This window comes from Triturus cristatus, chromosome 1_1, assembly GCF_964204655.1.
Source record: "Triturus cristatus chromosome 1_1, aTriCri1.1, whole genome shotgun sequence".
In the NCBI taxonomy this organism is placed as follows: domain Eukaryota; kingdom Metazoa; phylum Chordata; class Amphibia; order Caudata; family Salamandridae; genus Triturus; species Triturus cristatus.
This window is the reverse complement of record NC_140579.1, coordinates 570,790,443-570,934,621: the sequence shown is the minus strand read 5'-3', so window position 1 is coordinate 570,934,621 and position 144,179 is coordinate 570,790,443. Positions and strand designations below refer to the sequence as shown.

The following is a 144,179-nucleotide window of genomic DNA, read 5'->3' as shown; positions in this document are numbered from 1 at the left end:
CAAGATGCGTCGTTGCCAAATCAACATGAGTTCTTCTCCTTAATAATGTTCAACATTTATTTAGAACAAAATCTGAATTTATATTAAAATAAAAAATAAAAATAGAGTACTACATGTAGCAAAATTAAGGGATTTGTATATATATATATATATTATCTACTGGCGGTCGCCAGTAGATAGTTATAGTTAGGACCTATTTTCCATAGGAAATCCACAACATTCTTTTCCCCATAAGTCTGGCGCCGATTGACGAATCGTCGCGAAATTTTCCAAACTTTTGGCCAGCTCCGCTCCGCTCCTACCCTGAAAGTTTTGTGGTGATTCGTCAAGCGGGGGCTGAGAAAAAAGGGGGGTCCCAAAACGCATTTTCCCCATGCAATTTCCCTTAGGATCTGTTGTCGCAGCCCGAACCGCTGAACGGAATGACACCAAATTTGGCAAAGAGGTAGTCCTCAGTTCAGACTCGTGCCTTTTCCATAAATGGTGTGAATCTGTCCAGTAGTTCCTGAGAAAATTAAGGTAAAAAAGTTAGTGATATCTATGGCCGCGGAGGATCCGCGGACCGTACACGCACCGTAAGCGCACCCACCCTGAACCAAGCGCGCACACTCCCGATGGCTGTCGAGTGTCTCTCTACATTCGAAACCAGGAACGGTTGGCGGCCATTTTCTGCCTCGGTAGAAGCGAGGCTGAAGAAGCAAGGGGAATAAGTGTGTAAAACATATAAAGGGGGCAGAGTGGAAATACTCTGACCCCCAGAAGGACCCCCTGGTGCCCCTTTTAAAAAAAACGGCGAAATACGAGCACGGTGCGCGCATCCTAATGCGTTGGGTGCACGGATTCTCACACGTTGGGTGCGCGGATCCACGGCAATGTTTTTTGAAAAAAGACAAGAAATCATTGGTTGTATGACTACTTTCTACACTGAAAGGTAGGGTGTATATTTCTGTTTTTTAAAGGTATGATTCTTATTGGTTATCAAAAACAGATTGTAAGGAACATTATATATGATAAGCTGATATGTTGAAAAGTCAAGCACACTTCCTGTCTTGTTTAGTAATATTGTGTGCTGAACTTGTGACCTGTGAGCTCAGTGCAGTGTTCCATGACCTGTTTCTATGGTAAAAGGCAGAAGGCAGATTGGGGGAAGGGTTGAAATGTATATCAGTTGGAAAGGGTTGAAATGTTTAACCAATAGAAATGTGTGTTTGCTTTTGAGTTTATGTGTGAAGGATTGTGATTTGATGTTTACATGTATATGTGTGGAAAATGAAAGGGAAACTTTTCCATTCTTTGTTTTTGCTGAGAGGTGAACAGTGCAGAGATTCTGTAAAAGAAAATATGGTGAGTGATTGATATACTTCTTAATCTACAAAAGAACTTGAAAGATGGGTTATTTAATTGTGAGGGGATGTATGTAGACTATTTTGATTTTAATCAGACTAATGTATTTCTCCTGCTAAAGTGTAGGGAGTACTTTTTTTCTCTACCATATGTGTGCATGTAGAAACCATTCTGTGATAAGCATTTGTGTTTTTCATGTGTTTGTAGACAAATAACTGTGCTGTTTTTATATTTTGGTAGAATTAGAAACCAGTCATTGTTTATGAATTTGTGAAATGAGTTATGTTATGTTTCTATACTAAAATGTAGTACTACTTCTAGATGAAGAAATGTGTTTTGGTATAGTGCAAGGGATAGTGTTGTTTGTCCAGAATCACACGGTGAGTCTGTGTGCATTTGGGAACCACTGTGAGAGAAGCATTTGGTAACATTGTGTATTTGCTGACAGATAACTGTTTTAACTTGTCATGTTGTGAAGTTTTAGTAGCATTAGAAGACAGTTATGGCTTATGATTTGATTAAATGAGTCAGGCTTTGACAGAAAAGTGCAGTCCTGAAATATGTAGATTGTGTGCAGTTCCCTCACCACTTGCACTGTAGTGAATGAGTTTTGGTAAACTCCTAGGGATAGTGGTGCTTGTCTAGAATCACACTGTGAGTCTGTGTGCATTTGGGAACCACTGTGAGAGAAGCGTTTGGTAACATCGTGTATTTGCTGACAGATAACTTTTTTAAAACCTGTCATGTTGTGAAGTTTTAGTAGCATTAGAAGCCAGTCATTGCTTATACGTTGATTAAATGAGTCAGGCATTGACAGTAAAGTGCAGTCGTGAAATATGTAGTTTGTGTGCAGTTCCCTTACCACTTCCACTGTAGTGAATGAGTTTTGGCAATCTGCTAGGGATTGTGTTGTTTGTCTAGAATCACACTGTGAGTCTGTGTGCATTTGGGAACCACTGTGAGAGAAGCGTTTGGTAACATCGTGTATTTGCTGACAGATAACTGTTTTAAAACATGTCATGTTGTCAAGTTTTAGTAGCATTAGAAGACAGTTATGGCTTATGCTTTCATTAAATGAGTCAGGCATTGACAGTAAATTGCAGTCGTGAAATATGTAGATTGTGTGCAGTTCCCTTACCACTTGCACTGTAGTGAATGAGTGTTGGTAAACTCCTAGGGATAGTGGTGCTTGTCTAGAATCACACTGTGAGTTAGTGTGTATTTGAGATCAGTGTGAGAGAAGCATTTGGTAACATCATGTATTTGCTGACAGATAACTGTTTTAAAACCTGTCATGTTGTGAAGTTTTAGTAGCATTAGAATCCAGTCTTTGCTTATGCGTTGATTAAATGAGTCATGCTTTGACACTGATGTGCTGTACTTAAATATGTAGATTGTGTGCAGTACCATTAACTCTTCCAGATTAGTGAATGAGTTTTGGTAAACTCCTAGGATAGTGTTGCTTGTCTAAAATCACACTGTGAGTCTGTGTGCATTTGGGTAAGGATTGTGAGAGAAGCATTTGGTAACATCGTGTATTTGCTGACAGATAACTGTTTTAAAACCGGTCATGTTGTCAAGTTTTAGTAGCATTAGAAGCCAGTCTTTGCTTATGCTTTGATTAAATGAGTCAGGCTTTGACACAAAAGTGCAGTCCTGAAATATGAAGATTGTGTGCAGTTCTCTTACCACTTCCACAGTAGTGAATGATTTTTGGTAAACTCCTGGGTATAGTGGTTGTTGTCTAGAATCACACTGTGAGTGTGTGTGCATTTGGGAACCACTGTGAGAGAGGCATTTGGTAACATTGTGTATTTGCTGACAGATAACTATTTTAAAACCTGTCATGTTGTCAAGTTTTAGTAGCATTAGAAGCTAGTCATTGCTTAGACGTTGATTAAATGAGTCAGGCATTGACACTAAAGTGCAGTAGTGAAATATGTAGATTGTGTGCAGTTCCCTTACCACTTCCTCTGTAGTGAATGAGTTTTGGTAATCTGCTAGGGATAGTGTTGTTTGTCTAAAATCACACTGTGAGTCTGTGTGCATTTGGGTAAGGATTGTGAGAGAAGCATTTGGTAACATCGTGTATTTGCTGACAGATAACTGTTTTAAAACCGGTCATGTTGTCAAGTTTTAGTAGCATTAGAAGCCAGTCTTTGCTTATGCTTTTGATTATATGAGTCAGGCTTTGACATAAAAGTGCAGTCCTGAAATATGAAGATTGTGTGCAGTTCCCTTACCACTTCCACAGTAGTGAATGATTTTTGGTAAACTCCTAGGTATAGTGGTTGTTGTCTAGAATCACACTGTGAGTCTGTGTGCATTTGGGAACCACTGTGAGAGAAGCATTTGGTAACATCGTGTATTTGCTGACAGATAACTAATTTAAAACCTCTCATGTTGTCAAGTTTTAGTAGCATTAGAAGCTAGTCTTTGCTTATGCATCAATAAAATGAGTCAGGGTTTGACACTAAGGTGCAGTACCATGTACTATTCTGTTCACTGTGGCAGAACTGAAAATTTTAAAGTTTTACCTAAGCACTGTCCTAGAAGTAGTCTGATTATTTAGTCAGTTTCTAAGTACCAAATAGATTGCTTCAAATGTCTATGCAGTATGCATGTAGTGTTCTAACATACTATACACTTGTCTTATACACCTTCAATTCCCTAGCCAGTATCCATACACTTCCAGGAAACATCCTGTCACTTCCTTTGCAGTCCTTTAGAGACCCATTCAACAGCATGTACTAATCCATTCACTGTGCCAAAACCCAAACACTTATAAATTCACCAAGACACTCTTTTTCCAGTACTCTAATGATTCAGTCACTGCCTAAGTATTCATGCACTGAGCCAGGTCTTAGCACATGGACTTCTTCAAACCCCTATCCACTATGCATGCAGTCCTCTAACCACCTACACACTTGTCTTTCACACCTTCAATTCCCCAGTCAGTATCCGTTCACTTCCAGCAAACACCCTGTCACTGCCGTTGCACTCCTCTAGTGACCCATTCAGCATCATGTACTAATCCATTCACTGCGCCAAACCCTAATAAATTCACCCAGGCACTCTCCTTGCAGTACTCTAATTATTCAGTCAGTACCCAAGTACTCATCCAGTGACCCAGGCCTTAGTATATGGACTGCTTCAAACCCTTATCCACTATGCATGCAGTCCTCTAACCACGTACACAATTGTCTTTCACACCTTCAATTCCCTAGTCAGTATCCATACACTTCCAGGAAATACCCTGTCACTCCCTTTGCAGTGCTCTAGTGACCCATTCAGCACCATGTACTAATCCATTCACTGTGCTAAAATCCAAACACTTATAATTTCACCAAGATACTATCTTTGCAGTACTCTAATCATTTAGTCAGTGCCTAAGTATTCATACACTGAGCCAGGCCTTAGCACATGGACTGCTTCAAACCCCTATGCACTATGCATGCAGTCTTCTAACCACCTAGACACTTGTCTTTCACATTTTCAATTTCCTAGTCAGTATCCATACAGTCCAGCACTTGTCACTGCCTTTGCACTCCTCTAGTGACCCATTCAGTACCAAGTACTAATCCATTCCCATTGCGAAAAGCCTAGCACTTATAAATTCACCTAGGCACTCTCCTTGCTGTACTCTAATCATTCAGTCAGTACCCAAGTAGTCATGCAGTGAGCCAGGCCTTAGCACATGGACTGCTTTAAATGCCTATGCAGTATGGATGCAGTCCTCTAATCACCTACACAGTTGTGTTTCACACCTTCTATTCCCTAGTTAGTATTCATACTCTTCTAGCAAACACCCTGTCACTCACCCAGTGTGTCTCCTTATAGTACTGTAATCATTTAGTCAGTTAGCATGTAGTCTTTAAGTGAGGTAGGCTTTAGGGCATGAACTGCTTCAAAGTTGTATGCACTATGCATGTAGTGTTTTAACGATCGTCACACTTGTGGTTCAGGGCTATAGTTTCTTAGTCAGTTTTTATATAAAATGTGTTTGTACAGTAATGGAATAGTATAAATTTGAAAGTTATTAATATACATTTATTTGTGATTCTTTTTTACAGATACAGAACAGGAGTGTTTCTCATCTGTTTGCACTCTTCTCGTGCAAGATTGTTTGGATGAAGGGTCCTTAGGTGTTTCATCATACTTGCTGTGCCGCACAAGTATTTTTTGTTAGGATCCCCTCGTAACAGAACTCTTTAGCAAATCTTGTGAGTGACGAAGGTGGCATTGGTCTTTGTTTGCCCCTTGGGAAAAGTAAAAAATGTCCTCACCACTGAAGAAAAACGTTGTGGGCGTGGTGCCTTCTGCAAAAAAAAATCCTCAGATTCGGTAAATATTTTAAAGCGGCAACATTTACAGTTTTTGTAAGTTAAACTTATAAAATTTTGTTAGCTGTATGCATTTTATATCTCTGTGATTTGTTTCTTGAGGTATTTTGTTGAGAATACCATGTTGTTTTTTTTTTAACAATCTTTCAGATTTTCCAGGTCGGTCGTCGACATCCATGGTCCCCACAGGAGTGTTCCGCCTTGTTGTTTTGTATTATTGTTGTTACATTTTGTTTATTAGTTTATTGTGCATATATATGTTAATAAAAAAATAAAGTTTGAAAATAGTTTATCGTTTATATATTTATTATTATAAAAAATAAAGTTTGAAAAACAAATTAATAACGTTTTTGGTTGTTCTCTTAACTGCTGTGTGACTCTTTATTGTTCTTATTACTGTTATTTGATGGAGTCCACCATGGTGCACTTATCGCTGGAATACCGGTGATATCTGCAGTTTGCGCCAACTTCTGAATAGTGTGTTAGATTTATCTCAACTTTACTTCCGTTAAAGTGCTGATAATGAAATGGAGAGTAGCCGTTCCCGTGCAAAAAGACACGAGGTGCACCTTTCCGATTTATTCTAAATACTAAAATCCTGTATTGAATTGCACTGAGGTATTGGCTGCACTTACAGTGTACACACAAAATCTATTAAGAAATCTCATTGTATTTATATTGATTGGGAATAGTACGTCAGGTGCTGGATCTTGACGAGATACACTGCTCAGTTCGTATATTGTTCTGCACACGAAAAAAATCACATCACAACTTTCACACCAATTGCAATGCGAAACAAATTCCGGCGATAAGACACGTTAGCACCAGGGATTTTACACCTGCTTTCTGCTGGTGTTAAGCAGGACAACAACCTGCACCATGAAAGGGAACACAGCTAAGAGCCACACCAGAACACCCACAGGTGCCATAGAGTCAATGAGCATGATACAGGGATACCCATGAGGGCCAGAAGACTCATCTCAACAACTCCAGGACCGCCAATGCCCCCCAAACCCACATCTTAGTAAGTGTGTCCCTGTGGTTATTGTCTTAGCTTGATAGGCACGAGCCCTGCAACATCACAGTGTGCTGTCACCTCAGCATTGGCAGTGAGCCTGCATGTGTAGCTACGTACGCATCCTCCTGCATGCACAACTGGCGTGTGCTGGTCTGGGGTTCACAGGTCAGTGCAGGGGTGTGCCTATCCGGCAAGGGGAACGGGGTGTCTCAGACATGTCCGTGTACAGGAAGTGCGGTAAGTGTGTCTCTGTGTTCTGGTGTGGCCTGCTACAAGAGCCGCAGCAGTCGATGTTGTAAAGTGGCACGCACCACCTCCAAACGGCACTGTGATGTTGTAGTTGGAATGTAGCAGGACATGCGCAAATAGGCATTACAATGGTGTGCCGTACGAGTGCACGAGATACAACAGCGCACCGTATAAAAGTGTGGGGGCTCGTGGGAGGGAGGAGCAGCCGTTTGGCAACATAACACACAGTGAACTCGACCATGTGCCACATGCTGGGCATCTCATCCATGATGACCATGGTCGCAGACATCCCACAACACCAACGACTGGCCTTTGTACACATCCTGTATGAATGCAGCGTGGTTTTCACTTCTATGCTCGTTCAGTGGTGTGATGTTGGTGGGTTGTGTGACTTGTGCTCCTTGTTGGTGTGTTTCATTGTGGCCATTGTTAGTCTATATGTGTGTTGTACTTAATTGTGCATGTGTGCCATTCTGCCCATCTCCCCCCTCCCCCACTCCCTGCTTCTTCCTCTTCCTAGTGCTGTTGTGTCTATAATTGTGTTGCTGCACACATAAATACATGTAAAGAATAAATTAGAATAGTTCCTTGATTCTTTTAGGTTTCAAAACTTCTCTTTTGGTTTCTTTTTAATTTTCCATATGAACTGTTTGTTTAATATTCAACAACACATAGAAGTCAGAAGTGCAACGTATTCTATCAACACACTTTCTAGAACATTCTACAATACGTGCAGGTAAAAGTTCATCAATTTTTTAAAACTTAACGATATTTTTTTGTAACATTTTCTTGAACATTTAACGACACGTGCAGGTTAAAAGTTCACGATTGTTTTAAGTTCGAACAGTGCCTTCCAAATGCAAGTAGCAGGTGTGGTTGAGCTGAGCAGATTTTATCCTATGATATGCACTCCACGTTGAAACTGCTTTTTCTTAACCAATCACAAAGATGCTTTTCCACAAAACTAATGTGCACCCTACTTTTAAAAAAGAATGCTTTCCATGATATCTTTAGAGATAAGTTATAGATAGGAATTAGCATTTAAAAAACCTTTGAAATTCACTGAAAAAACCATAGGTTTCATGCACGTTATAGTTAGGAATTGGCATTTAAAAAATCTTTGAAATTCACTGAAAAAAACATAGGTTTCAGGCACGTTATAGTTAGGAATTAGCATTTAAAAAACCTTAGAAATTCACTGAAAAAACCATAGGTTTCAGGGGCGTAATAGTTAGCTGGACATTTCCCTCGTACAAAACCCTAGAAATTCCCCTGTTATAGTTAGTTCAGCTAACTATAACTCGCGCCCCCGCAATGCACTGCTGATGACATCACATATTACATCACTCATGACATGGTCAGTGACATCACTGATGACATCACTGATGACATCTCAAATGACATCACTGATGACATCACTGATGACGTCATCCATGTGATAAATTAGTACATCTTCTCACACCCTGATATAACCTTTGATACACCGACTCAAAATTTCAAAAGGCCATTTTGACAACCATAGATACTCCAATACCAATAACTACACACCCACTCATTGACTTTTAGGTCTACATACATGTCCACTCACTCACCTGTACAGTCACTCATACTTACAGTCACTCTGTGCTTTTACATACCTATATAGATACTCACACACCGCCAATCATCCATTGAGGTACTGACACATCTAGTCAGTCATGCAAATAATTAATCACAGTCCAATTTACTCACCTATACAGTTAAACACACTCAAGTTCACTTACTCATAAAAATACTAACAAATTCCTGTTGAAAAATAAACAGCACATGACACAGATATCATTGCACTATGGCACATACAGCCACTCCCAAAATCACACACTCTCACATATAGATAGTTATATACTCTTACACACATATACACTGCGTTTCACATATGTAGTTACTGACACATGTACAACTGAGATATACATTCAATCACTAACACACCCATACGTACACTCACCCAACCATACAGTCCATCACAGATGCACTCTTAAAACCATGCACCCACTGAATCACCCACTCACACATCTAGTCACAGAGTCACACACACCCTACCCACACAAACACTCAGGCACCTATACAGATACTCAGACAACCAATCAATAACCCATATAGACACTCATATAGCTATTCACAAAACCATGCAGCCACTTATACACCAACACACAGACACATACAGACATTCACACAGTTTAGTCAATAGTCTGCAGTAAGATACATTTAATGACTCACTTATAGAGTCAGTTACGCACCTAGAAAATCATCCATTCACACACTTGTACACCCACTTATTTTTCAACAGGCCTTTCCCTATATATATTAAACATAATAAAACTGTTCAGAAACACATACTCAATGGATGATGTCATCAGTGATGATATCAGTGATGTCATTTGAGATGTCATTAGTGATGTCATCAGTGATGTCACTGACCATGTCATGAGTGATGTAATATGTGACGTCATCAGCAGTGCATTGCGGGGGCACGAGTTATAGTTAGCTGAACTAACTATAACAGGGGAATTTCTAGGGTTTTGTACGAGGGAAATGTCCAGCTAACTATAACGCCCCTGAAACCTATGTTTTTTTCAGTGAATATATATATATATATATATATATATCTACATACATGCTGATTCAGACAATATCCTTAATGATCTTGAACTAACCTGCTTAAAGTAGTTGGGATCCGAGTGCCTGTGTAAAAAAACTTAATATGGCCAGTGCAATTTGATATCCTAATGGGGATGGAAAAGGACCTGATCGATCAGTAGATTCTTTATACGGCACCAAATGATGTCCAAAAAAGAACTTAAAATCGGGAAACTTGAAAACCCGCCCCCCTCCTGCAAGAGTTGTTAAAAGAGAATAACCTGCCTGGCTCACTTGTAACCCCAGATAAAGCTGCTAATAGCATCCTCGAGACATTTGAAAAATGAATCTGGAATGCGAAGAGGTATTGAGAAAAAGAAATAAAAAACCTTATGAGGAATATTCATCTTGATAATGTTTCATCGGCCGATAATATTTATCAGTAGATGGTTCAAAAACCACATCTTGGCTATAACTGACTGCAGCAATGGCTCATAGTTAAGTTGAACAATTTGCTGCACATTAGTAGACTCCCTGATCCCAAGATAGGTGGTCACCGGAACAGTCCCTGGAATTGGGCTATCTGCTTGAAAATTTAGCAAAGCATGAGTTTTGGTGAGATTGAGTTTATAGATTGAGACAGCCCTAAACTTCATGGCCTTGTTTGATACTTGTTTGATGTCTGACATGGGGTTGAGGTATAAATAGCGACATCATTGGCATAGGCACTTACTTTCAGCTCTGTCCCACTGAAAATGACCGGGCTGATCCGTGCGTTGTAAAGAAGAGACCTAAGGTAAGCCTAAATATACAAGAATGGGGACAGCGCTATCTACCTATCTATCTAAAGGAAGTTAAAAAGTGGAAGAATAGACATACGGATTAGCGCCACTCGGCATAGTAATAATGGTGGGAGTTGGTTCCATCTTACTAACAGGCATTTCACTTTTTTCAGCAACGGGGTATAGTTCAAATGAAATATATCTTCCACTTTCTCTGTCACAAAGATCCTTAAGTATCTCTTTGGGTGAGTGTTATAGACAGGCCTGAATTCTAGTCGATAGAACAATCGCACAGTATGATCTCTGTTTTGGAATTGTTTATTTTATAGCCTCCTATTGCTTGGAAATCTGAGAAAATCCTCATGATTTCCTCCTGGGTGTCTGTTTTTGAATTTAAAAAAAGGACAACGTCGTCAGCATAGAGTTTTATATTCGTCTTCCCTTGAACAGGGACCATGAACACTTTTTTCTGTCTGATTGCTATTGCTAAGGGCTCTATAAATAACGCAAATAAAATTGGAGAAAGAGGACACCCTTGTCTGGTGCCTCTGATTATTTGATATGTGCCTTTATTAACAGAATTGATCAGAATTTGCGCCTGTGAGTTCGTATAACGCCGTCTTATTAAATATATGAACTCCTCTGGGAAGCCAAATTTTTCTAAGATCAAAAACAGACAATCCCATGAGACTAGGTTGAACATTTTTTCGGCATCTAAAAACCAGAACTGAGCCTCAGTCTTATTTATGTAAAAAAATCCAGTGCTTCCAATAAAAAATTTGTATTGGTATGAAGCTGTCTCCCAGCTACAAAACCACGCAGCCGCTCCGTGCGCACTACGAGCATCTTTTTTCAAAGAGGTAGATATCATGTTTTCTTCTTTTTTATGGTCTAATAAGATACCGAGACTGGCACTTAGCACTTTAAGCTACCCTGTTGCAGAAGGAGGGCGGTCCCTTCCAAATATTAGGAATTACTACCATGCGACCTTTGCATACCATAGCTTCAGATTTTTCTTCTTGGATTCTCAGGAGGCAGACAACTTCTTGATGAAAAAGATCTTAAAGGAGTATAATATTGTTGATCCCACAAGAATAACTAAGTACCCTAAGAAAGTTCGTTATAAGACTCTCCAATGGGCACTTAAGCAAAAATTTCAATTTTTAAAATTTTATAGTATTCCAAGATTTAATAGCTCGACTAGGCTGTCCCATTTTTACATGGGGGAAAGGTGTTTTTTAGAGTCCAGTATTCTTAAAAAATGGAAAGAAAATGGATAGGTACAGATTCTGGATTTTATTATTGGCAATGACTGGAAGTCATGGTCAGAGATCGAAATGGGGCTCTCACACTCTAAAACAATCTTAAAATGGTCATTTATTAGATTAAAACCCTTGCTGGAAAAATTCGATATAAAAATGTACCCGCTTAGAGCGAGTATCAGTGAAGCTTTTGATTCCCCGATACGTCGGAGGATCAGTGCTTAGGTTAAAATTTTTGATGAAAACAAGCCCCTCTTGCTATATGAAAAAATCAGTGAGAGATGGTGGAAAAGGGAAGAGATGCAGGGTCTCAAAATCAACCTGGAGCAGAATTAATAAACTTAATGCATCAACACTTGGAGGCGCAAATTTCAAGCGTATGCAATTTTATTCAAAATTGTTGGTCTGTAGGACCCCTTCTTTTCTTCATAAGATATATCCACAAATTGAGGACAGATGTTTCCGCTGCAAAGAGAGGGAGGCACTTGGTCACACATTGTTTGGGAATGTCCAAAAATCAGCAGTTTGTGGGAAGGAATTGAAATTTATCTCAGATACACCTCTATCTCTATTGATGCATCTATTGCAGTTTTGGGTTGCTCTCCCGATATGAAGCTAAGCACTACAAGAAGAATGCCTATACATTGCAGCATTAGTAGCAAGGTCTCTAATACTACAGTGCTGGCGAACCGATAGGGTACCCTCTTTTCAAGCATGGAGAGCGAAATTAAGTAAAATCAAAGAACTGGCAAAAAAATATGAAATAAGATCAGGCTCAATAAAAAAGTACTAGAAACGTTAGAGTTTACTGGGGACATAGGCTAGGGATAAGAAAAAACTGCTTTTTATCTGAATGCTTGTATTCATTGAGGAGATGGCGAGGTTGCAATTCAAACAGCTAAGCCTGGTCCATAAGGTCAGCTTCCCAACCTACTGTTACCCCACCGTACGTTCTCAGGCACTTTATATATTCTTTATCTTATACTACATGGATGCCCTTTTTCCTTGGCTGCAATAGGGTTATTGAAAGATCGTTGGGTTATGTTAATCCTTAATATTTAGCAATTTGCACTCTGCACTTTATCCAATTGTGATCTCTAATTGTCTTACATGACTGTCCCATCTCTTTTTTGCAACAGAGAGATGTGAAAGATTGTTGGGATATGTTTGCTCCTAAATGTTTAGCACTTTGCACTTTATATGGTATCTATTTTTGGCAACAGGGCGATCTGTAAGATCGTTGGGATATGTTTACTCCGAAAAGTTTAGCGAAAAGTTTAGCACTTTGCACTTTATATGGTACTTATTTCTGATATGCAATGCTGTATTCTTTCTCTGTACGAAGTCTACTTGTAAAGCAATTCGAGTATTCTGATTATTTCGCAATATGATTTTTACTTGAAAGTTCTGTAGTTTTGTATTTCGTATGAACTCTCAATAAAAATATAATAAAATAAAAAAATGTTTAAAAAAAAGAATGGGGACAATGGACAACCCAGAAGGGTACCCCTGTAGGTATTAAAAATGAAGTGCAATGCCGATCCAAAACCACCCTAGCCATAAGATTTCTATAAAGGCTCTAAGCATGGAGGATAAATCTGTGGCCACCACCAAAGGCGACCATTGTTCCCCAAAGAAAATCCCACACAACCTGGTTGAAAGCCTTCTCTGCATCTAATAGTATCATACCGACCATCGCTTCTATAGAGCCTGCAACATCAAAAATAGCAACTGTTGTATTAGTATGGTTGGTATTATCCCAGCCAGGTACGAAGCCATGTTGATGAGGTGAGACTACATGCTGGGAAAGAGGGGCAAGCCGCGAGACTAGTGTTTTTGCATACATTTTGGCATCTGCATTAATCAAAGAGATAGGGCAATATGACCCTTTCTTCTCCGGATGTTTGTTTCTCTTTCTTCAAGAAGATTGCTCTACAGTGCGTGCATCTTGCTAGCGAGACACTATTGTTTACAAAAAGGGCTTGGAGCCCCCCACCATTCCTTGCCAAGTGTTGGCTCCAGTGTCCCTCTTGTTTGCAGCCTTCTTAATTGGCCAGTGCTGGCTAAGCGTCACTTACGATCCTTTCTATTGACAACTGGCCAAGAACAGATGGATTCAAGTTAATCAGTGGCCGTCCTCTGCTCCCGACGTGATTAAGGTACTATTTCTTCAACCCTCCCACTGTCCTTGCCTGCCTAAAAAGGTGAAGACCGATGGTACTGGTTGTGACTGTAGTGCAAACATAACTTTTTATTACTGTTGTGCTTGGTACAAAAATATGTTTGTATCAATTATGGTTGGTGTTCATTTTTTGCATGTCACTATAAGCAACCTTACTGTGAACAGTAATACCTAAGTTATACGTGTTGTACTTTTATATATGTTAATTTGGGGTCCTCTGGTCGGCAACATTTACTTTTGTTTCACAAGTTTTCATATGAACATGCTCCATGTTTTATTGTGCTTGTTCGTGCTGCTTCGATCCCACGGGGACATAGTGTGACAGGCTGAGAGGTGATCTAAGACAGGCAGTTTTCAATAAAACATTCATTTGTATTCCAAAACGCCTGATTCTCGATGGCCCTTGCAACAGATGACAGGTGAAGATACTTCAATGCAATGACTTTTCTGGGATATGTGACATCAGCATGTCTTGCATTTTAAAATGAACACACAGGAAATACTAGCTATTGATGAAGATACCATTATACCATCGGGGCTAGAGACTCGACGGATAGCAGAGAAGTTAGCACTATTAATGCGTTCATATCAGTATTTTAAAATACTCTCTCTGCAATGGAAGCTTTTGTTTTGTATTCGTGTCCATTGAGTTCCCTTGCCCGCCGGCTACACTTCCAGCGTTGTATTTATTACCTTGCAAAGTTCACCGAAAGAACAACTTGGTGCTGGGCAGGTCTTTCAGTGGGATGAAAAACTGTGTTGAGTGTGTGTGTGTGGGGGGGTTCTCTCAAACGGGCGTGGCTGGATGTGATGTAGGGCATGGCTTAAAAACAAACACCTAAGGTAAACAAGCATTTGCAATGCAATAGGTCTCGCATTAGGAAAGTTTGAGTTATTGGTATTGTAAATGCCAAATTTTGTATTTGTGTTGGTTTTGAAAATAGCTAAATTAATAGCTTTGTCATTTACAATTCCAATAGTTTTAACTTTCGCAAATGTGACATTTGTAAGGCAATATGTGTTGTATTTACGTGACTTAGATGTATTGATATTACAAATAACAATGGCTTTTAATTTTTTTAAATAATTAATACTTAAATAAAAGTTATTGTAATTTATAATGGCAATAGCTTAAACTTTTGTAAATAACTTTTGTGAAGATTATGTTTAGTGTATTTTATTGTGACGAAAATCCAAGAACAGAAGTGAAATATTAACATCTTTTTGTGACATTTGTAATAAAACTTGAAACATTGAGAGAACATATTTGAACCAGTTGTTGTTGAATGGTTGCACAGATTGATGTTGTGTTGGCGACGAGTGATGCTGTGGTGGCGACGAGTGATGCTGTGGTGGCGACGAGTGATGCTGTGGCATTCAGTGATGCTGTGGTAGCGCATAGTGATGTTGTTGTGCCCCTGAGTGATGCTGTGGTGGTGCTGAGTGATGCTGTGGTGATGCGATAGATAGATTGAGTGCGATAGATAGAGGGAGGGCGATAGATAGATAGAGGGAGGGCGATAGATAGATAGAGGGAGGGCGATAGATAGATAGATAGAGGGAGGGCGATAGATAGATAGAGGGAGGGCGATAGAGAGAGGGCGATAGATAGATAGAGGGAGGGCGATAGAGTGAGGGCGAAAGATAGAGGAAGGGCGATTGATAGATAGAGAGAGGGACGGCGATAGATAGATAGAGGGAGGGCGATAGAGTGAGGGAGGGCGATAGAGTGAGGGAGGGCGATAGATAGATAGTGAGGGCGATGGAGGGCGATAGATAGCTAGAGGGCGATAGATAGAGTGAGGGCGATAGATAGATCGATATCTATATAGATAGATAGATAGAGTGAGGTTGATATCTAGATAGAGTGAGTGTGATAGAGTGATGGCGATAGATAGAGTGAGTGCGATAGATAGAGTGAGTCCGATAGCTAGAGTGATAGAGTGATAGATAGAGAGTGAGGGCGATAGATAGATCGCGTGAGTGCGATAGATAGATAGTGTGAGGGTGATAGATAGATAGATTTTGTGTGATAGATAACTATTTAGAGTGAGGGCGATCGATAGAGTGCTATAGATAGATAGCTAGATAGCTAGAGGGCGATAGATAGAGCGTTGGCGATAAATAGATAGAGTGTGGGCGATAAGATAGATAGTTAGATAGATAGATAGTTATGGCAATAGATAGATAGATGGAGTGAGGGCGATAGATAGAGTGAGGGCGATAGAAAGATAGATAGCAGTGTGGTGGCTAATGTGTGTAGGGCAGTGTGTGAGGTGGCATTTTCTGGGGTCTAATGTGTGTAGGGTCAGTGTGAGTGGTGTATGTGGAGGGGTAAGTGTGAGTGGTCTTTGTGGAGGGGTAAGTGTGAGTGGTATGTGTGAGGGGGCAGTGTTTGGTCTGTGTGAGAGGGGGGCAGTGTTTGGTCTGTGTGAGAGGGGCAGTGTGTGTGGTCTGTGTGAGAGGGGGCAGTTGGTTGTTTATTGACTTGTCAGTAAACTGTATTTCTATTTTCTGTAAAGGCTGTATTAGATTGTGTATTTTTTTTCAATACTGACACTGGCTCACGTAAATGACTGCAGTGCCTTTGAAGTAAACTCTATTCTTATATATTTGAGGGTGAGGGGGTGCAGAGTTTGAGGGGGCTAATGTTTGCTAGGGCAGTGTGTGAGTTGGCATTTTGTGGGGTCTAATATGTGTAGTGGGAGCTGTGTGTGTGTGTGTGGTGTGTGTGTGCAGTCTGTGTTTTGAAAGTATTTTTCATTCACGTTTCATGTGAGGTTTGTGACTTGTAAGTAAAGTGTATTTGTATTGTAAACTCTTTTTTCTTTTGAGAAAAAAACGCACAGTGTGACACTGGGTCACGTAAATCACTGCAGTGACTTAGAAGTAAACTAACTGTATTCGTATTTATTTAAAGTACTGTCTTTTTAATTGTACGCAAAAAAAACGCACAGGCTCATGTAAATCACTCCAGTGCCTTCAGGGCTGTGAATACTCACGCTAAAAGTAAAAACAAAAGGGGAGATGAAAGGAAGGGTGGGAGGGACTTTGTCGACAGAGCATATGGGGGTGAGGGGGTGTGCAGGACGGTGAGCTGAATGTGTGTGCCAGAGAAGGAGAGTGCGGCGCGTGCGCGCCACAGCATTTCCAGGCCGCAACCTCCACGTGAATTTTGTTGATTTGTTAAATAAAATTACACAAAATTAAGCACCAAATGCATAGCACCGACAAACAGTGTCCGAAAACAAAAAAATGTTTAAAATGCGTTTTGAAAACGTTTTGTTCCTGTAACGTTTGTGACTTTTTAAAAAAAAGTGAAAATGCACCTACTGACATCGTACAAAATAGGGGGCAGAGTGTGTGGGGGGGTGCAGAGTGTGGGGGGTGCAGAGTGTGAGGGGGCAGTGTGTGTGGTCTGTGTGAGAGTGGGGCAGTGTGTGTGGTCTGTGTGAGAGGGTGGCGTGTGAGAGGGTGGCAGTGTGTGTGGTCTGTGTGAGAGGGGGGCAGTGTGTGTGGTCTGTGTGAGAGGGGGGCAGTGTGTGTGGTCTGTGTGAGAGGGGGCAGTGTGTGTAGTGTTTGTGAGAGGGAGCAGTGTGTGGGCTGTGTGCGAGGGGGGCAGTGTGTGGTGTGTGTGTGCGAGGGGCCTAATATGTGTAGTGCAGTGTGTAAGGGTGGGAGCTGTGTGTGTGTGCGTGGTGTGAGTGTGCAGTCTGTGTGTTTTGAAAGTATTTTTCATTCACGTTTCATGTGAGGTTTGTGACTTGTAAGTAAAGTGTATTTGTATTGTAAACTCTTTTTTCTTTTGAGAAAAAAACGCACAGTGTGACACTGGGTCACGTAAATCACTGCAGTGACTTAGAAGTAAACTGTATTCGTATTTATTTAAAGTACTGTCTTTTTAATTGTACGCAAAAAAAACCGCACAGGCTCATGTAAATCACTCCAGTGCCTTCAGGGCTGTGAATACTCACGCTAAAAGTACAAGCAAAAGGGGAGATGAAAGGAAGGGTGGGAGGGACTTTGTCGACAGAGCATATGGGGGTGAGGGGGTGTGCAGGACGGTGAGCTGAATGTGTGTGCCAGTAGAAGGAGAGTGCGGCGCGTGCACGCCACAGCATTTCCAGGCCGCAACCTCCACGTGACTTTTGTTGATTTGTTAAATAAAATGACACAAAATTAAGCACCAAATGCATAGCACCGACAAACATTGTCCGAAAACAAAAAAAAAATGCTTAAAATGTGTTTTGAAAACGTTTTGTTCCTGTAACGTTTGTGACTTTTTAAAACACGTACCGTTTCTCCAAGACAGTTTAGTTACACGATGGTAAATGAGCCGGTTTATGTTTCTAGTGTCACTGTGCCTGTGGTGAGTGGACATGTTGGCGAGGGTTCCCCTCACTCCCGCACGTCAGCTGTGGCTGTCCTGGCACGAAGGATCACGTAGCTCGGTGATCGCCTGCCTTACAAGATGTCTCGTGCCAGACTTCATGAAATGTCTTAACGTAGGACGGCCATGTATCCTCCTCCACAAAGCATCATTTGATATCCCGACTTTAATTACGCGCCTCTACTGACGGGCCCCGCCGTTGCCACAGCAACGGCAAGCCGCTAATTAAGTTGTAGCCTTATTCCTCCCTGAGACTTTAAATGCAGGACTTTAACAAATAGCGCTGGGGAAGGCGCGCACCTTGCCACGGCGCCATTGTCCTGCAGCTTATTTTTAATTACAATGAATCCTGAGATACGCGATCCCAGAAATACTTTGTGGGAATAGCGGTGAATGCGCTCGTCATGCGAATGGCGCCTAGAGTCGGCTGCGGGGTGAGGAGGGAGTGCTACGGCTTCAGCAGTCACGTTGAGCTGTCTGGAGCAGAGATGGGGCCACGGGGAGCGAGGGGTGCATATGACGGAGGGACAAGGGAGAGACAGGCGAACAGGACAGATTATGGGGTAGCAAAAAACAAGGGGGCGAGAGAAGGGGTGCCAGAAGAGAGCGGTGCTCAGCCTGGGTACAAACAGAAAGCGAAGGGGACCAGGGATAGGAAGGGACAGGCAGGCGCCAATGGGGGCGGGGGAGCGGCAGTAACAAAACGGGGCACAACACTCAGAATAGAGGCGTTCTCGAGGGTGGATAAAAGTAGGAGAAAGAAATACGAACAAGCATTGGACGTGCGAGACGCGATGGTGGGGGGGTGGGGGAGAGAAGCGCGAGTTCTGGTGTTTGTTAGTGCAAGGTGGGGGGAGAGGGGGGTGTAATTGGGTTGGGTTTTTGGCATGTATTTTAAGTATTAGTGCACTTGTGTGGGTATGCCTGCGATATTTCTTAGAATATGGATCTGCCTGAGGGAAAGGCAAGAAAGAGGGTGGTGGTGCGTGTGGGGGCAGGAGGTCGAGGGCAGTTGTGGATTAGCAGCTAAGGGTCCCTTCTTAATCTGACGGGCTGCAGGAGCCCAGCCTGCAAGAATCGCAATAAAAAACAAGCAGGAAGTGGGATAAGGGAGGCGGTAGGGGAGAGAGGCAATGCAGGCTGGCAAATGGTGAGCACTTTTCGCGGGCGGCCGTGCGGCCGCGAAAGTGAAAGAAAACGAATGCTTTCAGCCTGCCAAATGGTGCGCGCGCCCGGAGCACATGCACTGTAGTTGGCGGCCTGAAATGCACTCGTTTCCACTTCCAAAAGTCACTTACTATAAGTCTCGCCAGAGCAGCGCTAAAGCGCTGTCTCAGGCGAGACCTAAAAATCTGTGCTCAGCATAGTGTGCTGCCCGACTGGTATTTTGCTGCCTCTGTCATTGCATCGAGATATATAATACTAATGCAACAAGTAACATTACACCTACAGCAAACCAGGACTATTGGCTTTGTCAATGGTTGTTTTTTGCATATGATAAATTTGCACCAACTACGGCTTCGTTGTATATAACATTGGAAATGCTTTAGTTCTGACATGATGAGACTATGAAAGAATTATAAGGAGTCTCTTTGAAGCTACAATAAAGGCATTGCAGTGAAGTGAAGGGTGGCAATTCTACAGAGTTAAGATTTTTTTTCCCACCCTGAGGCTGGAGGCAAAATTGGAGAGCCCGATAGGAACCCGTCTCGGCACCTGCTTTTTAGAACTGCCGGTAGGGCCCAGCCCACTTAAACCCCTGGTGCTGGGTCAGTGAAGTCGGATGCAGTGAAAGAAGTCACTTACTGAAATTAAGCTCATGTCCTGGTTTTTAGAGAGGGTCGGCTGAAAACGCTGGAAGGTATCTTTTTAAGTTTTGCAAAGCCGGGATAGTTAGCTGCTGTTATAAGAGGTCAGTTTAATTAACAGGCATGCTACTGGCTTTAAAAATGGCATTTTATGTACGTTCTTACTGCCCAGCGTCGGATTGGTAACATGGGAACTCGGGCAATGCCCGAGGGGCCGGTGTCCAAGTTCCAGCTGTGGGCTGCTTTTTTGAGCAGTCTGGGGGGCAGCTTTGGGCTGTGTCGCTGTTGTTCGTATACAGCCAGCGGCCCAGTGGGTGTCTGAGTGGCCTTTCTGGAGGCAGATGGGCACTCATTACCTCCCGTTTAGCAACAGGAAGAGGTGTCACTCCCTTTCTCTCACAGGGCCGGCCCATTAATGTATACATACCTAGCGGGGCAGGGGGCCTGAGCAGAAGTGGCCTCACTTGTTTTCAGGTGTGTTTCACCAGTGTAAACTAATCCATGCATTTTTTTATGCCCCCCCCCCCTTTTTTTTTTTTTTATTTCAAAACTATTTTATTATTTTAAAGAAGCAAATACGGACATGAGATACAAGCAAAAGTGATACAATTGATATCAGACAAAGGCAATAAATATGTTAGAATAAAATTAAATAATAGGAAATCAAATCATTGTCATTCATTAATCCGCAGATATCAGATAAATAAATTAATTAAGGAGAGACGAAACAAATTGATATCCGGCAAAGATAATTATCAAAAGTATCACCATCAGATAGCAAAATAGGGATAAGAAGAAAGAAAAGAGAGGAAGAAAGAAAAGACGGAAAAGGTAGGAAAGAGACGAAGAAAGAAAAAGAGAGACAGGGAGGAAAAAAGGAAGAGGAGAGGATTTCCAAAGGATTCACCCGACACACAAGACAACACTAAAGAGACAAATCAAAGGGATATTGCTCCACCAACCCCTCGGAGGCCAACACCATGTACGAATCTAAGGCTTTCCAAACACCAGTAGATATAGAAGGAGAGAGATGAGCATGGTCAACTGACGTATGAGCACTTCGTAGAAAGGAAACCCAAGCCCACCAAGTATGGTAAGAGACGGATGAAAAGGATTTCCACTCCATGAGAATTACTTTGACTGCAATAGTCAATAAGAGATCCAGCAACTGTAACTCCATGGGATCTAAAGGCAGAGGGACTGGGGCCGCCAACGGACCTAAAAGGATTAATGGAAAAGAAAGTTGGAATTTAATATTAAAGATGAGCATGAGGTGTTTGTGAATTAAATCCCAAAAGGGTTGGAGAAGGGAGCAATCAAGGAACATATGTTGAAAATCGCCTGGTAAAAGCCCACAACTCCAGCACAGATTGTCTTCTTTGAGATTTAGCGAATACAAACGAATGGGAGTCCAGTGAAGAAGATTAATAGAGAAAAACTTAGACTGCATTAAAGAGGGGGCGATTTTGTTACGAAGAGAAAATTTACCAATATCTTGCCAGGTATCAGAAGAGATATGATCGGTAACTCTATGATCAAAATGATGTAGCCATTTTTGCTGTGCGACAGTTTGAGAAGGAAGTGAAGAGGACGATAAGAATTTGTAAATCCGAGACGCAACATGACCAGTCCTGATCCATAACTGAAAAAGCGTAATCATAGGGGAAGAAGGATGAAGGTGCTTTTTAGCAAGTGCTACCTTTATCTTAAGAAAGGTATAAAAGTCTAAATTAGATAAAGAGAATTGTTGAGCTAGGGATGAGAAAGGGGAAGGGTCATTGTTGGAATCATAGAGATGTTTAACAAGTGAGACACCTTTCCCAGCCCAGTAAGACATCAACTCTGGATCAATATTAATTTTAATTTTAGAATTCCGCCAAATAGACGACCATCTAGTTTTATGCAGTGGAATTGCTACTCTTTTATCAACCTTGCGAACCGCAGCAATAGTGTCTAAAATAATAGAACGAGAGAATGGAATAAAAAGGGTATTCGTGGTTAAAAAAGAGGCAGTCGGCAGTGGGGATGCCAGTTCCTGTTCTATTGTCAACCATGCTGGAACATGAAGAGATGGAGAAGAAAACCAAAGGGCACCCTGGGACACCAGAAAAGCAGTTTGATATTTCCCCCAATCAGGAAAATTACAGCCTCCCATATCATAAGATTTCCGTAAAAATTTATAAGCAATCCTAGCCCTTCTGTCATTCCATAGAAATTTGGAGGTAAGTAAGTCAAGTTCATGAAAGAAGGAATCAGAAAGCCTTACTGGAAGCATAGAGGAAACAAAATTAATAATAGGTGTGATCATCATTTTAAGAGTCTGCAGTCGGCCCCACCAAGAAATATGCTTCGGAGACCAAGTTTCTAAAAGACGTCTCACCTTAAGAATAGTTTGGGATTCATTATAAGTAGCCGTAGCATATAGAGTGGAACAAAAATAGATACCCAGGTATTTTAGCTGTTTAGATTGCCACTTAAATCCCGCCGAACCCATATGAGAAGAGAAACAGTAAGCATTTAAGGGGAACATCTCTGTCTTATCTTTGTTCAGAGTGTATCCTGAAACTTTTGAAAAAAGAGAAATCGTGTCCGAAATAGCAGGGATGGCCAGTGCAATATCATCAGAAAAAATGAGAACATCATCTGCATACGCAGCTGTTTTAATCTGATGAGACCCAAAAGAGAACCCCTTAATACCTGGATGTGAGTCAATCATTCTAAGAAGAGGATCAATAGATAACAAAAATAAAAGAGGAGACAAGGGACATCCCTGCCTAGTACCTTGGCGAAGGTTAAAAAAGGACGACGTAGCTCCATTCACTCTTATGTTCGCTCTAGGTTGGGAGTAAAGAGACATAACCATACGGATAAAGGAGTCACCAAGATTGTGCGCACATAGAACAGCTCGTAGAAAAGGCCAAGAGACCTTATCAAAGGCCTTTTCCGCATCAAGGGCCAAGGCCGCTGCCGGAAGCTTGGAGCGCTTGGCAGAACCGAGAATGTGACAAAAAGTGCGGATATTGTCACGTGCAAGACGACCCTTCACAAAACCTGTTTGGGAAGGATGAACCAATAGAGGAATAAAGGATTCTAGACGTTTAGCTAATATTTTAGCAAAAATCTTAGCTTCCATGTTAAGAAGAGAAATAGGACGAAAATTTTTGGGATCCGAATGATCTTTTCCTTCTTTGGGGATTACTACAATAGTAGCATCAGCAGCAGAGCCAGACACAGAGCCATCTTTAATAAAAGCATCAAAGACGGATTGAAGCTGCGGCACAATCTCAGGTATAAAGGTTTTATAAAACAAAATAGGATATCCATCAGGACCAGGAGCTTTACCAGAGCGAGTTGCTTTAATTGCAGAAATAATTTCGTCAGAGGTAATCGGGCCATTTAAAGAGATATTATCTGCCTCCGATATAGTTTTCACCGGAACTGTCTTTAAAAACTCTTGGCATTGTTCAAAAGAAGATTGAGTAGAAGGGGTATATAATTTATTATAAAAATCTCGAAAGACCTCAAGAATTTCAGTAGTCTGAAACTTTTTCTTACCAAGATGATCATTAATAGCAGAGATTTGTGAAGATTTATAAGAAGAGTCTTGGAACTTTAATGTAGCCGCAAGCATCTTGCCAGCCCGGTTTTTTAGCAGCAACTTCTTAGATTTCTGAGCCTGAAGACCTATATGAGCTCTCTTAGTGACTATAGTATTATATGTATATTTTAAATTCTTAATAGATTGAAGGCAAGATTTATCTTTAGATTGCCGAAAAAGAGATTCCTGAGTTTTAATTTCCGCTGCTAAGTCCGTAAGTTCCTTTCTGATGGCAGCGTTCCTCTTTGACATACATTTAATGACCTGACCACGGAAAGTGCATTTAAAAGAGTCCCAAAGCACAACAGGGGAATCAACTGAACCCACATTCTCACGGAAAAACAACTCAATAGCATGGGAAAACTCTCGAACCTCGGAAACATCATGTAATATTTCTGTGTTTAGTCTCCAAGATCGAGGACTCGCCCTAGGGGTGAAGGACAAAAGTGTGAACGTCACCGCGGCATGGTCCGAAACCAAGATAGGGTGAATAAGCGGAGATGAGGAAGATTGAACAAGAGAGGAGTGAACCAAAAGAAAGTCAATACGTGAAAAGGACGAATGAGGAGGCGAAAAAAAGGAGAAATCACTGCCAGTGGGATTATGAAGACGCCAGACATCCTGAAGATGGATAAGAGAGCACATATTGAGCATTTGTTTATGTGATTTAGGGGGACGAAAATTAAATGCAGAATTCCTATCTAGGATAGGATCCATTGGTAAATTAAAGTCACCACCTACAATAAGATTACCAGAATGAGGTGTGTCATTTAGCTTTTTGGTGATTACTTTCCAAAAAGAGGGATCATCCTTGTTAGGGGCATAAATGTTCATGACAAAGAGATCAGCATTACCATCAGACAACTTAGATAATAACCAACGTCCCTCTGTATCCTGTTCAGAGGAAACAATAGACAAACCAGAATGTTTAGAAACTAAAGTAATTACCCCATTTCTTTTGCCACAAGCATCTGAACAAGCAACATCAGAAACCCATTCTTTCTTCAAAAATGACGCCTCCCTAGCAGAGACCTTCGTCTCTTGAAAAAGGACTAGATCCGAAGAAAGAGATTTGCAGTAATCTAATATCTTTGACCTTTTTACTGGATGATTTAAACCTTTCACATTAAGAGACAGTATATTCAATCCAGACATAAAACCAATAATAGGGAAAAATGATATTCTATATTTGATAGAGGATGTACAACAACCAAAAAAACTTGAAACCAAACACTAGCCACCAACACAAAACAGGAAGAATCCAAGGAGGAAATCCGAAGAGAGAAGAGGAAAGAAGAGGAAAGAGAAAGCAGGAAAGTAGGCAGAAGAAGAAAGAGAAGAATCAACAAGGAAGGTCTGAAAAAGACCAAATTCATACCAGGGGGGACATGGGAAGATGAGCAAGGGGACCATCGCGAGGGATAAAACAATCAGCATAACCAGCCCCAAAATAGTACATAACTGATTATACTTAACTTAGAAGGAAAAATATCTGATACATGAACTAGAACTAGAATTCATTAGAGAATTCTAAAAACTATTCATCATGTAAGTCTAGATCGGAACATGTATATACCAAATTAATAAATATGTAACCAATACATTGTAACATAAAAGAATGGAGAAAGCAGAAGAGGGAAAAATGTCCAATGTTACAAATGAGGAAATGGTGAAAAACAAGCTAATAACCATCTCAAATATGAGAAAGCATCAAAACCGATACATAACTTATGAAGAGCAGGAAAGAATAAAGAAAAAGAAACGATTTCCACAGAAGATTATAAGGTGTAGTATGAAGAGAGAAGATGAAGCATAAGAAAGTAAAGGATGAAATAACTGACCAATATAACAGTCAATAAAGCTCTATGAAAGATAAATAAGAAAGCAAGTACATAGTAAAAAATGTAACATCTAAAAAAAGTTATCTAGTAAACTATCCGCAAATACATAAACACTTGTTATACTTAATTTAAAGAGACAAGAGTATCTTAAATATATAACTATATAAGTAAAATAGCAGTGGAATAAAATAGAAAAACTAACTATACAGACAATAAAGTTATCTCTATATATAGCAATTAATAAGTGTCTACGAAGCAATTTATGCAGCTAAACCATAAAACAATACAGATAATAATCAATAACGTACTCCATAGAGACGAAAACACCAAAACAAAAGAAAAAATACAACACCGCAAGAATCAGAAATTGAAACCAGGAAGAAAGGAAGAACAAGAATGAACCGGAACCTGACCCATATAAAAAAACAAGCAAAAAGGAAAAAGAATAGTATGCACGAAAAAAGCGAACAGGAGTGAGACCAACCTATCAAGAAACAATATCACGAAACAATAGAAAGTACATAAAGAAGAAATATCGAAGATATCGGTCCATTTCACCATAAAGATATGAGGTAAACCTGACAAAGAAACGGCGAAAAAACACAGGCCACACTGAGCTTACACCGTCACGCACGAGAAGAACAGCCACAGCACACCAACAACAGCGGACTATAAGACCACCATGCAGATCTAAAAAAGACAAACTTAATAGATCTGGATAAGAGAAAACTCATTGCAGTTATATGTAACCACGTCAGGTGCCAGAGGAACCAGGGTCCCGCGAGGCCTCCACTTGAAGTTCCATCTGCAGCTCCATCTGATTATCCAAAAATGAGGCTAAATCAGCAGGTTCATCAAAAATTCTGGAACGACCTTTGAAGGTAATGCGGAATTTTGAAGGGCCAGAAAAAGAAAAGGGAATATTCATCTCAGAGAGACGTTTCCGGAGATTAAGAAAGCCCTTCCTCCTTATTACTGTATCCCTAGCGAAGTCCTGAGAAATTGAAATGCGATGGCCATTCCATGAGACAGTTTTAACCTTCCGCATATGAGCCAGAATTTGTTCCGTATGTTGATGGCGCAGGGGCTTAAAAATTATCGCTCTTGGTTGCGTGGCAGATTTAGAGCGAAAGGTGGGAACACGGTGTGCCCGTTCCAGCTCAAAGTCTTTTTGAAAAGAAATTTGTAGCGTAGAAGGAAGCCACTGACATAAGAACTCAATCATAGCAGGGGCATCCTTCTCAACACCCTCCGGAAGACCAAAAATGCGCAGATTGGATCTGCGGTTACGATCTTCTTGTTCAGTGAGATCTCTCCGCAATGCCGCCATTGAGCGTTCTAACTGGCAAAGAGTCCTAGATTGCTTCTGCATAGTATCCTCTGCACCACTAATGCGAGATTCTGTGGCTGATACACGAAGGGAGAGAGCCTTGAAATCATTCCTAATGGCTGCCACCTCCACTTGCAGCAAATCTGTGTTAGTCTTGGTAGACTGCGCAATGTCGTGAACCTCATTAAGGCGCGTCAGAATAGTCTCAAGCGTGGAAGTGGTGTCTTTGTGAGGATTGTCCGGAGTAGGAGATATTTGCTTGGACCTCTTAAGAGAAGCTTTAGAGTCCTTTGCGTCTTTAGCAGTTGGTGACAAGCCCATATTTGCAGCCATAGAGCACACAGCCACCGTAGGCGCAAAATACAGCACCTCAGAGAAATGAAGGGAAGGAAAAAGCCAAAGGATACTAGAATATAATATATAAAAAAGAAATGAGCAAAAAGTGGAAAGCGCACTTTCAGCAGCCAACACAGGAAAGAACTAATGGCGGGCTTACATGGCAAATGAGAGGAGTCTCATGACAAAAATATAATGTTCTCCAGGTATCAAAAGAAACGCCTTCCGAACACAAAAAGACCAAGAAGCAGGGTGTCATAGAGCAGAAAAACACCAAATAAAGGCATCTGAGGCACTCTGAGGAGAAGTATAGTTAAAGAAAGTCCAAATATTCTCACCACAGGTAGTAATGCAGCGTGGGTAATGAACGAAGTCCAATATAAACCTCCAGAACTATAAAGATAATCACCAGCACCTGCTTTCCATCATTCCTGGCAAGTTCGGAGAAAAAGCGCCACCGTGTTGTGGAGAAAAAGCATCTCCGTCAGATAAGAAAAAAAAACAAAATGGCGGCCGCTCGTAAAAGCACCGAGCACCACCACAAAACGGCAGAAAAACAGTTATGGCAGCTCCAGAGATCGAAAATCCCGCTCAGGCAACACACGGCAACATCAGGGATAAAAGGCCACCTTTCAGCATGTATGGGGCAATGTGAGGTAATAAATAAGCCTCCGACGGCCCTCGCTCGGCACGGAGCTCAAGCGCAACCCGCCATCTCGTAGCGGCGCGCAAGCCACGCCCCGCCCCCCCCCCCCCTTTTTAATAAAATTTTGCCGAAGCAGTGTTTTGAGGAAAGGCAGTATGCAAATGTGGGCCACTTTTTTTTAGCGTGCCCGGGCCGATTTTGAAACCCAATCCAACCCTGTTACTGCCTCTTCTGGAATTTTCTGCTAAGGAGCACTGTCATTCTGTGCACTGTGTGGAAGTAAAATTGTAGTTTTTGGCTTTAAAAATTCCGGTCACCTTAGGCTGCAGACACCCTACATACTGCACTGAATCAACTCGGCTGGTCAGAGGCGACCAATGTGAGCCGCAGGGCAGTGTGATTTGGTCTGTGAGATTGAAACACATATCGAGCCCTGGCAGCTGCAGGTTGGACCTTTTGTTATGTAGCCATCTTACATTTCTGAAGGGCCGGGGGGGGGGGACATTTTTGCCGTCACGCTTGCCGACAGCGCATGTGCTGTCGCTGCGAGGGGTATTGTGTTCTACAAGGGGCTTGGAGCCCCCCCATTGCTTACAGTTCGTTGCCTTCATTGTCCCTCTTCTTTGCTGCCTCCTACTTGTCTCTGTCTGGAAGTTGTGATACTTACTGGCTCTGCCCCAACCACCCTCTGACAGGCTCTGTCCAGTCAGAACGAATATCCCTGCAAGTCACATTCCTTTAACTATCTTTTATTTAATGCTACGCTTTAGAAATACCAGTAGAAACAATTGCTTTTTGGTCAGTTTATTTAAGAAATTGTGCTGTAAATGCATTTTTTATCACATGATCTGAAAGATGTTCAGGGTGGGGAGGGGGGGGGGACCTCATTCTCTCCCTGAACCCTCTTTGGAATAGTCCTGCTTGCTCACAGACGTCAATTCATCTTTTGGTTATAGGGCCCACTGCTTTTAAACTTCACGAGCTGTCCCTGCTGATATTTTTTCTTCTGAAAAGTTTCTAGTACTGAAGGTAAGATTCATCTGCGTGGCCTAAAAACAACCGGCCTGTGAGCCTATCCACTCGTCGTCCGCCACTGAGATACCTATTTATTTATTTATTTTTATTTTAAAAGTTTTATATAGCGCTAGCTTGACCCGTGGGTATCAGAGCGCTTTACATACACACAGTAAAGATAGAAAAAAATTGCATTACATAGTAGGAAGGCGGTAAGGAAGCAAAACAGAGATACAAATACAACATGAAAAATAGGTAAACAGTGCAGGGGAGGGAGAGAAAACTAATGAAGGTGACTAACACAGTCCGGTTACCAACTATCCTTGAATGTCAAGAGAGAGAGGAGTCAACTTGGATACTGAAGTCTAGGTTCGTTGACGTTGGACGGGAAAGTATTTGTTGAGGAGATGGAGTTTCAGGTCCCTTTTGAAACAGGAGAAGGAGGGGTTGCATCTGAGGACTCTAGGGAGAGCGTTCCACATCCTGGAAGCTTTGCCAGAAAATGATAGGTACTGAGTGGTTTTCTTTTTCAGTTTTGGAGGGATAAGAAGGAGTGAGTTGGAGCTTCTCAGAGTTCTGGATTTTCCTGCGTTTACCAGTTTGTTGTTTAGGTAGTTGGGGGACAGAGAGTGAAGGGTTTTGTGTGTGATGCAGGCCAGTTTGTAAATACACCTCCCTTCCATGGGAAGCCAGTTGAGGGAGTTGAGAGCTGGTGTGATGTGTTCAAATCTTTTTACCCAAGATATGAGTCGAGCGGTTATGTTCAGCACTGCCCTTAGCAGGGCTAGGTGAGCTTTTGAAGTCTCTGTTAGGATGGCGTTCCCGTAATCGATTTTAGAGAGAACTAGGGATTGAACTATTGTCTTGAGGGCATCATGGGGAAGAAAAGGTTTCAATTTCTTGAGGTGTTTTAGTGAGAAAAGTGCACCTTTTGGAGAGTTTTTGATGTGGGCCTCCATTGATAAGTTCTTGTCAAGAGTAATGCCTAGAGACTTAACTGAGTCGGATAGGACAAGGGGGCAGTTTAGGGCATCCAGATTCTTGAGCCACTCTTGGATTGGACGGTGGTTACTTTTTGGAGAGAATAGCATTAATTCCGTTTTATCTGGGTTGAGCTTTAAGTGGTTAGCGTTGTACCAAGTTTGGATCTTGGTTAGAGTGACATTGAGGTGTCGGATGTCGCTGGGTGATTTGATTTTGTAATAGATTTGGGTGTCATCTGCGTAAAGGTGGTAATTCACTCTTTTCAAGATGGTTGTGAGGGGCTCCATGAAGCGATTGAAGAGGGAAGGGGAGAGAAGTGTGACTTTTGTTGGCTTTGAGAGACAGAATTGATTTTAATTTTTTGCGAGCGGTGCTGAAGGAAGGAGGTGAACCATTTTAGTACTGTGCCATTAAAGCCGGAGCGCCTCCTCAAGGTCTCCAGAAGAGCTGGATGATTTACTGTGTCGAATGCCGCAGATAGGTCAATAAGGATGAGTAGACAGGCTTCACCTTCATCTAAAGCCCTGTGAATATCGTTAGAGATGTTGAGCATAGCTGTTTCAGTGCTCCAGCCTTTCCTGAATCCTGATTGAAAGGTGTCGAGGACATTGAACTCATCAATGTGTCTGTTGAGTTGGTGGAGAACGCCTTTCTCCAATGCTTTTGCAAGGAACGGGAGGTTGGAGATAGGTTTGAGGTTTTTGAGATCATTAGGGTCGGCCCCTGGTTTCTTGAGTATGGGTGTGATTTGTCCTAGTTGGAGGGAGCCTGGGACACAGCCTGAAATGAGAGAGAAGTTGATGATTTTTGTCCAGAAAGGGGTAATGGTTGTGAGAAGTTGGCCTGGCATATGCTGGTCACTAGTTATAGTGGCCACCTTGCACCAGTCCAATTCGACTCTTGGTAGATAGGTTTAAAGACAACCTTTTAAAGAAAGCTATCCTAGTGGTAGCTGTGGAGAGCAGCCTTCAGGCTAAGTCTCTGAGGAATGTAAAGCAGCTTGTTTTACCTTATAATCTCTTGAATTACCAAATGAGAAGACACCACACAGGTATATATATCAAATATATATGTATTTATTTCTAAATATACTCTACTAATCTCTTTATGAGATTAGAGCCAGGTAAACATTCAAAAGATCAACAGTTCTCAATAAATTAAGCACAAATATGGCTGTAGCCCTAGGGGCGTACCAGACCATATACTAAAATAATGGGTTAACAAACTCGACTTGCAAAAGTAAGAGGCCTAGGGCCTTGGGAATCGCTGGGGCTTCACTTCTGCAGTGTTAGCAGGTAAGTAATCAGCCCACAGGAGACGCGTGCAGTGTCTAAACACACACGCGGGTTTTCAATGCGTTTCAATGGCAAATGTCGCGGTTTGTATTTTACAGTTCTAGGGCACTTCGCAAAAGTCACCAGGCAAGCAACTTACAGGGTAAGTATTTCGAGAGCCAACACACAATTGGGCACCTGAGTGCACGAGTTACCTCACCCAGGGAAGCCGGCTGCATAGGTGTCCTTTGGTGTCGGGTCACGATGCTGTTTCCAATGGAGATCACTGGATACTTGCTGCTTGTGACGACTGGAGAGGTGTCTGTTCGAATCCGACGATGGATTGGAGTTGCAGAAGACCTAGAAATTGAGGGGACAGAGTTCAGAGTCACTTGCCAGTGACCGGTGGCCAGCAAGATGGATGACCACAGCTGTCGCGTCTCTTCAGGTCGGTGATGGTATGTTGTCTCTCCGCTCACGAGGTCCAGGAAGGCTCGACGATGACCAGCAGCTGGATTCGGGAGGTCCCACAACGTCTGCCGCTGTCGACAGTGTTGACACCCAGATTGGTGCCAACAAGCCTTGGCAGCCGCAAGTCTTGAGTGGAGTGAAGATTGGCAATGGTGCAGACCAGCAAGGTCTGATGGACTTACCCAGCAAGGGTAAGTGAGGGCAGGCCTAGTGCAACCAGGCGAGCCCTTGGAATTGATGCGGAAGTCTTCAGGTGAGTTACTAGCCAACGGGCAAGCAACCGCAAAGACGCATTTGCAGGAAAAGTTTAACAACAGCCCACGGTCACTCAGGATGGGGTAGGCCGCTGAAATTCAGTACTAGACCTGCTAGGGACTTGGACAACAAGTGGTCCAAAGCACAACTTCGTTGGACGTAGTTTAGGGCTTGCACTCGAAATCAGTGCACGATTCCCTGGTATTGCTGTTCCTCGTCACTCGTGGGGTCCAGATGCCACAGCTTCGCTGGGGACTCAAAATGGCCATCAAGAGGTCAGGAAATCCACTTCAGGGGATGCAGGGACTTCGGGCTCCAGCGGGAGCAGTAAAGTTTGCAACCATTGTAGAGAGTTTTGGTGCCTGCCAAGCAGGGGAGTCACTCCTTGACTCCAAGGGAGATTCTTCAGTCTTCCAGAGATAGTGGAACGTCAAAGGGCCAGGATTCTTCTTAGTTGAGCGTCGTCCAGGTGTAATCTAAATTGCATTGGCAATGTGTGGTATCTTATAGTGAAAAGATGGGAGGGACTAGCTCTATGACCACTCCTCTAGGAGGGTCAGGGTAGTGGGTGGTTACACCCACTTCCCTTTGTCCAGTTTCACGCCAGAGCAGGTGCAGGTAGCCCCTGAACCGGTTTGAGCTGGCATATGCACAGAGGAGCCTACTGCTCCCCCAGTGCAGGACTTCAAAGCACTCTAAGAGTGCACCCACCCAGCTCCAATACACTAAATCCTGTCTGGGAGGTGGTGACACCTCCCTGTGACAGGAAACCCTTTGTTAGACTCCCTCCACTGCGAGTTTCGGTCAGCAGCAGGAGGGCAGCCCGGTGTCTGTGCTGGTGGCATCCATTTTGTGATGCCAGGGCTCTGAAAGATTTCTACCGTGTAGTACAGTGGGTACATGTCGTCCCCTCTAGAAGGGTGGGATCCTACTCCCACACCAGTTACTGGTGTGGGGGTAGGAATCCAAGTTGTTTGACACCAAACACAACATGTTTTGATGCAGTCATTCCAAAGTTAGCATTTATCGCGAGGTAATAATGCACTTAAGAGTATATGGTTTAACCGCATCCACAAACAGCAGCAGAGAATAGACTCTGCCAGCTGCAGAGGGGTCCTGCTCAGGCAGAAGCACCCCCTCACATGGTAAACCATGCACCCTGCCCTTGGGATTGATAGGGCCTACCATAGGGGTGACTGATAGGTTTATATGTGTGTGTATGGTGAGATATAGGAACATATACCTCAGTGAGGAGTGCTAACACTACCTCACACAGGCTGCAGTAGCAGGCCTGTGGTGTCAGATTTAGTCTGCTTCCCAGGGGTGGCATAATACATGCTGCAGCCCCTGGTAGGCCTGTGAAGTACCAATGCCCTAGGTACCTAAGGTACCATATACTAGGGGCTCATAAGGTACCACAGTATCCAATCACTAGTGCATCTAATATGCACACCAAGTTGTTTAGAGAGATCAGTTAGACTGGGGCCCTGATTAGCAGGGACCCAGCCAGACTATAGCCAGAAACCAGTGTATACATCAGGAAAAAAGTGGGGGCAACACAAGTGCAGATCCTACTCTCCTACAATGGTGTGGTTGAGTTCTTTTATGGGAGGGGGTCCATAGTGTGGGAAGAAGGTTTTAGGCTTGCAATTATACTGAAGACCTTGTTTTACGACATTAGTTCTTAGTCGGAACAATGCGCATTGTTTTTTAGCTGGAGGCAGACCTGATTGTCCTTGGTAAGAACTCTTTCTGATTGGTCAAGGGTGATTAAAGGGGCGCAGGTTAAGAGGCAAGGAGGATTTGAGGTTTGGATGAAGGATTGATCAATTTTTGAGACTTTATTAGAGAAGAAGGTGGCAATTTCTTCACATCACTCTTTGGTGGCTTTGATTTCGTGAGAGGGAGTGCAGTTAGTTTGGCTTTTGACAATGTTGAAGAGTTCTCTCGGTCTGTTTTTCACCAGATATAGTTGGCTGCGGAAGAAAGATGCCTTTTCTCTAAAAATGTGTTTTTTGTATGCCAGCCGAGCAGATCTAAGTTGCGCTAGGTGCAAGGTCGAAGGATTTAGTCTCCCAGACCTTTCCGTTTTTCTAAGTTGATGCCTAGCTCCTGGTCAGCTACTTGGAATGTCCTTTTCCTGTAGGATAACTTTGAATTACTCTTCAAGTTGCTTTGTAATTTTTTACCCCTACATCTGTGTCTTTAATGTTTTTTAAGACATTCATCTTATTACCCATGTTCTGTTTTGGTAACTGGATTGTTCTTTGGCTGGGGCTAATTGTTGAGCATTTGCATTTTCTCTAAAGAACACCTTTCTATTTGGAAAAGTTGCCAAGTGAGAGCCAGGAATTCCTCATACGAACATGGCCAGATTGATTGGGCCTTGCGGAAGCTCGCCCACAGCTGGCATCAAGACTGTTGCCTCTCTCCCCCATAACTGAGCACTTTGGTTACCTACAGTCCTTTTGAACATGCTGCCTGGTCTTCTTTCCATTACTATCACTTTCAAATTTTTCTCAACCTTTTCACTCTCTTCCTCCAGGGTCACCCCCCCAAGTAGAACCTCTATAGATTATTGCTTTTTTTAGGGTGTGCAGAATATAAACTAAAATAACCTTTGTCGCGGCCACTTGGTGCCTCGTCCTGTTGTGAGCCACTTCACCTTGAACTTAACAGAGTGGCATGCGCTGTGCAAGTTTGTGAGCACACTGGCAGCTTCTCTCATTGCTCCGATGGAACTGAGGCCTTTCTCATATGCATCTTTTCGTGAATGTATTCGGGCCATTGCAGCAGGTCTTAGACAAAATGGATGGATGGCAGTGCTAGGGTGGGCCGCCATCACCACACAATGCTTTACCGCCCTAAGGACCTCCTACAAACCAACTTTGCAGTTCAATCGGAGCCTTTGTGATCCCAAAATGGCATTTGTAAATGTAGAAACCCCAAATTGTGATTTGCTAACACATTATCAGGTTTGGAATTAATACGGAATCAGTATTTGGTAGAGGCGTGTAATGAGTGTCCCTTCCAAATACTGATTCCTCAAGGTATGTATTATTGTTTTGCGACCGAAATCCAGTTGCAAGATAGTTATACTTTACCAAGTCACAGGAGGTGGTAATCATTTATAAACTTGAAGGGGCTATGGGGCCCCTTCACATTTGTGAATATGAACTAAACCATTTTTTAAGGCGCAGTCTAGATAGACTGCCTACTCACAAAAAATAGTTGTAAAATGTTTCATTCCATGTAAATTGTATGGGAGGAAGAGTGGTGTTTGACTGGCCACTTTCCGTGACTGGCAAGGCTTCACAATGCTTGCATAGCTATTCTTTTTTTTAATATATAATTCTTTTTAAAGATTACAATTTAACACATACAGTTATTGCACAATCTCATTCATTAAGGGCTACTTCAGCGCCGTTACAGCAAGCACCAACCACAGTTTGTATCTAACCATGCAGGGACCCGCTGAAATGTATGTACCCTCAGTCCGTGAGTCCCGGCTCCCGATCCACTCTTTGCACAGCTATTCTTAATGGCCATTGTGTATCCCAGTACTCTGTTGTGCTTTGTGCGTATGAATGTGGCCTTTGCAGTCACCTCTGTTACCTTTGGAAATGCAGTCTTTTGTGGGTCAGGCAAACAATTAAACTGATGTAGTCAGTTAACGTAATAATTGTAGAAGACTATGTGAACACTGAAGCCATATATGTAATTCCCAGGAAGATCATTCAGTGGGTTTGGAACTTGCTTCTACTGGGTACGTGTAACACCAACAGAAAACTGGACATTTTTGACAAGGCATTGGTTGAAGGCTGCAAATGAGGTCCATTCTAGACCTATATGATGCCCAAGCTTAATTTGTTTGCAGTAACCCCTTCACTTTAATGCCATAAGAAAACATGTAAAACACAGTCCACTCTAGCCCTGATATAATGTGGAATTTAAATCCTATTCTTCTAATGTGCTTGTGTGGTACATTACTTTTTCCAAAAAGTAACTGGGGGAAATGCCCTTGATTGAGTAGTGTTTATATCATACTAGTTTTTTTGGCCAACCTTACTATCCTTAACGACCACTTGCATTAAATTCTATTTTTTGGAGATCCCCAAAATACCAAGGGGCATATTATCAAGGGCAGTATCGCCGCTTAAGCGGCACTTTATGCCGCTAAAGCGGTAATATTCTTTTCTCCCTATTAACAAGGCGGCGCTAACATGCATCAGCGCATTTTAGCAGCCGAATTTCTAACGATACGCATCTTAGCGATATACATCGCTAATGAGATGCAAAGTAGGCGTTCCTTACAATAACTTCATTGAAAAACATCGCAAACACAACTTCGCTGTATTATCAACGCTGCCCCAGACCCATGTAGCGATGAGAAAAGGCGCACTAAGCCCCCATTATCGCATGATCTTAACGCCTGATTAAAACCTGACTTAGCATTATTGCCTATGGGAGGTGGATTGTAGGGTTAAGTACACACTCCCCTATTACCACACTTTTCATTAGCGCTGTGAAATCATCCCTGGATTTCACACGCTAATGAGGATTATCGCAGTCTATCGCTGGAATGTACTTCGCCTGTTAGCAAAGCGTTGCTAATACGCCGCTAACATGGCGAGGTCATTCAGTGATAGAGGGCGATACTGAAAAACGCGCTAAGCGCGTTTTGCGATATTTATCGCAGTTTGTAGATAATATGCCCCCAAGTTTACTGTACTAATGTGTTTTCAAATAAAACAACACAACATATCACAATATTTGATATCAATTCTTTGGGGTTGTCGTCCCAACTCTCCTGCTTATGTAAATTAATGTATTCTTGATTTAGTACTTAATAGCACATTTATCTCGGTTTAAAGAACCATAAACACTTAAAATTTCTTTGCACAAATACATTTTACTCAATTTATCAACCTCGAAAGGTGAAAAGCTCAGTAGGCCCTGTTGGGATTCAAACTCTTAACCACCAGGTCAGACACACGTCAGGAATGACCATGTAATTCATTGAACTATCATGCCAGATGTTCACAACTTTATTAGTTCATTCATTTAACCATTTTCTGCAGTAGACCTATTCTACATGGAGAGTGACGAAAATGGAGAGTGTTGCTGCTTACGGTGTGCGATACAAAGAAAAGGTGGGGCGTGTGGGCAATGTACGACACCTGTACTTGCCATTAATACCCTGTTGGGTGTCACTTATCCTGTACATGTGTATGATAATACGGTGCCCTCAGTGCTTATTTTGTAAAAAAAAGTGCATTATTGTGACGGGCCCTCCTCAGGAGGCCACTGTAGCTTGCATTACCCATTGCCCCTGCCAGCGCTGCCATTGACAGTACCAACATAACTACTAACCATCACACTCCTAAAAGTGTGACAGTTCAGTCTATACTAGACAACCCAAATGTATAAGATTGGCGTGGGCGGCAGGTATTATTAATTTGTTATGTGGGCTTCTCATTGAGAGCCTCCATCGTTTATTTCAGTTTCTGAAAGTTATAACTCCTTGCAATGACATCACAAGAGTTGATAACAAAACTGGTTGTCAACCATTGTGATGTTATAAAGGCCTTCGAGGCCGGATGACAGGACTATCTGAAAGCCTGTCAGGGTAGCTCTGCTGGTCTGCTTTGACTGAAAGCAAAAAGCGCAGCTGCAGGAGGGGGAAGGAAGGCAGGGAAGGAAGTGTGTTTTGGCTTAGGGTGGAGGGTAAGATATTTTTCACATTAGCGTCAGGGTGGAGAGGGCATGTTATGTGTAGCTCTCCCATTATTTATTTGTAGCATTTGTAAAGCGTACTGTGGTCAGACTGGTATCCTGGTGCTGAAGCGCAAAGTTGTTTAGAGGGAGTGACAGAGAATAACATAGAGCTGCAGGCCTCTAATGCTTTGGGAATAACCAAGACTTCAAGGCTTTCCTGAATCTCAACAGGTCCGTGTGTGGTCTTACATTGGGTGGAAGCTTGTTCCACAACTGAGCATCTTTTATTGAAAAGGCTCATCCACCTTGTCAGTACCTTAGGAACCTGTGTACCTGAATGAGATTTGTGGTGGCAGACGGAAGAAGCTCCTAGAGACATATCTTTTCAGTCTACGTTGCAGCAGCACAGGGCCCTTATTCTGAAGGTCCCTCCTCTCGACGCACTTAGACTTGAAGAAGATCCTCTGCTCCATGGGAAGCCAGTGGAGTTCTCTAAGGGCAGTCGATGCAGAGGATCTTCGGGTCTATTTAATGTTAATTTAGCAGCAGCTGTCTGAACTCTTTGCAATCACCTAACCAGATTCTCAGGGGATACACGGAGAAGAGCATTACAACAGTCAAGTCAACTCAATATAACGCTTTGTGCAATTAGAGATTTAGCCTTCACAGATAGCACCGGGAACAACTTTCTAGGGCCATGGAGCAGTGCAAAACAGACCCCAGCCACTTCATTAGCGTGCCTCTCTCTCTCAAGAGAGATGCTCATCAAAGGGGACTCCCAAATTACGAACAGTCTCAGAGGGACGCAGCTCTCTCTCTGTGTATAATGGCCAAAAGTTAGGGTGTAGTGGCATCGGAACCTTATTTGCTGAGCAGCAGAGGAATTCTGTTTTATCCCCATTCGATTTAAGGGAATTAGCATTCATCCACTTCACAATGTCTGATAGACAGGTCTGAAATGAATTTGCCAAATCCTGCTGACTATAATTAAGTGACAGGATCAACTGTGTATTATCAGCATAATCAGGGTAATATTATGCATTTTCGTTAAGGAAATTAGAGGCTTCATATAACTGTTAAACAATACCAGACTGAGTGCCAATCCTTGTGGCACTCCCTGTTGAACACCTCTAAACTCTGATCGGTAATGTGGTAATGCAACTGCTTGACAGTGGTCCTGCAAGTAGGATTTTATCCATTCTAACACTGTACTACCAACACCCAAAGATGTTAAGCTTGCTAGCAGGGTGTGGTGGTTAACCATGTCAAAGGCTGCGGACAAATCAAGCAGAATTAACTTTGAGGGTAGATTAACATTACCTACCCTCAGATGCATCTCATCCACAGCACACAGCAAATCTGTCTCTGTGCCATGGCCAGGCCTAAAGCCAAATTGTTCATCTCCCAACAAGGAATATGTTTCAGGTATAGAGAGAAAATGCTGCTCACATTGCATTCCAATATCTTTTCTGGAAATGGAAGATGCGAGATAGGCCTATAACTGCTCAAAACTGCCGGATCTACTGATGGTTTTTTCAATAAAGGTGTAAATATGGCTTTTTTTCATCTATACACTACCACCCCAGATTCCAGGGATTGGTTACAGAGTAGTGTCATTGATGGCATGAGCTCATCTGCCCACTTTTTCCACTGTCTAGGAGTTAGAGTGTCTAAAGGGGAACCGGACTTGGTGGTCATGGCTAAATTAGGAAAGTTTTCCTCAGAGATAGGATCAAAACATTCCATCTGACAATTGACACTCACAGAGAGATCCTATCTTAAACCATTCTTGAGGCCAAGAGGCATTTTTACAATAAAGCGGCGAAGTGTGTCGTTAAGTCAAGAAGGCTAACGACACTTTTCGCCACTTTAGAATCGCAGGGCTGCACCATATTTACAAGAATATGACGCAGCCCTGCTTTTCCCCCTGCTCTGGCACTAACCTTAGCTGCCTAGCGTCAACACAGACACCCTTGCACCATAGTACAAGGATGCCTGTGTTGAGGGGAAGATTGTTTATAAGCAGGAAGGTCCCCTTTCCTGCACGTAAACAATCTTTAAATGCCATTTTGTAACTTCTATGTGCAAACATATAAGTTGCAAAACTGCATTTTTTAAAATAATTATTTATGTACAGGAAGGTGGACCTTGGCTTCACTCTGGTTGGCTATTTGAGGTCACTCAGAGCTCCTCTGTGAAAAACATCCCCGTAATTCACTGTTAGTCATCTATAATTTTATATTTAATGTATGGTGATTGATTAAACACTATTGTTCTGCTCATCTCAAAACTTCGACAGCGCCACCATGTGGTGGACTGTCATTAGTGTATGTATTGAAAATGAAGTGCCGGTGCTAAACACTGTAAACCATTGGCTCAAATTAAGTACTGATGCTCCCTCTGATGGTAGAATGTTGCATGTTCCATGTCCACTAGACTGGTGTCAGTTTGAGAAAGGGGCTGTATGGAGAGCAGACCAGCTCTTCAAGAGACTATCTTAGCATAGCTTAATCCTGAAGAATATATGATAACTTAATACAGATTCCATACATTTCTACATGTATTGTCTGTTATTGCGCACATTTAAAGAACTGGCTGACGGCACACAGACTGGGACAGTTCAAATAAATACTCACACAAGTTCTCCGAAATCAACAGACTGGGATGTTTTAATTAAATGTTCACACAAGTTCTCCCAAACCAACAGTTTATTTACACATAAGTAACATTGAAGGATGCAACATTGTTCATAACGGACAATACAGATGCAACATAGTTATTGTTCGGAGCGGAAGGGGCAGGACCATCTGCTAGCCAATCAGGATACTAGCCGGTCACTAGAGATCAAAAAATATGGCTTCTGAGTTGCACATTTCAGGGGGATAGACTCAACGCTGGAATGCAACATTAAACAGGCAGACTGCACAGAGACAGAAATGAGAGAATTTGCTGCATCATGATTCAAGTTTTCGCAGCTACAGACACAAAGAAAAACACAAAAAATCAATGCCCCTCATACATTTTTTGTTGCTGTCTTTTTTTATTTGTTTTTTCTTCTTTTTTTTTTGCTTCCCACCCTCCCCATACATTTTGTTCATATAACAGGCATGCTTTAAAATTCCTTGGGTATGTGTTGTGCTCAATAACAAAACATAAACTGTCTTGGTGCCTGGTTGGCTATGGGTAAATATGTTATGATCAACCTTCTGTATGCCTTGATGCACTGCCCGAGACTGGAGAACAGAAAGCTTCTGATTCGTGCCATGTACAACATGTTCGAATAGACAATGTACCCCCATAGAGGTCAGGTTCAGTGTAGTGTTTTTTCAGCACATAGGGTAGGCACTAGTTACCTTATTTCGAAAACAAAATTCAACACCTAACCAAGGTCACTTTTGCAATCATTGCTTTTAAGCATAAGGGGGTGGGAGTAGCACTGAGAGCAGATTTGGACTCAAATTTTTATTGCAATCATTCAATTTATGACTTAAGCAGCTGGGGTGGGAGGGGTAATATTTTTATTTTGATCATTCGGGTGGAGTCACTGATAGGCTCATTTGAAAATCATTCAGCACAGGTGAACGAGGAACTTGCACCCTAAAATTGGAACCAGTATATGGTCTGTGAATGGGGACAACAAGGACACCTTCATTGGAAAACCTATGTTTTTTCCTAAGGTTATTGACTGCTGTCCTGCTCATCTAGAAGCATATCTTGGAGCACATGGCGTGGGCATGCAGTGACTGCCTCATTACCAAATTGATTTTTCTGGCTAAAGGCTCTTAGTAAATTTAGTTTTCTAACTTTCTTTGTGTTTTTCTTTTGTTGAAAGATATCTTGACAACTCGTCAATTCTTCCATCTGACAGATGTGAATGCTGTGCATTTGCAATGTTGATTTAGCCTTGATGATAGGCAAATATCTACTGATTGACATGCCCTCTCCGCTCCCACTGTGAAAGATAGTGGATGTGAGGATAAACCTTGAAACATGTTTTAAAATGAGTTTCTCATGTTTATTTGTTTACTGAGAACCTCATCCCAGAAAATTCCCATGTACGACCCTACAGCACACTGCTGCTTCAGGCTAGGTTCATGCTATACAAATACCACATAGATACAATGAACCACCACAATGATTTTAGTTATTATTATTTTGCTGCAACACACCCTCTGCAAGTAATTGTTCTGCAACAAAAACTAATTGTCACCCAAATTCACTCTAACTTTATCCTGACCACTTACCTTACCCTAACTTATACTGTTACCTTTGCACAAACCCATAACCATATTCATAACCGTGATGAAGTCTTATACTAAGTCTTAATATGGCCCTACACCTTATCTTAGCCATCAGTTTTTATCTTCCCTTAATTATAACTCTCATCATACCCATAAACCTAATTCTAACCTTTAATTTATCCGTAACACTGTCATTAACTGTACCCAAAATCATGATTGAACTCTTTACCTTACCTTAACTACATCAAAAATAACCCACTTACTTCCGTGTTTCTGGTCTTGGTCTTAAGGGCATTGAGAGAATTCCTAGGAAATGCCTCTGATGGGCCAGGATAACTGGGAAAGAGTGAGTCCCAAGAGAGGCACTCAATGATCGAATGCCCGCCGTGTTGCCTGAAATCATCCACCATTTAGAACAACTTCCTGTTGAATGTGGGTACTAGTCAGCACATGATTATGGGATAAATTATCAATTAAACATAAGCACCGACTGTCTGCAGTTCTTCTGATTTACTAACCGGGCACTGAAAGGATGCAAAGCCCCAATATCAACTTTGAGTGCAAGTCACTCTCAATGAGTGACATCATGCCGACAAGCTGGTCCCTCTTTTTTCCTGCACAAGTGGTAGGAGCGGATTCAGCACGCGAGCAGGTCTAGTGTCCTGGGATGTGAAAGGAAGTCTCCAGCTGGTGAAGTGTGGTGAGGACACACCAACATTGTTTCTTGTTGGGTACGTGTGTATGGCACATTCACATACTGAAACGTCACTGCTTTTGAACCTGACCCCATAAAGCGTCCAAGCAGTAATAAGGCAATTCTGTTTAGACATGACCAACTCTTGGGATGCCCCCCAGGGGTGTTCGGTCGCTTTTTGACCAGACTCCCCCCCCCAAGTCCCCATTCATTGAGTAGGGACCCATCAACATATAATATAGTATCTAAAATACCTAGAGCGAGAGATGGGTGATCAAGGATGAAAATGTAACAATTTCATAAGACCTTGGCTCTAACTTGCTTAAATAATAATTTTATGGGATTGAAAAACGAAATTATTGGGTTATTTGGTTTTTGTCCCATCCTTGGGGATATAAACTGAAAAAACGGCAAAAAAATAATTGTACCCCCTTCTAACTTGATCATCATTTGAAAATAAATTCACAATATTCTTCACACAATTTTGAAATAAATAGAACGTTCTTAATACTTGAGATCAGACTGAAGTGCTTGCCCACCAACAAAAAACATGTACTTCTAAAAAGTATTACATTTTAATTGAGTAGCGCTTCCAGTTGGGCTTAAACTTCAGATATAAATTCTCAATTTCCACAGTAAAGGGAGTAGAGCAATATATGTTGAACATTGTAGGTTCGTGAGCTGTTTCTACAAGGAGGGCTGTAGTACAACCAAAGGCGTCTGGTACCCAAGTCACCGTGTTTAACGCAATAGAGTTGGTCGCATTATTTAATTCATTTTATGAGCTGGATGTGATGTGAGACAGAAAACACATCATTGCAGCAGCGGTGTGCAGTCCTCATGAACCCTCAGCAGAATTTCGAAAAAAGATCCAATCGCTGCATGGAATCACCATTCGGATCAGAAAGTACTGCGGGCCTTTTTTCCATTTGGCATATTTAAGGAAAGACAGCATTTGACAGGTTCTCTCATGTCATCAACAGGCAGAAAAAAGCTATAGGTGAGCAATATTTTATAGCTGCTCTACGACTGTAAGGGAATGATCCTGCCATTTGCATTTCGACCCCTAATTCTTGAAGTGAATGTCTTTTGATCGAATGCGGCCATCTCCAATCACATACGAAATAACACTTTTCAAACTCTTGCCCACTTCCCTTATTAACAAAAATTTATAGCTATTTTTGCCCTTTTCACGGGTCAATTACAATTAAATATTTAAATATATAAAAATAGCAATAAATAAACATAGCAGTAAATAAATGTATGTAAAATGAGGAAATTAGAAGATGCCAATGATGGAAGGAGCTAGGCTGTGCATTAGAGTGACAGGTGGGATAATGGGTTGGGGCAGAAGAAGATTCACCAGCACAGCCTAGACCCATTACAACAGGTGGCGCTAGAGATACGTGGAGCAACCGCGCGTGCACAGGGACCCCAAGACCAGGGACCCCAAGACGGGTACTAACAGGTGAGCCACACACAGGTCTGAAAGATTGCTTTTCCATGCTTCTATTTACATAGTGCCTCATGCAGTATTCAAGATTTTTAAATCATTTTTCCATATATATGTAAATCTATTTATATATGTGTCTATATATATACATTGTATTTATTTGTAAAACTATTCACATCCACACACACACCAAAAGGTCTTCCAATTTGGAATCAAGGAGTCTCAAATGGCTTCAGTTTGCGTTTTTCCTTTTAGGATTTGTTTTTTTGTTTTTTCTTTTAAAAAAAAAAATACTAGAACTAATGAGTCGATGGCGCTAAAGTCATAGTCTTTGCCCCTAAATATTGCAAGTGGCCAGTAGGATCCCACGTCGTAAATGTTCCAGGCTGATCCTCTGGCGGAAATTTTTTTGGAACAGCTTCCAGGAAATGCCAGCGAAAGTCAATCAGCGGTGCAAGTCTCATGGCGTCCTCTCAGCGAATGAAGCATGTGAAAGAAGATAATAGCCTTGTTGCAGTCTCCTTTATCTGTTGCACACAGGCATCGAGGCTTTATTGTTCATTACACCCCATGTTCTGCGTCACGTATTTTTTTCCCTTCTCTCTTGCTCATCACTCTGACATCTGGCTATTATTTTACTGTGCTCCCTCTCTGTTTATACACAAGGGCTCGTGCGTGGTCCTGCCTCTGCAAGCTGCAGGATTTGCAGTGGTTTGTATCCCATCACGAGCCTCCTCAGCAAGTTGGTTTCTCAGTGGGCTGGTGCAGTCTTTTTAAATCTCCCATCTCACAATGCTGCCACCTAGTGGCAGAGAACAGAACTGTAGCATAGGACCGGAGCATGAATAGGGGGGGGGGGGGGGGGATACACGGCATGTTCTATTTTGTTATTATTATTATTTTTTTGCATCCTTTATATAGCGCAAACTCGACCAGAAGGTATTGGAGCGCTGTACATGAGCACCGTATATACATTACATATTCAGGCACGGGGAGATTAAGTGATTTGCCCAGAATCACAGGATGCGGACGCGACCTCGAGGCTCGAACCCTGGTTTCCAGCACCAAAGTCGGCAGTCTAGCAGACGGACCACATCCTCTCCCCTAATAGCACATCCGCCCAACAGGGGACTCGGAAGGTGTCAGGAGGCGAATGTCGGTGTGCGAAGTTCTGTGCCACCCCCAGGGGCTTGGTAACTCAAAGGAGGGCAGCACTGACCTTAAGGGCATCTTCTTAACCACCGGAGCAGGTCAGGCCAGGGAAGAACGCACACCTAGAGTGAGGTAGCGCCCACCACCAGATATGACTTCAACTTCAAGAGCCTCCAATTTGCCACTGTTTGCCTATAATGTATTATGCGTTCTCAAGTCTGACGCTGGAAAACAAAGGGCTGTAAGTGGGGGTGTAGAAGAGACGTCGCTGGCAGCAGCGTAGAAGACAATGACTAAGCCTCTACAAATGGTTGTCTCTCCTAGGGACATGGGGGAGGGGCGCGTGCAGGCAGTGTTTTTTCCTTTAATTTCATATTAGCCTACACGATGTCAGCAGTGCTGCAGATTGCAATACGCAAATTGTAGGAATGTTCTCGAAGTGTTAGTGATGCCTTTGTAGGTGAATGCGCTATTTTCCCAGGCCTCTGTCCCCTCCTCCCACCATGGATGTTTTTGTTGATGAATTCCTTCCGTGGAATCTACTGTCAATTTAGATCAGTCACCGAGAGTTCCCATGTGGGCCAAAGTGACCCTCAAATTGTTTCGAAATCTGCATCCCCAGCCCCTCAAGACCCATTACGTCCTCCTGTGAGTATTACAGCTCCAACCCCCCCCCCCCACCCCCCGCAGCACTGGAGTGCACAGGTTCTCAGGTTCTCTTCAGAACTGCTGCAGACCCGTCTCTCTGGCCTGGCTGGGACTCACTCTCTTTGTATGAATGGCCGCCTGAGGCTTTTCTAGCCCCTCGTTTCTCTGTCCCAACACAAACATACTCCGCTAGCACTCTCTTCCCATCAGGCCTTCAGGTATTATGCTCTTGTCCTCTTTCCCCACACACACATCAAGTTTTCTTATAACTTCCCCAGTCTCTCTTTCCGGCACACAGACATCAGTTAATTCTCCCCTGCACTCGTTTCTGCTTCCTGTTTACTATATGCAGCCCTTGTCTGACTGCTGCTCTCTGCTAAGAATAGACTCAAACCTGCTGACTCCAGTGCCGCACGTCCAATGCAAATCCAAACCTTCTACTGACTGCAGTGCTCACAGCCCTATGTAACTCCAAACCTGCTGACGGCAGTGCTCACAATCCTATGCAACTTCAAACCTGCTGACTGCAGTGCTCACAATCCTACGCAACTCCAAACCTGCTGACTGCAGTGCTCACAATCCTATGTAACTCCAAACCTGCTGACTGCAGTGCTCACAGCCCAATGCAACTCCAAACCTGCTGACGGCAGTGCTCACAATCCTATGCAACTTCAAACCTGCTGACTGCAGTGCTCACAATCCTATGCAACTTCAAACCTGCTGACTGCAGTGCTCACAATCCTACGCAACTCCAAACCTGCTGACTGCAGTGCTCACAATCCTATGTAACTCCAAACCTGCTGACTGCAGTGCTCACAGCCCAATGCAACTCCAAACCTGCTGACGGCAGTGCTCACAATCCTATGCAACTTCAAACCTGCTGACTGCAGTGCTCACAATCCTACGCAACTTCAAACCTGCTGACTGCAGTGCTCACAATCCTACGCAACTCCAAACCTGCTGACTGCAGTGCTCACAATCCTATGTAACTCCAAACCTGCTGACTGCAGTGCTCACAGCCCAATGCAACTCCAAACCTGCTGACGGCAGTGCTCACAATCCTATGCAACTTCAAACCTGCTGACTGCAGTGCTCACAATCCTATGCAACTCCAAACCTGCTGACTGCAGTGCTCACAATCCTATGTAACTCCAAACCTGCTGACTGCAGTGCTCACAGCCCAATGCAACTCCAAACCTGCTGACGGCAGTGCTCACAATCCTATGCAACTTCAAACCTGCTGACGGCAGTGCTCACAATCCTATGCAACTTCAAACCTGCTGACTGCAGTGCTCACAATCCTATGCAACTTCAAACCTGCTGACTGCAGTGCTCACAATCCTATGCAACTTCAAACCTGCTGACTGCAGTGCTCACAATCCTATGCAACTCCAAACCTGCTGACGGCAGTGATCACAATCCTATGTAACTCCAAACCTGCTGACTGCAGTGCTCACAGCCCAATGCAACTCCAAAGCTGCTGACGGCAGTGCTCACAATCCTATGCAACTTCAAACCTGCTGACTGCAGTGCTCACAATCCTAGGCAACTCCAAACCTGCTGACTGCAGTGCTCACAATCCTATGTAACTTCAAACCTGCTGACTGCAGTGCTCACAGCCCAATGCAACTCCAAAGCTGCTGACGGCAGTGCTCACAATCCTATGCAACTTCAAACCTGCTGACTGCAGTGCTCACAATCCTATGCAACTCCAAACCTGCTGACTGCAGTGCTCACAATCCTATGTAACTCCAAACCTGCTGACTGCAGTGCTCACAATCCTATATAACTCCAAACCTGCTGACTGCAGTGCTCACAACCTAATGCAACTCCAAACCTGCTGACTGCAGTGCTCACAATCCTATGTAACTCCAAACCTGCTGACTGCAGTGCTCACAATCGTATATAACTCCAAACCTGCTGACTGCAGTGCTCACAATCCTATGTAACTCCAAACCTGCTGACTGCAGTGCTCACAATCCTATGTAACTCCAAACCTGCTGACTGCAGTGCTCACAATCCTATATAACTCCAAACCTGCTGACTGCAATGCTCACAACCTAATGCAACTCCATACTTGCTGACTGCAGTGCTCACAATCCTATGTAACTCCAAACCTGCTGACTGCAGTGCTCGCAATCGTATATAACTCCAAACCTGCTGACTGCAGTGCTCACAATCCTATGTAACTCCAAACCTGCTGACTGCAGTGCTCACAATCCTATGTAACTCCAAACCTGCTGACTGCAGTGCTAACTCCAAATCTGCTGACTGCAGTGCTCACAATACTATGTAACTCCAAACCTGCTGACTGCAGTGCTCACAGCCCAATGCAGCTCCAAACCTGCTGACTGCAGTGCTCACAATCCTATGTAACTCCAAAACTGCTGACTGCAGTGCTCACAATCCTATATAACTCCAAACCTGCTGACTGCAGTGCTCACAACCCAATGCAACTCCAAACCTGCTGACTGCAGTGCTCACAATCCTATGTAACTCCAAACCTGCTGACTGCAGTGCTCACAATCATATGTAACTCCAAACCTGCGGACTGCAGTGCTCAATTACAGTGCCCTCTAAGTGATAGAGGATACCTTTTGAAAAAAATTAACGGGCCTCCCCGTGAGCTGTTCTAACTTTATCACCCATACAGAATTGAAGGTCCCATATTTGTCTGATACAATCTCTGTGGCCCCAATTATCTTGTGTTGAGTTTCAATGGGGTAACCCACAAAAACTACACGACCTGGGTCAATAATGCAGTACAATATATAAGTGGTCGTCGTAGCAATTACTTGGAAAGAACAACCAAAAATTAGAATAGCGCAATCCACACTGTATGATTGTTAAATGCCTTAATCAAATTTAATAGTATGTCCAAGGAGGCATTTAGAATGCGATTCAAATTCAAAGCATTTCATATTTTGGCAACACAGTTGCTCCAGTATGTTGCGATGCAAAATTACAGTGCTCTTAGTGATTAAAGAGGGAGGAGAAGTGGGTAGAAAGTGGTTGATGAGTGAGAAAAGGACAAGGAAAGGACAGTTCTACTTCTACACAGACTCTAAAGACAAAATTGTGAAATACGCATGTATATTAGAGCCATGTGTTTATCCAGGAACTATTGATCTGTGTTAGGCCGGAAAGGTCCTATACTATGTACAAATGATGTATATATGTCACAACATCCTTTCCTTGTCCTTTTCTCACTCATCCACCACTTTTTACCCACTTCTCCTCCCTCTTTAATCACTAAGAGCACTGTATTTTTGCATCGCAACATACTGGAGCAACTGTGTTACCAAAATATGAAATGTTTTGAATTTGAATCGCATTCTAAATGCCTCCTTGGAGATACTATTAAATTTGATTAAGGCATTTAACAATCATACAGTGTGGATTGCGTTGCGCTATTCTAATTTTTGGTTGTTCTTTCCAAGTAATTGCTACCACGACCACTTATATATTTTACTGCCCAATTATCTTGTGACATTGCATATGGAGAAGGGAGTCCATTCAGATTACCCAAAAACGAATTGAAGATTGTCTATCCATGGATAATGCCTATAGGATTCCATGGATTTTGTGCATTAAATCTACTCTCTCCTTCTTAGGCTTGGAGCGTCTATTTGTTACCCCCAGGGATTGTATGAGCATCTCAACACGGGAGCTAAAAGCCCTCTTCCTTAAACAAAGAGCAGATGCTAGACTGCAAAAAAACTGCACAAAGGTGTTGGTAAAATTATACCTTGAAGGTTCGAAGCATCTGGATGGGACATTGTATCTTTTTACTGTGACAAATTTACGACACAGATTCCTTCTAATTAGATTCCGGTTAAATCTTATCCCGTGTATGCGGGCACACCCTGCAGGCATCTATTCTATAAATGATTTACCCCCTTGTCCCTGCGATGGTTCGTCTGTGCAGTCAAATTTACATATTTTCTTTTTCTGCAAATTCTACAGGGAACCACGCAAAAGACGTATCTTCCCTATGATGCGCAATCTCTATTTTAAACAATGTCGGGTAGCAATGTTCTTTTTGCAATCTCTGCCCAATCCTATGGTTTGCCTTTCAGTGGCGTCTTTTCTTAATTCAATCATGGAAGATCAGGCGGCAGCACAACACTAGCAAATTAATTTTAAACAGTTTTTGGTGACTGGTTTTCTTATCTGTGATTGTTATAACTCTGTTTTTATTATTTTTATATTGACATGTATATAATCCCCGATTTTGCACTGATTGATTGATGTTTTTAAATAGTTTTTTTTATCTGAACTTTTATGATCTTACACTATAAGCATCGAATAAAGTAATTGACTGACTGACTGACTGACTGGCTCAATTACAGTGTAAATGCACACCTTCTGCTGACCCGTAAGCTCAATATTCAGTGTAAAAGCACTCATTCGGCTGACACCTGTGCTTGGTATTCAGTGTAAATACATACCTTCTGTGGACTCCAGTGCTCAGTATTCAGTGTAAATGTACATCTTCTGCTGACTCCAGTGCTCAGTATTCAGTGTAAATGCAGTCATTCGACTGACTCCAGTGCTCAGTATTCAGTGTAAATGCACTCCTTGTGCTGACTCCAGTGCTCAAATATTCAGTGTAAATTCACACCTTCTGCTCACTCCAGAGCTCAAAATTCAGTTTAAATGCAGTCCTTCGACTGACTCCAGTGCTCAGTATTCAGTGTAAATGCAGTCATTCGACTGACTCCAGTGCTCAGTATTCAGTGTAAATGCACTCCTTGTGCTGACTCCAGTGCTCAAATATTCAGTGTAAATTCACACCTTCTGCTGACTCCAGAGCTCAAAATTCAGTTTAAATGCAGTCCTTCGACTGACTCCAGTGCTCAGTATTCAGTGTAAATGCACTCCTTGTGCTGACTCCAGTGCTCAAATATTCTGTGTAAATTCACTCCTTCTGCTGACTCCAGTGCTCAATATTCAGTATAAGTGCACTCCTTCTGCTGACTCCAGTGCTTGGAATTCAGTGTAAATGCATACCTTCTGTGGACTCCGGTGCTCAGTATTCAGTGTACATGCACACTTTCTGCTGACTCCAGTGCTCAGTATTCAGTGTGCATGCACACTTTCTGCTGACTTCAGTGCTCAATATTCAGTGTAAATGCACACCTTCTGCTGACTCCAAAGCTCAATATCCATTGTAAATGCACACCTTCTGCTGACTCCAGAGCTCAATATCCATTGTAAATTCACACCTTCTGCTGACTCCAGAGCTCAATATCCATTGTAAATTCACACCTTCTGCTAACTCCAGAGCTCAATATTCAGTGTAAATTCACACCTTCTGCTGACTCCAGTGCTCAATATTCAGTGTAAATGTACACCTTCTGCTGACTCCAGTGCTCTATATTCTGTGTAAATGCACTCCTCCTATTGACTTTAGTGCTCAGTATTCAGTCTAAATGCACACATTCTGCTGACTCCAGTGCTCAATATTCAGAGCAAATGTACACCTTCTGCTGACTCCAGTACTCATTATTCAGTGTAAATGCACACCCTCTGCTGACTCCAGTGCTCAATATTCAGTGTAAACACACACACTCTGCTGACTCCAGTGCTCAATATTCAGTGTAAATGCACACACTCTGCTGACTCCAGTGCTCAATATTCAATGTAAATGCACACCTTCTGCCGACTCCAAAGCTCAATATTCAATGTAAATGCACACCTTCTGCTGACTCTGGTGCTCAATATTCAGTGTAAATGTACACCTTCTGCTGAGTCTAAAGCACAACATTCAGTGTAAATGCACTCCTTCTGTGGACTCCAGTGCTCAGTATTCAGTGTAAAAGCACACATTCTGCTGGCTCAAAAGCTCAATATTCAGTGCAAATGCACACCTTCTGCCGACTCTGGAGCTCAATATTCAGTGTAAATGCACATCATTTGCTGACTCCAAAGCTCAACACTCAGTGTAAATGCACTCCTTCTTCTGACTCCAGTGCTCAATATTCAGTGTAAATGCACACCTTCTGCTGACTCCAAAGCTCAAGGTTCACAGTAAATGCACTCCCGTGGGCTACAGTACTCAGTATTCAGTGTAAATGCATACCTGTTGCTTACTCCAGTGCTCAATGTTCATTGTAAATGCACACCTTCTTCCGACTCAAATGCTCAGTATTCAGTGTAAATGCAGTCCTTCTGCGGACTCCGGTGCTCAGTATTCAGTTTAAAACCCCAGCTTCTGCTGGCTCCAAAGCTCAACATTCAGTGTAAATGCACTCCTTCTGTGGACTCCAGTGCTCAGTATTCAGTGTAAAAGCACACATTCTGCTGGCTCAAAAGCTCAATATTCAGTGCAAATGCACACCTTCTGCCGACTCTGGAGCTCAATATTCAGTGTAAATGCACATCATTTGCTGACTCCAAAGCTCAACACTCAGTGTAAATGCACTCCTTCTTCTGACTCCAGTGCTCAATATTCAGTGTAAATGCACACCTTCTGCTGACTCCAAAGCTCAATGTTCACAGTAAATGCACTCCCGTGGGCTACAGTACTCAGTATTCAGTGTAAATGCATACCTGTTGCTTACTCCAGTGCTCAATGTTCATTGTAAATGCACACCTTCTTCCGACTCAAGTGCTCAGTATTCAGTGTAAATGCAGTCCTTCTGCGGACTCCGGTGCTCAGTATTCAGTTTAAAACCCCAGCTTCTGCTGGCTCCAAAGCTCAACATTCAGTGTAAATGCACTCCTTCTGCTGAGTCTAGTGCTCAATATTCAGTATAAATTGACATATTTTGCTGAGTTAAAAGCTCAATATTCAGTGTAAATGCACTCTTTTTGCTGACTCCAGTGCTCAATATTCAGTATAAATGCACTCCTTCTGCTTACTTCAGTGCACCATATTCAGTGTCATGCACACTTTCTGCTGACTGCACAGCTCAACATTCAGTGTAAATGCACTCCTGCGGACTCCAGTGCTCAGTATTCAGTGTAAATGCACACCTTTTGCTAACTCCTGTGTTCAATATTCAGTATAAATGCACTCCTTCAGCTGACTACAAAGCTCATCATTCAGTGTAAATGCACACCTTCTGCTGACTCCAGTGCTCAATATTCAGTGTACATGCACACCTTGTGCTGACTTCAAAGCTCAATATTCTGTGTAAATGCACTCTTTTTGCTGACTCCAGTGCTCAATATTCAGTATAAATGCACTCCTTTTGCTGGCCCCAAAGCTTAGTATTAATTGTAAATACACTCTTTTTGCTGACTCCAGTACTCAATATTCAGTATAAATGCACTCCTTCTGCTGGCCCCAAAGCTTAGTATTAATTGTAAATACACTCTTTTTGCTGACTCCAGTGTTCAATATTCAGTATAAATGCACTCCTTCTGCTTACTTCAGTGCTCAATATTCAGTGTACATGCACACTTTCTGCTGACTCAAAAGCTCAATATTCAGTGCAAATGCACACCTTCTGCCGACTCTGGAGCTCAATATTCAGTGTAAATGCACATCATTTGCTGACTCCAAAGCTCAACACTCAGTGTAAATGCACTCCTTCTTCTGACTCCAGTGCTCAATATTCAGTGTAAATGCACACCTTCTGCTGACTCCAAAGCTCAATGTTCACAGTAAATGCACTCCCGTGGGCTACAGTACTCAGTATTCAGTGTAAATGCATACCTGTTGCTTACTCCAGTGCTCAATGTTCATTGTAAATGCACACCTTCTTCCGACTCAAGTGCTCAGTATTCAGTGTAAATGCAGTCCTTCTGCGGACTCCGGTGCTCAGTATTCAGTTTAAAACCCCAGCTTCTGCTGGCTCCAAAGCTCAACATTCAGTGTCAATGCACTCCTTCTGTGGACTCCAGTGCTCAGTATTCAGTGTAAAAGCACACATTCTGCTGGCTCAAAAGCTCAATATTCAGTGCAAATGCACACCTTCTGCCGACTCTGGAGCTCAATATTCAGTGTAAATGCACATCATTTGCTGACTCCAAAGCTCAACACTCAGTGTAAATGCACTCCTTCTTCTGACTCCAGTGCTCAATATTCAGTGTAAATGCACACCTTCTGCTGACTCCAAAGCTCAATGTTCACAGTAAATGCACTCCCGTGGGCTACAGTACTCAGTATTCAGTGTAAATGCATACCTGTTGCTTACTCCAGTGCTCAATGTTCATTGTAAATGCACACCTTCTTCCGACTCAAGTGCTCAGTATTCAGTGTAAATGCAGTCCTTCTGCGGACTCCGGTGCTCAGTATTCAGTTTAAAACCCCAGCTTCTGCTGGCTCCAAAGCTCAACATTCAGTGTAAATGCACTCCTTCTGCTGAGTCTAGTGCTCAATATTCAGTATAAATTGACATATTTTGCTGAGTTAAAAGCTCAATATTCAGTGTAAATGCCCTCTTTTTGCTGACTCCAGTGCTCAATATTCAGTATAAATGCACTCCTTCTGCTTACTTCAGTGCACCATATTCAGTGTCATGCACACTTTCTGCTGACTGCACAGCTCAACATTCAGTGTAAATGCACTCCTGCGGACTCCAGTGCTCAGTATTCAGTGTAAATGCACACCTTTTGCTAACTCCTGTGTTCAATATTCAGTATAAATGCACTCCTTCAGCTGACTACAAAGCTCATCATTCAGTGTAAATGCACACCTTCTGCTGACTCCAGTGCTCAATATTCAGTGTACATGCACACCTTGTGCTGACTTCAAAGCTCAATATTCTGTGTAAATGCTCTCTTTTTGCTGACTCCAGTGCTCAATATTCAGTATAAATGCACTCCTTCTGCTGGCCCCAAAGCTTAGTATTGATTGTAAATACACTCTTTTTGCTGACCCCAGTGTTCAATATTCAGTATAAATGCACTCCTTCTGCTTACTTCAGTGCTCAATATTCAGTGTACATGCACACTTTCTGCTGACTCAAAAGCTCAATATTCAGTGCAAATGCACACCTTCTGCTGACTCCAGTGCTCAATATTCAGTGTACATGCACACCTTGTGCTGACTTCAAAGCTCAATATTCTGTGTAAATGCACTCTTTTTGCTGACTCCAGTGCTCAATATTCAGTATAAATGCACTCCTTCTGCTGACCCCAAAGCTTAGTATTGATTGTAAATACACTCTTTTTGCTGACCCCAGTGTTCAATATTCAGTATAAATGCACTCCTTCTGCTTACTTCAGTGCTCAATATTCAGTGTACATGCACACTTTCTGCTGACTCAAAAGCTCAATATTCAGTGCAAATGCACACCTTCTGCCGACTCTGGAGCTCAATATTCAGTGTAAATGCACATCATTTGCTGACTCCAAAGCTCAACACTCAGTGTAAATGCACTCCTTCTTCTGACTCCAGTGCTCAATATTCAGTGTAAATGCAGTCCTTCAGCGGACTCCGGTGCTCAGTATTCAGTTTAAAACCCCAGCTTCTGCTGGCTCCAAAGCTCAACATTCAGTGTAAATGCACTCCTTCTGCTGAGTCTAGTGCTCAATATTCAGTATAAATTGACATATTTTGCTGAGTTAAAAGCTCAATATTCAGTGTAAATGCACTCTTTTTGCTGACTCCAGTGCTCAATATTCAGTATAAATGCACTCCTTCTGCTTACTTCAGTGCACCATATTCAGTGTCATGCACACTTTCTGCTGACTGCACAGCTCAACATTCAGTGTAAATGCACTCCTGCGGACTCCAGTGCTCAGTATTCAGTGTAAATGCACACCTTTTGCTAACTCCTGTGTTCAATATTCAGTATAAATGCACTCCTTCAGCTGACTACAAAGCTCATCATTCAGTGTAAATGCACACCTTCTGCTGACTCCAGTGCTCAATATTCAGTGTACATGCACACCTTGTGCTGACTTCAAAGCTCAATATTCTGTGTAAATGCACTCTTTTTGCTGACTCCAGTGCTCAATATTCAGTATAAATGCACTCCTTTTGCTGGCCCCAAAGCTTAGTATTAATTGTAAATACACTCTTTTTGCTGACTCCAGTACTCAATATTCAGTATAAATGCACTCCTTCTGCTGGCCGCAAAGCTTAGTATTAATTGTAAATACACTCTTTTTGCTGACTCCAGTGTTCAATATTCAGTATAAATGCACTCCTTCTGCTTACTTCAGTGCTCAATATTCAGTGTACATGCACACTTTCTGCTGACTCAAAAGCTCAATATTCAGTGTAAATGCACACCTTCTGCCGACTCTGGAGCTCAATATTCAGTGTAAATGCACATCATTTGCTGACTCCAAAGCTCAACACTCAGTGTAAATGCACTCCTTCTTCTGACTCCAGTGCTCAATATTCAGTGTAAATGCACACCTTCTGCTGACTCCAAAGCTCAATGTTCACAGTAAATGCACTCCCGTGGGCTACAGTACTCAGTATTCAGTGTAAATGCATACCTGTTGCTTACTCCAGTGCTCAATGTTCATTGTAAATGCACACCTTCTTCCGACTCAAGTGCTCAGTATTCAGTGTAAATGCAGTCCTTCTGCGGACTCCGGTGCTCAGTATTCAGTTTAAAACCCCAGCTTCTGCTGGCTCCAAAGCTCAACATTCAGTGTAAATGCACTCCTTCTGCTGAGTCTAGTGCTCAATATTCAGTATAAATTGACATATTTTGCTGAGTTAAAAGCTCAATATTCAGTGTAAATGCACTCTTTTTGCTGACTCCAGTGCTCAATATTCAGTATAAATGCACTCCTTCTGCTTACTTCAGTGCACCATATTCAGTGTCATGCACACTTTCTGCTGACTGCACAGCTCAACATTCAGTGTAAATGCACTCCTGCGGACTCCAGTGCTCAGTATTCAGTGTAAATGCACACCTTTTGCTAACTCCTGTGTTCAATATTCAGTATAAATGCACTCCTTCAGCTGACTACAAAGCTCATCATTCAGTGTAAATGCACACCTTCTGCTGACTCCAGTGCTCAATATTCAGTGTACATGCACACCTTGTGCTGACTTCAAAGCTCAATATTCTGTGTAAATGCACTCTTTTTGCTGACTCCAGTGCTCAATATTCAGTATAAATGCACTCCTTTTGCTGGCCCCAAAGCTTAGTATTAATTGTAAATACACTCTTTTTGCTGACTCCAGTACTCAATATTCAGTATAAATGCACTCCTTCTGCTGGCCCCAAAGCTTAGTATTAATTGTAAATACACTCTTTTTGCTGACTCCAGTGTTCAATATTCAGTATAAATGCACTCCTTCTGCTTACTTCAGTGCTCAATATTCAGTGTACATGCACACTTTCTGCTGACTCAAAAGCTCAATATTCAGTGTAAATGCACACCTTCTGCTGACTCTCTAGCCCCATATCTCTTGTAAAAACACATCTCCTGCCCACTCTAGTGCTCCCTGTCCAGCAAAAACTCATATATTCTGCTGGCAGCTGTGGTCTGGTGCGCACACACACTTGCTGACTCCTGCTATTCCAGTCCATTGTTAACCACTACCTCTGTTGGTCCCAGAGGCCCCCATGCAGATTAACTCTCGATTTACACCGATTTTGGCGCCCCCTTTCTACGGAAACCCCAAACACCGTGCTGGTCTTGATGCCATAGTCTAGTGTGTATCTCAACATTCTGGTAGTCTTGTACCCTAGAAAAGCATAAACCCTCGTACCCCACTGCCTCTAAAGGCATTACCGAGTGCAAACCATACCTTCAACTGGCCCCAGAGCCCCTATACAGTGCAAAATCTACACAGGAATGTAGGCAGATGATCATATGATGGTCTGGGGCTCTCCCCTAAGCACCGAAAATAAATCTGGAATACCATGAAATGTTTCCGTGTATGGCAGCTGCAACGTTCTCATGATAGTCTCACACTTTGGCGCGTGATGATGACAGTGTAACAACTCAAACTCTTTGCAGCCTAGCATCACTCTAGTCTCCCAGAAATTGCTTCATGGGTGGCTTATTGGGCCAGGTGTATCTCTATGGTAGATTGCAGCACCTATGCCGTAAATTACAATCTGGGTAACTTTCCCAAGTGGGCCACATCCAGCCTGAGCTTGTCATGTACAGCGTCTCATCTAGTATTCACCAGCAGGCCAGCTCCACCATACAGTCTCAACAATTGTGAACACGTTTCTGAGCTTGTGCAATGGCCTCACTTTTGAAGCTGCAGAGCTGTGTTTCAGCAGTTTGAAATGTGTTTTACGTTTTTGATGAATTTGAATCGACTCGCCAGAAGGTCACAATTGATGCTCCTAAAGTCAGTCGGGCGCTACATTCTTGTTGGCTCCCTAGCATTTCTCCAAGTCTCAGCAGCCTTGCTCTTCATGCTGCCCTGGTGGTTAGCATACAGCATACGATGGTTCCAGTAGCTTGTACCCTGGTTATAGCATCTCATGTATCTTTAATATTAATAACGAGTCGAAAAGAGAACACTGAAACCTCCTAGTCATGCCTATGCATCTGGTGCCTTTGTGTCTTTTGAATCAGGTTGCCAGCACCTCAATGGACGACTGATGACCACTGCCATTTCCGGGTTCTCAACATGGAGAAACGCAAAGAAAGCTCAGCTGACCCTGACCAGCAAATCCCAAAACAGGCACACGTGACGTCACACACAAACACAATAGCATGTACATCAGACTCCATTGTTCTACAGTTGACTCAAGTGATATTCATATCCATGAGCAGGGATGAGCAGGACACCGAAGTCCATTAGAAGGGGCTAATTTATGCCAAACTTCCTAAAGTCACAAGAGCGGTCTTGCCTGGACCCGGAACGCTTAATGAAGGGAAACTTCATGCTGATCCGGAAGTCCTAGACCTAACCCAAAGGTACACCAAGCAGTGAGTCATTCTTCACAAACACAATTTGGAAAGTCATTCTACACCCACCTCTTATCCAATATTAATATAATTTGTTATGTCGCACTTTTGCACCTCATATCACGCTTCCACTGTTTGTTAATATTCTAACCAACAGGTATTACTGTTACCCATTGTAATGGTAATCAATGTACCTACTCTGAACAGATGGAAGGCTTCGTTGGTCTTGCCAGGATCCAAGCATGTAACCTACATCTCACAGCAGATGTGAATGGGAAGAACTAGCTAAGTGAGCCGTCCTGCTGTTTAAGTAGTCAGCAGTCTAGACGTTTTGGACATGTAAGACTTAATCATAGGAAGGAAGTATGTGACCCCATAAATCTTATAGGGCACCCTGCTAACTTGGAAGTCCTAAAGTCGACACATCTGACCTGAAAGTGAGGAACATACTCCTGACTTGGAAGTCCTGAAAGTAAATGCACAAGACCTGGAAGTCCTAGCTTGAATTTTCATCTGACCTGGAAGTTGTAGAGTGAAGACATAACTCACACAGTAATTTCCTTGCACACACACATATAGCACTCAACTCCCAATTTTACAACTCTAGTATGAGGAGAGTAGAAAACCCTGCAAAAGGACAACCAGTGGCGTATGTTCCATAGTGTCTGCTTTCTGCTCTTTAGACCCCTGCTGAATCACCTAGGATTAACACTACTAGCAAGAATGGCATCACGCTTCGTCTGCCCAGCCTCCTGTGCGACCAAAAGGAGACACTCTATGTTCTAATGGTCTGGAACTTTGATTTCTGAAAAAGTCTTGAAGTATTCAAGGAACCCCAGATCCTTCAGTATTTCCTCTCTTTTTAGAAGGTGTTCAGCTCACCAAATTTTCTAAAATTACTTTGTGTTGTGGTTTCTCTAAAACAAAGTCAGACAGTTGTTCAGATACTTCTCATTTCCCATTGGACAGCCTTCCCGGAAGGACTTCAACTCGGATTTGCGCAAACAAAGGTCAGTGCTTGGGCACAGATGAAAGTCACCCCTGGGTGGTCGATTCTGAAACAAGCACAGTGTATCTGGTCAACTTGGATGGTTGGGCTGTCTTGAATTATGTGGCACATGATGCGGCAGGGAAGAGTTCAAGAAACAAGAAGCATTGCCATTTAACAGGGTCAGTTGTTCGGCTTGGGTCAACGTAAGTGGAGAGACGAGAGGGAGAACCTACAACAGGAAACATTCTAGAATATGCAGCTAAGTCTTCCGCTCCTTGTGAAGAATGGATTGGACAGCCCCAAACTGCACCACGTCCACTTGACTCCCTCTCAGAATCTGTCCACTCTCTTTAAGCTGGAATATTTCATAATCAAAATGGAAAAAAACTCTAACCTTGCATAACTGAGGTATCGATAGCTCTGGGTCGCTTAAAAATGTCTTTTAGGTTATTCTGGACTGTGACGTTCTACTTTTTGGCGGAAATTGCCTGGTCCACCTCCTCTTCTGGCTTCAGTGGATGCCACTGTGCAATAGGCCTTCTGGGGTTTGCCAGCATGTCTGACCAATGGCGGAGCTCTGTGCCCGAGGCACTGCAACCCACAAATATCTTCCCAATTGCCTCGTTCTTGCCCAGTTTGTCATAATCCAAGACGGTGATGACCACCTGAACTTTCTGCAAAGTGAAAAAGTGAGAGTTAATCAGAGTAGGTGCTGCGTTGCCTGAATAGGATATTTACTGAAACCACTTTACAAGAATGGTTTAAATCACAGCAATCAATGTAAAATATCAAACAATGGGGGCATGACTAAGTCGTGGAGAGAGAATGTGAAAAGAAAGAGGCATGTGGTAGAAGATGATGTTTCACAAAGATGTTGAATGGATGAGGTTTGAGGTAGAGGCAGGGGAGGGGGAACTGAAAGCTCACGCCAGATGCCTGGCTCTGGCTCAGCTTGAGGTCCCTTTGGATCATTCAGCCCAAAACAAGCAAGCTTTCACGTAACTTCTGCCTGCCACCCACTGCCTAACCTCAGGAGCCAAGAAGTAAAGACAAGGCAATGACTTTTCATGTAAAATGGAGGAAGGAGTGTAAAGAGATACCCACTGTGTGACTGAGCTGCATATTATGAAACCAAATTAATCTCGGCTTCTTCACTTCAAAAAACCTGTGTGACCCTATGCAAATATTTTATTTCCCAGAGCCTCCTTTTTCTGGATTTTTACATATGGGAGTACATTTAAATCTGTGGGTTCAAAATGTGTACTGTACGAGACCTCTTGTGTTTGATTCAATGGGCTATAATATGGCTCCATGTACAATAGGAATCTAGACCACATGGTGGGTACACACTGACTTGCCTCTAAATTCACAAATGACATTATGGTCAGGGCGGGTGACACAGATTATTCTAAGTTAACGTATACAAAGTATCACTATTAATGAACGCCTATCGATGCAATGATATAATCATGTATACTTGGGTGGAATGCTTCCACATGTTAAAGAAATTTAAAAAATGAATTTTGTAGAGACTCTTTCATATTTGTACTGCTGTTTGTTGCACGATATATGTGGCTCGGCTCATGCACAGGCTCTTGGAGCCAAGACAAGCCTTTGTCTCTGCTCTGGCTCGGCTCTCACTGTTAACTTCTTGGCTTGGCCACCTCTAGTGTGAGATAACCAAATCTCAAAAAGAGGGTCTGATTTATACTTTAAAGGGAAATAAGATTCCTCCATTCCCTGAAGTAAACTCTAAACACGGAGTGGAACACACCAGCTGGATTTCCGCCACGTAGGAGCACAATGGTGAGGACATACAACCCGTGCATTCTACTCTGTCTACTTAGTTGTCTGTGGGAAATCAGGGACATTGGTGGCTGCTGTTCACCTGATAGGCAGATGAGCAGAGATAGTCACACTCCGGAGCTGACTTGACATGTGACTACTCCGGGCCTGTTGGTCACCTGGGGGCTGGGCCAGGTGGGAACTCCTTTGATTTCCTTAAAAGTGTGCCGACCTATTCAGGTGATTGCTTTTAATATGGACGCTCTGATGCTTAGCTCATAAACCCATCATTTCATTGTAGGCCCGGACACACTGATGATTACTGGTTAAATAAATACTCTCTACTTTTATACAACAAACTGTGTACGACTCCCACAAAAGAGTGTATGCGTGCGCAACCCTTGAGTTCACAAGCTATGGTGTGTGCCTCTGGAGTGTGACACTTGTCACTTCCATAGGTCCTCTTCTTGACCTTGAACGACCCAGTGCTACCAGGATGGTCTTTTCAACATTCAGGCGTATCACCTCCCACAATGCAGACTTAGAAGACACCATGTGAGGCGAGGTGCTACAGATATTTCATCCAATTGCCACATTTAGCCCTACTTAAAATTTTACCGGGTTGCAGTGATAACAAGGAAACCGAACGTATTCAGAAATGTACATCAACACCAGACTTCTATCGAGAAGCTTTTGGGTTTGAAAGGTGCCATCGTGAGGGAGAAATATGGAAACTGTTCTAGAGGTCCCTGTTACTGGGTTATGGCATCAGCCAAGTTTTGATGAATCCAACTGCTCTCCCAGCAGAGGCAGATGGTAGTCCTTGAATGAACACCCCCTTCCGTACATTTGGTCTTTTCCCATGCTTAGTACAAGAGAACATCTCACCTGTATCTGTTCGAAGGGGATCTCAAAGCTGAAGGACTCATTGAAGTAAGGGTTGAGTGTCTTGCTTTTGACTGTGGTTTTCTTCTTCTTCAGCCTCTTGCCATTCTGCATCAGGTAGATCTTCACGTAGGGATCTGGAAGAGAAAAGGGTGCAGGCCTCACAGTTACATTAGGTATACAGTTCTCAGATTCCCATAATCTTTCTAAAGAAGCTGAGGTGGAAAGATATAGTCCCCAAATTATCCTCATAGTAGAGCCCCTGGCAGCTACAGGACTGCTAAAAGGCCATGCTGTGCACTGATAATAGTGGTGATTGTACTTTTCTAATGCCCTTCACAATAAATTAGCTCTTCCCATTTTTTCACTTGTGGTAACATTGAAACTACTTAAGATTAAAAGCACTATAATGCAACATTACCATGAAGACAAGACCACTGAAAATCAGAAGTTATGGTTATCAATGCACACAAACACGCCAAGACTCCCACCATGTTGTTATCTTAACTATTTTTGTATTGAAGGAAGTGACCGGGCGCCAACTGAAGGAAGTGACCTGAAATGGGCCAATAGTCAAAGGAAGAGGTTCGAAAATGGGGCTCACAACCGGTACGCCTGAAAAATCTACCAAGACATTGTTATGGCCAGACAGAGCTGCCCCAGGGACCAGAGAATGAGAAACAGAGCTATTCATTGCACCTGTATCCACTTTTTTTTTTTTGCCGAATCATGCAAATCCGCTGTGACATAAGGACCACGCTGATCTACAGGTATTTGAACTGGTCCCTCACCCTGTCCCTGGCTTGCCTAGTTATAGGACATCTCTGTCACCTCTTCCAGATCATAATCATCGTGATAGTACTGCCTTCCCCTGGGTCATCAAAATAGTTCTGATCAGAGCGACCACCCGAGGATGCACCAGCCTGGACCTCATCACGACCACTCTCACCATGACCCCGTCCACTAGGACCACAACCTCTGGGGGCCGCAACCTTCTGCAACAACTCCGTACACTCTCTCCACCAGTGTCCCCCCCTTTTTACAATACGCACACTGGTTCGGCCCCACAGGAATGCCACTTCTGCCAGTGCCACGCGACAATTGGGATGGACCAGTGCCACGTCCCCTGCTGGACCCCCTCGCTGCCTACTGCATTAGTACCTTAGTTTTCAACTCTTTATTTTTCTTCTCCACCTTTTCCTTCTCCTCATTTTCCCTATGCTCACAGTACTGAGCCATACTCAATATCACAGAAGGTGCTCTCAGAAGCCTGCAACCTAGCTGCGATCTCGGGAAGCAGGTTAGTGACAAATCTGATAACAAACAACCGGACACCCCCTTCTGCCAACAAATCTTGTCCACTAAAATCCAGAAACACCCCTTCAAACCAAGTGAAAAAACCGGACACACTTTAATCTTTCTTCTGACGACATACTGCTAACATCTCAATCTACTCGTCTGGGTGGGATGAGAGAATGCATGTAAGTAATGATACGACTCAGCAAAGCTAGTATCTCAGCCTTAGGCTTTTCCTCTTTATGCCATGCCCTAATCTCATTCTAGCGTTACAACAAACAAATGATGGACGGAATGCTGACAATGCAGACATTCTCCCCCAGTCAAGAGATCTGGGTTAAATCCATCATTCTTTTGCCCACTACGCCACCCCAGTTTAGACATGGCCATATGCAAATCAGTCTTGACCCTGTGCCTCATGGTAACAGTCCAGCCCGAACTGCCAAGCCATGTCTTCCCTGGACCGGAATCAAGCATCCTAGGACCGGTTTCTGGCTATTAGCCGTCATCAGCCAGGATAGCTGGACTCGAGTGGCGTAGTGAGCACGGGTCCCACGTCTGGGAATACCCATCCCACTTAGGGCGAAAAGCGTTACAACAAAAAAATGATGGACGGAATGCTGACAATGCAGACATTCTCCCCCAGTCAAGAGATCTGGGTTAAATCCATCGTTCTTTTGCCCACTACGCCACCCCAGTTTAGACATGGCCATATGCAAATCAGTCTTGACCCTGTGCCTCATGGGAACAGTCCAGCCCGAACTGCCAAGCCATGTCTTCCCTGGACCGGAAACAAGCTTCCTAGGACCGGTTTCTGGCATTTCAGCCGTCTTCAGCCAGGCTTGCTTGAATCCAGTGGCTGGACTGTTCCCATGAGGCACAGGGTCAGACTGATTTGCATATGGCCATGTCTGAACTGGGGTGGCAGAGTGGGCATCCAACTGGTCTCTCTGGGTAGACCCTGTGCAGGCATTGCTTTGTCAGGTAAGCTTTATATATATAATAGAATTACGTCTGCTTAAACCAGGGATTACTAGCCACCTCATGTACCTGTGCCAGGGTCCAGAAGAGTAACTACATTATAATAGAGTTCCAGCCAAGTGATGGGCTTCATTTCAATATCTTACAGAAGATAGTCAGTCTATCTATATTTTCAGTGATCCCAAACCAGCATTAACTCTGAAGCTACGTTAATGGATCCTTAAACCGCAATACTTCTTTGGGGGTACAATGTACTTGTTTCTTATTCTTTGCTCTTTAATGTTAACGTTTTTGCCTTCTGCTTCTTGAGCAGGTGTAATCAACAGCCTCATTTCCACACAGCCAGTGAGCCTTTGCAGCTGGCTGTATTGGACGCCGAAGGGACTTTTTTTATTGTGTAATAAAATTTATGTTGATGTATACGGAAAAATGTAACAAAGACCACATAAAGGGAATTGGAACTACCCAACTGCTGTCTGGGGTAGTAATTTTCCACTGTCTATGAGCTAAGAGGTGTTTCAGCTTAATGAACGTATGTTGTGGACTTAAATAGTGTTGGGAATTTGCCCTTCCTGCAGGGTCACCCCCAGATAATTTTTCTGAACCCTATTTTTGCTGGCTATAGAACTCCGTGCACTTAACCTGGTAACATCTGTGTGCTCCTCCTTTTAATATGGTAAGATTGGTAAACACCTGAGTGATTTATTTAATGTGCCTTTAAGTCCGTAGAATACGTTACCAAGTGTAACCAGGGCCTGTTAATTAAATGCTATCAGTGGACTGCAGCACTTATTGTGCCATCCACTGCAGTGGCACAGCAAAGCATGTCTTCAGGCCTGCCACTGTAACCTTGCTGTGCAGTTTTAAACTGCAAATTTGACGTGCCAAAATAACCCCCTTTTGACAGGCCTAAACAGCTGCAGTTTCTTAATGAGGGCGGGGGAGTTTGGCATGTCCAACTGCTGCGAGCCACACTAAATGTGAAAAATAAAATGACAATGAAATTATTTAATTGCCATTTTATTTTTCACCAAGGCGCGCCACATCTGCCAGCCTGCCCCCCAGCTGGGAGAAATGCGGGGGGTGTCCTCTGCTGCCAATTGGTAGCAAAGAGGACTGGAGCAGTGGCTGACTGGATGCTTCAAAGTGCGCATGTCAGTTTGGCTGTCTGGCTTATGACGGCCAGCCTGACTTGCGCACTTTGCAGCTCTTCAACCCAGCCATCTTAGACAGCTTGGTGGAGAACGAACGCAGGCCTTCAGGCAGGCTCCATCAATCCTGATGCTTCTCTCATGCTGCTTAACTGCATTAGAGCAGTGTCTGGATTGGTTAGGAACTCTTTGTGCAACAGACTGCAGAAGAACACGGAGAAGGATGCACAGCCCATGGGTAAGTGCCATTTTATTTTATTTATTAGAAATGTGTAATAAATGTAAGTGTAGTGGTTATGTTTTATTTTTGTAGTTAGTGGTTATGATTTTATTTGGGCTTTTGGAGGGGGATTTATTTTGGGCTTTATGAGTGTGGGGTGTTTTGTTTTTTGGAAGCGGTGGGGGACTTCACTCGCCTCACCACTTTCAAAGGCTACCAGCCACACCTGGGCCTAAACTTTCCTTTTTAATATTAATAAGTCTCCCCTAAGTCGACCTTAATGGCCATAGGACAGGGTGCATGGTATTTAAAAGTAGGACATGTAAATGTTTTATGTTAAACGTCCTTACAGTGAAAAGACCCTATAAGCTATTTTCACTGTAGCAGGGCTCGCTGTTCCATAGGAGAGCACTGGGATACAATATTAAGTTTAATAAATGTGATTTTTGGCTAGGAAAAAGCTATAAAATTAATTTTTGGACTTTTTTAAATATTTATCACAGGCCCAATTCACTGGTGAAGTAGAATTTCTAATACTTATTTTAGAAAAGGGACTCTTAGAAATGTACCTTTGTTATGTTATGCGCACAGCTACCCGACAAGGGTTTCCTAGCGCCGGCCTGAAGAAACAGAAGCAGCAGAGATGAAAAATTACTGATTAAATAGCCAAGTTTTTAAACGTTTACGAAAGTTTGTATATGTTGTTTCACTGCGAAGTGTTATGGGGAGAGAGTTCCACAGGGAAGAACCCAAGTAGGAAAACGAGCGACCCCCCCGTCCTCGTAAGCTTGACTCTGGGAATCGAGAATTTTCCCTGGGTAGAAGAGTGTAACGAACGAGAGGGTTGGTAGGGATGAACCAGATTTTGCAGATATTGGGGGGCTGTCCCGGCCTTGATCTTGAACATATATGCCAAGGCTTTAAACTTGGTACAGCTTTCGATCCTAAGCCAATGCAGATCTCTCAGGGCACTAGAGGTGGAAGATGTTTTAGAAATCTGGCAGAGCAATCTTGCAGCTGAGTTTTGAACCACCTGAAACTGAACCTTTGACCTGCCTGAAGTCCTTGGAACCTAAATCTCCATTTTGCCCTCCAACTTCTTCCAGCCAGTAATTAGCATTTGAATAGATGTGATTGAGGTGAGAACTGTCTGCCAGGAGCAAACAATAGTCTGACCTTGAATGGGCAGAGATGTGCCATCTGAACCTGATTGAATATGCAGAGTAGTGGTGTGAGGATCCTTTTTTGACAATAAAGTGTCACATTTCTTCTTGAATGTCACATCTGGCTTGACAGGCCTGCTGGGGTTTTTCAGATGTCACTTGGGGTGCACTTCCCTGTGATGTATTCGACCTCAACAGTCCGTGCCAAATTGCACTTAGGACCCAGACTATTGATTATCATTGGCACTTTGTGCTTCTTGGCAATATTTCTACTTAAAACTTTAGATGTTCATTTCTCCAGTTCCCCTTATTGTATTGTTTGTCATTTTGGTACCATTTTGTTTATTACATTGTATTCCCATTTCCTAATTCATTTTGGGATCTTTATTATTTTGGATTTCGACTATATTACTGTTTTAGTACTGCATAAATACTTTATGCATTGCCTCCAAGTTAAGCCTGTCTGCTCTGTCCCATCCTTCCAGTGGATGATCTCATGTTTCTTTAGTGGTTCACCCTGATGTGGATTGTGATTAATACTTGAGATGGATACTTACCCACCTCAAATAGTCCATAAAAACAAGATGGCCTTTGGAGTGCAGGGGGATGCTTGAAATGGAAAAGAAGGCAGCTATCTGTTTTTGTATGAACTAGTAGCTGAAACCTTCAGCATTCTCTTAGACAGTAGTATTGTCCTTTAAGACCTTCTTTTGATCCATGAATTGCAGCGCCTTGTTGGTGGGAAGCACTGCAGTGGATTTGTTACTTACATTCAGTACTTATAGGGACTCTTCAGCAAGAGGGATATAATCTTTTGAAATGCAGCACTTGGGAACGTGTTTGGCTCTGGGTTGAAGACAGTGGATCCAAGACCTGCTGCCCCAATGTTAGTCCATGTTTCATTGCTTGACACACAGTGTGAACTTGGGTACACAGCTTTATCTCATTAGCGCTCTGATACGCTGCTGTGCATTGGAAGCCCTAAGAAACTGCCCTGGGTATGATCAGGAACTATTCTCTACTACATCTCTAATCTAATCATAAGACCTCTTTTAGGACCATTCAGGATGACATAGGCCTAAAAATTGTCAAACAAACTCTGACATATGCACGGTGCTGTGCAATTTGAAAAAGTTCCGGTGAATGCAAATATGAAAGACGTCATCCATGATAATGTGCAGTTGTGCAGGGTGTTAAGGGGTGCAACGCCAATCAGGGGATTCAAAGGTGAGAGGGAGGTTGTGTGGGCTATCCTCACTCAGGGTGCACTGGGGGGTGGTTTTTGTTGGGGTTGAGGGGCGCAGGGTTATAGCAGGGGAGAAAAATGGGAGAGTTCACAACTATCCTTTAGAGTTTAAATATGCTGGAAAGAAGTTCGAAATGATGCAATTGCAGTAGAACGATTGGTTATAAATGATTATGGAAGATTACAGGTTTGCAGAATGTTGTATTTTTTATGCAGAATGGTTAAGAAAGATTTCAAATGTAAAACACGTTATGTACTGCATGATGCACTTTTACTTGCTAGCCTAGGTGGCCTTTTTGTCTAAAATAATGCACTCAGTCACTTTCTTTTTTACAAACTGTTATAATTAATGTGAAACAATGCACTTTATTCTTGAGTGGATTAGGCACTTTAGTATGCATTTTGCACTTTAAGTCGCAGAAAGTGCTGGGAAGACAATTTTATATTGTTTGTGAGGGAATGTGCAATAAGGTTAGGAATTATTAAACACTGTCAGGAAATATGCAATAGATTTTTACTACGTGTAAAGATAATATGCTCCAGATTGTTATCTGCTCTATACTTTAAGTTAAATTGGCAGGTCTTTGCTGCTACTGTGATTTTAAATATAGTTGCATAAGGATTCCATACGAATTGTCGTCTTCAATTTTAATGACCTCAATAACAAAAGCAAAGCTCAGGCTATAGATGAGGGGGTGAGAAGTCACTCCTCGGATATTGTGCTTGTTCAGGAGACGCATTATATGGATAAAAGGGAATCTATATCTAAAATGTTTAGGTAATGGGCAGGCTATCAATATGTGTAATCTGCAAACACCGCACATACAAGGGTAGCAATTTTTGCTAATAAGCATTTCCTTTTTCAAATCACTTTCTCCCAGTCTGATACAGAAGATAGATGGGGGTTAATTAGCGGTTTACTTAATAATTCCAAACTCACTATAGCCACAATCTGTGCACCGATCTTAGATAATTCAGTACTTTTTTTAGAATTATACCAAGCATTGCCGTGTATTCCTGGATTTGTGATTATAGGTGGTGATTTTAATCTTCTTCAAAATCCGAAGTTATCTTCTAACAGACACAAGCAGAATAAACCACAAATTGCGAGTTTACTGATGGAATGTATGCGGGGGCTGGATCTGATGGACTTACGGAGAGAAAACATACAAATAGGAGGGAATATTCCTGTTTTTGGCAAAATATAAATATGCCGCCAGATTAGATTATATCCTCTTCTCTCAAAATCTGAAATTAAATAGTTTTACGCACATCCAGAATGGTATTTCGGACCAAGCTTTGGTAAAGATGGTAGTGTCAGGGATCCGTGTATTAGGAACTTCTGTTTTTTTAAATAAGGTGAATTTGGAAGATGAAGAATGGTGCATAAAATTACATAGTGAAATAAGTATTTTTCAGACTAATAATAATGCAGCAAGGATAGAGATCATTTGGGAGGCATTTAAATCAACCGTACGTGGCTATATAACTTCCAAAAAGATAACACAAAGCAAATGCATAAAGGCACATAGGTCAAGGTTAGAATTAGATGTGAATCGGGCAAATGTGCACTATTTTTGTAATAAAACTAATACTAATAAACTGGCACTGAGGCAAGTGAGAATGTGTATGCAGGAGCATTATTGTGCCAGAAGGTACACTGTTAACTCAGCATATCTCCAAAATGTATATGAGAAGAGTGACTTTGCAGGTAAAGTTTTAGCATGGCAGGTACGGGAACGTCAAGCGCAGAATAGGATTTCATGTCTGTTGGACCTAAAGTCCTAGGGTAGCTTGGCTCAAGTGGAAAGGCCTCATTCCAGAGTAACATGTCGTGCTTGCATCCCACTCACCTCAGCACTCCAGCGTACCACCACTAAAAACGACACTACACCAGAGAATTTAGAAAAATTAGAAAAGCTTTATCTTTCCTTCTATCATGTTTTTCTTTTCCTTCAAATGAAACCAATCAGTTTTTATCTACATCACGTTAGGGTCAAAACATTTCATCATGACTAGATTGGCATTGCATAAATATCTTAGACCTGGTATGAAATTAAGCGCACTATCTGGTGGTCAAACACAGCACAGCAAATTCCATAGCGCTTTAAATTGAGTTATTAAACATAGCGCTGCTCATAGCGATTTCATAGCACCTTAAATAGAGTTATTAAACATAGCGCTGCACATTGCGATTTCATAGCATCTTAAATAGAGTTATTAGACTTAGTGCTGCACATAGCGATTTCATAGCACCTCAAATAGAGTTATTAGACTTAGTGCTGCACATAGCGCTGCATCTGGCAGAACATTCGCACTTCAATTATGGAATCAATAACACGTCAGATGTGGCCCTCCAGCATAACGTAGTGATCCAGGAATCAATAGCGCTTTAACACATGGCAAGTCTTTGAGGCACCTGCTGGACCCTTCTCCCCGTGGGGCACCTCGTGAAGGGGGACCGTGGTCCAGTTCAGTCACGCTCTGGGGTCGAAGGGGGCCTCACGTTGGATCTCCCCGGGGGAGGGGCGTGCTCCGGGCCTTGTGGGCCTCCCGCCCTCCTCCCCGGAGATTACCTGTGTCTTCGGCCTTTTTCAGGCCCTTGCGCCGGTCTCTAAGGCTTCGGGACCGGGCCCACAGATGTCGGCTGGGAGTCCCGCGTTACGGGGACTCCGGCAGATCTCCCCGTCAGCTCCGCATCTGGGAGGGATCCGGCAGAGGCGCGCCCACAGCCGCCAATGGCAGTGCGGCCAGCGGGGGCGCGGCTCACAGATTGAATCCTGCAGCGGCGGGGGCGGCGTCGCGCAGTCCGCCCCCGTCACGTGACGGTGGATCACGGCATCAGGCCTACGCGGCCTTCTTTGAACTCCGGCGGCCCTCTCCTCACAGAGAGCCGCGTCGATGAGGCTGCGACGGCAGCGGCGGGGCCCCGGACCTCCCCGCGGGCCCAAGGATGGCAAGAACAGGCGACACGGCCCAGGGCCACGGCGGTAAGTTACCCTCTGGGGCAGCCCCGACGGGGGTGGCACAAATTAAGGGGTGGCGATGTTCTCAGCGCCTAGCGCTCTCTTCTTCCTCACACAAATTAAGGGGTGGCGATATTCTCAGCGCCTAGCGCTCCCTTCTTCCTCACAGCGATGCCCTGGCTCAGGGCAGGTGGGTTGGGAGGTGGCAGTCCACACGCCAGAGGCAGATCAAGATAGGGGGGGCCCAGGCCCAGTCAGGGAAGTAGAAGATAAGGTCGTAGGTGTTAACTCCTTTCCCCGGTTCTCTTCAGGGGTCCTGGCTAGGCGGGGAGCACAGAAAGGTTAACGTGATCCCAGGGTCAGAGGCTGACGGCAGGGCTAGGTCACGAGGTAGGGGGCAGTGTCAACCGAGGGGGGAAGAAAGCAGGCCCTAAGAACAGTCAGTTTCCCCCTCCAGCGCACCTACCTCCCCACTCAGGTGCCTTACTCCTGACTACCTCACTTCACACAAAATGGCCGACGCATCTCACCTCTATATATAGCCTGGGCACTGACTGTCCAGAGTGGCCCAGAAGGTTCTGGAACTCCTCATGTCAGCCTATGGCCCAGTCTCTGAGGTGATAGTTTAGGCCACCATTGTAGAGGAGCTCTCACTCTCCCTCCATTTTAGGGAAGCACCTTGCGCCACACCATCAATTAGTGATAATGGGGCACCCAGAGCCTCTAAGTCAACACCCAAAAAACTAGTGGACAGAAAAATTAGAGGGTAAGGGAAGAAAAATGAGGAGGGGACAGCCATAGGGCTGGCAGGTCTAACACGCGTCCCCCCCAGCTGAAAGTGGGGAGAGCTACCCAATCCCTTGGGAGTTCTCTTCACTAAGGCGGAAATACCTGGAGAGACCGTCAGCATTGGCGTGGTCCACTCCTGGGCGATGTTCCACCCTAAAGTCCATTCCCTGTAGGGAGATGGACCACCTCAACAACTTAGGATTCTCGCCCCTCATTTGCATCAGCCACCTGAGGGGCAGGTGGTCGGTCTGAACCAGGAAGTGCGAGCCAAACAGGTATGGCCGCAACTTCTTCAGAGCCCACACCACCGCAAAAGCCTCCCGTTCGATTGCACTCCACCTCTGTTTCCGGGGGAGTAGTCTCCTGGATAGGAAAACCACAGGTTGGTCCAGACCCTCTTCATTGAGCTGCGACAGCACTGCCCCGATGCCATGCTCCGACGCATCCATTTGGACGATGAACTCCTTGGAGAAGTCAGGGGCCCTGAGGACAGGCGCCGCACACATTGCTTGTTTCAAGGTGTCAAAGGCACGTTGACACACCTCGGTCCAGATTACCCATCGAGGGTGCTTCTTTGATGTAAGCTCAGTCAAGGGAGCCACGATAGTACCATACCCCTTGACGATGCGTCGGTAGTAACCGGTGAGGCCCAGAAAGGCTCGGACCTCCGTCTGAGTCTTGGGGGGTTCCCAGGCCATGATGGTTTCAATCTTGGCCTGGAGGGGTTGCACCCTGCCCCAACCCACCAAGTGACCGAGGTACACTACCGACCCCTGCCCGATCTGGCACTTGCTGGCCTTGATCGTCAGGCCTGCCTGCTGCAGGGCCTGAAGGACAGCCTGAAGGTGACCCAAATGGTCCTCCCAGCTGCTGCTGAAGACGGGGATGTCATCCAGGTAAGCAACTGAGAAAGCCTCCATCCCGAAGAGGACCTGGTTCACCAGCCGCTGAAAAGTGGCGGGGCGTTCTTGAGCCCAAAGGGCATCACGCAGAACTGGTAGTGACCCACAGGGGTGGAGAAGGCTGACCTTTCCTTTGCTCCATCTGTCAGGGAGATCTGCCAGTACCCGGATGTAAGGTCAAAGGTACTCAGATATTGGGCAGCTCCCAACCGGTCAATGAGCTCATCCGCCCTCGGGATAGGATGAGCATCGGTCTTCGTCACAGAGTTCAGTCCCCTGTAATCCACACAGAACCTGAGTTCTGGGGTAGTGCCCGGCGGGGCAGCTTTGGGCACCAATACCACCGGACTGGACCAGGGACTGCTTGAAGGTTCAATTACTCCCAGCTCTAGCATCTTAGTGACTTCACCATGGATGCTAGCCTTCACCTTATCCGACAAGCGGTAGGACTTGGACTTCACAGGTGGGCTGTCCCCTGTGTCCACATCATGGGTACACAGATGAGTCCTTCCCGGGATAAGTTAGAACAGTGAAGCATGCTGCTCCAGAACCTGGCGGCAGTCTCTCCGCTGTTCAGGAGTTAGAGATGGTGAGAGGATCACTCCCTCTACCGACCCATCCTTCTCTTGGGACGCGAAAAGATCAGGGAGAGGTCCACTTTCCTCTTCCTCTGACCCATCAGTCACCATAATCAAAGTGACCTCTGATCTCTCTTGGTGGGGCTTGAGGCGGTTGACATGGGGCACACGATGGGGCTGCCTGGGGGTCTTAAGATCCACCACATAGGTGACCTTGCCCTTCTTCTCAATCACCTCAAAGGGGCCTGACCAGCGATCCTGGAGGGTGCTAAGCTCTCCAGGCTCCATGACCCACACCTTCTGGCCAGGCTCCAGCTCCACCGGGTGAGCATTTTGGTCATACCACTCCTTCATGACCGTCTGGCTGGCTTCTAGGTTTTCGGAAGCTTTCTTCCACAACCTAGCCATTTGGCTACGAAAGGCCAGCATGTAGCTCACCACATCTGGGGGAAGTTTTCTGGGAGTCTTTTCCCATCCATCCTTCACCAGGCTGAGGGGTCCTCGTACAGGGTGCCCGTACAACAGCTCGAAGGGGCTGAAGCCCACTCCCTTCTGCGGTACCTCCCTGTAGGAGAACAGCAAACAAGGCAAGAGGACGTCCCATTTCCTCCGCAGGCTCTCGGGCAGACTCCTGATCACGCCCTTCAAGGTTTTATTAAACCTCTCCACCAGACCAGTGGTCTGGGGGTGATAAGGGGTGGAGAACCGGTAGGAAACTCCACACTCCTTCCACATAGCCCGCATGTATGCTGACATGAAGTTGGTACCTCTGTCAGACACAACTTCCTTGGGGAACTCCATCCAGGTGAAAATCCCCATCAGGGCCCGTGCCACCGCAGGTGCGGTAATAGTCCTCAGAGGAATAGCCTCTGGGTACCGGGTGGCATGATCCACCAGAACCAGGATAAACCTGTGACCGGCAGACGTTGGTGGATCCAATGACCTAACAATGTCGATGCCCACCCTCTCAAAGGGGGTGCCAACGACAGGCAGTGGTTCCAGGGGAGCCTTCAGCTTCACCCCTGTTTTCCCACTAGCTTGGCAGGTGACACATGTCCTACAAAAAGTGTCGGACGTAATCCTCATCTGAGGCCAGTAGAAGTGAGGGACAAGCCGAGCAAAGGTCTTGTCCTGTCCCAAGTGTCCTGCCAAGGGTATCTCGTGAGCCAATTCCAAAAGGAAGGCTTGGTAACTGTAGGAAGGTGGATATCTGACTATGGTTACCCCCAACTTTTTGCCTAGTGTCTAGCTGGTTTTTCGACTTAGTTGGCCTGAGATCCTGCCATTCAGGGTCTCAGGCTGTCTGCTCTCTCTGTAAAATGGACTCCATGTACCCTAGGTACATTCCCAATTGGTAAGGATCACCTTATTGGACCCTGTACAGTGTACCCTAGGTACCCAGGGCATAGGTGTACCCTAGGCCTCCCAGGGGCTGCAGCATGTATTATGCCACCCCTGGTCTGGCCTTCCAATCAGACACAACTGGCTGATCACTCAGCTGGGGCAAGGTCGTGTAATCACCCCTTGCTTAGATATAGTATGCCTATATCTACCCTTATATATAGACACATGTGTACCTATCAGTCACTCCTATGGCAGGCCTTAACAATCCTGGAGGCAGAGTGCTTGGTAACATGTGAGATGGTGCTCTAGCATGAGCTGAGCCTGTCTGCAGCTTTCGGAACCATGTCCTTATAGCTGTTCTATGATATAGCCTACCATATACTCTTAAAGTGCCTTATAATCTTAAACGGTTATGGTAACTATGGTTTGGCTTTATCAAAACATGTCGTGTAAGGTGTCTAACACTTTGGAATAATACCCCCATACCATTTCTGGTGATGAGGATATTATTCCTCCCTTCTAGAGGGAGAGACATGTTAAAATCCTACTTTGCTGTTTAACTCTAACCAAAGCCTCAGCATCACAAAATGGATGCTGCTGCCACGACACAAGTCTGACCTCCTGCAGCTGGGAGTGATCCCAGCCAGGGAGGCCTGGACAATAGGTTTCCTGCTTGGGGAGGTGCTAGCACCTCCCCAGACAGCCTTTAGTGTATTGGGGCAGGGTGGGCTGAAAGGAATGAGACATGCCTGGGGCACACAAGGTGTTCCTTGCATAGTCCAGTTCAATCCGGCGCTGGGGCACTCCAGCCCCAGCTCTGGCGCGAAACTGGACAAAGGGAAGTGGGTGTAACCACCCCCTGCAAGGTCCCACCCATAAGGCGTGACCTAGCAGGTATCCCAGCCCCCCAGATTAGTATAAGAGTGGGAGTTGGGCCTCAAGACTTGAGATTATCCTGAACCTGCAAAACTGAACAGAAACTCTGGACCTTCGACATTCGACGAAAGAAGAAGACTGAAGAATCTCCCTTGTAGCCAAGGAGTGGCTACCCTGTGCAAACAGGCACCATCAAGAGACTACCCTTTGCTTTGCCCACGTTCTACGAGGAACCGACTGCAGAGCCTGACCAGAGCCTTGACTTCCAGACTTCTCCGACCCTGATCCACATCTACAGCAGAGCTGAGATCCGTGGAGGCGCAAGCGACGTGGGACCGGCTACCTGGAAAAAGTGGCTAGTAACTTAAAGCGCAGCTTCTGAGGTACCCTCGAAGTTGTGCACCGGGGATTGAGAAGCCCCAACCCCAAGCACCATCTGCACCGAAGATCAGCCCCCCACACTCCACGAGTCCTGCGTGGGGCCCTTCAGCATTTTCCTGCTTGCCGCGTCTGTCCGGTTGCTTGCCCGCTGGCTAGTGGCCTTTGTGACAATGATCCCTGAAATCTTCTGCGCTGGTTTGGCTCCTACAGACTGGCTCCCGCTTCTCTGCAAAGAAGAAGCACCCCAGACCTTCCTGGTCTGCACCAGAAGCAAGTCCTTCGTTCTTTGTGGGTTCCGCTTGCCAAGGCTTGGTGAGTCCTAGTCCAACTTCGACGCCGCCGACAGCAAGAGCCTTCGTGGGACAGCTCGCCTCCTGGTCCTGGTCGTCCTCGACGCTTCCTGGTCCTCCTGGCTGCAGCGACAAGCTTCACCTTCACCTGCAATCTTCACGACATCGCCTGGTTCCTTCCTGGTTCCACGTGGTCACTGGCTAGTGACCTTGACTCTGTCCCTTCTGCTTGCAGGTTTCTTCTCTTCTTGATCCCAGCCTTGGGATCCACCGGACACTCTTCACTGACTGCCTGTCAGCATCTTTCTTCAGGCATCCATAGGAGTCGACGACGAAAACGACGCATCTTCACCCCTATGCACCCGCAGCCTGTGGGCTAGGTAACTTGGGTACTCCGGTGCTCATCAGGATAGTGACTATCCTAGTGTCTAGTTTTCAAGTCTCAACTTCCTAGCTACTCCGGAAGTGTCCCAAATCTACCGTTTTCTAAACTGTACTATTGCTATTGACTTTTACGCATTACGCGTGAGTGTTTCCACTCTGCACACGAATCCCGTGGGCCTCCCACTTCCTAACTAACACTAGTGTAGTGTAGCCCCAGCGATTCCCTAGGCCTAGGCCTATTCTATTTCCGTGACAGTGGTTCTTATACCACTTCTTTAGTATATGGTTTGCGTGGCCCCTAGGGCCTAACTGTATTACTTACCTGTGTGACTTAATGTATGCTTAAATAAGACTGTGTTGTACTTACCTCTAATCTCATAAAGAGTGCTGAGGGTTGCTTAGAATAAATACACTTTATTTTATATATATATCTGTTGTGGTGTCCTTTCATTTGGTATTCAAGGGATTATATATGGTATCACAGCTGGCTTCACATGCCATTCAGAGTTTAGCCTAAGACTGCTCTTGTCCATGCTACCACTAGGATAGCTGGTCTATAAGGTTGACTTTACAACCAATCACCATAAGGGTATTTGGACTGATATAGGGTGTACACTATAACTAGTGACATCATACATCAGGCCAACTTCTCACAGTAACGCTGGGGAACCACCAAGGCCCAGGATGATCCATGCACCGGAGCCTTGGGTTCGCTATAGAGGAGACCATCTTCCCAATATATGTGGAAGTTCCCCGGATCGTTACCCGCTGCCCGGGCTTCGGCCTGTCGCCGTAAGCCCTCAAGGGTGGGGCACTCCTTCTGGGCCCGACAAAACTCCTCCCTGGTAGGTCCTCCCTTCACCTGCCATTCTGCAGGGGTAGGTAAGCCCTCCAGGGAAGTCACATCCCCCTCTGTGGACTCCGGGACCACCTCAGTTGCCCCATCCATCTTATGAGGTGCAGATGCCGGGGCAGGCTTCCCCTGTCCCCGTCTACCCTTTTTGGCAGCTGGTTGGGCCTTTGTCCCAGGCTCCAACCTCTGTGAACTCCCCATCCGGTCAGTCACGGACCGCGTGTTGGCACAGGTCCACTCAGGCGACCCCGACATCTCCATATGAGCCTTCCTCAGGCCGTATGTTCAAGGTCATTTCCCAACAGACAGTCGACCGGCATGGCAGGGCTTACCGCAACTCGAAGAGGACCCGCAACCCCTCCCCACTCAAAGGGAATCTGGGCCACCGGATAGTGACCCTCTCGGTTGTCAGCCATCACAACCGGGTGGACTACGTTGGGAACCACCTGCTCTGGGGACACCAGCTGACTCCTTGCCATAGTCATGCTGGCTCCTGTGTCCCTCAGAGCCACCACCCTCTGGGCATTGATGGTGATCCATTGCCTGTACTTGCTAGTATTCGAGGGCACATGGGTCTTAGGAACCATCTCGCAGTCTCCCAGGGACACTAATGTTAGCCCTGCCCACTCACCTCCCTTATCTAGGGGCAACTCCTCCCCGAGCACTATACTCGCCACCCCAGGGGTCTTTCCTCCAGTGGGAGGGTGTGGTCTCTTGGGACACTTGGTATCCCCCTTGTAGTGCCCAATCTCGCCACACTCATAGCAACGGACAACCCTAGGCTGCTGACCACGGTCAGGATAAGGGGGTTTGTGGGGCCAACCTTAGGAGGGAAACCTGATCCCTTTCCCTGCGAACTCTTTTGGGGGCCTTTAGGGAACTCCTTCTTTTTGTCTCCCCCCTCTTTCTTCTGGGGAGCGGCCTGTCCAGTCCTTTGGGAATCCCCCCCTGTTCCTTTTGAAGACACCCGGGTACTAGCCCAGATGTCCGCCTCCTCTGCAAGCTTCCTAGGATTAGTCAGCTTGCTGTCCACCAGGTGTTGATGCAGCTCCGGAAAACTGTTCTCGAGGAGGTGCTCCCTCAAAAACAGGTTATACAACCCCTCGTAGTCTTTCACCTCACTGCCCTGCACCCAGCCCTCCAAAGCCTTTTTGGCATAGTCCAGGAAGTCTACCCAATTCTGGGCGGCCAGCTTTTGGCTACCCCGGAATCTCTGCCTGTACTTCTCAGGGGTCAGCCCAAATTTCCTAATCAAGGCGACCCCTCATGATGGGGTAATTGTTCTGCTCCCGTTGTTCTAGGGCTAAAAGGGCATCCCTCCCCACCGGAGGCATGTACCTGTACAGACCACCCCCCCCACTGAGCTTCCGGGATCCCATGGGCTCGTAAGGAGACCTCATAGGCAGCCAACCACTTGGCGATGTCGTCCCCAACACCATAGCTGGCAACTACGTCCTTTGGTAAGTGAGGTCTAGGCTCCCTGGGAACTTCTTTCTGTACGCTGCCACCAACAGGACTACTGGGGGTCCCTAACTGAAGGGCCTTGAGATCCAATTCTTTTAAATGGAGCTCATGAAGGAACCTCCGCTCTTCCCTCTCCTTCTCCAAGCGGGCTAATTCCATCCTGAACTGCCTCTCCTCCCTCCTGTCGACTAAGTCAGCTGAAGAAAGGCTTCCCCCTGAAGCGCTACTACCGGCGCTTGAAGGCGCCTTGGGTCCTGCAACCCTATTGCTGCTCTCAGCGGGAAGAAGTGACTCTGTCCCTTCCGTGGTGTCCGGTCCCGGTCCCTCCTCCTCCCGCCCCCCCGCTAGGGTAGGCCATCACCCAGGCTCTCAAGCTAGTCTGGAGCTCCTCTCTTTTTGCTCCCCGCTTGAAAAATACCCCCCTCTCCTGGCAGAATTCCTTTAGCTGAGTTACAGTGTACTCTTCTAGACTACCCAGCTCAAACTCCATCCTGCCAGGTGGGGCCCTAACAATGCGGAAAAGAACTCTCAAGGTAAGAGGAACCTTCTTTCAAAAGAAAGCCACACCACAGGACAGGGGTAATTTCGGAAAATCCAAAAGAATCCAATCTGGGAGACAACCTGGAGAAAACTCCAATAAAAACAAAAATCAGGTGTAGGGTGCATGGCGCACACTGAATTGCTGATGAGTGGACGCAAGCACAAGCTCAGAATCCCACCGCTGCCACCAACTTGTTGGACCTAAAGTCCTAGGGTAGCTTGGCTCAAGTGGAAAGGCCTCATTCCAGAGTAACATGCCGTGCTTGCATCCCACTCACCTCAGCACTCCAGCGTACCACCACTAAAAACGACACTACACCAGAGAATTTAGAAAAATTAGAAAAGCTTTATCTTTCCTTCTATCATGTTTTTCTTTTCCTTCAAATGAAACCAATCAGTTTTTATCTACATCACGTTAGGGTCAAAACATTTAATCGTGACTAGATTAGCATTGCATAAATATCTTAGACCTGGTATGAAATTAAGCGCACTTTCTGGTGGTCAAACACAGCGCTGCTCATAGCGATTTCATAGCACCTTAAATAGAGTTATTAAACATAGCGCTGCACATTGCGATTTCATAGCATCTTAAATAGACTTATTAGACTTAGTGCTGCACATAGTGATTTCATAGCACCTCAAATAGAGTTATTAGACTTAGTGCTGCACATAGCGCTGCATCTGGCAGAACATTCGCACTTCAATTATGGAATCAATGAAACACGTCAGATGTGGCCCTCCAGCATAACGTAGTGATCCAGGAATCAATAGCGCTTTAACACATGGCAAGTCTTTGAGGCACCTGCTGGACCCTTCTCCCCATGGGGCACCTCGTGAAGGGGGACCGTGGTCCAGTTCTGTCACGCTCTGGGGTCGAAGGGAGCCTCACGTTGGATCTCCCCAGGGGAGGGGCATGCTCCGGGCCTTGTGGGCCTCCTGCCCTCCTCCCCGGAGATTACCTGTGTCTTCGGCCTTTTTCAGGCCCTTGCGCCGGTCTCTAAGGCTTCGGGACCGGGCCCACAGATGTCGGCTGGGAGTCCCGCATTGCGGGGACTCCGGCAGATCTCCCCGTCAGCTCCGCATCGGGGAGGGATCCAGCAGAGGCGCGCCCGCAGCCGCCAATGGCAGTGCGGCCTGCGGGGGCGCGGCTCACAGATTGAATCCTGCAGCGGCGGGGGCGGTGTCGCGCAGTCCGCCCCAGTCAAGTGACGGTGGATCACGGCTTCAGGCCTACGCGGCCTTCTTTGAACTCCGGCGGCCCTCTCCTCACAGAGAGCCGCATCGATGAGGCTGCGATGGCAGCGGCGGGGCCCCGGACCTCCCCGCGGGCCCAAGGATGGCAGGAACAGGCGACACGGCCCAGGGCCACGGCGGTAAGTTACCCTCTGGGGCAGCCCCAACGGGGGTGGCACAAATTAAGGAGTGGCGATGTTCTCAGCGCCTAGCGCTCCCTTCTTCCTCACACACTTCTTCCTCACACAAATTAAGGGGTGGCGATGTTCTCAGCGCCTAGCGCTCCCTTCTTCCTCACACAAATTAAGGGGTGGCGATGTTCTCAGCGCCTAGCGCTCCCTTCTTCCTCACAGCGATGCCCTGGCTCAGGGCAGGTGGGTTGGGAGGTGGGTTGGGAGGTGGCAGTCCACACGCCAGAGGCAGATCAAGATAGGGGGGGCCCAGGCCCAGTCAGGGAAGTAGAAGATAAGGTCGTAGGTGTTAACTCCTTTCCCCGGTTCTCTTCAGGGGTCCTGGCTAGGCGGGGAGCACAGAAAGGTTAACGTGATCCCAGGGTCAGAGGCTGACGGCAGGGCTAGGTCACGAGGTAGGGGGCAGTGTCAACTGAGGGGGGAAGAAAGCAGGCCCTAAGAACAGTCAGTTTCCCCCTCCAGCACACCTACCTCCCCACTCAGGTGCCTTAATCCTGACTACCTCACTTCACACAAAATGGCCGACAAAATGGCCGACGCACCTCACCTCTATATATAGCCTGGGCCCTGACTGTCCAGAGTGGCCCAGAAGGTTCTGGAACTCCTCGTGTCAGCCTATGGCCCAGTCTCTGAGGTGATAGTTTAGGCCACCATTTTGTAGAGGAGCTCTCACTCTCCCTCCATTTTAGGGAAGCACCTTGCGCCACACCATCAATTAGTGATAATGGGGCACCCAGAGCCTCTAAGTCAACACCAAAAAAACTAGTGGACAGAAAAATTAGAGGGTAAAGGAAGAAAAATGAGGAGGGGAAAGCCAAAGGGCTGGCAGGTCTAACAATGTCTTATAGATAAGGAAACAAAAGTTTCTATAACGGACTTGGCGCAAATACAGGGTAGATTTTTTAAACACTATGAAACAATATATAGTGCACAACAGGGTGTGCATGTTTTAAGACTCAGGGGTTTCCTTAGCAAGCTCTCTATTCCAAAATTGAGTCGTAGCTAACATGACTCTTAAAGAAATCAAAGATGTAGTGAAATCCTTGGCTAACTGAAAGGCTTGTGGAGAGGATGTCTTGCCGGCTGAACTGTATACAAATGTTTGCATCTGTATTAAATCTTGTGGGGCAGATTTACACGCCCCTTGCGACATCTTTACAACACCGTTGCGTCCCTTCTGTGACGCAGCGTCGTCGTAAACACTGCGCCACTATATATTTACAACGTGAAGCATCTAGTGAGATGCGTCATGTTGTAAAGCCCTGTGCCACATTATACCTGCGTCAGGTAAAATGTATGCAGGATGGGCGTTCCGTCGCAAGGAAACCCCGTAAAAGTGACGCAGTGAAATCTACAAGATTTCACTGAGTCACTTTTACGTCCCAGCTATGTCAAAACCTTACGCCTGCTTGTAGCAGGCGTAAGGAGTGATGCAGCACAGCAAGTATAAGGCGCCCCTGAGTAGTGCTGGAGTTGCGTCGCACTTGTGACACGACTCAAGCACTGCGTCACCTCTACGCTGACAGATGCATCACACATCTGTCTATCATTGTGCCACTGTGTGCTGCATTGTAAATGCGGCGCATCCATGGTGGCGCAGGGGGTTTCTAACGGTCATGCAAAATAACTGCCGCATCCCTGCTGATATGCAGGGATGCCCCAGTTATTGCAAATCTGCCCCAATGTATTTAAAATTAGCTAATCATATTTTAGAAGGGGGTGAAATCCCTGCATCATTCTGCACGCAAGTTGTGGTTAGCTTTTTGAAGAAAAACAAGAATAAGGAAGATGTCAATTCATATAGACCTATAAGTCTTTTAAATGTTGATTATAAGATTATAACTAAACTTTTAACAAATAGAATGAGTAGTATTTTAGGCTCTGTTATACATCCGGATCTGTGCGGATTTGCACCTGGGAGACCGCTATTTTTTATTTTTTTATTTTTTTTTATTTTTGAAAGACCTTTATTGAGAGAAAAAACAAATACAAATCAACAAAGAGCCCTGGGGGCTCACACATACGGTACATTACAACTTACTGAAAGCACAGAGGATACATTACAGAAGGACTGAGGTCTAGTTTTAAAAGTTTTCCTTGTAGGATAGACATAAGCAGGATATCGTAGCACAACAAGTCAATACTGGTGTTGGACAATCAGGATAGATAATCTTATAGCAGAAGAAAACACCAGAGTCGCTGCGTGGCACCCAGAAAGGAACGTCTAAACCCCAGGGAAGGAAAAAGGACAAAGAATAGAAGGCCCATAGAACAAAAAGGAAAAACAAAAAAGAAAGCAACCCCACCCCCCAAGTACCCCCCACCCTGCACCCCTGCAGCTGGCTACGGCCTGTCCCCCCCTAGCAGTGTGCCTGTCGCCCAAGAAAAGGAGTCCCGAAATATAGAAAGTAAGAAAAAGATAGAAGCCTAAGACTCTCATAAAATTGAGAAAGGTGGGGAGGAGCCCACTATTCGTCCCCCAGCTCCGCCATCTCGCACCAATAATAGCAACAGTAGTCTGACACCCAATAATAATAACATGCCCAATATGACGAGAAAACTGGGGTCACAGCAGCAGCGCGCAGGGTAAGTAAGGCAGCAACACCCAACCGAAACATCCAAAATATCAACAAGGAATCTTCAAGCCATGATTGATAAGCGTAAGCCCCCGCAATAGTCTTCTAGCACCACCGATACATGTCCCGGTCACTCAGAGAAACCTAGGTCCCCGGCTGCCCCACTCGCCAGAACGGTGCAAAACATTTATCAACGGAGGAGGGCCAACCCATGATAACAAAAATAATCGACAGGAGTGTATCCGGCCATCGCTTCCCGGACCCCTATGCAAACCATACCCAAAGTCCAGCTTCCTCGTCAGTCCAGCACAGTCCCAGGAATGTAGTGACCGGTATCAAGGCAAGAAAAAGACAAACTCAACCCTGACCCCTACGTTCCAGTGCGCCAGCAAAGTGCAGTTGCGGCGTAGCCCCGTAGAGTAGGAAGAGCATCCGATGTGACCACCTAGAGAGATGGCAACAGCCAGTAATCGCCATCCAAAGCAGGACAGTGTTATCCCCAAGAGTGCAGTACGGGCAGGCGTACAGTGATAGCCCACCGAAATTAGGCAACTCACTCCCGGGCAACATGTTCAAAGTAAGCAGAGCAATCTTGTCAGCAGCACCCGCTGGCGGTGGTAGTCCTGGCATCCGACGGCGAACTTCTAGTTTCCGTCCAAATATAGAATGCACTGTGTCCTCCATAGTTGCGACAGTCCGAGCGGCGGTGATGTTAAGTGCACTCACAGTCAGTTCCTCTACGTCTCCCCGGAGAGGCTGCACACGACTGCCGAGTCCTGGGCTCGGCGATCCGCTCCGCGCACAGCCGCCCGTCCGGTCAGCCAAGGAGAGATCGGGCACAGCGTCGTCCAACCGGCGCTCCAGGTCACGGGCGTTGGAACAAAAAGCAACTCGCATAGCAGCCAAAGCTTCCAGGACGTCGCCGATGCTCACGGGCATAACGTGAGAGGAAGAGATGCCAGCTCCCTGTCCCCGGAATCCGCAAGCGTATGGCGACCCTCGAGCCCAGTCTTTAGCATACATGTCCAGGCGTTGTTTAGTAGGTCAGCTCCCAGAAAGACAGGGCCAAACCACGGGGACAGGGCAGCAACCTCTAGTCCAGCGCCACGCACAGGGACAGCACAGTGACGGTCCAACCAGGCGCCGTGTATAAGCGCCGATCACTCAATACAAATGGCCCCTTCCATTACACTACGTAGCGAGAAATCAAAGAGAAACTTCCAAAAAGGGGGGATACATTTGTTGCATCGGTGGTAGTAAAGCAACGTAGCGGCGAGACTCCAAAAGAAACTGTTGCGCCACTTCTGAGGATCTCGGTGGTTTGTCGTGTCTCGCCGGCGGTTTCAGATTCTCATGTAATGGCCGCTGCTGTTGCCTTCCAGCCGGACGCTGCCGAGAACAAAGGACCGGACCCACTCAGCAGCCGTCTGCAGGAGTTCAGGGCATTTCTTCATTCCCGGTGCAGGAGGAACGACGGGGAGCCTACCATCGGATGCAGCGTCGCCTCCCAGACCCGTTACCGCACAACAGGCACGATTCCGCAATCAGGAGAAGAAGCGGTACGGGAGGGAAGCGGACGAGTCGGCGGAGCCGAGGGCTCAGGCGGCCATCTCTGTTGCAGGCTAGGCTCCTCCCCCGAGACCGCTATTTTTTAATACGATTCTTTTGATTGAAACTCTGGATTATTTTTCACAAAATAACATTCCAGCTCAGGTTATTTTATTAGATGCTGAAAAGGCATATAAAGGAGCTTCAGTGCAAATAATGATCAATTCTAGTAATATTGGTACTTGCAAGGTTAGTACAGGTACAAGACAGGACTGTCCTCTGTCACCTATACTCTTTGCCCTTTTATAGAGCCATTAGCTATAGCTGTCTAAACTAATGTGAATATAGTACCACCACTGAAAGGAAAGACTCATATAAAATTATACGCCAATGATCTAGCACTGTTTCTTAAACCCGATATAGAGAACCAAAATAGGGTAGTTTGAAATTTTTAAAGAAAATCAATTCATTGTAGGTTATAAGATAAATAAATTAAAGACAGAGGGCCCGATTCACAGAGCTAACTTAAGACAAAATCCTAAACTTACTACCACTCACTCATGTTGGTATTCACAGAAGGCACTCACTCATTTTGATATTCACAGAAGGCACTTACTCATTAATGAGTAAGTGCCTTCTGTGAATACCAAAATGAGTAAGTGCACTTACTCATTTTGGTATTCACAGAAGGCACTTACTCATCAATGAGTAAGTACCTTCTGTGAATACCAAAATAAGTAAGTGCCTTCTGTGAATACCAAAATGGTAGTAAGTTTAGGATTTTGTCTTAAGTTAGTTCTGTGAATCGGGCCCAGAGATTTTATCACGTAATAACGCACTAGGCACTAGCAAAAGTATTTGCGTACATAAAGTGAACTGTGCTGTGAAATAACTGTTCTTTGTGAATGAAGAATCCCAATTCTGTTTCGTGGAATCAGAACTGTTGAACTTTTAAGCATTGAAAGATGACTTATGGCTGCAGAAATTCTACCAGTGTGGGAGGCTAGCTGCATCCTAATTATTGCACGCTGCAAAATTGGAGTGTGTTGTGGGGTGCACAGCCTTAGTATTGCTGCATTCACAAGTTTTGGATAAGGTGGTGGGATTCTGGGCAGGGCATCCGGCAAAACCAGATGAACACATATTCACCCACATCTTGCAATAGATTTCCACCCCACACACCTCTTGCAGTAGATTCCCACCCCACACATTGCTTGCAATAGTTTCTCACCCCACACACCTCTTGCAATAGATTACCACCCCACACACCTCTTGCAATAGTTTCTCACCCCACACACCTCTTGCAAAAGATACCCACCCCACACACCTCTTGCAATAGATTCCCACCTCCACACACCTCTTGCAATAGTTTCTCACCCCACACACCTCTTGCAATAGTTTCTCACCCCACACACCTCTTGCAATAGATTCCCACCCCACACACCTCTTGCAATAATTTCTCACCTCACACACCTCTTGCAATAGATTCCCACCCCACACAGCTCTTGCAATAGATTCCCACCCCACACACCGCTTGCAATAGTTCCCACCCCACACACCTCTTGCAATAGATTCCCACCACAAACACCGCTAGCAATAGTTTCCCACCCTGGAAAATAAATTAATTTCAGATTTGTGAATCAGGAGGGCACCCACCCCCATTATTCAATAGGGCCTCTTGGGGATGCTCTTTCTTCAAATGTGAGAAACATTATACTTCGGATGTATGACATTACAACGCGTGTCATTACAACGCGTGCAGTTACATCGCATGCGTTACAACGCATGCGATGTTACAACGCTATGCCATTACAACGCAAGTCTTTACATCGACTTGCACTAGATGGCGTGCTAACATTAGAAAAGTGTAATTTACTATTCCAACTCCAGTCCACGTAACAGTAGGGAAGGTGTTGGGATAGTAAACTACACTATTTGTAATGTTAGCACGCCATCTAGCGCAAGTCGATGTAAAGACTTGCGTTGAAATGGCATTGTGTTGTAACATCGCATGCGTTGTAACGCATGCGATGTAAAAGCTGCGCGTGGTAAAAACCGCGTTGTAATGGCTGTTCCCCTTATACTTCCAAAGACACTTTGCATGACATTTGTGCATACAGAATTTTTCACCTGTTGAAAAACTTTAAAAAGTACATTTTGGGCGTTACACTACTCCAGGAATTCTGCGAGTGTCAGAAATTCTGTATTAACCCTAGGGTCATTAATGAATCACTTAAAAGTTGAAAATGTGCCTAAATTATTCAGGTAATCCTATGGCATTTCTGGGTTTGGATTTGCAGTTTTTTTAATTGGACCACTAGTTTTAGGAACCTCATTGCTTATATATTTTGCAGACGTGACGTCTGACCACTGTCCCTTTCTAAAGAAAGAGGACCAAGAACGTAGAAAGAGAAAGTGCAGTAAACAGGGTGAATGGAAAAAATATGTAGAAAAAAGGACAGAAAGAAACATGAATAAGGGGCAAAAAAGCAAGAGGGAAATGGAAAGAAAGAGAAAACTAGAAAGAAGGTTGAAACATTTTTAAGAGACTATAGAAGAAATACAATAAGTTAGAAAAGAACGATGCAGAAACAGAGGAGCTCATCTGTCAATTGTTGTACAGGAGCAGAAAATACGATGTAAAGAAAGTTACTATGTAAGGGAGGAGTGAGAAGAGGAGTGAAGGACACAGGTACTCCATAGAAAGACGGAATAAGAGGGAGAAAAAAGAGGGAATTAGAGAGTGCCAGATATGGGAGTAGGGCATGGATAAAGAGTATGTATAGGGGTAGTCACATCCTATGTGAGTGGTGAAAAAAGATCGGGATTGAGACACATATCTATACTTTTAGTGAAGGGTAGTAAACGTGAGCTTTTCTGTACATCAGAGGTGTGGGGGCAAACAGGTCATGTATTGTAAAGGTCTGGGTTAAATCAAGGGTCAAGGTGGAGAGCTTGCACTATGTGCATGTCATTGAAGTCACAAACCTTGCAGATTGGATGGGCCTGAAATAAAACCTGGACAACAATGGTACAGCAAACACAGGACGAAAGTTTGACACTGCATAGTTTTCACTACTTTAACGTGTCTAATTAACTGTGGGCACTACATTATCATCAACTGTCTGCAGACTGGACCCTTTGATGTCCCCGAATGCTTGGAATGCCCAGATGCCGTTGCAATTGGATAATAATTGTTGTTAAAACACACACACACACCCACACACACCTATTGCCTACACATCATCAGACTCCATGGACATGCACTCCTTAGGATCTGCTCCTTCCTGGCTGGAAGGAACCAGTCAGTCAGCCTGGCACCACACACCTTGGACACAACGACCCGATCTACAGAGCTCTGAAAGGATACTCCCTCAGTCCGACCCTCTTCAACATACAAATGATCCCTCGAGCCAACATCATCCTCTCTCACAACATCAACGCCCTCACCTACACCGATAACACACAACTCATTCTCTCTCTCACAGCCACGACGCCCATTACCCTAACCAGGTTCAATGCCTGCATTGCTGAAATCGCCCATTGGATGATAATGTTGTAACGTTCCACCCAAGCACATGAATTAACGCGTGTTCTCACATGTGCTTCCACGGGCTATATTTTACAAGAGTCCTATGGTCTTGCAGTTTGGAAGGGGGAAGCATAGCCTCTTATGCCCAGCGACCATTGCAGTGCCTTTAAGTCGAACAGAATTAAACAAAGTCTCCAAATAGTACAGAAAAGGACATATTATTTGATTGACTGGAAAGGATACACCGTGACCAGCTTGCTTCAATCCACGCATATTGAAGGAAACTGTGATCCTTGCACCTCTTTACTTACAGAGAGAAGACACTCCTCGTGTTCCACTAAAGCAATCCCACAGCGAGAGATGAATTTAGTTCAGCTCAACTATTCAAATAGTTGAATCCCAGTTCCAGGGACCGGTAACTTAACTGTATCAGGTCGTGTTTATTTTTTTCAACATTATTTACTCTGACGCTGAACTTGAGCCGAAGCACTGCAGCTCAACAAACAAACACAACATTTGAAGATGCAAGGAAGCGTGCTTGAAGCATTTTATCTTTCTGATGCCATAAAGTGGGCCAAGAGCACAGCAAGCCAAACGAAAGACTGCACAGAAAACAAGGCCACGTTAATTTTTTAGGGTACACAGAGATTTACAAAGAACCGCAGGCGGTTGAGTCGATGCCAAGACTCTTTCCGAAGGCTTAAAGTGAGCCGAAAGCACTGCTAGCCAAGCGACAGACTGCAGAGGAAATAAAAGTACTGGGAACCAGGTATGAGCATGTACATCGGCTCAACAGCCTGTGATTCTGGGCAATCACGTAATCTTCGGGTACCTTCAAAATTGAATGTGACCTTGTGTAATGTAACTGGCGCACAAGTAAAGCACTCCAATTACCTTCGGGTCGAGTTCGCGCTATATGAAACTACAAGAAAAAAATATGATGAAAGGTGGGAAGGAGGGCAAAATCAAGATGGAAGCCGGGCGATTTCAAGCAATGAGGAGGAAGCAACGATGGGGGAGCAACTAGAAGAAACACAGTAAGAATAAAGAAACTAGTTCTTAAATCACAGTGTGAGCAGTGGATGGACAGTGGAGGGACAGTCATCAAACTAAACCAATTAGCACTTCCTCCAAACGAAAGAAGTGACATCAGGGCATGCCGATGAATTTTGAGGCAGCAAATAAGAGTGACCATAAATGCATCAAATGTTAAGCAATGACTGGCTCCAAGCCACCTATTGTAAACAATACTCCCCTCACAGTGACAGTACACGTGCTAGCAGTAGGCAAGACCTAAAAAGAAACTTATCGCAGCAAGACAGAAAAGTATTGATATAGTTGAAGCAGGGTGAAAGCAAGAGTGCACGTGTGCTCCTATTTAAAAAGAAAGATATTACAAAGCTTTACAGAAAGACATGAAATAACCATAGTAGAAGTAGTGTGAAAACAAAGGAAAAGAATGTCAAATAATGTTCTTTATGAATGCACCAACATCAAGCATGGTGTATAGGAATATTGTATATAAGAGCCGCATGGAATTTGGTGGGGGAAGGGGGGAATCCCACTAGGAGAGAAATGGAAAATACATGCACTCTGAAGGAGTGGTTAAACAAAAATAAAAAAGTAGTTCCCTAAAAGCAGGCAGTTGCAGCAGACTGCAGAGAAGTCAGACAATCAAAAACATGGATAAAGAAGCAATGCTTCATGGGAGAGACAAAGAAAGAGTCACAAGCTGTGACACAAATAAGAAGCAGGCAAATGAGTGGCAAGAAAGCCAACCAAAGGTAAGCAGTGGGCTGGCTACAAGCCCCTGTATGTTCTTAGGGGTATATTCACAAGAATGTGTGGTAACTACTGCAACAGTAGCTTAACGCAACTCTCAACATCGCAGCCTATCGCGGGAAAATTACGCCGTGCCAACCAAGTATTCACAACGTGGCGGTAGTATGCGATAGTCACCAGATAACGCGTCAAATGGCCACACAAAAATCAACGCCACACCGCAAAAATGCGAAACACGACCACAAAAAATCATGCGATGAGGCCAATCGCGGTACAAAAAGTAGCGAAAAACTGCCACAGGCTTGCAAATCCCACGCGTCTGGTGGGAAAATGCCCCATAAAAACCACAGAAACAGCACACCAGAAACAAGCCAGAGCACGTAGAAACATGGATGCACACTGACCGAGCGCAGAGGCCAACGCGAACCCCACAACCCCCACAGACCACCAGCAAAAACAACGGGGATGGCCGAGGAGAAGAGGGAGAGGAAGACGGGGTGCAGTCCGCAGCAAAACCAGATCAGCGTCACGGAGGTGACAGAACACTACCAGCAACTGACCCACAAGTAGACCACCTGGAATGCAGTCGGAGTGCCGAGGAGGCCAATCGAGGAGGCCAGGAGGCGCTGGCATGATGTGACAAACTAAACCAGGCACAAGTCCGCTGCCAACAGGAAGGCTGCAACGGCGACAGGAGGTGGCAGTCTTGCACCACAGGAGGAGCTGGAGGAAACCGAGGCCACAGTCATCAGTGTGGAGACGGTGCAAGGAGTAGGGAGTACGGACACAGCTCGAGAGGAACTGACACAACCTCAACAGGGTGAGTAACGACCAGGGACTGGGGGGACGGGGGGAGATGGGCACAATGGCACACATGCACAACGAGGTGTAGCACACTGCACACTCACAATTACCCTGGATCATGTCCTTCATCCCCTTGGCACACTACAGCACACACACCTAGCAAGAACAGCACACCCACATTGACAACGTGGTACAATGCGCAAAGCCGACACTGCAGAACAGAGGACACAACTGGTTCTGCATATGCACAGAAACATGCCTACTACATCTGACAGAGCAGGAAACTGTGAAATGGAAATGTACGCGTATGACCTCACATCCGTCATGTAGTCCAAATGTAAACTGTCCATCAGCAGTATTCAGCACCTCCCAAACAGTCACAATGTACATTGTCATACAGTCTGCATGTCAACCAGAACAATGCGCCAACATACATGTCAAGGCAATGTCAACATGCATCTCCCCTTCACATTTCAGAGGGGCACACAACACCTCCAGCAGAGCACAGAAGACAACACATCTGTGATGCCGGAGAGGACCACCACACCTTCAACACCGACGCCCTACAACAGCCCATGGACATCCCACGCAACCCACCACCAGGACCCGGGCAGCCAAGCTACTTAGAGGAGAACACAGAGCCTGCAACAGACCACACAGCAGGAAGCACCTGCAAGCACAACTGGCTCACAACACTTTACCCACCCACACATGGCACTCCAATGCCATGTGTCAGCACGCCAAAAGAAGATGGCTCAACAGGTGTGGGTGGGGTCCGAACCCATGGAAGGCAAACTAGATCATATACGTTGGTGTCTATTACCCTTCAGGAACCACCTACACCCCACAAAGGAAACCCACACTGCCATAGAGACACATGCAGATGCACATTCACAGTACACAACCACGCCCAGGGGCACGCAAATAGCAGTCACACACCCATGTTGGCTCTGTGTACAATGGCCCAGGCCACTCCCCTTACAAATTGAGTGGGTGACGATAAAGCTACATGTCCAAGCTCTAACCTGCTGCCTGCGGTGACATGTCTGCATCCACTGTACACAGCACAATGTAATGTCGTAGGGCCCTGGGCCCTCATGCATACAACAAGACCACAGGGACACACACAGATATTATGTTGAACTGGCTACGGGCACGTGCACGCGGCCCCTTTATTGGCAGGGCCACATGTACAGTGATGCCTGTGCTGGATGTGTGTGGGGTGAGTGTAAGCCAGCACGCACGGAGTGCTTGGTGCTGGCAACCACTTGAACAGTGGTCACCAGTGCAACGGAAACTGAAAACACCTGCATAACAGAGTCAACTGCTGAGCAACATGGAGGGAGCCGGAGAAAGTCCAGTGGACACCCAACATGCAAACAGAAGTGCCCATGAGTTGCAGTGCATTGAGGTTGGGGCACGACAGCTGAGCGCGCCCATGTGAAGAAAAGTCTCGGATTGTGTCCCTTCGAGATATTCCTGATGCAGATGCAGTGGGGTGTGTTAGACCTGCACCATCTTCCTCATCAATGTCCCAGGTCTCCCACACTGCTTGAGGTGACATTGCTGCGCAACCTCTCCATAGCACAAAACTCAATCAGTAACGGACGATGGCTTGCGGTGCACTGAGTCAGTGGCAGCTGGAGTGCCGAGCAGGGTATCAGTCTGAGGATGGCATCCACGACAGGTGTGAGCAACTCCGTAAGTCTGTCAGGACCACCGTTTCGACTCTGGCAGATGGCGGTTGGAGGTGGTCCTGGCAGTGGTGACATGTGCCTCCTGCGGTGATGCGACGTCCGGGCCGGTCAGGACTCGATTGGATGTGTGAGCCCTGGTGGACCGCAGTTGAGGCCGGAGGCAGCGGACAGCGCAGGGCCACAGACACATGGCGTTGATGACCCCAAGGCCATCGCTTCAGAGGCCATCCAATATCTCAGAAGAAGGGGTCCCGGACATGCCAGCATAGAGTTAGTGGCCCCGGATGCACTGCGGCTGGCACAGGCACCCAGCCACAGGACGGTGACTTGTGGTGCAGTCAGGTGGGCCATGCGACCTGAGCGGGTCCTCATCAATGTCCGAGGTGTATGTTGCGGAGGGTTGCGGGCGACAGTGTAAGGTGTTCTCCAGGGCATGATGCAGAGGGTGGAAGCTGTCTGGAAGCAGCAAATGGAGGGATGGAATGTCACGGCCTTGTTTTCGCCACAAAGTCCAGATCACCGCAATGATGGCGGCGACAATCCCAAGTCCATGGACTCAGTCGCCACCAAAGTCCAACCAGAAAGTGTCCATGGGTCTCGGGGAATAGACATAGTGGCACCGGGGCTGAAAGGGGATGAAGTCTGCGATGAGGCCTGTAGAATCACATCAAGTCAGCCATAAATAAATCAAGGCTGAATTCGAAAGTGTGTGGTGACCTATTCAACCGCGGTGTAGGCCAGGGGCAGCGGTCAGCAAGGGCCCACAGCCACGTGTCATGGGGATGCTATGCACATGGTTAGTGCCACCTGACCGAAGGGAGTACAGTGAAGTAGAATCTTCATTCTTGTGCGTACACGGACAATGTATGATCAAGACTCAGTTCCAAATGTGTGACCTACTTGACCCTGGTGTAGGCTGGAGGCGGCAGTAGAGCACGTCAACGAGAAAGGACTAAAGCGGGCCCGAGTCGTGGAGGCCGTGATCGTCTAAGGAGGCTGCCAAGGTCAAGGGCCTCAGGCTTGGAGCTTGCGCAGGCACTTGGTGAGCTCTCCTTGACACACGCCGGTGTCGGAAGGTGATCAGTGTGGCCTGGCTGTGCAGGGGCGGGCCTGACGGGTTCGGGGTCCAGCGGGCTGGGGTACGGCAGGCGCACAGGATCGCAGGCAACTCCGCTCACAAGGACGGCGTCGGCCTTGTGGCGTGGTGAGAGGCGCCGCCCTGGCAGAGACGTTGGGCTTTCCGGAAGAGGACCACGCCCAGGGCTACGTGCTTTTTATTCATACCCCTACGCTGGCCGAGCGTACACCGGGCCATCCCACTTCGCTCACGCTTACGGGGGGATGTAACAGGCAACATTTCCATGAACTCCCCCACTGGCTGGGGTGACAGGGTTTCGTCCACTGTCCACTACACTCCATACACCAGAGGTGTATGTCGCCATGGATATGGGTGTGTTTGGCATACTGTGGTCTGTCCAGCACATCTCCGCCACTCTTGGCATTGTGTACTTTCCCAATCATGGTTCTCCAGCATCCTTCACACATGTCTGGTTGCCACCTCTCCCCACATTCGGTTATTGTGTGGCTGGGGTGCCATGCCATTGATGGCTCATGTTCACGACTTGCCCAGGTTACCATTGTGAGTTGTTCTGTCGTGTCTGGTGGGTGGGCATGTTGTTTTGCATGTTGGTTTTGATTTTGTGACGTGTGCATTGCCAGAGTTGTAAGTTGCATGGTTGTGGAGTTGAGGTGAGTGGAGTGTTCATTTGGAACTTGCCAAGGGGCTGTGCATTTCCGTTGGTGCCATCCTGGGGACGCTGGCTGCTGATGGACTGTCAGAGGATGGAGGAATCATGCACACTGGCTGGGTATTTTGAGGCGACATTGGAGGAGGTTCCACGGTGTTCAGATGTTGCCTGCACATTGATGTGAGACGTGTGCTTTCTGTTGCGGTGATTGTGTGCTGTGTCACTAGGGGGCACAGGTAGGACATGTGTGCTGTGGATTGCCCCCAACACGTGTGTGCATCCAGCTATGGCATATGGTCCTTTCTTGGTCTCCAGAGGATCCTGCATATTGTGTTGGACATATAGGGACTGGGGTACCAGGCTGATGGTGATGTCCAGGAGAGGTGTGAGGGACTTGGATGTGGCTGGCTGTGAGACTCCTCCGACTCTGGCGGGTGTTGGTTGGGGCGTATCAGGGGCCAACAGGTGCAGCACAGCCCAACGAGGTATCTTAGCGCTGAATAACAAATGTTTATTGTTACCCAACTCAATGGTACTCATTTTATCAATCTCATATGGATGAAGTTGAGTGGACCTGCCAGGATTTGAACCTGTGACCAGGAGGTCGAACACAGGTCCTTGCAATGGATGCATTAGTCCACAGAGCTACCAGACCCAGACCCAGCCCCCAGCCAGGAATAAGGGAATGGAGTTCCCTGAAGGATTATCGCCCTGTCACCCGCCCCCCTCGCTTCCCTCGCCCCCCTTCCCCGCCTGCATTGCAGGGGCATATGTTACACACTTTTATGAAATAATTAAATAATTTAAAATACAGAGGGGCTTATTTACGAAGCCCCTTGCGCCGCTGGTACGTCACTTTTTCCCATTTTAAAAGTGACGTACCTGCGGCGCAAGGGGCTTGTAAATAATCCCCAGATTTTCTTGAAAATGTATCAAAGCCCAAATAGTATATAATTGCTGTAGAAAATTATGCGAGTTATAAATCGCTTGTGCCAATGTGACCTAGTCTATTCCAGGGATAATTAGTAAAGCATAGAAACCGCATCCACAGCGTCCGCTGTGTTGTGCAAGGCCTCTTGCTCCACCTTGCATTTTAAAGCATCTCTGCACTTACCTGACAGTCCTCCGACATCCATCTTTTTCAAGTTCTTCGCCTCTAGGATGTTAACGGTGAGTTTCCCCGCAGTGGGCACGTACCGCAGCGATATGCAGATGTCTCCGAGTTTCTCGGGCTGTTGGCAATGAGCAGAGAGAAAATTACTGTAAGTAGATTCCACCAGCTCCTCTTCTCATCTCGGCACTGCTCCTACCTTCCTGCCTGGTGACAGGAAACAGGCGCAATTATTTTTATCGCTCAAAGTCAGTGACGTGAAACCAAAGTAGCTCCAGGAGGGCAGGTAGGTCCATGCAAGATTCTCTGAATAACCACTAACTGTGTCAATGAGTTTTATTTAAATTGACTGTATGTAAATGTACTTAAAGAATATACTGAAAATCAGGCGTGGGCCCGCCTTCCTGGTTGGACACCGGCATCCCTGCTCTAGGCATCATGCCCAGTGCAAGAAATTCTCTCTCCTGAGAACTTGGGGCCATAAAGCGATAATGTTATCGCCGTTCCTTGATAATATGGCCGCAGAGACATTTTGCTGCCGACCAGAGTTGGTGGTCTGTGATGCCCTAATGACGACCACCTAGGTAATGGCTTGGGCTCTTATTACAAGTGGCCTCTTCGCTCTGAACTGACCATCGAAATTCTGCTATTAGGGGTAAACTGTGGCTCTCTTTACAAATTAACGAGGAGCATGACTCTGAATTATGCAAGAAACTGCAGTTTTCTAGGTGAACCCTCAAGGTCCAACTCAGAATGGCCCGGATTTCCCTCTGTCCCTGGTATCAGTAACTTTGGAAGTGGGGAAATCCCAGACAATTTTTTGCGCCGCTCATAGTGAGGGCCCTATAATTGTCTAGAGATACAGCCGGATGTATGACATTACAACGCGTGTCATTACAACGCGTGCAGTTACATCGCATGCGTTACACTGCATGCGATGTTACAACGCTATGCCATCACAACGCAAGTCTTTACATCGACTTGCACTAGATGGCGTGCTAACATTAGAAAAGTGTAATTTACTATTCCAACTCCAGTCCACGTAACAGTAGGGAAGGTGTTGGGATAGTAAACTACACTATTTGTAATGTTAGCACGCCATCTAGCGCAAGTCGATGTAAAGACTTGCGTTGTAATGGCATTGCGTTGTAACATCGCATGCGTTGTAACACATGCGATGTAAAAGCTGCGCGTGGTAAAAACCGCGTTGTAATGGCTGTTCCCCGATACAGCCAGACCCAGTGGCTACTTGTTAAGGCAACGTCGCAGCTCGCTAATGGTGGCACCATAGGAACCCATTTCACAGGACATGAAAAATAAAATATAGGAGCACTTTATATTATATGAAAAAGTACTTGCTACCTAAATGCCATTTAAATTCCTGATTCAAGCCATGTTAGAAACATCAAGACTAGGTTAAAAAAAAAAGAGAAAATAATTTACCACTGTATTGTGAATCACTTATTTTTTTATCTAAATGTTTTCTTTGTAGGTGTATCACTGCTCTACGCTGTGGTGCATAACTACTTCGATCTTTGGCCTCTCATTCCGCAGTTACACTTTGTTGTGGGAACGAGGGGATTTGTCAGTTTCTCCCTTCCCCTCTAGCCCCACTTTTCTACCCACTTCGTTTGAGCAACAGATACAAGCAGCTTATGTTACACATGCACATCACACCTCCTTTTTATTTCTGTGACGTAAAAACATTTTCAATGTGAGCAAAGTAAAATTTTTAATATGGGCAGACCCAAAACATGTTTTAAAGGTGCCTCAACGTTTTTACACATAAGTTGAGAAAGGAATCAGCTTTTCGAGTCGGGCATTTTCCAGACTCTAGTTTGGGTAAGGAAATTAGGGCAACATTGCTCCTTAAAATGTGAGAAAAACATAATGATTATCGTGGACATGTTTTTTTTTGCACATATACCACCTCTTTCGCTTGCAATTTACTTCTTCTTTCTACCATATAAAATACTTTACATTAAGTTTACTCTCCATTCCTTAATTATTTTTATATTTGACCCAATATTTTTGTGCTGTTCTTTCTATGACTAGCCTCTTACCCTTTTTGCCACTTACCCCTTCTTTCTATCACTTCATTCATCACACTGCTTTTAAGGTCTTTTTTTATGTCTTTTGATTCTGTTGTTTACCCAGACTTTCTATGACTTACCTCTTCTTTCTCTGCGCTCTGAAGGTCGCGCCACTCTTCAAAGGGCTGTCCCAGGTCCACAGTGTTCATGGGCACCTTCACCTCGCCGATGATGTCGTGCTTGGAAAATCGATCAAAGTCATAGATAGATAGGCAGAGCGTTTTACCGCCTAGCTCCTGATATGGGATCTGTGAAAGAGACAGAATTCAGGGCACAGTGAGTAACTACAAAGAGACTAACAGTGCTTAATTTGAGCCTGTAGTGTCCGGTGCTCGGCACCGGCACTTAATTGTTAACACCAGCACCTATGACAGTCTGCCACATGCTGGCGCTGTTTCTCTAATTTAGAGATGAGCAAACCAACAGTTGGTAATTGATTCAATACATACTAAAAATTACTAAAGACTGCCTCCCAAGCCAATCTTAACGATTTGAGTGCCTGCAATAGTCTGAATTGTCACACTTGTAGGAGTGTGATGGTTAGTGGTTGTGTTGCTACTGTCATTGGTAATACTGACGTAGACAATGGGTGATGCAAAGTGCAGTAGCCCCATGACTAGAGGTGGCTCCTCCATTAAGGCAGAGGAGCATCGCCCCACTGCTCGCTCATCTGTGCAAACATGAACAATAAAATGATAATAAAACAATGTTATTATCATTTTCTTTTTCATCACTGAGCCAGTCTAGAGAGGGGCGGGCCATCCTCATGTCAGCAGCATGGAGGAGTCGTGGGCACTTTAAGTGTGCATGCTGGTTTGGCAAGCTGTCTTAGGATGGCCAAACAGACATGCACACTTAGATTTCTTCAATTATATGCACAGCCGGGTGGAGAACAGGCACAGACTCTTAGGTCCTGACTGAGCGCCATCCTGGCTCTTCTCTCATGCTGGATAATAGTATTACCAGCATGAGAGCAGCTTCTGGATTAAACTAAGGGAGTCTGGAAGCCTGTGCAGTGCACCCATGGACAGTCTGGACAGGAGGTAGTCTTTTTTCAGTTTTTTTTTCTTCGGCGCTTTTTTCAGATTTTTTCTCTTCACCGCTGCACCACCACTTTTCTTCGATAGCAGCCATCACTGCTCCTGACAAGGGCATTGGCACGTGTTTTTTTTTTTTACAAATTTAGCACTGAGTCTAAGACCCAAAGGGTCCCCCCAGAATGCACTTCAGGTACCAGAGACTGTCTGACACGTGGTGACTCAGTCCCTTCAGTAAGTGCCTTCCACTACCATGTGTAGGAGTGGTAGCTTGACAAAGACCGGTTTCAATGCGTCTTCCTGACTGAATACAGCTCGGTCAGTTTCTTCTACAGGATTAATAATTATTTACCTGTGAGCGGAATCCAAAGTGTTAATAGTTACAAGGTACACACTGAAATGTGCTTGGTAATAGTTACAAGGTACTGGCCCAAAATATGTTTTCTGATGTTTCTACTATCTCCCTCCCTATAAACTCTCTTCCTGAACACTTCCATCATCATGTGCATTTCAAATGCTGGTTGAAAAGGAGGGCAAAGTTAGCAAACTTCACCAACTTGTATTTGGGAACATTCTTAAACCAAATCTGTCAAATGATTGCTATTGGATATCTTTAAAAAAGGATGTTGCATGAATCACTCAATATCTGCTTTAGTGGATAAAACTGAGCTATGTTTAGCAGGAAAATTGTCGTATAAACATTTTTTATTCTGCAAACCAATTTTTGTAGGGCAATTTTCCTGCAAACATTTCTGCAGAAAAGCTTTATCTTCTCCTCTGCCCCCATCAATGCAGTGCAAAGATAAAATGTTAACAATGTTGTGACGCACAGAAGTCAAGCACCTTGTACAGCTTCTTGTGAAGTGATAACTTTGCACTGTAATAATCTAGATTGCTTTGCAGTAGATATTGCCAAAATACTCAAGAAAGCCATCAACCAACAGCTCCCCTAATACCTGGAACAAACTACCTATTCGACACCTCACAATCAGGATACCGAACCACCCACAGCATTGAGACCACACTGATTGCAGCCACAGACGACTTCAGAACTCTCCTTAACCTCAGAGGAACTGTGGCCCTGATCCTCCTCGACCTCTCTGCTGCGTTTGACACCATCTCCCACCACACCCTCAGGGACAGACTCTACAACATCAGCATACAGCAAAGCACCCTAAAGTGGATTGCATCTTTTCTCACAGGACACACACAGAGCATCCGACTGCCCTCTTTCAACTCCGCACCTAAGGATATCATATGCGGCGTATGCCAAAGATTATCCCTCAGCCCCACCCTGTTCAACATCTACATGACTCCCCTCACAGACATCGTCAGATCCCATGGACTCAACATAATGTCCTATGCAGATGACACTCAGTTTATCCTCTTGCTCACCGAAGACCCCGTCAACACCAAAACCAACTTCTGTAATGCCATGACCAACGTAGCCATTTGGATGAGAGACAACTACCTCAAACTCAACTCTGACAAAACAGAAGCACCGATCTTCGGGAAGAGCACCTCCATGTGAGACCACAGCTGGCGGGCAGCAGAATTTGGACAAACACCCACACCGAAAGACATTTTGTGAGGCACACAGTGGAACAGTGTCAGTTTGCAGACATGAAATCTTCTCAACTATATCATGAATAAACCATTCTGGATGTGTCTTGATTTTAAGCATCCCAAAGCCAAACTTAAGCATGCCCAGAATGGGTCATGACGCAGAAAAAAGTAAGACTTTCAATTTACACTGCTTCAAAAGCACTGTGTCCTGCTTCTGGCACAGAAGTGCAAGTTTATGTGAATTGGTTGATAGCCTTTATGGACAACACACAATGTTTCACAAGCTTCCACTAGGGGGCGGTATTAAAATATGCTCTGTTGTGAATTAAGGGCCAGATATTCAATGCATTTTTGTGGCTGCAAACGCTATAAGTTGGAGTCTCTGACCTCAAAAGTGATTTTTACAAAGTACTAAACCCATTTTAAGAGTTGGCAATTTTTTGGAAGAGGTTTGTTGTAGGAGTCTTTTCCAAATAATGATTCTATCCATATATATCAAGGGTCTATGGCAGAAACAGTGGTTGTAACGCATTAAAAAGTTACCGACCCCAAGTTGGCAGGAGGGTGTTTAAGCCATTTGTAAAAACAAAAGGGTTCCTTTGTGAACATTTTCCCTTTGTGCCTATTAAAAAATAAAAAGCTTGCTGGGGAGGATGAGGCAGTGGACCATTGTCTACTCTCCAAAAACTTTCATAAAGTTCAAAACTTGCGCTGCATGTAAAAAAAAAAAAAAGAATGAGAGACATGGTAGTCTGCTGACCCCAGCAGGCCACCGTTCCTGTGATGAGAACCAGTACTAGTGAGCCACAATTTGTGATCTACCTCATAAAATATTAAGGAGGTAAGTTGGATTATGACCAACTACTCTTTGGAATTTTGTGAACTGACTTACTAGTAAATAGGTTGGTTTGCAAAATTCTACACTGGTTGCAATAATACCCAATCACAATTTACAACCAGTATTTTGCGACCAAAGTTTGGCACATCTGATCCTTGGCTCCTAGATTCAATAAAGAAACAAGTAAACACCAGCAAATGTCAATAGAATATGTGTGAAATATTCACACACAGGCTGCCAGTTAGTTAGAGAGCTCCTGATGTACGCTTATACAGGAACACACAGGTCCTGCTGAAACAAACTCAGCCCCAGACATCACAGGAGCTTCCACTGCCTTCTCCAAGGTGAGAAGTCCGTAATGCATTTCATAGAACTTTGTTTAGAGAAAGAATAGCTATTGAGCTACAACCCTCTTTCGATACACAGATGGATTAAGCCCTCCCTTTTTTGAGGCATTCGAACCTTCCTCGCACGTGGTAATGGAAACCAAGTATGAAAGTTAAAGTAAAAAAAACAAAAGCTTTGTGCTCTCAAAATCCCATATGGGAACTATGACTCCAACACAAACTGCATCAAACATGAGCCATGAGCTTTGACAGCCTTTTGGCGCAGGTGTCCTATAGTTCGCCGACCAATTAAGGAGCTTTAAACACAGACAGAATACAATTCCTTACCCCCAAGAATTGGAGTTCATGCATTTTTTACTTTCTAAAGTGTCCCATCTGCTTAGATTGTCAGCATACACAGGCTCAAGCCAAGAGGATACTGCTTCGGTGAAGTGAGTAACTCAATTAGGGAAAGTCAGGCAAATGAGAGACCTATAAAGCCCTGAAGTTGGAACTATATCTTGTCCTGAATTCTTTAGTAACTAAAGGCAGGCTTTCATTCAAGTTGTTGGAACTTAGCGGACATTATTTTCATCACATGGTAAATCAGATAGTGCACCTGGTGGTTTTACCCTGTGGTGAAATGACTGCCCTTTTTGAGTTTTACAGGTTGGAATGAGGGATTATTTACTGAATCTGAGCTATCACACAAGATTGCTGCATCTTTTTCTTCTTTCCAACTGCTTTTCACCACACAAAGAGCTCAAGGTTACATCTGCTGTAAGAACATTTTTGCAATGATGCTGATTTAATATCAGATGCAAACAAACCCAAAATTAGATTTAGACTTAGGGACAATTACGATCTCGCTTGGAAAGCCCTCCATACGGCTCGGATCACGAGGGCTTTCCGAGCGAATTGTGCTCTGGGAGTCCGAACGAGCAAGTACGATGCATCTGTATGCTTACGGACTCGGTTCGCTCGGACTCCCATTGAACTCTATGGGAGCCTGTGTACCGAAGCGCACAAAGAGCTCCCATAGCAAAAAGGGGTGGGGTGGGGAAAAGCGTACACCCTGTGGTGGGCACCCCATGGTGCCCGCCACACTGTGCATGCTTAGATCGGGGGGACCCATGGGCACCCCCCGTGACAGATTTGGAGGGCCCTGGGTGAAGGGGGGCCTGCTACGGCCCCCGAAGTACGATTCCGACAGCCATTTCATCTCACTGAGACCGAGACATTGAGGCTGTCTGAATCAGTGGCGTCACTAGGGGGGTGCGGACCGCACCGGGTGACACCCTCACGGGGGGTGACACCAAAGGGCCGGTCCAGTCGGTGTGGTCATATGTTGCTTTAAAAAAATACAGAAACGCAACATTTGGCAAAAGGAATTAGTCTTCTGGATTAGAAAATGAAAACAAGTGAAATGCAAACGGGCTACACGCTGACGTGGATCACCTTTCGAGGGGGGGTTGCAGTGATTCTTTAGAAATTGTACAGCACTCCTTGGGACCTTTAACTTCTTAGCGGCGGTCACTGTGTCGGGCCGGCTGGGTTTACTGTGGGGGTGGATTGACCTTTGGGCACAACCGCCTGCGCTCTGATCCCTACTCAGATTCTGCCAGGCCGGACGTCTGGAACCTAAATTATACCTGGGAGTCTCCATCGGCTACCGAAATGGACGGGCCCTTCACAACTCCACGACAGACAACTGAAGGATCAAGCATATCCAAAGTCAGGAGGGGGTTCTAAAAGGGAACCTGTGTCACAATGGATGCAGAGGGTTAGTATTTAAAAAGCTGATGTAAGGCCTTTGATCCAATACAGTCTGTCACATTCCATACATCCGCCTGCCCATCCATATACAAGCCTATCCAGCCATCTTCAAATCTATCCATCAAACATATCCTTTCACTCGTCATCCATCCTTTCACTTATACATCCCTAATTTCTTCATTAATTCTTCTATCCATCCTTTCACCCATCCATCCACCCTTTCACTCACCCTTCCATCCATCCATCTTTTCAGTCTGCTGTGCGCAGCACGCACTGTCTCCTCCTCCGCCGCGTCTGCACGCCTCGGCAGTGACGTCACGTCGTCACTAGAGGGGTGCAGTCGGCGATGTTGTTTAATACGGGAGGAATCCGAATCCCGCATGCGCATTGGGCCCCAAGTGCGCGTGACTTGGCATCACGAGGGACGAGGAGGTGAGGAGGTCTCAGGTCGCCACAGCGCCACTATGATTTAATTTTATTCCAAGCAAGGAGGAGCGGAGTCTGGTTTAAGGCTAACGGCCGCGGGCCGCCGACCGAGGTTGCCCCACCCCTGTCTGCCACCAACTCAGCAGGTGAGTGGCCTATTGCCTATTCAGTGCCGGCTTTAGGGCGGTGCGACCGGTGCCGCCGCACCGGATGCCAAGTTAGGGCGCCATTTGTATGGAACCGACGAGTTACCAATTTCCATATATTTAATGTTTTAAGTTTGAAGGTGATTTTGCTAATGTTTTTTACGGGAATAATGAAAGTAGAGCTGGATGGGGCTGATATGGGGCTGGGGCCCGAAGGTCAGCTGTGAGATAAGGTACACAGGAGCGGGATGGTCGAAAAGTGGATAATCGGGCCTGGAAGTAAGTACTTGTGTTAAAACCTGGCCTGTTGGAATTTGAGGGTTTGCACTTACATCCAGACATCGCTCTTACTTTCAAATAACTCTCCACATGCTCTGTATACACACAGAATTGATCCGTTGTATACTGGTGACTGTTTGCAAGTAGATATAATCTAATCTAGGGCTTGTAGGCTAGCGGACTCGGAGCGGAGGAGGTCCATGCGATAAGTCGTGAGGGGGTGACACCATGAGTTACCCGCACCGGGTGACACCAACCCTAGTGACGCCACTGGTCTGAATCGTGCATCGTACTCGCTCAGTCAGAATCCGGCTCCATTGTACGGCACGATTCAGCTACAAACGAGTTGTACGGACAGGATCGGGTTCCGGAAACGATTCGGTAGCCGCGTACGCGATCTTTGCATCGTACTTGGTCGTTCAGACCTGTGTACAATTCGGACGGAAACAAGGGCTACAAATCGGATCCGGGAAAGCGAAATCCGATTCGGAAGCCTTCAAAACGACTTTGTAATCAGGCCCTTGGTGTTAGAATGAAGAAACTAATTGTTAAGTCATCAAGCATCTTAGATGTGTCACTCGATTAATTTGTCAGGGAGCCAGGTGCAGGAGTACCACTACATACTGGTTTAAAATGCGAGAGGCTCGAAGTCACAAACAGCGACCAATTTCTTCAGTTGAGTGTAGGTCATTTTTCAACAGATCATACAATCTATGTATTCCTGAATCTCCATTTTCAGGTAACTGTGGGCTTTTCATGATTGTAAAGTTAATGGCAATCATATTCAAGTCCACGAAGGAGAAACTCCTGGAAAAGATTTAATTCCTCTGACAGCTATCAATTCTTCTTGGCTACCCAGTTGCAAACATACTTATTTCCCTGACTCCACCTAAACAAATTTAAGATATTAACCCAGCACCACACCTGGAGATGCAGGTTAATCATCATAAATAAAATTACATCTTTAGTTCTGTTCCCTTTAACAAACAACACCACTCCGGAATAAGAAAATTGTTAATTTATCTAAAAGTTATTTCTAATGTAGAGGAAATCCTTGATAGTAAAGACCTTTGAACAATCCTCTTTAATCTTCTCCGATTTTCTACAAATTGGACTATGAGACAAAGTTAATGTCTATCCTCGGGCAAATCCATCTGTAGTTATCTCTAGATATATCATGACTCTGTAGGAGACTTCAGGTGGTTCCATGATGCAACAGAATCCAACAAAAAATTGCCATTGTTGAACCCTTTCTGTTCCAGTCAGTGTACCCACAAATAGTAGATGGGGAGGTTGGGGCGGAAACTGCCTTCTTTTCTTTAGTGACTCCATCTTTTAACAGAATCCACTGGCAGCTGCTGCACCTGTAAACCAGATCTAACGAGCCTGAGGTCTTCCAATGCCTTCCTGGCTACTATTACTCACTGTACGGCTTCCCTTGTGGGTGATTTTCTTAATTGGCATCTGAGATCTTGAATGCTCTTCCCTTGCTTGTCTGAGAAATGTCCGATATCAGTCACTTTAGAAAGCATATGGAATTCCATTTATTATCAGTCATTAGATGTTGCGGTATGGTTGCAGTGTAAAAGCTAGCGATAAGAAGACATGCCTGGTGGCAGTGCTCTTTACAAGTCTCAAAGCTTTGACACAACATGAACAATTTTCAACTGCAGTGAGGGGTTTATGACCCCTTCATATACTTGTGTTAGGTGGTCTAAGGTTTTGAATAATCCTTGCGGGCAGAGAGCCATCAGGGAACCGACTTGTGTGCTTGATATGACCAAGCAGGTGTGATCCAAAACATCCTAGAACAGGACAGCACTTAAGAGTAATACAAAAAAAGAAACAAAACACCTAGGTCTGAGAAGAGGTAAAAAGGAAGAACCCAGAGATATTCCTTTTAAAGGACACATTCTCTCACCCACCAGAGGTGGCATGCTTCATCATTGGGATTCTTCTTGCACAGTGACAGTGGATCACGGTGCGGGCTATAACTCCCTCTCGGAGAAGAAGCAGCTCTTTGGATGTTTTAGGTGAGCAAGTACAAACCCTTTTGTGAGCTAAAGAGTGGTGAGGTACGCAGAGCATGCAACAAAGGAGGATAAAGTAATTAAAACTGACTCCAGGACAGGAGGCGTACAACTTTATTCATGCATGCCTAGGCCAGGGTTAAAATGGAGAGAAGGGGCACCGCAGTGGTCAAGTCACGCTGCTATGATGTGTCGCTAAGTACTTAGTACTAAGTATGACCAGCTGTCACGGTGCAAGGAAAATCCCACTGATGAAGCATGCCACCTCCCGTGGGTGAGGGAATTCGTCCTTCATCTCAGTTCAGCTGGGTTCTTCTGTTTTTCCTCTTCTCAGACCCAGATGTTTCTTTTTATGTGTTAGTTATATGAATTAGGAGTGAATACCTACAGGACTATAAATCTTCCCTGTCCCTCCTCTTAGTGTGTATCAGCACTAAGGAGTGTCATGTACTGAGTAAAGGGTAGGGGAAGGGGGTCCTGGAGCACGGATTTCTAATCAACCTCTACATTGATCCTGTCGATTTGTTACGAGAAGGATCATGAATAAGTGGCGTAGTATCAAAAATGGGAACAATAAAGACTGTAAAGCCACTGGCTTGAAAAACCACAAAGAATTGCAGAATCTCTTTATGTAGATGGTATGCATTGAACTATACCTTATAGCGGATTTTTGTTGTTGTGCCACAATTGCACATCGCTAGCCTCTCTGGCTTTCTTTTTTTAAAAAGTGATTTAAGGTCTTCCATTGACTACCCGTTTACTTTTAGAGAGTTTGCCAGTTTTTAAAGAGATAGATTTCCTCTAGTCCTGCAGTAAGATAGCAAGTAATTTTCCCTAACATTTTCTGGGGTTCCATACTTAGCATGGGGTGGTGATTGTTTTAAAGGATTAACCTGAGTTAATGAGCACAGATTCTAACCTACAATTTGAGACCACCCATGTGTTGAATGTACCTGGAATAAAAAAGTTATTGAAAAGGAGACGACCACCATTTGATGGCCTGCCCAACCCTTTACAGCTAAGGGGGGAATGGGAAAGTTATCATCTCTGGATCTAGTTACCAGACCAAGTGAATGACCATGAGCATGTGTGGGTCTAATCATTCACTGACTAAATGCAGGACCTCCATATTTTGCAGTAGCTTCTCCTGCACCTGGGTGCTGAGTCACATAACACTGATAATGAGGTCATCCCTAAACTGAGCAGGGATACTGGATCTGAGAAAATCTTTACCAACATTAATAACCTTTGAACTTGCCAGGATTATGTAAAACAAAGAGTAAAACATTCTACAAAACTATTTTTGAAGGAGAAGAGCTTCTATTTTGGTAGAACTCTCCTTTAAAAAAATGTACATGTAAGAACCAAGTACGATTATACTTTTTATGGAAATTTCAACTGTAGGTGGAATTTTATTAAGTTTGCAAACTTTGTCACATTTTTAAAGCATTAACAATGTAATTATAAGATTGCACAACTCTAGCTTCTACTCACTGATTGAACAAGACTTGTACAGAAATGATGGCAAATCAGCTGCCCCAACATTATTTCTCATTTATCAGGGGAGCATTTATTAAATCTGCACACACAATCCTAAAAAATACAAGGATAGTCCCAAAACTTGCTTCTGTGACGAATGCCCATAAGTGGGCTCCCTGTAATTGAAACTAGCAGGAAATAACCAAATGGAGTGTTTACCATGGTGTTCCAAAACTATGAAGTGGGATGTGAAATATCATTGACTTTTGTAGGTACTGTTGACTTGGAGCCCTTCTCCTGTGGACCTGTTTTCTACCCAGAATCTCTTCGAGAGGTACCCTAGTTCCTCTTGGGATGCTAATTGTTATTGTTATTTTAATTTTATAAGGCGCACAGCTACCCTAGGGTTTCCCGGCGCCACCTGAAAAGTGCACAAAGAAAAAAAAGAGAACTACATATTAAATAGCCAAGTTTTTATACCTCTCCGGAAGATCTCATTAGAAGATTCACTGCGGAGACCTGCCGGAAGGGAGTTCCATAAAGAAGGACCCAGGTGGGAAAAAGAGCGATCGCCCATACGCACTAGTCTCATCCTTGGAATGGCAAACTTCGCCTGAGTAGCTGATCGAAGTGTGCGGGAAGGAACATAAGGGTGAACAAGAGTCATAAAGTAGGGTGGAGCCTTACCAGATTTTATCTTAAACATAAGACTCAAAGCCTGAAACTTAATACAGCATTCGATCCTGAGCCAATGAGGTTCTCGAATTGAGCCTGAAATAGACTCAGTTTTGGGGATCTTGCAAAGCAGCCGTGCTGCGGCATTCTGTACTAACTGCAGCTTACGTAACACTAGAGGCACCCAAGTACAAGATGTTACTATAGTCCAGCCTTGAGGTGATAAGCGCCTGGACCACTGTACATTGGGCGGAAGAAGGTAACATGCATGATTTTGTTTTTAGCCATCTAAGGCTAGTGAAGCAGGTATAGGCTACTCTCCCTGCTTGCTGCTTCATAGACAATTGATCTTCGATTAGGACACCCAGATTTTGAACTTGATGTTTGGATTGAGGGACTGGACCCATTTCTGTGGGCCAATATTGTGGACCCCACAAGTCTTTGTTATTGCCTACGATCAACAGTTCTGTTTTCTCTCCATTGAGTTTTAGCAGGTTGGTATGCATCCATTCCACAATATTCCTCAAACCAACCTGAAGTAAAGAAGGTTTAAATGCCCCATCAGTAGAGAGGGAGAAGACAATCTGGGTGTTGTCAGCATAGAAACAAAGAGACAACCCAGCTTCCTCTGCAATCAACGCCATAGGCCTCACATAGATGTTGAAAAATTGAAGGCTAAGAATAGAGCTTTGAGGAACACCATACAATGACTTGTGAATCTCGGAGCACGCTATTGGCGAAAAAACCTGAAACAGGCGATTCGTCAAGAAATCAGCAAGCCATTTGAGTGCTCTATCAGTCACCCCCAATGATTGTAAGGCCTGTAGTCGCACGGTGTGCGAGACAGTGTCAAAAGCGGCACTTAGGTCCAAAAGTATAAGAGCCACAAGACACTGTTCTCTATGTACTAGCCACCTCTAATTTAAGGATATTTGCATGCTCATCTGCAACTACTTCAAGGGGACTTCCGTTTCCATAATCCCAATAAGGGACCAGAGGTTTTACTTTTCACAGTTCAAATAGTTTAGAATTGGAAAAGGCCATCCATAAGATTAAAAGCAATTACCTTCTGGATTGCGTACAGTCTCTTAGAAAATCCGACCCTCAAATTTCCATCTAAGAGTTTTCCAAGGAGCCGGTCCATTTGTCACTCCTGGTGCAGCCCTCCATGGTCTCTCTGAGATACTGTGTAAGCATCCCTCACCACTCCTGGTCACTCAGAGATACAGTGCAAGCATCCCTAGCCACTCCTGCAGAAATTAATTTTCCAATCCTGTGCTAAGTTTAAGGACTGCACTAGCTCATCAGGATTTATGAATTAAGAAAATCAGTGTCCCAACACATTTACATGAGGATGTGTTCCAACCTCAGCCAGCTATAAGCAAAGGGTTGACTGTAGTTCTGTGCAGCATCTGTGAAGAGGCATCAATAATTAACTAGAGTAATGTGGTTCCCATTATTTACACAATTCCTAAATATGCCAGCATGCCTACACAAATTAACCTGCTTAACACAATATAACACAGAAGACTTTGTCTTACCTTGAAAACGAACGTTTCATTGAAGACAGGATTCAGGGTCTTCCGATGCACTTTGGTTTCAAACTTCTTCTTCTTGTCCGGAAGGAAGAAGACTTTGACGTAGGGGTCGGAAGTGCCTCCCATGTCTAAAGCTGGTAACTCGGTGGCTTGGATTACTCCCACTGTCATCTGTCCAAAGGAGGAAACAGATGATCTTAAGCTCCCATGCACTCCCCTGTTTTACAGGCAGCTTTGCAGGTGGGTACAAGGATGCTTCGGTGTAACTTTGCTAATTTGAGGATAGCAGCAGATGAATAAAACTTACCTGCTCTCTTAAAGAATGCTTCGGACGTGCCTAGATAGGGTTAGCTAGGCTGATCAATAGCAGTAGCACTGAAGTCATTGCTTTATCTGCATCTCTGTTGTTTATATTAATAGTGTATAAATATATTAATGGACAAGAAATCAGAAATTGAGTCTGATCATATGTTTCTGCATGGATTTGATTCCCACTCAACCGGTTGGCCAGCTTAGAGTAACGCATGGTGCACAGATCTCAAGATCCAACTTTTGGGGAGCTAGGACTCTGGTGTATTGTAGGTATGACAGAAAAAATGCCCACAGGGGGAGTATACAAGTATGACCACCCCAGTTTCACATGTAACAGATTTAGTGATAGCTATTCTGACATTATAGTTAAGCTGCTCAATTTGGAGTTAATCGTGTTTTTTTAAAAAAAAAAGTCTTATACATCTGGCATAGTTTTATGAATCAGCATGAAAATTGGTGGTTATTTGATAACATTTTTTTATCATTTCAAATTTCTTACAGTTTGGTCAAGGAGGATAATCTAAACATTTAATTTGACAGTTTAAGTTCCAAAGTTGGCTCTTTACTACAACAAAACGTACTCCCTGTGGTTATTGGCCCGTCTCCAATTCCTTCTGGACATGGCCTGCAGCCGTGGCCAGCAGGCCCAGGGTGTGGCCGACAGCGGTGTATCTCACATATTTCCCTTGCCCGCAATTCCTTTTCTTGCAATTTTTTCTGGTCAAAATTCCATTCAACACATCTGTTGGAATATGACACAATGCCCCTGCCTTAGACCAAGTAACTGCGCAAACATAATCATATATCCCTATGTATTGGAGCAGTATTGTTTCATCTATATTTACATGCTTTAGTATGTAACAATATAGTTTATAACCAAATATGGATGCTGTTTCTTATTGATCTGGGGTGTCCTTTAGCCTCACTTACGCGTCCTGAATGTCATGGCTTTAGTAGCCACGGAAGCCATTTTATTCAGGTACTACATTTGCACATTTCTGCGCAGCATAACTGGATTTTGGGAGAATAATGAGGCTAGAATTGTAATTTATGAATGATATCTTCTTCGCCTCATGCTTCCTCCAGGAACGCTGCACATTAGGTTTTTGCTAAAACGAATATGTTTCTGTCAAGTGATAGGGTTCCAATGACTTGTATTCAGATAAACATTTATTAACTGTACTAAATTTCGTGTATTTTAGCATTAGCTTTCAACTGACTCTTTTCTAGGGCGAGCTCTGGTCAGTTGAAATTACAATTGCCTATTGATGATTTGTTGTGCTGCTTGCTGTTTTTACATTCAACGCAGTATAGACTTGTGGGCTTTCGGATGGGCTGTGTTCTATTTATAATAAAACGTTTAATGCTGGTGTCCGTGAACCTGCCAGATATTAGCGGAGATCACAAAATGAACACTGGGGCAAAATTTTAGGCTCTGAACAGCAACTGTAATTCTCAGTTTGAATTAAAAGTGTGAACTCACTCAAACTGTGGAGAGACTTGATAAATACTGAAAAAACGCTCACCAAATATAATGGTGCAAAGAACTTAAGTAGTTCAAATATTTATGACCCTGTTCATTTTAGCTTTCAGAGATATGCAACCCAAACTAACACTCCCGTGAGTACATGCTTGCCAGTCCTCTTGAATTTTACCTTCGCATTCTGGTGGGAAAAAACTTTGGAACAGGGCAGGAACTCAACAGAATTAGCTCACCAGCTTTAGGTGCAACTGCAACCAAGGGTTTCCTTTGGAAGTAAGCAAGGGGAAAGTAGTTTAACAAGAAGACAAGACTGTTAGAAGTGGGGGCCTCTAGTTGGCAGAGGTTGGTACCTGTGTCCAAATAGGGACCCTTGCTTCTAGTCAGGGTAAAGGGGATACACACTTTAGATAACCCCTGCTCACCCCCTGGGTAGATTGGAATGAGCAGACAGGCCTATCCCAAAGGTAATGTGTAAAGAGTCTGTACTCAAAACACACAGCAATACAGTGAGAGCACCACACATGGACACCACACCTGTTTAGAAAACTAGAACATCTTTATCTAAATTCAACAAGACCAAAACGAGAAAAAATCCAACATACATGTAACAAGAATATGACTTTAAAAAAGTTTCAAACAACTTGGACCATAGAAAACTATGGATGGGTGATTTCTCTCAAAGTACCTGTAGTTGTGCCAAAATTCACAAGGCCAAACAGCTGCGGAGATGAGAAGCTTCGAAAAATAAAGAGACGCGTCAGTTCCTGAGACCCTGGGGAGGCAATGCAACAGTTCTGCTGCACGCATGAGAAGTGATGTGTCATGACCATTGTGTAGGGGAAGTGATGCGTCGACTCCAAGACAATTCTGGTCCGCAGGTTATGAGTCGGGAGTACTTGCCGCACAAGTACGATCAATGCGGCGTCGGATTCTCCAGCCGCGATCCCTCGATGCGTTGGTTCTTGCAGCTGTAACATGGACTGCATTGGTTTCGGCAGCGGCAGGCAAATGCGTGGAGATTCTTCCCACACCGCCAGCAAAACTGCCGCAAGAAGAGCGATGCGTCGATTTTCTTGTAGTTGCATTGCTTTTCAGGTCCCAACAGCAGAAACAACCTCTAGAGGCCCAAGACAGTCACAGGCACCTCCTGGCCGGTCAGTACTTCCAGCAAGGAAGTTCAGGGGAGCTGGGAGTGAAGTCTTTGTGTCCCTGAGACTTCAAAACAGGAGGCAAGCTCTACTCAAGCCCCTGGAGATCTTCTTTGAGCAAGGGACACAGCACACAGCAAAATCCTCCTCCTTTCCTTGGCAGAAACAGTTATTGCAGGCGATCCCCAGACACACAGAAAAGGGGCAGTACTTCTCCTCAGTTTCTCCAGCTCTTCTCCTTGGCAAAGGTTCCTCTTGATTCCAGAAGTAGTCTCAATTTCAAGGTTCTGGGCTCCATTTTTTATAGCACAAATTCCTTTGTGAAACTCCTTGCCCAGCTAAAACCAGCTCTGTCCTCTCTGGTGCGGTTGCCTAGCAGGAGGTGGCGTCAGCATTGTCCAATGCAGACCAGGCCCATTCAGGTGTGAAAGAAATCTCCTCCCCTACTCTGAATGGAGCCCAGGTCTATGCCTGCTAGCCCTGACTCACCCAGAAAAGGCAGGACACACCACGTCACCCCCCCCCCCCCCTCCGGTGGCCATCTGAGCGAATGCACATCCCCAGCCCCTGTCATTCAAAAGCCAGACAGTCAATCCACAAACCAGCAGATGCACACAGGATGGCTAAGCAAGAAAATACCCACTTTACAAAAGTGGTGTTTTCAAACACACAATATAAAAATCATCTTTACTAAAAGATGCATCTTTATATTCTGAGTTAAGGCATACTAAACTTTATCTTTCTATCTTGTCCCAGTGGGAAATTATATTTATAAGATGTTACTAATTAACTACTACATTATCCTATGTGGCAAGATAGCCTTTCAATGGTGAAAAACTAAATTTGCAGTATTTCACTATCAGGATATGTCACACACACCAGTACATGTCCTAACTTTCACTTACACTGCAACCTGCCCAGGGGGGTACCTTGGGCCTACCAAAGGGCACCTGACATGTAAGAAAAGTGAAAGTTAGGGCCTGCCAAGTGGGTGCACTTGCCAAGTTGACATGGCAGTTCAAACTTCACACCGACACTGCAGTGCTACTCATGTGGGTGGCACAATCAGTGCTGCAGGCCCACTAGTAGCATTGACTTACAGGCCCTGGCACACTCAGTGCACTTTACTAGAGGCTTACCAGTTAATCAGATATGCCAATAATGGATAACCAATCATGTTCACAATTTATGCAGAGAGCATATGCACTTTAGCACTGATTAGCAGTGGTGAAGTGCACAGAGTCCTAAAACCAACAACAACAGGTCAGGAACAAATAGGAGAAAGAAGCAAAATGTGTGGGGATAACCTTGCAAAAAAGGTCAAGCCCATCAAACACCATACACAGCAAGCTTTGGAGGAGGTAAATAGATTACATGGGAGCATGTTATCCACCAGATGAAGTGTTCAAACATATGCGGTGAGATTGACATCCAAAGAGTAGAGGAGACTATTTTAGGTCATCAGAAACAGCATCCTTCTCTCAAGGATACTCAAATATTGTGAGGTATGCAAATTGATTCAACCTGTCCTTGCACAATAAAAACATTCAAGACTCTTCCAACCCTGTGTCCTGCTATACACACCACATGACATGAAATGGTATTATTGAGAGACCACCACCCCTCCCTTACCTCCATAGTTGTAGTCTTCTTCAGAGAAGGATGGAGTGTAAGGGCTATACAACTAAAGTGTGCAGTGCTGCATAAACCAACTTGACAGATAAAGGGGCCTTTGGGAGAAGCATATTGGCACCTACATACATACATACATAAGGACAGAGCTTAATTTTCTGACAACTAAGCAACTACCTCCCCAACTCCCTCCAACTGTGGGCCGCCAGCGTGTTTCTCCATTCTCAAGGGATTTTCTACCCAACAAGATTAACAACGCTTGTGGTCCTCAGTGCAAGGAAGTTGGCAAAAGCAATCATGAGAATGAGTGAAACATTTTCTATATGAAGATATATCAGCTAATACTACGCTTTTTCATCAGAAAAATATATTACAGCTTTGGATGTGTTGCAAAATTGTTCTGTGCTGCCTTAAGCCATCAGTCTCTTGCGTGCTGGTTACCTGATTATTTTGAAAGTCGTAATCCAAGGAAAACTGTAGCTTGCCAAGTTTTTCCTCCTCCTTCTCCTCCTCTTCTTTCTCTTCTCCTTCCGTCAGGCCTGTTTCTGCGTCGTCGTCATCATCATCCTGTTTGTTCTATGGAGGGAAGCAGAGTGGAGATGCTTAGCGAGAGATCAGGCATTCCCATCAAAATAGAGGTCTCAGCATAGCTCTTCCCGTCTACTGGTCATTTCAACTTCAATTAGTGGCTGCACAGCCTTGCACACGCCTCGTTCATGCTGGACTAGGCCTGGACACTCTGACCATATCCTTGCGAATCACAGCAAATGTTGATTGTATTGGGTTCACTGATAAGGGTTTGACTCATCAGATTTTAAAACTCAGTTAAGTTTTCAGTACATCCACATGACTGCATAGGGCAAACTTACCATGAATGAATATCAGTGTAGATTGTTAGTAGACTTGTTAGCAATTCTGAAAACTTGACTGGGTTTGAGCATTGGTTCGATCCATGGCTCAGCATCATATTGCAGCGGTGTCCATGAGGGTGAATCCATGCCAGATATTTAGAATATCCATATAAAATAGATTTATATACAATGGTTACCAGAAAAACCTGACATGGGTCTGGCCTTCCTGGTCGTACACAACACCCCTGCATCATTGTATGCAATCTGCTTTTTTGTTTTATCACGATTCATTGATTCATTCATATGACACTCTGAAAGATCTATTAAAATTCCAGAGTCCGGTTGCACCCACTACAGAAAAACCTAGAAATCCATATATATTTGTAACCATTTGCTGGTGTGAATGAGGTCGTGTGGTTACAGGCCACAAGGAGAAAAAAAATATATGTTTCCCCTTCTCAAATTCTATAGGACTTCGTACCTTGTCATACAGAGGATCATTTTGAATAATGCTTTGTGTGTGTGTGCTAGGTCGCCTTCTAAGCACTTAACCTTGCAATCGCATTCATGAGAGGCAGAGAAGTCGAACATGCCTAGAGCCATTCAGTGCGTCAGTAAGAAGGCAGGACTTAAAGAAGCATACCTTGCTCCAACCCCCTGAGCTTGAAATATGATGTGAATCCTATAAAGCAGCTGTGGGCGCATGCAGAGGTTGCCCTCGTCCCCACCTGAGTTAATTGAAATGTAACTGCATATTCACATTAGCACCTGCATCTCTGAGCCATGTACTGCAGCGTCCATTTTAAAAGGAAGCTTCTAGAATGCTAAGCAGATTTGGAAGCGCATCTGAGGAGCTTTCAATGTGGTCAGTGAGGAAGTCGCGCGCGTATCATGCAGTAGAAATGAGGTAACTCTTAACGCAGTTTTGGAAGCGCCTATTCGAACTAGTTCGCAGCATGCTTATCATTCTGGGGAAACCCTCATAAAAAGGAGGTTGACCTGAGCATCTCAGAGTTGCAGGATTTAACAAGCAGTGCAGAGTGATCTGTAGAGTTAGTATGTGACGTCAGATGTAACATGACAAGTGCACAATTGTTTTGAGTTCTGCTTTGGCTTTTAACCTCTAGACCTCTAAGTCCTTCTTAAGAAATGGGCAAACAACTCTTTCCTCTCTTAGCCGGCAGGTTGCTTATGACCATTACCCACCCCGGCCCTTCGAGACAGACGGGAAAGCAAGCATTCAGAGGGACCTACCGTGTGCCGCCAATCCAGGGTGGTGAGAAAACACGAAGACAGAACAACACAGAGGAACACGGAAAGCACAGAGAAGGGGAAAAACAAGGAAATTAAAGGGGGATACAACACAACTCACTACTAATAGGTGACAGCTGATAGCAGTGAGAAACCGACAGACACTAGCCCCTGGAAAGTACAGTGAGTGAGTGAGTGGTTATGCAAAGTGTCAGTGACTTACACATTGCCCTGACTGGTGGATTTCTTTAGACCTGCACCCAAATTTAGTATTCATAATAAGGGGTCTCGAATACCAGGACATTTCCACGATGCTCTACTTCAGTGTTGTTCGATAAATTGAAACAAACTGTACCGTGCCATGAGTGGCGAAGGCTTGTGGGTTGGTTGTGCTGTTCAATTTAATTTGTTTGATACCCTCTGGTTACTTGTGGCAATACAAGTCAATTCAAGCAGTCCATAATGGCCTTTTAATCCTTGTAGGGCACACAGTGGTAAATCTATGGATCCAAAGAGGTGTGCACCTGACTGGGCCAAGGGTATTGAACTTAAACCTAGGAGTAACTCCGTGCTTCTGTGTAGTGTAATGGACTGGAACTCACTCTCAAATACCCTGAAGTGCACGCTCCGTCTCAGACTTTCGGGGCCTTACAGTTTCTGCCTGATTGTTAGTTTTTCCATATTTTGAATTGTATGTGGTTGCCACCTTAAAAAGAGGCCTTTTTTAAGTAAAAACTACAAATTATGATGATCCACACATTTTGTTGCCTTACCAGTATTGACGTTTTTGCATCTTACAAAAAAAGTATAGAGAAGTTTGATCTCATAGAGTCTTGAAAGACAGGTAAGTTCCAGCTGATGCTTGAAGAAGCGATTTGAGAATCTAGTAATTTCTAGTGTAGACTTTGCGTAGCCAGCTGATGGAAGTGATGGAGTGATGGAATGAGAGGGAGGGTCTGTCGTTTCTCTCAATGCCAAACACAGAAATACAGAGGGAAAAGCCACAAGGAGATCTACCGTAACTCCCAGCCGCGTACCCCACAATACATGTGAGGAGACTAGTGTTTGAATGGTAACGGCTAAACTGCATGTTTCCGTTGGGTGGTGGAGTTATAACTAGACTGTATTACATAATGGCCTAAAATTTTAGGGTAAATTTGTTGCAGCAGAGCCAGCAATTTAATATCGAAATTGAGTGTTTCTGCAATATAATATACATGGTTTAAGAAAGCAAGTACCGCAGATATGGAATAACAGACTACCCATTATTGTTTGCAGAAAGTGGCAGAAGAAACTGACCATTATCCTGGACAGCAAGTGTGACAGCCAATGAGATGCAAGAAAAATACAAAATGCTTTACCAGGTCTTATATGAACCTCTTACTCTCTTCCCGTCAATTATTATTTGTGCCATACATTGCACCAGAAAAGTCACTTCCCAAACAGGTCACCATAGGCAGCCAGGTAGAGAGCTAGGGTGCTAACGTGGCATGGCCAAATATCACACTGAAACTCAACAAAGCAGCTGTGAGTTAACGGGTCTTCTCCAGTGGTGCAGGGACCCTCCAGAACTCCCGTCTTGAAGGTTCTCTCAAACCAAGATGGCTACCTCGGTTGTTCCAGAGAAGTCACTGATGTAATATCGATGTTATATAGATTGATCACCCGGCCGAATTGTGATACAAGGTGTATGAAGTTTTTAAGTACAATGTTGAAGAGTTTTTTTGATTGAATGAGAGTTATTTTTCAGTTTCACCACACTGAGACACCATCTTATTGAGCCTTGGTGTGTTCATGCCCCAGTCAACAGATTATATAGAGATAGCTGTCATACAAGAAAAGAGCTTAAATCATTTTTAATTCTGGGTTGTAATTACCTAAGAAAAGACAACCGCTTTTCTCAACTCCTATGCTAAATAAATGGTAATCAATTGCATATTTTTGATAAATACATGATACGTGGCAGTTTGTTATACACAAGTCATTATTACTATATAGGAGGTTTGAAGTATATGTGGTTGGTGGTAGTCTGTGGTCCTATACTAGTCTAAAGGGAGTTTGTTTTTTGCGTTGAATTCCTTTAATGCACTAGTGTTATAACATTATCATTATTCAACATACAAAATTGTATACTTTTTTTGTTGATGGATACTACGAAATACTGTTTTGATTAAAGAATTTTGAAGGGCTATTGTTGTGTTTAACTTAAGAATGCACCCCTTACTGCAAAAATATTTCTCGAATGAAATCTGTAGTTTTGCATCCAGGACTTGCTCTGGTCTTTATGTTGTACCAGAAGCATGCACTGGAGTAATACTTAGTGCACAATCGTTGGCAGGCGGATTATCTATATTTTTAAAGTGTGTTCTGACTATCAAGGAAGTTGGCACTTTGAGATTTGATGGTGTAGTACTTTCGAAAACAACTAGTAGAGGCTGTAGCCTGCATCATGTATGGGGGGAGGGGTATAAGTTAGTTGCAGATATCCAAAACCATCCATATTTTCCAAAAGTTCTAGAGTATTTTCAGAGTGTTCTGCTCAAACGTTTCCTTGAATTTCCTTGAATGAAAGCATGATGCTAGTTAAACATCACAGACAGCTCCATGTCTAGGAGATCAGCTGGGAACGATAAAGAGATTTCTTTTAGGACGGTGGATAGGATAGCTCACCTTATTGGAGATTTCACAAAAACATGTTCGAAGGAATTATACCGTTGACTCTTAAGTTTGTTTCATGTGAATTAACATGTTTAGTGTTGTACAACTATATTTTTTACTCATGGCCTTATTTGCTGGTATGTTTTTTTTAACCAGCCCTTATAATACCCCACCAGGTTCTCTGACACAGCTGCTTGGCAGAGTGAGAACTATATAAAAACTACAAAAAATGTTTTAAAAATTGGTATGTCCTGAATTCTATTTCAAAAGGTTTGTGTATATTAATTAAAATATTATCAGTCCTCCCTTGAGTCGTGGGTATGATCGCACTAAGAGAAAAATAAGTTAAACACCACTTCAACAAACAAAGTATTGTTCCTTACCTTTCACTTCCCTTTCTAGTTTCAATGCCTACCGATACAAGGGAAATAAGTCCTCCCCTATGTGCTCAGTTCCAGTGCCTGGTAGTGTTAGCCATGGTCCAACCATAGTAGGAACTTATGCACTCATAACTTCCAAAGTTATGGAACACTCTACCGGTAACTGCAAGTTTAGTTGTTTTTTGCTGCGTTACCGTCTTACGGAGGGACCTACAAACCAATTTAACTATATAGTTGGACCCCTCTCTTTGTTTCTATTTACCCTACTCGTCTGTTACTACAAAGTAATGCCATCCAGTAACGCTAGTCAAAGTTTACGCTAAACAAATAAAGAAAATAATGAATTAATTAACTTCGAAGCATACCAAAAGTCACAAGCTGAGTGTTCGTTACAGGTCTTGGAGTGCTTCTCTCTTAAAATCCTATTCCTTTACCCCGACCAATGTTGGAAAGACGATATAAAAGAAGATAAGGCCCTTCTCAGTGTGGCCGTCGCAGCCAACACTGATGATATGGGGAGTGGGTTGGTTCTGAAATTTCTTTTAGAACTTTGAGGCTCGTAGTACGTTTCAGCTCATGGTCATAATATCCTGGTAAAATCTAGGCCTGCAAATCGCATTGTCATGTGGAACAGAACCGGGAATTACCATTTTAGGGTGGAATCTTGATGGGAAATTATCACTAAAGAGTGATGTTTGCTCTTACACTAGGGCTTACTGAGGGAATTACCATGTGAGGGCACACCTTGATCCCAATGGTGGGAAATTGACTGAATTACTACCCAATGGTTATGCTTAGAGAAGTAGTTATGAAATAAGGACAGTGCTTGGATGGTGCATCACATAGCATTAATAAACATAAGCTGCCCAACTCTTCAACCAGCCTTTTCTTTAGTACAATACATTCAGATGCAATAACCATTGCATGAATCCTGGACTGAATTCTATTTAAAACTAGAAAGTCGGAACAATGGAAGAAGGGGATATTTATGCTTAAAAAAGTTAGGTGTGATCCGCTCTGGTCATTCTTGTGAAGAGAACATTACAAAAGGCAAGGGGTCTAGAAGGAGAAGCTTCTGAGGTGAGAGGTGGAGTTAGTTTATTGGTAGAAGGGATGCACATTATAAGGGCTGGCTACCAGCTTCCACTTTCATTTGAAGAAGGATAATGAGTGTATAGATGTGTGGTCTAACCCCATGTACAGAGGAGTGTGGACATGAAGATGAGAGTAGTTACTCTACTGTCTAGAAGAGTGTAGCGATGGGAAACAGTGCACAGCTGCCACTCTACAGGAGTGTGGATAAGAAGAGTGCAGCAACTGCCTCCAGCCTTGAGATGGAGAGGGCAGGCCCTGGCCCTGGTATTGAGAAGCATGAGAATGAGAAACATGGAGATTAAGAGAACAATTTCAAGGAATGTGGGGATGGCGGGGACACTACTTGCCCCCCATCAAGTATAGAGAAGCATGGGGATGAGGTTGACATAACCTGGCTCCCCATATAGAAGAGTGTAGGGATGAAGGAGCAGTACCTGTTCCCCCAAATAGAGGAGCATTGGAGTAAAAAGGACAGTACCTGGGCCCCAGCGTTCTTCATGTCCTTCATGTTCATGGCGTTCTTCTTTCCCTTGCCCTTCTCTTTCTTGTTCTTCTTCTTCTTGCAACAGCACTTCTTGCAGATGCAGAAGCAGCAGGTCAGGAGCAGCAGGGCGGACACCACAGCAATGGCGATGATGGCCCACGGCGGCACTGTGAGGCGAAAGACCAGAGAGTGAGGATAGAACGACAGGCAGCTAGAGATGGTAGTCGTACACAGAGGAGGCATCGCTTGCATAAGCCATCCAAATACAGACTACAAACTTCACACCAGGCAGACACACAGGGGTTATGTTTGATGGGAGACAGTGCAGCAGGTTGTTTCATCGCTTGTAACGCTTTTTGTATCTTTTGCCCACTATGTAAATGCCCCAAAATAAAACATGTGTGCATAGGGGCAGAAATAAAGATGCTCTATGTGCATGCTTGTGCGTACTATGACAATATGTGCCTGGATGTGGTATGTCTCTGTCTTAATGCGCTACTAAAAAGCTAAACCTATTGGCTTTATCAAAGTTTGCTAACACTAGTCACTCAGCATGGCTGTAGGTTGGACATACACATTGTTATGGAATGACCTGTCACTCCAAAAATCTATTATTCTTTGTAACACAGAATGTAATAGTGCTGCATTTAATATTCCAGTTATTCCAGTGTCCTGTCAAGAAGCTTACACAGGTTCTTTATTGCATGACATGAGCATGTTCGAAGGATTTTATATAAATCAAACACCCATTAGCTCACACAAACATCACACATGCGTGCAGATGGAAGCCTCAAACTGCAGAATGTTGAGACTGAGAGCAGATGGTTGGATTGCGAGGTGCCAAGAGGTATCGACCCTCAATTCCCAAGACTTACGTGGTATCTTTTCGATTGTGTTCATGAACATCTTTCGGATCATATCTCCTTGACTCGACCCCTGAGATGCAGACTCTGTGGAGTTGTCCTTGGGACTGGTTACCGCTGGCATCGTGGTGTTGGGCTCCAGGGCCACAATGGGCGCGGACTTATGGGACCACGGGAACTTCATCTTGAGTTGAGCTGAGGACTCTACCTGAAATGAACAAGATGCAGTGTCAGACTTGGAGACCAGCAGGCAAGTAACAGTGGCATTCACTCTCAGGTCAACACTGAGGAGCCAGGATCCCGGTGACCAAGTGACTCCGACATCGACTCCAAACTCTTGTTCCGCCATTTTACAGATATATGTTTATCTACTGAACACAGCAATAGTTAGAGGCGTGACGTGTGGGTGATTTCTATTATAAAATAGTTGGTTCTTATACTGGTCACCACAAAGCAACACAAATGTGGGGTTTTGTTCTGCGGAGAGAGTATTTAGGAGATGCTACAAAATACTGATGCAGAGGGCAACAATGAAACACACAAGCACCTGCTTCAATGAAATGAGAAATTGCAAAACAAAAGACCGTCGTCGCGCAGGGACCAGACCCCTCCCTGCCTTATGGGAGCAGCTATGGTCCCAGACTGTAGCTGGTTAGCGTACACCTGGACCTGAGGCTCCGTCTTCCCTTTTGTAACTACATCTGGATTTATCTATTTATTTTATAAAGACCAGTGTGTCAACTTTCAGTCATTTCAGAACATACTGGTTGGATAGACTGGCTTAACATCTTTATCGGACAGTGGGCCTGTGAGCTTTGTCTAGGCGTAATGTTTTTCTGCTGGGTTTTGTGCAAAAGTTGCTTTCAGTCTTCTGATTTCTTTGCCATTCTTTTGCCTTTTTCCGTGTGGCACATTGATTGATGAGAAGCATTGTGCCCTAAAAAAGCTCACAGGCTCACCAGTCAAGAGCGCCATCTTTATGCAATAATATTTAGTCAGGTACTCCTGTTGATGTGGCCCTTTCAGAGTATTTAACAGTAATTTGTTAAACTCTTTGATGGAAGAAACAAAATAATTGTGAACTAAGAGGAATGCTGCTCTGGCAACTCTATAGATCAGCATGTTTACAGACGATTTCGGCTGCCAGGACTGGCTCTAGTGAAACAGCACCATCCAGCGAAAACCACTAATTTATAAATCGTCATCGAAAACATAGGAGGCACTCATTCCTACTTGTGTCAGGTGGAGGTGTGAGAGTGAAAGTATATTCAGTCCCAATGCCGTTTCATGAAGATCTGCGTTCGCAGAGGGTAAATATATACGTGCCACTTTTATGCAATTTTACTTTACAAAGTGCCCACGGAGGGATCTAGTCACCCCTTACATAGCCACTAGATCCCTCCGTTCCAACGCAGAAAATCTCATCAACACCCCAAGATTTAGGAAAGTCCGTTCAGGAGGAAGACGTTTCTCGGTACAAGCGGCCCGTCTCTGGAACTCTCTTCCTCGTGACCTTCGTCTTGAACCTCAATATCTGCGTTTCAGGAAGTTGTTAAAGACACATCTGTTTCCCTAGTTCCTATGCCCTCCCCGTGAACTCAGCCTCGGTCCTCAGATTTTACTGTTTTAGGGTTCTCTAGCGCTGGGATACCTCCGGGTGACTATGCGCTTTATAAAAATAAATAATAATAATAATAATAATTCAACATAGCCTTTCTCAAAGGTACTGCACATGCTGGAGGCAGCGCGGAAAGTCTGTGCTGTGATGGCCGCTCTCGGGGCAGATTTACAAGAAACTGACCCATCTCTGCGTTATAGCAGAGATGCGTCAGTTTCCTTGCGCCACGCAAAAAAAAAAACTTGTGTCACCATGGATACGTCGCATTTACAATGCGGTGCACCATGGCGCAAGGATTGACAGATCTGTCACACATCTGTTGGAACAACGGTCATGCATTGCTGGAGTCGTGTCACAAGCATGACGCAACTCCAGCAATGCTCAGGAAGGCCTATACCTATTGTGTTGCGTCACTGTTTTGACGCAGTCACGTCGTAGAAGTGGCGCAGGGAAATCTTATAGATTTCACTGCATCACTTGTACGAGGTTTTCTTGCATCGGAATGCCCACCTTGCATGCATTATACCTAACACAGGTATAATGTGGCACAGGGCTTTACAATGTGACACATCTCCCGAGATGCGTCACGTTGTAAATGTGTTGCAACGTGGTGCATTGTTTACGCTGCATCACAAAAGTATTGTAACGGCAGCGCATAAGTGTCACAAGGGGCTTGTAAATCTGCCCCTCGGTTTGAAACTGCTTTCTGCAGCGCGTACTGTAACCGATTAAATGTATATGCTTTACAATGTACAACCACTAAAACAGGCACACAGTCGTGCTCTCTGCAAGTGCACACCTTCATGAAACGGCCCCTGGTCTGCATAAGGCGGGCCTTGAACGTGCAAGGCTGTAGAAACAAATCAGCAAAGTCTTCAGGTTAATCCACAGCTTCCGGGCAGTGAAAACAGATCTAAGTTTGAGTGTGTCGGGGAGGAGAATTTGGGACTCTTGTTGCTTCTAATGGATACAATGCTTCCGCTGCTGACTCTTTGTCCCTGAAAGAACCCTAGTTCCGGAATTACATCAGTGTTGATTGACATCGCATTAGTATACCATCCGCATTATTGATGACTTCGCTACAGCTGCAAACGATTGCTCTGTACCACATCCTTTCACAGACAATATAAATAAAAGTCTTGTTTCCGGCCCCTGTGCTGAGAACCAACAGGGCATGTTTTAGGGACTAGCAATGCGGGCCAATGGGCCAGGAAGGACTTGGAAGGGTCTGCGGCCTTCCCTTTCCAGTAGCTGAAACTGGGGATTGTTGTATGACTCCACCATTACAAGAGCATTTAAAGTTGTGATATCACAGAGGAGGTGAATGGCAATACGATATGTGATCTTACGCATGGGGTCATCAGAGACTCTCCCTTAACAAAAATGTTTTCAGTTTGTTTTTTTGTTTTTGTTATGTTATGTTTTGGCTCTTCTCATCGTACCAAGTGGAAACTAGTCACACAGCATGACCTTTGTCCATGCACTGTGTCCCTTTCGCTTCAGCCACAACCCGCAAGGCACAGCCTTTGACCAGAACCAGCCAGGTGTATAAAAATACCAACTGAAGCCAGTGGACGCCACTAGATACCAGTGATCACTGCAAATATATCATTGGAATTCACCACTGGAACTCTCTCCATAGCAGTTTGGTAGAAATCCAAAGCTCCATGTGCCAATACCTGAATCTGCTTTAATTGGGATCTCTGCTAAGGAAACGCAGTACCCCATCCTGCTACAGGCGAAGGTTGCATGTAAGATGCAGGACTGGCAGGCCCATTCACCCCCCACCCGCTTTATCAACCTCTACATGGCTTCAGCAGTTCCACCAAAGGAGTCAGTGCACTATCACGCTAAACAAAATGCATGTAGCATCTTTGTCTTCTCAACAGAGCTGTCACTGGGAAAGCATTGGCGTGACGTGAGAGACAGGCAGTACTGACCCGGAGTAAGGCAGGTTAGCTGTGGGGTGGTAAGGCGACACAAGTGACAGCTCTCTGCAGTGGTCAGTTGTCAAGAAGCAGTCAAGCCGAGCATGGGAACTGATGGGATAAGAAAACCCTGGTCACACAGAGGAGCGTGGATCAGAGAAACAGAGGAGAGATCAGAGTGAGGAGCAATCTATGGTGATATTAGAAGCACAGCACCGGCAGACTCAATGCACAACAGTGCACCCCTCCACAAAATACTAGATGATGGAAAACTGTACAGCCTGGTTACAGGAACGGCTGTAGGGAGATGAGAGGCAGTAATTCAAATTACCACTGGGTAAATTACAAGCTTTAGTTTGAGAGACAACATTCTTCAAAATTTGGGGTAAATCATGACATTTTGTTGACAGAATACCACCAGTTACTTAAGGGGGTGTTTTTACAGGTGGTCTGGGTACTGACTGATACCTCATGATAATGCGTAAATCCATCTGGCAACTTCGGGATAAACGCGGAGGCGCCATCTTGAGAGGAGTTCAGGTCTGCGGGCTAGTGGCTCTGGCCACTGACTGTACAAATTATGAGGCTGAAGCGAGCGCGTAGCGGCCGTGTTCCGCTGGCACGCCGAAGGCGCGCATAAGGCAAGCCCGTCTGCGCCCGTCCGCACTCGGCCCGCGTTCAGCGCCAGTCCCCCTGCTCATTTGCGTTCAGGAAAAACAAACACTATAACCTATTCTAGTGGGACACTACACAATCTCAATTGTAATCCCCAAAAACTCTCCGGTTGCATATGTTTGGAGCCAGGGACCTGTATTCTATGGTCTCAGTTGCTTTGCCAGGGATGCGGAATCAAGCTACCGGACGTAGTATTTGAACCCTTTAAATCCAAACCCAGTCTGAGCAGCCACGATAAAAATACGTTGCTTATTCAAGGATGGAAATGAGTCCTTATCAACGCTTGCTCATTGGTAAAACACAGCCTCGAATGCGAAGTTTTAATTCTGGACGAGGGCATAATTATCGCGTTCATAACCGAAGCTTGGACGGATGAGGCCTCTGGCCCTGGTCTGATGAAAGCTACACCGCCCGCCTATCTCTGTTTTGCACTAAATAGACCCAACAGGAAAGGAGGGGGCCTTGTGGTTATCTACCACAAATCCATCAGGGCATCTTTTAACCCTCTGATTCATCTCGGATTTGAAGCACTTAATTTTTGTTGCCTCAGGGCTCCTCTTTGAACCCGACGCTCTTTAATATTTATGTCACTTCACTGGCCCCTCTTATTGAATCGTTCGGTTTCTCCCTAACCTCCTATGCCAATGACACCCAAATTGTGGTTTCATTAGTGCCAGGGCTGTTGATGGAAACAGCAGCACGTCTTAAAGAGTGCATGTCAGCGGTAGGGGACTGGATGGCTCAGAACTGTCTTAAGTTAAATTTCGGAAAAACGGAAGTGGTATTATTTGGAAATGACCCCAATTTTTTTTACGCCGGCCTCGTGGCCGGTTTCTCTGGGTCCCCTCCCCGCCCCGAGGAATAAAGCAAAAAACCTGGGGGTGTGGATTGACAACAAACTCAACTTTAAAGACCAGGTGAACGCAGTTATATCCTCTACCTGTGGGCTACGGTGAAGCGTGCCCATGCTGCCAATCGCTGGTTTACCCCCGATCTCAAGGAGAAGAAATTAGCCGCACGCAGAGCAGAGCGCGCATGGAGAAGAGAATATAGTCCCGCCAAAAAAATCATCTACCTCTCTGTGCTCAAAGTATACAAACAAAGCATACTTGACGCCAAGACCCTGTTTTACTCAAACAGGATACTAGCAGCTGAATCTCAATCTAAAGAGATTTTTGCCACAGTACATGAGCTTGCCTCGTCTAATAGAGCCACGGCCTCGATCCCCCCTTCTCAACCGCTTTGCGACTCCCTCAACGACTTCTTCGTTGATAAGGTCGCAACGATCAAGGCTAATATCTCCCCCCCTTCCCTCACCTTCACTAATCCCTCCCCCCCTGCTATCACTTCCAAACTCACTTCCTTCCCCCCTCTGACCACAGTTACACTTCCTCCCCTGCTCCAAAAGGTAAAGTCAGGCTCCCCCCTAGACTTTGCCCCTGCTCGTATCTTGCGAGAAGTCTTCCTACACTGCCCTACCCCTTCCCTTACACTTTTAAATGACTCACTCAAATCCGGAGTGGTCCCCACTGCCCATAAATTTGCGGCAGTCATTCCCATTCTAAAAAAACCCGGTGCCGACCCTTCATCCCCTTCCAATTACCGTCCCATTTCCCTGTTACCCTACCTGGCCAAGGTTTTGGAGACCCATGTAACCAGCACCCTGAGCACCTATGTGGAAGCCAACCACTGCCTCTCCCCCCGGCAGGCGGGCTTTCGCCCCCTCCACTCGACGGAGAAGGTAGTGATCTCAGTGATGGACAGCCTACGTGAGGGCATTGATACCAACGTCCCCCAGGCCCTCATTCTTTTAGACCTATCCGCCGCATTTGACACGGTGGACCACTCCATCCTCCTCACCCGTGTCAAGGCGGCGGGTATAGAGGGCCTGGCCCTCACCTGGCTTAAGTCCTTCCTGAGTGACAGGGCTCAGGCAGTCCACCTTGCTGGCTTCACCGCTGCCTCTCGTAAGGTTGCATGTGGAGTTCCCCAAGGCTCCTCCCTCTCCCCTCTTTTGTTTAATTTATACATTTACCCCCTCATTTTTATGTTACAGCAGCTCGAGGTCACGGTGTTCAATTACGCCGATGACCTCCAGCTAATTTTTGACCTTTCCCACTCCACTTCCTCTGCTTCAAATGTCCAATCCGTCATGCTGTTCATCCAGGATTGGATGAACTGCAACCACCTCAAACTCAACCCGGACAAGACGGAATTAGTCCTGACCAGAGGTGGTTGCAGTCCCTGGTCCCCCTCCCATTGGCCAACCTCACTTGGTGTTCCCCCGCTCCCAGTTCCTAAGGTCAAGACCCTTGGCATCCTCCTGGATCCCTCACTCTCTGTTCACTCTCAGGTCAATTTAGTTGTTTCCTCCTGTTTTTTTTCCCTTCGAATCATTAGGAAGATTTCTCGTTTTTTTTCTTTACCTGCCCTAAAAATTATAGTGATGGCCATGGTGCTTTCGCGCCTCGATTATGGGAACATCATCTATAATGGCGCTCCAGCCTACGCCACTCGCCGTTTGCAGCTAGTGCAGAATCAGGCTGCCCGCCTGATCCACGGCCTGCCCAAATACCATAGAGCTACTCCCCTACTGCAGGCCTTGCACTGGCTGCCGGTGAAAGAGCGTGCTCTGTTCAAGCTTGGCTGCACTACTTTCCAGGCCAAAACAGGCACTGCCCCGGAATTTATCTGTTCTGCCATCACCCCCTACATACCTGGACGAGAGCTTAGGTCTACTCATCAGGCTTTGTTAACCATCCCCCGCTTCAGCAAGAAAAAGACTGGCGGTACGAAATTCGCAGTGCTTGCTCCCGCATTTTGGAACTCCCTCCCCCCGGAACTCCGTATGTCATCTTCCTACATTGAGTTCCGGAAGGGTCTTAAAACTTTTCTCTTTTCCCGTGCTTACAATGCTTAAATTCCCCTTTGCTCCTGCTTGCTTCTCGCAATCCAACAGCGCCAAGAAACCGCTTGGTAAAAGTGCGCTATAGAAATGTTTTTAAATTCAAATTTAAATTCAAATTCTACCGCCTACACGCTCAGGGTATGCAAGAAAATAATACCCTTCTTACCCAAAGACAGTATACAAACAGTAATTACTTCACTAGCCTTGTCAAGGCTAGACTACTGAAACGGGCTATATCTTTCCCTACAAGAGGGCCTCCAGCACAAACTACAACGTTTTCAAAATGCAGCAGCTAGACTGCTCACCAGTACATCAAAATTTGCCTCAATCTCTGCCCAGATCAAAAAACTCCACTGGCTGCCCATTAGAAAGAGGATACAGTTCAAGGCTCTGTGCCTTGTTCACAAAGCACTACAGGGAACTGGCTCAGAGTTCTTGAAAAATAAATGTCAATGGTATATACCAAAAAGAGTGCTGCGGTCATCAGAAGCAAAACTAATACTGGTACCCAAAGTGCGCAAGGCCAGTTGGGGAGGAAGAAGCTTAGTTGCACGTGCAGCTAAAGCATGGAATGACCTGCCACTGCAGCTTAGGTCCATGACAAATCTTCTCTCCTTCAGAAAAGCCTAAAAACCTGGCTTTTCTCCACCTAAATATCGGCGTACCATCCTCTCCTCTCAGGCCCCAAAAGGACTTTACAGCACCAGGACACCCATGGGTGACAGTGCGCTCTATAAATAGCAATAACATAACATAACATAACATAACATATGCAAAGCCTTGTTTCCCATTCCTCCGTGAATCTTAGTGTAAACCTCTAACTCCATGACAATTTACTACTTCAGGATGTCCCATGAGTGGGAAATTCTTGAGCACCAAACCATTGTGGGTGGAGCAGCAGCACCCAGGAAGCGGGGAGCAGGGCAGGGTGATGGCAGGCTTGAAGGGATGGGTGAGCTGGGCTCAGAGCCTATCTGTGTTGGAAAAGGTCTCAGAACAGGAGCAGAAAGCTGGAATTTCCAAACAATACCTGCCCCTGTTTGCCCTGAGAGGCCTCTCGTGTGTTGAGGACATATTCTCTTACCACAACGAGCTGCTGCACATAGACCACAGGCCCCTTTTTAAGGCTTACCTAATAGACAGGGCATGCAGTCTGGTTGTGAAAATCGTATAGTGGTCTTACCAAGAGCTTACAGTGAGTTTAAAGCCCACCCATTGCTAACCATTGGCTGGTTTTATTGCCATTCTCATTTGCTTGCTTCTTATTCAATTGTGTTCTTTGTCCACCTTTTTCCAACTTGCGTTTGTTCCTCCAGGGAAGCATAGCCTTTTTACCATCCTTTTGTTTGGCTGACTTATATACTGCTCACTTTTAGGGAATTACTATTTTTTTATTTTTGGCTAAGCCCTTCATGAAAGTGTGTTTCCCTGCTCTCTCCCTCGTGGTCTGGTTTTGAGCCCCTGGGGGACCGTTTTTGATACAGGGGGCAGGCAATATAGGCCCCCTATAACAATGTGGCTGAATTTGGCCCTGGCCAACAGCTCGGCGGCACCCCCTTCACCCACACCCCGGGGGCTGGCCGAGCAGTTTGCCAGGGCCAGTTTCGGTTCAAAGTCCGGCCCTGGCTGTCCCCACCTACCCCCAATTCCCACCACATAAGCTCTTTGTTTCTGTTGTCTCCCTCCAGTGCTCCAAGTTGACTAGTGTGTGCTTTTCCCCTCTCTGCAACTCCATTTTTTTTCTCCCTTGTGTGATTCGCCCCTGCCTCCCTTGTTGATCCCGCCCTTGTGTCCTTCTCTCCCCCACCCACTTCTCCACTCTTCCCCTGTCCTTGGCTTTTTTAAATTGCATTGTTTTGATGGCCCTGGCAACTGACATTTGATTCTGGGCGCTCTAACCTAATCCCCTTCTGTGGTGAACGCAGGTCTGCTAGAATACAGGAATTTAGAGCATCAATAAAAGTTCTGAAAGGGATCTTTTTTCTCCCCCTGCTCCTCTTTGCGAGTTCAACAGATTATTAGGAAGCAGAACAGCAGGCCCATCCAGTAGCATAGCAAATGTGTCACAGGCCTAGTGCAAGAAAAAAAGTAGAACCCCTGGCTGCTGCTTGTATTATAAAATATAGCATTAATAAGGGTTCAGTGGGCCCAGCCTCTGGGCCCCAGTGCCACTGCACCTGCTTCACCAATAGTAGCTACATACCTGGACCCAACAGGCACTAAAACTCAGAGCCACTGAAAGCTCGAGCCAGGCTCGAGCCTGAATCCTGACACTGGCTCAGTTCAAGGTCCTGTTGGAACCTCAAGCTAATAAAAAGCCAAACTGTCATGTGGCTTCAACCTCCCTCTACCCAAGTTGTGGTGTTACAGCCAGAGCTGCAGACTATGGAACTGGCAAACAGGTTTGAGTCTCTGCATCGGATCAACATGTAGGAAAATCACTTATTCTCCCCATACCTATAAACAATGCATGTGTCCTTGTATGATGTGGCTGGTGCTCATGTCAACACCCAATACCTTCGGGTCCGAGTCGAGTTTGCTCTATATTAAATGGCTGAGTGGAAAAACAATAATTGCTGTGGGGCTCTTGTCTGGAGGCAGCTTGCACCCCGCCTAAAACAGAACCAAATACTAACCATGAAAATGGGGAGAGGATGTGGCGTAATGGCTAGAGCTGGTGACTTCTTAGCTAGGGAGCCAGGCTTAAGTCTCAGCAGCTCCACATCCTGTGATACTTGGCAAATGGCGTAATCGCCCAGTGAATAAATAAATATTATACATATAACTGTTGCTCACTGGTGCTCATGAAAAGCACCAGTGTTGATGATTAAGTGTTGGTGCTGAACAACAGAAACCCCTGGGTCAAATTAAGCACTGTCTATATTTCAAAAACTGCAGAAAAATGCATTGAGTCAAAAACAAATCCTTTGAAGAAGTTAAAAATAACAAAATAGCACCTCAATCACGATTGAGTACCTCATCGGGATTGAGGTACTACATTGTTCTTTTTCACTTCTGCAAACAGAAGGCGTATGACTGGCAAAAATGCAAAGTTTCATTTTCTATAGTTAATTTTCTTTTATTTCACCAGTTCTTCTTTTATCGCTTTGCACTCATGTCTTGTTTTGTTTTTGCTCATGGACGCTGTTCTCAAAAGATGACCATTACCTTGTTCTATATACTGCAAAGTGACATTGTTTCTTTCTTATGTGTAATTTTCAAAATTATGCAGTGCAGTACAACCCAATCCATTCCAATGCCCACTTCAATCCATGCCAATCCACCACACCTCACCCCACACCAATCCACGCAATCAAATCCACCTCACTCTATCCAAGCCACCACAGACCAATCCAGTCCATCCCACTCACCCCTATCCATTCTAATTCACCACAATCCAATACTCCTAACCCACCTCACTTCAATCTTCCCCACTCCAGGTCAAAATAATCTGCCCCACTCCAATTAAAAATAATCTGCCCCACTTCAATCAAAAACAATCTGCCCCAATCCAATCCAGCAATCCAAAACAATTTACCCCACTCCATTCCAAAACAATTTCCCACACTCAATCCAAAACAATCTGCCCCACTGCAAAACAACCTGCCCCATTCCAACCTGCCCCACTCTAATCCAAAACAATCTGCCCCACTCCAATCCAATGCGTTCCACTCCAATCCAATCCGCCCCACTCCTATCCAGTCCGTCCCACTCCTATCCAGTCCGTCCCACTCCTATCCAGTCCGTCCCACTCCTATCCAGTCTGCCCCACTCCAGTCCAATCCACGTCACTCCAATACAATACATATCACCCCAATCTAATCCAACCCACTCCGACCCAATCCACCCCACTCCATCCCATTTCACCCCACTCCATCCCAATTCACCCCACTCCAATCCAGTGCAATCTGCCCACTCCAATACAATACAGACCAATCCAATCTACCCCACTTCAGTCCACCTCACCCATATCCACCTGACCCCCACTCCACTCCACCTAATCCATCTTAATCCAATCCATTATAGTCCACTTTAATCCACCCCACTGTAATCCAATTCATCCTACCCCAAACCACCTTAATCCACCCACCCAGCTCCAGCTCCAGTCCAATCCACACCACTCCACACCAATCCAATCCAATCCAATCCACTCCACCTCAGCCCAACACATTCTAATCCAATCCAATCCAATCCAACACACTCCAGTCCAACCCAATCCAAACCCACTCCAGTCCAATCCCAGATCAATCCAACCCACTCCAGTCAAACTATCCCCCTCCATTCCCATCCACCCCATTCTAGTCCACCCCACTCAATCTACTCTACCCCACTCAATCCAATCCACCTCAAACCACTCTAGTTTACCCCACTCCAATCCATCCCATTTAATCCACCCCCTCAATCCAGTTCACCCCACTCAATCCAATCCACACCACCTCAGTGTAATCCACCCCAATTCAATCCACTCCAGTTCAACCCAACACATTGTAATCCAATCCAATCCAACCCTTTCCATTCCAACCCAACCCATACCCACTCCAGTCCAATCCCAGATCAAGCCAACCCAGTCCAGTTCAATTAATCCTACTCTAGTCCAATTAACCCCATTCCAGTCCACTTCACTCAATCTACTCTACCCACTCAATCCAATCCACCTCACTCCACTCTAGTCCACCCCACTTGAATGCACCCCATTTATTCCACCCCCTCAATCCAATTCCCCCACTCAATCCAGTTCACCCCACTCAATCCAATCCACCCCACCTCAGTGCAATCCACCCCACTTTAATACACCCCACCTCACCCCACTCCAATCCAAACCAACCCAACCCACCCCACCTCAATCCACCTCACCCCATTCCAATCCAATCAACCACACCCCACTCTAATCTAATCCATCCCACCCCATCCCTTTCCCCCACTTCGTACTCCAATCCATCCACTAACTCCAATCCACCCCACCACACTCCACACCAATCCACTCAATTCCACTCCTCTCTAACCCAATCCAATCCACCCATCCTCAGTTCAGTCCACCTTACTCTACCCCAATCCAATCCATCCAACCCACCCCAGTCCAATCCAATCCACCCACCCTCTCCATCCCAATCCACCTCAATCCATCCCAATCCAACCCACTCCATCTCAATTCATCCCACTCCATCCCAAATCACCCCACCCCATCCCAATTCACCCCACTTCAATCCAGTGCAATCCACCCCACTCCAATCCAAATCAGCCCAATCCAAACTACCCCACTCCAATCCACCTCTCCCAAATACACCCAACACCCATTCCACCCCAATTCACCCCATTCAAATCCATTCAGCCCCACTCCAATCCACCGCAACTCAATCCACCAACCCAATCCATCCCACTCCAATCTAATCCATTTTAATCCATCCCAGTAGAGTCCAATCCAGTTCAGTGCAGTCCACCTTGATCCACCCCACTCCAAACCAATTTATCCTACTCCAAACCATCTTAATCCACCCCACCCCACTCCAATCCAATCCACACCACACCAATCCAATCCACTCCACACCAATCCAATCTACCCCAATCCAATCCACCTCAATCCAATCCAACACTATCGAATCCAATTCAACCCAACCCACTCCAGTCCAATCCCAGATCAATCCTGTCCGATTAAACACACTCCAGTCCAATCCATCCCATTCCAGTCCACCCTACTCAGCCAACTCTACCCCACTCAATCCAATCCACCTCACTCAATCCAGTTCACCCCACTCAATCCAATCCACCCCACCTCAATGCCATCCACCCCACTTTAATCCACCCCACCCCACCCCAATCCACCTCACCCCATTCCAATCCAATCAACCAGACCCCACTCTACACCAGTTCACCACACATTAATCTAATCCACCACATCCCACCCATTTCCAACCCACCTCATACTCTAATCCATCCACTAACTCCAATCCACCCCACTATAGTCCAATCCACCACACTCTATTCCAATCCACCCCACCACACTCCATTCCAATCCATTCAATCCCACTCCTCTCTAACCCAATCCAATCCACCTATCCTCAGTTCAGTCACCCCACTCTACCACAGTCCAATCCATACAACCCACCCCACTCCAATCCAATTCACCCACCCACTCCATCCCAATCCACCGCACTCCATCTCAATCTAACCCACTCCATCCCAATTCACCCCACTTCAATCCAGTGCAATCCACACCACTCCAAACCAATTCAGCCCACTCCAAACTACCCCACTCCAATCCACCTCTCCCAAGTACACCCAACCCCCATTCCACCCCAATTCACCCCATTCAAATCAATTTAACCCCACTCCAATCCATCACAACCCAATCCACCAACCAATCTATCCCACTCCAATCGAATCCATTTTATTCACCCCAGTCCAGTCCAATCCAGTCCAGTCCAGTCCACCTTGATCCACCCCACTCCAAACCAAATCACCCTACTCCAAACCATCTTAATCCACCCCACCCACCCTACTCCACTCCAATCCAATCCACACCACACCAATCCAATCCACCCCACTTCACACCAATCCAATCTACCCCAATCCAATCCACCTCAATCCAATGCAACACAATCGAATCAAATCCAACCTACTCCAGTCCAACACAACCCACTGCAGTCCAATCCCAGATCAATCCAGTCCAATTAAACCCACTCCAGTCCAATCCACCCCAATCCAGTCCACCCCACTCAATCAACTCTACCCCACTCAATCCAATCCACCTCACTCCACTTCACCCCACTCCAATTCCCTCATTTAATACACCACATTCAACCCAATTCACCCCACTCAATCCAGTTCACCCCACTCAATCCAGTTCACCCCACTCAATCCAGTTCACCCCACTCAATCCAATCTACCCCACCTCAATGTAATCCACTCCACCAAAATGCAATCCACCTCACTCTAATCCACACCAATCCAATCCAGCCCACACCAATCAAATCCACCTCACCCCACTCCAATCATCCCCACCCACTCTAATCCAATTCACCCCACTCCAGTCCATCCACCCCATTTCAATCCACACCACCCCATCTGGTCTACCCCACTCTAATCCACCACTTCCAATCCATCCCACTCCAATCCAACCCACTCCACTTCAATCCACCCCACTATACTCCAATCCACAGCACTATTCTCCAATCAACCACACTCCAATCCAATCCACCACAATCCACCCCACTCAAATCTGGTGCACTGCACTCCAATCCATTCTACCCCACTGCAGCCCACTCCAAAACATCCACCTAACTCCAATCCCCCACCCCAAACCAATCCAATCCTCCTCAATCCAATCCACCCCACCCCAATCCAGTCTACCCCACACAATCCAGTCCGCCCTACTCCATTCCACCCCACTCCAGTTCAATCCACTACACCTAATTGACCACACTCAACCAGTCCACTCCACTCAATTCAATTCACCCTACACCGATCTACCCAAATCCAACCCACCTCAGTCCTACCTATACCACCTCGCCCCACTCCAATCCGATCCACCCCACTCCAGTTCATCCCACCCGTATCCAATCTACTACAATTTTAATTCATCCCACTCCAATCCAGTCCAATAAACCCACTCCAATCCACCCCAACCTAACCCACTCCAATCCACCCCATTCAACCCACCCAAATCCACTCCTCTCCTCTCCACCCCACCCAACTCCTCTCCCTTCAATCCACCCCAGCCCACTCTACTCCAGTCCACCCCACTCTACCCCACTTCACTCCACCCCACCCCAGTCCAATCCACCCCACCCCAGTCCAATCCACCCCACTTCAGTCCAACCCAATCCAATGCACCCCAGTCCAATCTTATCCACCTCACTCCAGTCCAATCTAATCCACCCACTCCAATCCATTACACCCCACCCAGTCCTATTACTTCAAGCCAATGCACCCACCTCAATCCAATCTAATCCACCCCACTCCAATCCACCTCACCCCATTTCTATTCAACAACCTCCATTTAAATCCACTCAATATAGCCCACCCTACCACAATTTAATCCACCCCACTCTACTCCAATCCAATCCACCTCACTACCTCACTCCACTCCACCCTATTTCACCCACACCACTCCAAGCCACTGCATTCTACTATATTCTCTGACACTGACCCATTAAAATCTACTCAACTCTACTCCACTCTACTCCCCCTACTCCACTCTACCACACTGTACTATAACAAATCACTCTACAGCACTCTGCTGTCCCACTCCATCCTATGACACTCTACTACCCACCTCCACTCTATGATACTCCACACCACTAACTTTTAGCCATGCTGAACAGCAGCCACACTGGTGTACAATATCACAAAACACATTGCCAAAAGCTAGACAATAACTCTTGCATAGGTGAGACCTATTGGCTTTGCCAGTGGTTGTTCATCATTACTGCCTATGAAAGCACTTTCAAATATGTGAGTTCAGACAACCAGTTGTACAAAGCTATCACTTTTAATAAGTACTTCTCAGTGCAGTGCTGTAATGTGCCTAGTAAACATCAAGGCTTCCACGGGTTAAAAAGAATACACTTTTTTGACTTCATAATATTTTACATGATGTTTGTTGTGTGATTTATATGGCAAATATTTTCAGGGCCCAGCTCCTGCAGGGCTCGTCTCGGGTCACGCTCGGCTCTCCCTTATAATTTGTTGGTTTGACCACTTCTACTAAAACAGTACAGAAATGTGGACTTTATTTATTTCGCGTAACAACGCTTTCTTGGAACAATAAATATTGAGCTACTGCTTATCAGCCTAAGAACGCCACCTACTGGTTCTATTTAAAACTGAGCTCTCGTACCTGTATCTCCATGATGCCATCTAGTGACTGGTTTGCAAAAAGCCATTTGAGAGTTTCTGCTTACGTTAAAAAAACGATTTAAAAAACAAGCCTACACCCCATTTTTAGGTCTCGCCTGGCGAAAGTAGCGCATGCGCTGCGTTCGTCAGAGAGGACCTTTTGGAGTCGATTCTCCCCGTGGGCTCATGCACGCGCCTGCATGGACAAAGATGGCTGCTCTCACCATCTGTCCAAAGCAGACAACATGCGCGGGTCCGTGGGACAGTGGACAGTCCGCCGCCATCTTGTTCACGCGGCTGTCCTCAACTCTGGCTCCGGCGTGCTTTCACTTTAAACAGTGCATGCGCGCACAACGGACCCAGAGTTAAAAGAAGCCGGCGCGCAACAATTTACAGCCGTGAACACCTCACTGTCAGTGTACATGCTGTGTAGATATAAAAGAACACACGCAAAGGTATTCGATCTACCCATGTGTCCCTCATCTATGCACTCAGACTGCCTTTCGCATTATCTATGTGTCTGTCTGTCGGCCTGCATGGCTGTGAATCTCCGCGTTTTATAGTTTTACAATAACTATTGAAAGCGCTGCTCCCAGCGCCTCAAGGAACATTACGTTTCATTTCTTTAAATATAGGTGCGCTTAAACCTGCCTACATTTCACATGAGATAACTCTACCGCGCTTTTCATTTCTTGTAAAATTGCGTTTATAAAGAGCGCTTAGTACCCCCCCACCAAAGAGGGACATTTAGAAAATAAACGATAAACTGTAAGCAGTACATTAATTACAATAAAAAAGTCAACGGCTAGGTACGAAAATAGCGCCCAGAATACCCCATGCTTTAAAGGACCTCTCTGCCTGGGGTGTTTTTTAAACATAACAGCGGCCGCCTTCCTGGACTCCAGAAGTCTGCAAATGAAACTCGCACGACGATGTCTATTGCGGGCTTCCTTACTTAGTACGGTAATGACGTGCTGTGCACTGTACATGGTCCGTCCTCAGAACATTTGTGGACACTGCTAAATTGGTCAATAACTACCAAATGTGAGAATGTATTATTTTTAGCAGACAAACATATTGTCCCTCTTTATCTGCCCTTGGAAAAAAAGTGGAAAATTAATAAAATGAGCAGGCTCCCTCTTAATTAATATACATGTTACTAAAGCTATTCTTATGTGCTGCAATACGGAGAAAAGCTAGGATACATTATTGTTTTCAACTCTTCCACACATAGTAAAAGTTTAAAGGCGCCTAATCTTGTATCACACCAGATTCACTTGGAAAAACAAAAACAAGTACTTAATGGATATTTAAGTTCGATATTATTTAAGTTCGATATTTAAGGAGAGTTCAACTCACCGCACTTAATATTAAATAAGTAATTATCAACTTTGTAGAGTGCAAAACAAAACAGTACAGCTCAGTACACAAACATAAATGCACACACGTTTGTAAAACTGAACACTCTTTTACGTGTACCTTAGACTGTGAAAGTGTGCTCGCTAAACTGTAAATTTTTATTAATTTCCGTCTTCCCGATTTAAAAACACATGCTAACGTGTATGCCCTGTTTTAAAAGTTTTTAAATGGAACCATTAGATGAGTCCCCAGTTCGCTGTACTGAAAGGCCTTCTAAATAAATTAATTTACTCAAGTCATCTCACCCCGTATGGGAACCCCGGTATATGTCTGCAAGCCCCCTGTTGGCCAGGTGTGGTAAGGGCAGGTGGGGAACAGTGCTGCCGGAAGAGGCGTGGTGTCACGCAGTTTACGTGCAAACCTCCCTCCAGGGAGTAATTGCGCTAAAGTTATTAGTGTTTGTAAATAGCTCTGGGCGCTAACCTCTGGCTTCGCCCTGGTTTCCTCGATTCGTACACTCACACAGGAAAATTACACCATGTAGATATGCATACAAAGAAAACACAGTAACGTCAGTTGATTTCATTATATTCTATATTTTGTGGGAAACAATACTTAGTGTGACGCGCCAAAATATGGACGTGTTGAACATATGTAAAAACTAGTAGCACCCAAAAAAAAAGCATAAACGCACAGAAAATACATACGCAGATGTTTCGAGTGTAATATGTTTTGAATTATTTACTCGATTTGTAGAGCGTTAAATATGTCGCCAAAGCCGCTTCTCTGCACTATTTTTTTCTTTTTTTTTTTACGGGGCCAGGGATAGGTAGGCTGTTTCTCGTCTTCTTCGACATTTGAAACACAAGCATTAAAAATGCAATAGGTCTCGCCTCTTATTAAGTTAAAGCCATTTGCTTTGCTATACAATACCATTAGTAAAGCAAATGGCTTTAACTTAACCAAAGGCGAGACCTGTTGCATTTTCAATGCTTGTTTTTTTAAACTCTTACAGTCAAGTGTACCACAGAATATTCTAGAAAGACAGATTTCACCAGTTGCACTGACCAGCCCTCCTCCGATCACTGAGAAAATAGGCAAATACACTTTAATTTACAAAACATAGGCGATAGGTCCTGACCTAAGTCAGAAGCAATTAAGCATCAAAATTACAAAAATTACAAAAATGAGCAATCCAATAATAATGACAGATGTCAAAAACAGTTACCTTTGAACAAAGTCACTAAATAGGTAAAACAAGAAGAAAGACATAAGTGTCCAATTAAAAAAAAAATTGCTATAGCGCAAAAACGAAATTACTGCTATTTGCACCATTTTTAGGATGGGACGAATCTGAATGCTTCATTCCATGTTCCACGAATGTTTCAGCACAAGCTCAAAAGTAGACTACGGATTTAAAAATATTGAAAAGTTTGCATCTTTTGCTTCTAAATACTTTTGTTTCTACAATAATGTTTTCAATAAAAAATCCAAACCATTAATAGCCTCTGTTAACAAAAAAAATGTGAAACAGAGTAAACTTTCAAATTGAGAACACTGGGCCATGTGTACGAAATTTCCATTTTGCATTTCTTAAATAGTGAATCCCAAAATATTGCTATTTAGGAAATGCAAAACGGAATGCACAAAAATAGAGATTTCCAAATAGTGATTTCTACAGAGTAGGAATCATTATTAGGAAATCAATATTTATGAAATGCTAAACCATTCGCACCTATGGGCCTCTGCGAATGGTTTTGAATGTCCAAATTTGCGAGTAGGAAATCACAAATAAAGAAATGCAAAACCAAGGGTGCCTATGGGCCTAAGGCCCACTTGATGCACCCCAAAAAAATGGTGCACATGTAAAGCGCACAAAAGCCCTAGGTGCATGTGCGCTACATGACACTTTAAAAAATGCATTTTGGGTGATAGTTTTTTTTTTAATTACTCATGGTTACCATTGACTTGAAGTCGATGGTAATAGCATTTCCTAAATGCTGACTTCGCATTATGGAAATTCTATTCACATGTGCTGAGGAAATCGCAAATAGGAAATCACTAGTTGCGATTTCCTAATTAGGAAGTTGCAAAATGTGATTCCTACTGGGTAGAAATTGCATTAAGCTATTCCCTATCTGCCTTGATAGATATGGAAAGCAATTTAGCATTTCTTAACAGATAGAAAGTGCAATTCAGTCCATTAAGAAATGCTAAATTATTTCGTACATATGGCCCACTGTTTCTAGATCTTGCCTACCAGAAGTGCATGCTGTCTGTTTGAAACGAGCTTCCTAAAAACTTAGTCGACTTACCGCCCGTCCATTGCTTACCATAGATTGGCTTTATTGTCACTTTCATTTGCTTACTTATTTGATCTCTTTCCTGGCCCATCTTTTGTTTGTCCATGCCCCCAGTGCATGGCCTCTTAACCATTCTCATGATTTGGCTGACATGCATTCTTCCACTGCTCACTTTAAGGGAACTCTTTTTTTTAGGTCTCGCCTTGCTATCGCGTAAGCGATTGCAAAGCGAGACTATAGGGGCTTTTAAAAGTGCTCCCAAAAAGCGGATTGCATGGCTTGCACGCGCACAATGACGCGCATCATGCCGCCATGCAATCCGCTTTTTGGGAGCACTTCAAAGGGTCCGCTCCCCTGCCTGGAATGCGCTCCCCAGCCCCCAAGCTCGCGCGCGCCACGCTCCACCGGGCTTGTTGTACTTTCACTTTCAACTGGCGATAGTTATATGCCCCACACTGTTTCAGATGCCCATGAGGTGTCTGTTGCATTTCAGAGATTTAAAGCCACCCGTGCCAATTGTGAATAGCGCTGCTCAATGCTTCCCCAGGTAATCCACTTGCAGTCTGCTTCCTGGGATTTAATATGCACTATTATAAAAGCTGAACTACAAGTACCAGAATGCAAGTTTAAACCCAAGGACTGCGAGTACCAAAATCATGACTGGCTTATTTTCTCTGTCTAGATATCAGATACCTTTTTGGTGTGTCTGCTTTTGTTCCTTCACATACCCCAGTGGCAGGCTGTAGGCAAACTACCCAGTGGGTTCTCCCATTCCTGGCACTATTTTTGTATTAACAAGAACAGAATAGCTGGCGTGTTTGTTTTGATGACAACAGGCACATTTTAATGCCCTCCCGTCTTGGTTTGCAGCAGCGCCCTTTGCTTTCTTCTGTTTCACTGCCCGGTGGAGTTTTTAGCCCTGTGCGCTCCTTTTACTGCGCTTGGTTTATTTACCATGTAAAGCCATGCACACCGGTAACTCTGGCTTCTACAGGGAGCAGAGCGCCCGGTACTTTAGCAGGGTGCACAGGAACTGTACACACCCACCCCCGCCCCTCCCGCGGCCTGCCGGGACCGGTGACCTTCAGAGGGCAGCTGACGTGGATAAGGCCGATAAGACATTTACTGACCTTGTGTTCTTTAGGAAACCTGAAAAACGCTTTTTTTCCATTTGGCTTGTGTTTTTTGTGTCCATTTAAGCCTCATTGGAAGCCACAAGACAAAACAAACACCCCTGGCACGCAGCACTGCCAGTCTGATCTGCCCCCGTGGGCATAAACCGGTTTAGAGGTGACCTGGTTCACCCAAGCACTTATTGCGGAAACTTTACTTTGTTAATTTAGAAGTTCCAAGTGTGTAAAATACGACCAAAATAGTTATTTAGACCACAAAAATAACTTGGCAGTGAAGGAACCGGTATAGAAAAGAAATGCGCTGCTTCAATGGTTCCTAACGTGGTCTATAAGTGCATTAACATAACTTTTTATATGCAGTTATTTTAACCCAAGTAAGGTGTAGAGTCCTTTTAAAATCATTTTCCAGATTTCAAGGCCGACTTTGTAGAGATATGAATCTGTAACCTGCGGTTCTCGTCAGCGAGTGCATAGCTCGCTGAGCTACCCAATTCGGTAGTTCAGGCTGCTTCTTTTAGAGAGCCCCTGTGGGTGCCCAGGTGTAGGAGCCACTTACATTCATTAAGGGGGTTCTTCTACTCGCTGCCTGTTTCCAGTTACAGCCTGCAGATCGTATGTGTGATTTATGTTTAAATGTGCGCTCTCGCGACAAAGTTGTAAACCTGGTTGATTTGTTTTTGCTTTCTGCAGTTTTTTACGCATCATTGTTTGTCTTTGATGTGATTTGCGGCCTTTGAGGCACGCCCATGCCCCCAAGCCTGTATCGCCTGGCCCCGGGCCTCTGCAGACAGTTCACAGGGGCGCCTGTGTCTCCGAACAATAGCCCCAGAAGGAGCCCCCGTGGGGGGCAAACAACCCGAAACGTAATATAGTTGTCTGGCGGCGGGGCTTGGCGGCCGCACTTCCGACCACAAGATGGAAATGTGAGCACGTACCGGGTGATGTCACTTGGTGAGGTGTCTCCTCCCAGTGTCTTGAGTGGTGCAGACGGGTGAGGCGTGGGGTGTCTGGACCTATGGGCTACTGGGGGGGGGACAGTGTGCGGGGCTTTGCAGGGTTCAGCTACTAATCGTAGGTGCTGAGCCAACCTAGATCCTATCTGATCCCGACTGCTGCAGACGCTCAGTGTCTCGCCTTTGTTCTTGTATATCTCTTTGACTGAACACTCCCGGGCGGCCCTGTGGGTGTAAAGTACTCCAAGGAACGCTCAGCTTTTGTAACAGAGTCCACCGTGTTTTATAACCCTGAAAGTGATGCAGGGAGACGGCGCACCGCCCGCACCCCCACCTTTCCCCACCCACCC

At 44.9% G+C, this 144,179-nt stretch overlaps 1 protein-coding gene across 1 annotated transcript; it reads right to left on the bottom strand.

Annotated features, from left to right (window-relative positions):
* Positions 1-49,092: 49,092 nt before the first annotated feature.
* Positions 49,093-122,301, bottom strand: SYT2 (synaptotagmin 2). Its single transcript, XM_085644694.1, has 8 exons — positions 122,130-122,301; positions 121,249-121,421; positions 114,977-115,111; positions 109,964-110,131; positions 97,925-98,092; positions 95,755-95,872; positions 62,109-62,242; positions 49,093-60,109 (listed from the first exon to the last, which is right to left on the bottom strand). The coding sequence occupies exons 1-8, from the start codon at positions 122,299-122,301 to the stop codon at positions 59,903-59,905; spliced, it is 1,275 nt and encodes a 424-aa protein (XP_085500820.1). The 3' UTR covers positions 49,093-59,902.
* Between the last annotated feature and the right edge of the window lie 21,878 nt (positions 122,302-144,179).

Bases quoted from the DNA above. Each gene is read 5' to 3' on its own strand.
- SYT2 (XM_085644694.1), bottom strand. From the start codon at position 122,301: ATGAAGTTCCCGTGGTCCCATAAGTCCGCGCCCATTGTGGCCCTGGAG. The intron at 121,422-122,129 runs GTAAGTCTTGGG...TTCGCCTCACAG, and splicing joins CACAATCGAAAAGATACCAC to TGCCGCCGTGGGCCATCATC. The intron at 62,243-95,754 runs GTAAGTGCAGAG...TTTCTCTTCCAG, and splicing joins GGATGTCGGAGGACTGTCAG to ATCCCTACGTGAAGATCTAC.